Source organism: Myiozetetes cayanensis, unplaced genomic scaffold, assembly GCF_022539395.1.
Source record: "Myiozetetes cayanensis isolate MyiCay16 unplaced genomic scaffold, myiCay2020 scf3, whole genome shotgun sequence".
In the NCBI taxonomy this organism is placed as follows: domain Eukaryota; kingdom Metazoa; phylum Chordata; class Aves; order Passeriformes; family Tyrannidae; genus Myiozetetes; species Myiozetetes cayanensis.
In genome coordinates, this window is record NW_026087521.1 from 2960197 (window position 1) to 3103784 (window position 143588).

At 44.1% G+C, this 143588-nt stretch overlaps 1 long non-coding RNA gene across 2 annotated transcripts; it reads left to right on the top strand.

The window, feature by feature from the left end:
• Positions 1–4275: 4275 nt before the first annotated feature.
• Positions 4276–119223, top strand: LOC126644576 (uncharacterized). Of its 2 annotated transcripts, none has more exons than XR_007629955.1 (6): positions 4276–4454; positions 40892–41149; positions 64695–64745; positions 94608–94789; positions 116027–116113; positions 118595–119223. It is a non-coding gene; the product is annotated as an uncharacterized LOC126644576 (long non-coding RNA). The 2 variants fall into 2 exon arrangements; XR_007629954.1 differs by lacking the exon at positions 4276–4454 and adding an exon at positions 24957–25765.
• The last annotated feature ends 24365 nt before the right edge of the window (positions 119224–143588 follow it).

Here is a 143588-nt window from a genome sequence, read left to right on the forward strand (position 1 = left end):
TACACAGATCATTGCTTGGTATGGATGGGTTGGGTGGCTGGAAGGTGGCTGCCAACCTGGAGGTGTTATGCCTAAGTTCTGCCTCAATTTATGATCCCAGTCTCTCTCCCCCCTGTCTGTGTGCAACTTGCAGGAATATAACTGTCTCTGAAATAATCTGCTTCCTCCCAAATTCATCTGATATTCATTAATGGGCTCAGAAGCTTTTGGGAGAGGGGGATGGACACATACGTGCACGGAAAAGCAGCACAGCAGAACCTTTATTTCCTTAGGGAGGCAGCCTAAAGAAATATTAGCATTTATTCTCCTCTGTTGCTGAGCTTACGACCCACACAAATAACAGGGAATAGCAAGCGAGCAGCCGACTGCAGAATGGGAACAGGGAAAATGACTCAGCAGGCTTGGCACGGATCTGGAGAATATGCAGGTACATTATAACCTTGCTTGAGCATCCATCTGATCTGTGACATGACGTAGAAACAGCAGCTACTGTGGATATTTGCATCCGACGGAAACATTCCTCCTGATAAATGATTTAGCTCTGCTCTTGCAAATAGTATATATCCAGGAGCAGAGCAGGTGAGAAGCTGCTTTCATATTTGCCATGAAAGGAGAGGAAAAAAGTTCAATGAAAACCTCTCGCTGCTTTCTAAATGCCCTTTTTATTTTTTTTTTCCTGTTATCAGTCGACAAATAGCTGCTGAATTATAGTTTCATGCTTTGTTCATGTCATTTTCCCCAAGATCAGTATTTCCTGCTACATCACCTTAGAAACTCGATCAACAAACACTCTGCTCTACACATAAACAAAGCTTTATTTTACCCTATTTTTGACAGCAGCCACCGTTTTAGAAAACAGAACATTTCAGGTTCTCTGGGCTATTTGCCTCAATGTCACAATTTGGTTTTGAGGGCCTGTCAGCATTGTTTATACCCAGATCTTTAGGAATAGTGATGTTTTCGTGTGAGTGGCAAAGAAAATATACTGCTGCAAATTGCCTTCTGGAATCAGATTTTCTTCTCTTCTATCAAGAGTCTAAATGAAACTGCACTTTCTAACACACAGGAACTAAAGAGTGAAATGAATTCAAAAGAGAAGTGAAATGAGAAGATTCAGTTTCAACAAAAATGAACAAAAAAGAACCAAACACAACTTCTACAATGAAGCAGGACCATCTCCAAAGCTCAAGCTCCAATAAAATCCAGGAGTGTTATCTCCAACAGAGCAACTGAACAAGTCAGCAGGCCCTTTAAATATTTCCTAATGGAATAGCATTAGATCTTGTCCTGACCCCATACCAAGGTCTTTGTTTTATTGTGGAAACGCAAGACCAGAGCCCTATAAAGTTTTCTTACTTGGTTTCACAAGATGAGAATTTCCCAGGTAGCTGCTGTGAAAACACAAATTAATCCAACAGCAAACAGGGGATTTTATTTGGCAGTTTTAAAGAACCTGCACAAGAACCCCAGCTACTGAGCCTCCTGTGATCTGCTACCACACTGAGTCCATCGGTTAGGGATTAATTTTAAGGCAGATATTAAAGCCTATCACATGATGAAGGATTTTCCTCTATGTGGACTTCAGTGGGATGCTTTAAATCCTGTGCGTGCACGGGTATACACGTTTACGTGCATGCCGGTGTTTATTCAAACCTTTTCCATTCACAGGCAGACGCAGCCTGAGGCTTCTTCAGGCCTTTCCAGGGAACAAAACCTCGGGAGGGGAGGGAGAGAGAAGAGTCATGTTTAAACCTCACGTTTTTAAAAGTAAGTTTTTGAAGGAGACAGTCTCAGGTGGAAGGAGCCAAGATCGTAAGGATTTTATAACTAACATAAATTTTTAAGAGGAGGCAGAATCCCTGCTCTTTCTTAAGTGCAAGATCTCCTTGCAAGAATTTAAAGCAAATTAAGGGGGCAAAGCGCCCTTTTTACAGAAACGCATCATTTTTTGTTTCCTGCTGGGCTGTAACCTAAAGCATCTTGGCTTGAGAAAATGAAATAAAGCTGAGTGATGGTGCGCTGTCACTGCTGCTGCCGACACTCTGCCTCCTGCAAATCTCCCGGCATCGTGCACCGATCTCCCGGTCAGAGCCCGGGAAGCGAGCGTCGCCTCCTCCTTCCAGGCTCAATCCTGCGCCACACAAACTTACCCTCCAGCTCTGTAAAGCACGGCCGGGGTTTGCAGCGAGCGGCTCTGCCCGAGGTGCCGCTTCCCGGGGCTGGTGTGGCGAGGAAACTCTTCCCATGACACAGCAGAACAGCAACAGCAGCAGCAGCAGCAGAGTAAAACAGATCAGCTCTGGCAGTGCTCCTGGAAGACTACTTTATATCCCAGCTCCAGCCTCTTCCTCCTTTCAGGATGGTCTGAAGGAGGGAATATGGAATAAAAAGAGGCTTAGTGAGGCAGGGAAATAAGGCCCAGGGAGATGGGAAACGAGGCGTGCTGGAGATGGGCTCCATGGCAGGGGGACAGCCTGGATAAATGGCAGAAAGGAACCCAGAGGAAGAAATCCCCCCAGAATTGGATGGGAAGGAGAGAGAAACCCAAATGTTGTGTAGAGTGGAAAAAGAGAAGACTCTGAGAGGAAGAAAAGAAAGAAGGATAAACTGTTTCTCACTTTATTAACTCTTTTCAGCTAAAATCATTACTAATTTCTACAAAATTCCTGAAAGTTTTGATAAAATAATAGCAGAGGTTATCTGAAACACTGATCTGTAGATACACAGCTTATTTCACGGGCACTTGAAAACGAGAGGGGCAGAGCACAGGTACTTCAACCCCAAAGCACGAACGGGAGAGAGGAGAGAGATGATCCGCCGTCATTGCAGGATTGGGCCTGAATGGCCGGGCAGCTCCGGTCTCCTCCCGAGGATAACAGGCACCAGCATCAGACTGGCAGTTGGAAAAAAAGTCGTTTATACAACTCCAAACAGGAAAACTCGGTGGGACACTGAAGAAATTAAATCCTCAACTTGAAATTTGTTGCACCCGTGGGTCGTGCTTTGATCTGCCAAGGGGCTGCTGGGAGCTGTAGGGAAGGAGGGAATGCGGAATTGCTTTTCCCCCTTCAGGTTTTAACAACGAATCCATCCCCCCGTCTCAATTCAGCCCCTCAAGCCTTGCACTTGACCACCAATACCGACGTGATGCGACCGGTTCGGGAGCGGAATTTGGGGACCTCCCGCAGGAACCTCTCCCGGGGAAAACCCCGAGAGCCTCCTGCGCGTTGTCAGCCCGGCGCCGGCAGCGTGGAGCGGGTGGGCTTTACCTCCCTGATCCCAAATCCTGGGGGCAGAAGTAGAGCGGGGAATAAAACCCACTTCAGCACCGCAGGCGGAACAGCAGCCGGAGGAACGCGGCGCTGCCGCCGGCCGGCCCCGCACCCCCGGCGGGATGCGCGGGGTGCCGGGGGCTGCCCGAACCACGGGGAATGTCGGCACCTTCCCTTTTCCCTTCCCTAAGGGCTGGCTGCTTGCTGGGAGCGTTGCAGTGGCCGGCGCGCATCCCTAGGAGCGGCTCGCTGGAGCATCCCGGCGCACAGCCGGCTGTCGGGAGCCGGCGGTGCGACGGGTCGGGACGGTGAAATCGCTTCGCTGCCGACTGGCAGAGTTAAAGCCCGGCGGTGGCGACCACGGCATCGACTCCGCGCCGGCCGCACCGCTCACATCTGCGACTCCTCAGTCCGACACAAACAAGTTTGCGTTCCCCCCACCCCTCCAAAATTTTTTACCTTTTTTTCTCTTTTTTTTTTTTTCCCGGTTGTTTTGCCTTTTTTTTTTTTTTTTTTTTTTTTTTTTTCCCTGCTAGCACCCGAGACCCACCGCGGCCGCAGACGAGCCCCGCATCCCGCACCGTCCAGGAGCGGGGTCCATCCCACCGCATGGTGCCTGCCTGGTTATTCCACGTAGCGACCGGTGCGAAAAGAGAAAGGGGGAAAAAAAAAATAAAAGACAACCCCCAAAACAACCCTAATTAACAATAATAATAATAATAATAATAGTAATAATAGAAGCAGCAAGCCCAGGAACTTGCTTTAAGCAGAGGACGATAGGAGCGGAGAGCGCAGCCCCCCGGGGAGGGCAGGCGGGGAGCGCAGGGAGGGCAGGCGGGCACCGGCGGGACTCGCAGCCCCCCGGGGGTACCGGCGGGTCCGGCGGCGGCGGCGGCGGACGTGAAAGTCCCCTTTAAGTTTCCATAGAGAGGCCTCCGGGTGTCACATGATGGACATGATATAACGAAACAACATCGTGGGGAGGAAGGGAGGGAAGCGGTGGGGGAGCCCGGGGAGGCGGCGGGGTAGGCGGTGGTGCCCCCCGACCCGCCCGCCCCGGCTGCACCTGTCTCGGCGCGCCGGGAGCGCGGTGTCCGCCCCGCTGATGGGGCTGCGGGCGGCACCTTCCCCGGGGAGGGACGAGGAGGAGGAGGAGGAGGAGAAGGAGAGCCGGTGGCGGAGGTAAGTTACCGGCGGGACCGGGGAGGGCGCGGGGCGCGGTGTGCGGGGAGGGGATGCGGGGGGGGTGTGAGCGCGGGGTGCCCGCGGTGTCCCCGCGGGCGCCGGGCGTGTGCGCGCCCTCCCGCCCTCCATGTCCGCATTCCAGCTCATGTTGCGCAGATAAAATTCAAACTTGAGGTAAACACAAGCGGCGGGGGGACCGGAGGGGAGAGAGAAAGGGGCGGGGAGCTCGGAGGGGAGGGAGGTTCGCTCCTCCATCCCGTCTCCATCCCAGCTCCATCCCGGCTCCCGCCGCCCCCTCCCCGCCGCTCCCCCCGCTCCGCACCCGCGGAGCCCCCGCGCACCTGGGGCAGCGCCGGCACCGCGCTGCCTCCCCCGGCCAGGGAGAACCGCGGGAGAGCCGAGCGCCTCTCTCCCTGCACCCCCGGTAGGACGCGGCGGGTCGGGGGACGCGGCAGGTGCGCGGGGCGCTGTCGCGACATGGCTGGGGTAGGGGGGAGTGCGCGCGTCGCGACATGGGGGAAGCAGCCAAGTGACAGCGCGGAGGTCGGGGGTGGGGGAGGGAGGACAGGGGCTGCGCCGCCTTGTTCTTCCTCGTTGGTGCGCGGGTATCCCGAGTGGAGCGGAATAACAGCGATTGCCCCCGATCCCCGTTTTTCTCCATACGCATTTCCAAGTGCGTATGGAGAAAACAAGATGCCAGAGCAGGGCGGGCGCGAGGGGTGGGGTGGGGGGTGGAAGAAGGCGGGGAGGGCCGCACTGCCGCTCGCAGCCCGCTCCGCGACACAGGCGGTGCCGCCGCGGGGATATTTAGCGCTTCGCTCCCGGGGGTGATGACGGAGGCCGCCGAGAGCACCCACAGGTGGGTGCGTGAGGGGAGAGAGCGGGGGCGCAGCGGCGGCCGCGAGGAGCGCCGGAGCAGGTCGCGCACCCCGCGGGCTGGCGGCAGGAGTGAGGGTGAAGCGGGGCTGAGGGTGAGGCGGGGAGCGGGGACGGGGCTCGGCGCGGCGCGGGTGGGGTGGGGTGCCGGCGGTGCCGCCATGGCGGGTGTGAGGGGCGGCGCCCTCAGGGGTCCCGGCGGCCCTGCCGAGAGGCAGGAAAAGCGCGCGCGGCCCCGCCTGGCGCCTCCTCAGCACTGCACCAAGGCGGCGGGGGTGAGGGCGAGAGGAGGGGGGGGTAGAACCGGCGGCCACGCCCCCCGCGCCCCCCCGCCGGCCAATCGCCGTGGGCGGCGCGGCGGGGACACGCCCCTCCGCGCGCGCGCCGCGCCCTCCCGGCCAATGGCAGCGCGGCCGGGGGGGCCCCCCCGGCGCCCCCCTTCGCCCACCCGCCTGTTTGTTACGGCCGGGTCCACGTGCCGCCGCCGCCTCGCGCCCGGTCACGTGGACCCCCCGGATCTGGGGGGTCTGAGGGGGAACCGTGGGGGGCTGGAGCCTGCCCTGTCTGTGCGAATGTGAAAGGTACCGTGGGGGGCTGGAGCCCTTCTGTCCGTGGGGTCTGACAGGGACCGTGGGGGTCTGGTACCCTTCTGTCGGTGGGGTCTGACAGGGATCCTGAGGGTGGGCAGACCTCCCTGTCCATGGGGTCTGATGGGAAGATGAGGGTCTAGAGCCTTCCCGTCCATGTGATCTGACCAGGACTCTGTGGGTCTGGAGGCTTCACTGTCCGTTAGGTCTGCCAGGGACCACGGGGGTCTGGAACTCTCTTGACAATAGGGGTCTCATGGGGACTGTGGGGGTCTGGAGCCTTCCCTGTTCATGGGGTCTGATGGGGACCATGGGGATCTGGAGCCCTCCTATCTGTGTGGGACAGCAGAGACATTGGGGGTCTGAAGCATTCTTGTTCATGGGGTCTGATAGGGATCCTGGAGGACTGGAGCCCTCCTGTCAGTGGGGCCTGGTGGGGACTATGGGCGTCTGCAGCTTTCCCTCTTTGGGGGTGTGACCAGGAACATGGGGCTCTGAAACCATCCTGTCCTGGGGGGTGTGACCAGGAATGTGGGGGTCTGCAGCCCTCCTGTCCAGGGTGTTTGACAGAGATCCTGAGGATCTGGAGCCCTCCCTGCCCATGGGGTCTTACAGGGGACAGTGGGGGTCTGGAGCCCTCCTGTTTCAGGGGGTCTGACTGGCTTGGCCTGGGTCTGGTCTACCAACCCAGGGGGCCTGAAGCCCCCGTGCCCAGGGGAGGTGGCCAGGACCCTCTTGCCATAGCCTTTCTCAGTGTGAGCGTCCATTCTGCCCTGGCCCCATTAAACCTCCTGAAGGGCCTGTCCCTGGCTGTCGGCTCTGTCATGGCCGCGCCGTGACAGCCTGTCCGTGGCTGGCTCTGGCCTCCGGAGAGGGAGGTGTTTCTCTCCCGAGGAGAGCTGTTTATGCCCAGTGATTTTTTTTTTTTTTTTTTTTTTTTTTTTCCACCTCCCTCCGTGCTCTCCTGCACAAGCCACGGCAGCAGCTCCATGTCTGCCCAGCCTGGCAGTGCTCTGGCTCAACTCTTTATGTAGGTGAAGCAGGGAACGCTGTGAGGATCGTGTTGAGCTATCAGTCTCCTGAGCCTGGAGCTTTGAGCCTATTTATAGGTAGGTTGGGCAGCGTTCAGCGTGAAGGACTCGTGCCACGTCCGAATCCGTGGCAAAACGGGGCGTCGTAAATGGTGCTGTTTTGTTTCCTGTGGCTGTTCCTGAGAAATAGGGTTTTACAGGACGCTCTGGAGGACTGGTTGTTAGTAGGTTATGTGGAGAAAGGCGAGTCAGTTTGGAGTTAGGGAACGTGATGCCATTTTAATGCAACTTCTCGGGTGGCAGAGCAAACAGTAAGAGGATACTCGGTTCTAGATCAGCAGCTTTCAGCCTGCAGGCGGTGGGACAACTCACCCGGGGTCCGTGGGAAGCCACGGAGGAAAGGACATCTGTTTTCTGTAGGCTTGCATTCATTATACAGATCTCTGCACTGCTAAAGGTTTTGTGGCCGACCATCTGAAATAAAAAAATATGGAAGTCAGCTTTTCTAGATCACTAAGATGTTTTGGTTTAGAGTAAGTGGAGGAGGAGTGGGAAAAAACCTGTGTGGTTGTGTGTATTTCTACTGTGGTGCTTCAAAATCCAAAAATTCAATGTATTTTTAAGAATTACATAACCACTAGTAACGTGGTGACTCTCAAGTAGCCTTCAAGAGTTAAATAACAGCAGATCAACGAGGCTGGGTCAAGAAGAGGAAGAGAGGGTTTTGTAACGAATGGTGAGCACCGTGCACACATATTTAAAATTGCACTAGAAAGGAGTCTTTGGGTAGGAGGAGGATTTTAATGCCTTACAAATACAGAACATGAGAAGGAGGATGGAAAGATGAGGTTTGCAGTTTTATGCTGGTCTAGTCAGTAAATGGATCGGGAAGGGTTTTGCGATACTTCACATTCTTCAGCTTCTCTTCCACCTTGACTTTATCAATACAATTTTTTGCATCTGAAATAATGAGAATTTCCAGATGCTGAGTGCTGCGGGTGAGGAGGGAATAGGGCATTAAAATAACAAGAAGGTAGTGAAAGGAGTGAGGGGCACTGTAGTGGTGGAAGGACTGGGGTGGTAACCGGCCATCCGTGGCATGTGCTGGGAGAGCTGGTGTTGTGCTTGGTTACAGGAGTAATCAGACACGGTGTTACCTGCAGAAATATGTTTATTCAGCCCGGGTGGTGCACTTGGTCTGCGCAGGCATATCCGCATATCCTGGTATTTTTGGGTCAAAAAGAACCCTACCTTAATACAGGAAATTAACAGGGATCAGTGCTGGAGATTAGAGAGTACCCGGAGGTGCGCAGTGACACGGGCGTGCCAGCGCCTCGGAATTCCGAGTGTACGTGGAACTGCTGGTGGAATTGATGCACCAGGAAATTGCTTCCTCTGTTTTTGTTGGTGAGATGGAGTTAACGTAAAAGGAGCCCTTTGGATCCCGTATCCCATTTCTCTTTAATATAACTAAGATCATTTATCTTCTCGGGCGACGAGAGGTGGTGGTGGGGGAAAAATACCTTGTTTTGTAACTTGGTTCACCTTCTCTTCATTTGCTGTCAGCTCATGACAAGGCACAATATGTGCTGCACACTGTGTTCCTCAGAGCTGTTTTGGTGACGAGTACAATGTATATGAAAAAAAAGGGCTGTGAAAAATAGGTATTGTGCCAGTTCTCTCCACTTTTTTATATAAACAACCCCCATTTATCTCTAAAAGAGATGCTCAAAAGTTTCATTTTAGGGTCTAATGCTTTGCCAGATTTCAGTGGCAAAAGGTTGCTGTTTTACTCCTTGTAAGCATTCAGAAAGGAGCTGAAAAGAAAATATTTAAATTAGTGTTTGTATTGGTTTTGCAGTAGGAAGTAGTGAAACCTTTTATTTTCAGTTTTAATAAAAAGGGAAATTGTGAAATTACTTGAAAAACATGTTTGTTTATGCTCTAGTAGCCTGTTATATGGTTAAAATTAAGAGGATTTCTTTAATGCAGGCTAGATTTTAATTGTTGTAATCACGTGTTTATTAGATTTCTTTTCTATTTAAAAGTGAAAACACGGAGTCATGGTTTTTTGACCTCATGTATAGCATGACTTTGCTGTACTTCGTGCCACATTTGCACCGTGTTTTTCCATAAACAACTTGCTCCCAGAATTATTGGTAGCACCAGAATAGGAGCTTGAAAATACCGTCACATAAAGGGTGGGAGCACTTGCAAACAGGAACACTGAAATAAAACGAGAGGAAAAAAAAAAAATCTCTCCCCAAGCAGTTCTTTCAAGTCAGTTTGATGATAATTTTGGATCCCGGCTCGTGGTTTTTCTAAATGGCTGGAGATGGAATTAACGGGGCTGCAACTGTTTGTCACGAATTTCAGCATGAACAGTATTTTTCTTTTGGCTTTGGATTTCGTGCAAATCCAGTGAAACCCTCCCCTCGTCCCCCCCCAATCCTTTTCCAGTCCCTCAGGATGCTGCACCTCGGCCAGCAGACGTGGCGTTGTTGTCTAACAGCGAGGCTGGAAATGGGAGTTGTTTGTGCTGAGTTTTACCCTTAACCAAGGTCAGAGATTTCATCCTTCCGTAGATTCCTGATCTGGGAATTTAACGCTTGCAGAGGGTCCTGATTTAGGAGTTTTCATGAACTATTCTGAGCTCTGGAGGGAATTTGTTAAATGTCCCCGTGTCGTGCTTCTTATCAGACGGAAGTTTGGAGATCTCTGAGAGGCTGACGTCTGCGTAGCAAAAATATTAATGATGGTAGCAAAGAAATCAAGCTGAAAATGTTTTCTAAGTTTCTTACATAAAAGTGATTTATTTGTCAGGACAACAAAAAAGTGATGATTGTAATAATATGCCTGTTTTCAATAGTTTTAATGAATATGGACATGGAAGTTTTACTGTTGACAGTGGTTTGTTTTATGAACCCCGTAGTCTAAACTTGTGGGAATTTTTTGGATAAGGGGAAATGGTCCTGCTTTGTTTCACAGAGAGCTGAATTTCAGGGCACTGTTACTTGAGAATTACTTTCTCACAATTACGAACCATTAATGAGCTGATGGTGAGGGTTTTTTTAATTCTTGCTAGGCTAGAGGTTTCTTACAAAACTATAAACAAAAGAAACCGAGAAACAAATTATGTAAAAGGCATTTATAACACCATTTGTAAGCCATGATTTTACAAATACTCCTCTGAATGTGTCTTGTTTAAGGAGCAGGTCCTGTTAAGGAACGTAAATTGTGCAATTGCGTAGAAAATCAGCAGAGTCTGTAAATTCTAAAGCAGTCATCTTTTTTTTCTTTCCTATATTTCAAATTCTTGCTCTCTTGCAACCAAGCCCATGGCGTGCTTACGTGTGCAGAGTGCTGAGCAGGAGTATCATCTGAACAGAAAACCTGTGAATTCAGTGTGGTAGTAATATTTAGATGATATTACTAATTTTAAATTTTTTTTTTCCTTTTGTATTGCCTTACCAATTGTTAGAAGCAGCAGTAGGTTGCCTGAGGAGAGGGGCACGTGAGTTGAGCAGAATGGGGAGAGGGAAATCTGGTGAACATCATGCTCTGCTGTTACAGAATCTAGGTGTTTCTGCCCCAGGAATGAGCTGATTTCCCTGTGGGCCACCCCAAAATGTACCAGTTTCAGTGCAGCTCTTGTAATGCTGAGCCTGAAGTAATCCTTGTTTTTTTTTTGTTGTGATGATTAACTTGGGTTGAACACCACCCACAAAACTTCTCCTGGTGCAGGTGGAGTGAGGTTGGATCTCTCTGAAAAATATACCTCGAATCTGGGCTAATTCTTTTGTCATCAGTGTTGTCATCAAGTATATTTTTGGGTAGCTTACAGATTTTCAGGAAAAAAAAAGATGGCTTTTGTATTCATTTAATAGCACTGTATATGGAATACCCCCAAAATGTGCTATTTTAAATAATACCCGTGTTATGCTCAGGTTACTGAATTTTAACATAACTGTAGTAGCTTTTCTAGGAGCTTCTGCTAAAGTAGAGTTGTAAAATGAAGGCAGGTACTGGCCTCATGAATTCCAGTGTGCAGAGGGGAATAAGGGAGAATCCAACTGAGGTTCAATTTAAGCCTATTCAGAAAGAAAACAAGCATCTGCCTGGTTTTATCCTGATTGTTATTTACATCAGCACAATAAGGTGTTTCCCAGGGGCCGGGTGCTGGGTGGTTGGTGGTGGTGGGATCATCCGGGAGACGTGTCTGGAGCAGGACGGGTCCCTGCGTCGGATTATTGGAACTTGGGAGATTTCTTGCTACGCAGCAGCTCATGTGAGCAGCTGTGAAGTCTCCTGGGAGGGAGACGATGCCTCTAAGCCACCGTGTTTACATCCAGCAGGAGGAGGGAAAAGGACATTCCTGGCTATTATCTGGATGCGTTTTGTAAACTGAAAGCGCTGTTAATGCTTTTTAACGGGTTGTAGTTGCTGTATCATTCCCAGTTCTGCAGTGTCGTTCCCCACTCCCTCCCTTCCCCCCCCACCTTTTTTTTTATTTTAATTTTAGCATAACTTGTTAATCTGTCAGCATCTGCTGCGTGTTGCTGTATCGTCTGTAGCTCGTGGGAGATCTTTATATCCTAATTTCTGTGACTTCGTGGCAGTGCTCCAGGACCCCGGAGCAATCAGGATTACGTTTATCCCACTGATAACAGAGCAGATTCCAGATCTGGAGAGCAGTAGGTATTTGTTTACTTGGTAGAGTGCAGGTGTAGAAAACACATCCGTAGGAAAAGCCTCGGTGAAGCAGCAGCGTTAAAATCCGGCAGCATTAAAGTGCTGCGTGTGTTCCGAGGCAGATGTCGGCGACGTCTCGATTCCGTGAAATATTCCGCTCCTTTCCGGGCGATTTTTCCAGCGTTGCCCTCTGCCGGAGGAGACCCGCAGCGCCGGGGCTGCCAGGGATTGCTGTGTGGGCTCCTGGACGGAGTTCCTGCCACTTGCCACTCCAGCTTCCTTGTCAGCTGCGGTTCCAACAACCCGTCTTTTCTCCTGGAGCGGCAGCCGTGGCCCCTGGTCAAGCCAGATTGTCTGATTCCTGCTCTTCCCTTCTTTTCTGCGTCCACGGGCATCTGTTCAGGGAAGCCTGGAGTTGTTTGTGTAAACTGAAAGCCAAACAGAGGATCCAGCGTTATGGCATCAGCTGCTTCTCCAAAGATTATTGTCCTGCTAGCTCTGGGAGAGGATTGTGCACCTTGCCCGTAAAAAAGGAACTAAACCAACCTTAAAGTTTGGATTATTATCCCTGTCTGATTTTGGTAATCCAGACACCTTCAAAACAATATTGACCTAAAAGTCAGTGTTTTGAATATAAAAAAACCCACTTAAATTTAGTAGTGAACACACAATATATGGAATAGGAATGGGGTCAGAGGAACTTCAGTGAGGTTTCATTAGCACTGAATGTGTCTGTTCTGATCAGCCTGATCTATAGTACAACTTTTTGAGTGTTGTGGGATTTGTTTGTTTGGGGTTTTTTATTTAGTTTTTGTTACTGGTTTGGGTTTTTGTGGTTTTGTGTTGTTTTGGTTTTTGTTGTTGTTTTATTCGGTGTTTTGTTTTTTTCTGTTATTTGTTTGGGGTTTTTTTGGGGGTGGTGGTATTTTAGTTTTTTGTGGCTTAGGAAAAAGCCTTCTGGTTGTTTTTTTGAAGGAACTGCAGGTTTCATGTATTACTGGTGTTGAGGATAAAAGGGGTTAAGAAGGGCAGAGCTCAGTTGTAGTATTTCAGCGGGAGTTCAGTGGGAACCTCTGTTCTCCCAGCCCTCGTTAATGGAATTGCTGACATTCATGAGAAAGTCCTTGCTGAATGCTGGAGAGAAAGAAGTCAGTGATGATGACTGTGGAGAAGTAACCAGGAATTGTGAGCTGAAATGTTATTTATTGAGTAAAGCCGAATTCCTCAAAAGCAGTATTACTTCAGCACTGAATGAGTCACATCTATAAGCAGCAGTAATTTGTACTGGAGACCAAAATTGTGTAATATAGTTCAGGGAAAAATGCTGGGAGAGACGTTTGATGGGTTAACCCAGGCCTTCAGCATTGTGATGGGAGAGAAGCATCTGTTGGAGCACTCTTTCAATTACAGCAGCATGGAAAATAGATTCTCATGGTGCAGCCTGGATGGCAGGATCCAGTCCTTCGCTGCTGCAAGCAGACGTGGAGTACGATTCCTGCAAGAGCTTTCAGGCTCCTAAATTGGAACGTTCATTGCTCCATTTTTCAGCTTTTTCATGCCCTTCCCCCTTTTCAGGATGTATTGTAGTCCCTGGCAGTTTAAGGACCACTGGTTTAAAAAACAAGCCCTTCTGTCCTTTTCTGTAAACCAAACATAGTGTTTCTGTGGGTAAAGTTACTCTGAGAAGGGCTATGTAAGATTATTCTCTTAGTTGCTGGATCAGGTAAATATTATAAACACAATTTGTCCTGTCTAATGTTATCCTGGTCGTGTTCTCTGTAGGAATATATCTGGTTGTATTTATCTCTTTGGTCGATGTTCTGCTTTGAAATTACAAAGTACTCCTATTACCACGGACAGGTTTAATTCTGTTCCAGATGCTGTGGGCTGATAAAGTACTAATGCATCTTCTGGCAGTTTCTTACGGGATCAGTTACCACGAAAAAATTCTATTTACCCAAAGTGAAGTCTGCTTTGAAGCACAGGTTTGTGATGTGCGTGCAATTCCTGGTAGACAAGGACTGTAATTTATTTTTTTCTAATTCTGCGACTTTAGAAAAATCTTGCTGGCTAGATGAAAACTGGAAGTCAGCTCTGAGACTTTCAGATGCAGCCTCTTTGGTAGTTGTGTCAACGTTAATTATTGTATAGCTCTAATGTTACCATATAAACTGACACCTCTTCTGGCCTGTGACGTTTCTCCTGGGTAAACTGTGCTTGGCTTATTTAATTTTCATATTTTGATCCGTAAATCTTTGCAAAGATCTTAACCAGTGTTTTTTAACTGTGTTGTACTTTCTAGTAGCGTGGGCAGAAACGCATCAAGTCTTTGAAGGAGGTTGCAGTGATTCTTTTCCCACTCCATGACTTTTCCATTGAAATGTCCCTTCTTGGCTGTACCCGCAGTCAGTGTCCGTCCTAGGTCTCGTCTTCAGTCTTCCTTGCAGGAAACAAAAATGAGGTGACTAAATGTCCTTTTCCTGGGAGTGGCATTCGTGATTTGTCTGTTTTCTTCAGTTGTTTTTTGGCTTTTCCTGCAGCAAGGGAGGCTTGGCTTCTTTGAGATTATCCTTTGTGTTTTGGTGGTTCTGGAAACGTAAAGAAAGAGTGTACAAGGGAGTAGAAATTCCAGCAAGGAAGAGCAGGTGTAGGTAAGTTCTCTTCATCCACTCTGTCCTTGTGAGGGATGCCTCTCACAGGGTGCCCAACTCTGTTGGTGTTACAGAATTCAGTTGCAGTCAGACTCTTAAGGTCAGCTTTCCATCACTGCCACCAGGTATCCAAAGCATGAGGATGGGAAAAATCCACCCTGAGCTCTTAGTAGTGCTTAAGGCAATCCTCCTGTGGAGTACAGTGGTCTGGCTCATAAACTTAAGGATTTCTGGAGTCAGAAATGGGATCGTGGAGTCATAGAATCGTTTTAGTTGGAAATGACCTTAAAGATCAGCCAGTCTCATGCCCTGCCGTGGGCAGGGACACCTTCCACTACACCAGGTTGCTCCAAGCCCCATCCAGCCTGGCTTTGAACACTTCCAGGAGTGGGGCAGCCACAGCTCCCCTGGACAACCTTTGCCAGGGCCTCACCACCCTCACAGGGAAGAATTTTTCCAACATCTAATCTAACCCTCCCCTCTGTTGGTTTGAAACCATTCCCTCTTGTCTTGTCATTCCATCCCTTGTCCAAGGTCCCTCTCCTGTTCTCTTGGAGCCCCTTTAAGCACTGGAAGAGGCTCTGAGGTCTCCCTTGAGCCTTACCTTCTCCAGGCTGAACACCCCTGGCTCTCCCAGCCTCTCTCCAGAGCAGAGAGGGTTTCAACCCTTGGAGCATCTCCATGGCCTCCTCTGGACTCGCTCCAGCAGTTCCATGTCCTTCTGCTGTTGGAGTCCAGAGCTGGAGGCTGCTCTCACTAGAGCAGGGCAGAGGGGCAGAACTGTCCCCTTACCTGCTGCCCAAGCTGTGGGATGAGCTCAGGGCATGGTTGTTTTCTGGAATGCGATTGCACGTGGCCAGGGCATGTTGAGCTTCTGCTCTGCCAGCATCCCCAAGTCCTCCTCATGCACAGAATAATCATACCTGTTTGTTTCCTGTTGATCAGGGCCTGTGAATAAGTGACTTCCCATCCTGTGGTTTTAAGGTATGTTTCCCTGGCATCTCCACTGTGTGTGCTAGATGGATGGTGGTTCTCAGGATACGTGCTTTTAGGACTGATCTTGCAGCAGTGTTTCTTACAGAACTGACTACAGAATAAATTTCCCTCCTAGCATTTAGTTTAAAATGGATGAGGATCGTAAATATATGGTTTTTTTTCAGCTAATCGTTGCTCAGCTGACCCTTCTACTTCTACATTCTGTGCCTCTCAAGGGTTCTGTTAAATAATATTTATATTAATAATACCATCTACTGCTGAATCCCTCCTGTGGTTTATAAGAGCATATTTAAGTATTACATTATGTTAACCAGCTTCACTGGTAGCTCAGAATTCAAGCTGTTTGTATTTGAAATTCTGCTGCTAAGTTCTTCATCTCTTCTGAGTGTTGTAAATAAGATTTGGGCCTGCAGAGAAGGAGGCCTGGGCAGCAGGGGCTGGGATTCCCCAGCCCTGCGGGGAAAGGGATGAGCCCAAACTGTCTTGAGATGCATCCACAGTCAGGTTTCCTTCTGGGGAATGTGATGTGTGTGGCTCAGTGTCACCAGCACAGAGGGCACAGCAGAGGAGGCAGTGAGGGGGGTGATGTCTGTGGGCAGCAGTTCTGAAAAGTGTAGAAGGACAGAAACCCTGACTGGATAAGATTAAAAATCCGAGACTGTGAAGAACTGACAGATGACCAGCACAGGGAGACCAGAATAAAACCACAGAATGGCTTAGGCTGGAAAAGACCTTTAAGTTCAGCCATTAACCCAGCACTGCCAAGTCCACAGCTTAATATAAAAAGTTAAACAGAAATGTTTCCTCTGTACACAAAAATCACATTTGAACAGTTCATAGAGCTTTTCTGTATTTCATCTGCTTATTAATAATTCATGTTCCTGGTACGTCTTACTACGGAGTTTTGCTAACTCCAGGGGTCTATCAATTTACTTTTATAAGCTCTTTATTATATTATTATCTTACCTCATGGGTAAGGAGGTGTGTCAGGAGTTCTGGAGCTCCTACCTTTGATAACCCATTTTCCTTCACATGGAATGTCTGCTTGGATCTTCCCTAATCCTCACAGTCAACCGTGTTTCCTGTTGATTTGCTTATTGCCCATTACAAGTGCTGGTGTTTGACCTGGCTGTATAAATACAGAAGGGTTGGTGCCTCTTATTGAAAGAAACATGGAACTGATGGAGGAATTAACTGCAGAGATGTCGAGTGCCTGAAGCCGTGGTGCAGAAGTTAGTTCAGGAATAAAGCAGGAATCTTAAATTTAGATTTCATGGAAAGATATGTCATTGTGTTACCACGAGATTAATGTGTTGGCCCAGGATGATGCTGGCTTTTGAAGAGCTTATCTTCAAATGTTTAAAAATCTGTTCTTGTGTTTTACCATAAACTGATGTGGTCCAGCAGTCATCTGGCTCACATACTGGAAATATTTTGTTTTTCTTTTTACATGACTCATTACCGTGCATTTGTAACTATGGTTATTTTTCTCTTAAAGGATTTGTTCTGCCCTTTAATTATCATGTTTTGGGGCATTCAGGTTTGACTTATTACTGATGTAGAAATTCCTCCAGGGACTGCTAGCTTCCAAATAAATGTTTTAGGCTTCGTGCCCACAAAATTAGCAGTCCTCTTATTACTTCTCACTAAGTCTAAGTTAGAAAGAACTTCAGTGAGGTTATGTTGCCCTACCGCACGTGTGAACCTTACAACTTATTTTAGGTGTCAGAAGTGTTGCTTGTGATGTGTTTGGGGGAGCTTAACTGCTGGAGGTGCTCTTGCTTGCTCGGTAGCAGTGGTGTGTACTTGCACTGATGAAATAACGAGTGAAATACCGTGGCAGATGTTGTTACCAATAATTTGGACTCTTAAAAAATCACGAAGGATCCTTGCATTCCTGTTCTCACTGAGGCATTCCATTAATAGTGACCATTTCCCTCTTCCCTTGCATTATTAAGTCTGTTCTTCTGGGGTTTTTTGTAAGACTTCACAGAGAGTTAGAATGTCTGGTTTTGTTTGCTTTCTGAAGGACTCTGTTGCAGTTTCCATTTTTATTACTGCTGAAGGATTTATTTTAGCAAAACTTTTGAGTCATTTATTTCTTCAGTACTTGATAATTCTCTTTTCTTACCTTGATTTCCTGGTCTAAGATGCTTGTTGCTGAAGGTGTTTGTGATAACTCCTGCAGGATTAATGCTAACTTATAGTAAGAATATTGAACTGCAAATGGCTTCCTGGCATTCTCAGTCTTGTCACTTGTTATAGGAAACCAGATGTTGTATAATTGCTATATAATTTGTACCTTAAAATAACCAAAGTCTGACTTAAGGACAGGTTTTTTTATTTCCATCATTAGAGTTAGAAGAAAGATTCCAGCTTTCAGAGCGTTCAGGGTATTGAAAGCCTTCAAATTGCCAGCCTAACATTTAGAAGGGCCATTTCATGCCCACTTTTTTTAATGAAAATTGCAGACTTTGCCTTGTGCCTCTTTGCTCGTGTTTATTACTTTAATGCTTTTATGACCAGGAATTATATCACTTACTGCCTCTTCAGTCAGGTAAGCAAACAAAGCTGCTGGTCTGTGTTCAGTATTGAGTTTTCCATTCTCCTGACCTCCCCCTTTCCCCCAAACTGTGCCTGATCTTGGCTCAGATCTGAGCTGGATCTGCACCTTGGTTTGCCGGCAGCCAGCACTGCTGAACCGGCGTGGACACAGCGTCCCTCAGGATCTCTGTGCATCCTCCAGGACCTCTGGAGTCCGTGGTGAGTTTAGCTGCTGTGCTGGGCTTTGGTGTGCAGTTGGAACTGATAACCAAAGGAGAAAGCTAAATGGTTAAGGAAGCTATTCTTAATCATTTTGCTGTTGTTTGCTGCTGTTTGCAGCTGAGGCTGCATGAAATGACTGCCTGACTTGTCCTCCATTTCCTGCCTCACAAACCTCATGGTCCTGCCTTTCATTTTGGAACTGGTGCTCTTGTGTCATTCCCCACTGTCTCTCCATCTATGCTGCTATTCTGCTTTGCTCTATACTAGTCATGGTTTAATATGTTCTACCTATAGCCTATTCATATAGTCTAGAGAGAGTCCTTTGACTGCTTGCACTGATCTTGGCTTAGAAATCATAATTCCTGATCTAAGACCACTGCTAGTGTGGGACGCTTTTTTTTTGCCATTTTCATCTTACAATGAAGTGGACCAGGTCACTGCCTTCTGGCAAGCCCTGAACTCACAGTTGCAAGGCAGAGCTCACCATCTGTTGCCATTTTCTACCTAAAACTACCTCTCTTTCTGTGCTCGAGCCTGAATCCATCTCCCTTAAGCAGGGCACGCACAGTAATTAGGTGAGTTTTCCAGGCAGCCATAAATTGGGGTCACAGTTGCTTTATTTAGCAGGTGTGTCACTCTGATGACCTGCAGTCACTTTGTAATGAGCTGGGATTTTTCCTCCTTCGTAGTTTCCAAATTAAGGAGATGTTTACCTGCTGGGAATATTTATTATAGCCAGTGATATGACTGTGCATCTTCTGCCGTTGAAATTAAGTCTCTGAGGTTATCCAGTTCTTTTTGTACAGCCTCCTGGTTCTTCTTTCCTAATATAGTTATGTCAGAAAGCATCAACAAAAGACAGGGTTGCTGATGAAAAAAACAAACGAAAACTTATCTCCAGACCTGAGAGATTTATAAATCTAAAGCATCTCCACATATCCATCAACAAAGACCATGAACTGGTTACACATGGAGAACTTAGTGCAGTCCATGTGTTGAAAAAAGTTGGATTTTTGCATGTTCTCTTTTATCAAGATTTAAAAAATGTCCCAGGATATATTGGTGGATGTAAAAAGCGGATGGTGAGGCCCAGTTCTTCTGAAGGCATTTCAGCTCAGTCAGTGAAGTAAAGAGAGAGATCCTGCAGATTTGAGGATGGAGAAAGGAGGGAATTTGTTTCCATCGGTGGTATAAGAGCTGATAGGACAGTGGTTACATTTTTGTATTATTTGGGTAGAAATAATGAGGGCTTCAAATCCAAATGTTTGGCTAAGTACATAAAAGAAGAAACAGTATAAAGAATGGAGAAAGGAGTAAGCCTACTTTAAAAGATGAGAAGATAAATAGAACCTGAAAGCCGCCTTAAGACATATCAAACAGTGATAAATAAATATCAAGCGATTCTTCAGTCAATTCAAATCAAAAATAGAACAGGGAAGAGGAGCTGTCATTGCAGGGGCTGTCATTTAACAGCTGGTTCAGTCCTTTGGAAGGATGTGGGGAAAAGACAGGATAATTAATGAACACAATGGTTGAGAAACTGGACAAGAAGCAGTGACAAGTACTTTTGAAAATAGAAGGAAGAGGCTGGGTTGTTAGAGAATACATGAATTTTTGGTGATTGACATGGGTGTGAGGGGTCACATCATCTGCCTGATGGGGCTTGGCACAGTAGAGTTAAGATTCAAAATGAAAAATAAAAACCGGTGAAGGGTTGTGATATGACAGTGGTGTCTCACTGCTTGGGATGCCGCAGGTCTTGCGTTGGTCTGTATTTTAAGCCTTTAAAATGTGATTCCCTTTGTCTACAGTTTGCCTTTCGTGATTGGGAAGCGCTGAGTGGATAGCGAACATGTTAAAAGCAACAGCAATAAATAATTGCTCTTTCTCGTTTTGTCATTGTGTGGTGTTTACATGGGGCTCTGAGGTCACCGGCTTCCGGCACCAGCCACTTCCTGAAGACTGTGTTTTTACATGGTAAACCTAAAAATGTACTTCTTAGAAAAGCTCAGCTGATTTTTGTTTTTCCTCCTCCCGCTGCTCCTGGCTGTCCACCTGACCTGTGTTTCTACTCCAGAGCTTACATAGGCCTGAAGAAAAGTGGTCCCATGGGATGGAGGGTAACGCTGCAGAGGGCACAGGGTGTACTGGAGAAGGTACCACAGGGAAATTGAGTTCACAACACCCAAAGCAGGCAGTGAGAGGATGGAAACAGCTCAAAACACACAGTCTGACACGTACAAAGTATTGACAGTCCTGGGCTTTGGCAAAGTGTGAGTCACTCATTGACAAGTGATGCAGATACATTTAAAATAGTGAGGTAAAACCGGCACCAGCAAAACTGTTTCGTGTTCTTATTTCCCTGTTGACTTCCAAGTGTGTAAAAAGCATTAAGTTACTTGCAAAACCTGTTAAAAATAATTATTTTATTTTTTTTTAAATGCAAAGTTCTCGCACTGTCAGGGGCTTGGAAACTTGCAGGTTTTGGAATCACAGAATCAGAAAGTTGGGAAAGACCTCTGAGATCGAGTCCGACTGTTCCCTCAGCGCTGGCAAAAGAACACATTCCCAAGTGCCACATCTGCACGTTTTTTAAATCTCTCCAGGGGTGGTGACTCCACCACTGCCCAGGGCAGCCTGTTCCAGGGCTTGACAACCCTTTTGGTGAAGAAATATTCCCTAATATCCAACCTAAACCTCCCCCTGGTGCAACTCGGGGCAGTTTCCTGTTGTTCCATTGCTTGTTACCTTGGGAGATGGAATTAGCCATCAAATTTTGTGAGACATCAAGGATTTGGCAGTAAAAAGCAAGGAGAATAAATTTGTGTATGATAAAGGAAAGAGGCAGCCAAACTTTATTGCTCGTTACATAGACCATAGTTCAGGATTGTATAATATTTATTATGTAGAAGAGATTGTTTTGACCAAAATGCATTCTTAGAAATGAAATACAATCCTGATAGTTAATACAAATCAACTAAACTGGCAGGTCAGCATGTGTTGGAACCAGGAAATATGAAGAGCATGTCTGAAGGAAAAAATAGAATTGTGAGGTAGTTTTAATGGAGTTCTGTCTGTTGGTTTTATTTTTTCCCTTTTTTTTGTTTGTTTGTTTTATTTTGCTTTTTTTGTGTGTGTTTATTTTCATTTATTTTTTATTATTTATTTTTTTAAACCAAGTTGGATGAACTGAAATTATTCAGAAGTATGTAGTTTAAAAAAACAATAACAGTATAATTCTAAAATGCCTGGTAGACACTTTCGGGTAGAATATTTTGTTTTATTGTGTGGGGTTTTGTCCCCTTAATAGTATTAAATATAATTAATAAACTAATCATAATTAACTATTAATTGGCTAAAATCCTAGCTAAGGCTAATACCTAGGATAGAAGAGTAATGACTAACTAGAACATCTTTAAAGGAGTGCTTTGATTTATAAATGATCTAAGTTTTTCAGTAAATGAAGTTACAGAGATTGTGCTGTGAAAATGAGTGTTTGAAAATCATGTGTCACTTTGAAGGTCGATGAAAAATGTGAATATTTGGGATTAGTAATGCCCTCATTCATTTCAAATTAGGTTATTTGGTTTGACCACCATGAACAATGTATTGAAATTTGCCAGACTTCACAGAAATAATAACAGTGGGAAATTCTTAAATACAAATAGTTCTTAAATTTACAAGCACTTTAACAGTAATGTGGTTTTAGCCAGCCATCATGCTGTTTTATAACAGCTATATATTCCCTCTATTTCCAGAAAGACATGCTGCCTGTCAGCCTAAAGTTGGCAACATTCCTATAAATTTCCATGGTAATTTTATTGGTAATTAGCATTTGTCAATAGCTTGTCTGTCATAGCCCTTGCATGTCTCAAACCTTTTCTGCCTGTACAGCAATCAGTTTTCAGATTTCTAAAACTAAACTTCTTGGCTTTTATGACGTCTGTAGGAAGGACATGGGGTTTTAAACTCCCTTGAGGTGCCTGTGTTCACTACTGTTGATACTACTTTTGTTTTTCTTCTTACTGTCTGAGTGTTAAACTTGTGGCTCTGGAACCGCCACCCTCGCCAGTGTGTTCTTAGTTCTGGTATTTCCCTTTATCCTGGGTCTTGGGGAGGATGTAGAAGGGTGGTAAGAATTGCAGGTGTTCATTCAGACAGTATTGATGGGAAGCATTTAACCCAAAAGTTGTACTGGTTTGAGGCTCAGGTGGACTTTTCTCTCAGTCTGATAGAGCCCTGGATGATTTTTGCGTTGCTCTGTACCATGGTGGTGTCGTTCAGCTGAGATAATCTGGGAATATCTCATGGAATCAGTCTTTGCCAGTTTTCTGGTCGGTGCATGTTCACCTGACAAGTGATAAAAATCATCAGATAAAGTTCTGAAGGAGCAAGAAGACGAAATGCAATAACCTGTGATAGAAAAGGACTTGGATAAAGTGACCTTAAAGCCTTTGGCCTGCAGAGTTTCAGTCCAGCTGCTTTGTAGAAATGGACTTGAAGTTGATGAATCTTCAGCAATCATCACACTGAAAGAACCCCGTGTGTTTATTCACATTTGAAATACCTCATCTTTGAGTGAAACTGGCACATGGACTAACCTGAAAATTGTCTTGGAGTCTGCTGAGTTTTCTATGTTGCCTAAAAACCTAAACCTTGAAGTACTTTGCACTAGGCTGTTTATGGCCTTCGTGTGCTCTTCTGAAACGTGAAATTGCTTTACTGTTTTTACGTTTGGTGTGCAGTAGTTACTGCTTATCTTTACATCTTGATTATATTCCCAGCGGACGCCTGGTGTTGAGCTCGTGGAGCTTTAACTTGTGTGAGGAACAGCGAGCAGTATACGGCTTGACAGCTGGAATTTCCCAAAATTAAAAGTAAAACGGAGGAAATGAAGAGTTAAAACCAAGAACAGGAGCTCACAGCGGCGTATCAGTGCAGTTTCAGATAGTTATCACTAGGAGGACACATAGACCGTGATATTAAGGGACTAATTGTTTACCTTTTCGTATTAACTGCTTTGGTACTGGAAAACTATGTCTTGAATGGTTGCCACGTAATAATGTGTTAATTAAGATACCGTATTTTACTTGAAATTGGAAAATAGGTTTGTCTAATGAACAAAAACCCGAGTGTGGTGACATTTGGAAATCTCCCAAAGCTGGCTGTCGGTGAATCGGAAGAACACTTATTCTCGAGGGCGTTCACCAGCCAGGAATAGGTGACATTTAGGTAGAAGTGATCCCTCTTTTTATCATTTACTTTACAGTTTTGTATTGCAGGAATTCTTTACACCTTTTCCTGGAATGTTTATAGAGTGTTTCTTCCTGGGCAGGACGCTGTGTGAGGTAGATCAGTGGTTGGGATTTGATGCAGCATTTGCCATAACCATCATTTAATCTGTTTGTGATCTTTCACAGTGTTTGCAAATAGCTTTTCCTTTATTTGTCCCTAAGTGTTTTTAGATTCTGAGACACAGTGTCTGTACCAGGTTGAGTAATATGGAAATTAGTCTAATTGATTTAAATAGTTTGTAGACTGCCCATGTTGCTGAGGCAAACTGTTACCTAATAAAGATTTCAGAATCTGACTCCTCCTGTATAGAATCATTATTGATATCACACATGCAGACAAAGATGATAGCTGAAGCATATGCTTCAAATAAAATGACACCAGAAAATGAAAAATGGTTCAAATTTGAAGTTAGCGAAGGATGCACGGAAATAACACCAGATGGAGAGAAAGAGAAACTAAGACAGAAGATTATTAATAAGTGTGATGTGTTACTGTGGTATAGAATAGAATCTTACAGGCTTCCAGTGTATAAAATTCATTGTGACTTTGGTAAGAGGCGCTGTGATGTGTTGAAGTGAAAATGTATCACTGACCCCTTCCCAAGGTAATGATCCCTGAGGCTACAAAAAAAGAGCACAACCCAGTTTTAGGTGACTTTTGAAAACTTAGTAATTGTTTTGCCGTGGTATATCCAGGCAAGATTGAATGACATCCTCATGAAAAATAATACTTGTGGCATTAATGCAGTTTTACATCTCTGGCTTCATAAACTTGCTTCACTTGGAGATACTGTCCTCAATATTGGAGTTGGTTTCTATAGTTCCATTTTGTGAGACTGAACAATAAACCCCTGAATCTCTCTCTGGTAAAACCTGTCGTCTGGAATTGTTGCATAGTTGCTTTGTTAAAGTTTCCATGTTTGAACACACTTGTTCACCTTCCCCTCAGTATCTGTGCCTAACACAGTTTAATTTTTCACACGTTTTTTGGGGACTTGCAGTTTCTTTCGTCCTTGCAGCAAAACCTGCTTTTTAATTTTCCTGCAGACTGAAATTCCTGTCCATCCATTTGTATTCCCTCACTTCAGTTGACTTTGTTGTTATTTTTTTCGTGGGGATCAGTCTCTACTTTACAACAAAAGCTGGGTGTCCTGTGTGAGCCCCTTAATTGTTGAAACACGAGGACCCGGTCTGGTTCCAGACTCTCAGTCTGTGCTGACTCTGTGGACAAGACTCTGCAGATCTCAGGCTTCAGCCCCTTGGATCAATTAATTCTTCATCATTTGAGCTGAATTGCAGGTTTGTCAAGGCAACATTTTATTTTTCTGACCCTGCAGAGATTTTTCTGTATTTTGCAGAACTTTCTAGAAGTCTGGACTAGGGCTTGACTCAGCAAAGTAGTTCAAGTTCTTTTTTTACTACATAAGTTTTAATGACTGAAGCTTCTCAGTCAGGCTTTTGTGATTTTTAAAAAGACCTTTTAATCCCCTCAGCCTAAAAATATCCCAGAATATTCTAAACAGAGATTGATATATGAGCATAAACACTGTATAATGCTTCTTGTTACGTCATCAGAGGTCTGCACTGGTTTTGTGGATGATCTAATTAGAATTTTGGAAAGATTACTACCCAGAGAAAAGATGATTATCCTTTTTATTTTAATGGGGAGAATGAGGGTAAGACTGCAGCATTTCATGTTAAGAGGGGAATATTCAGAAGGTAGGTGGGTTTTTGTTTTGTTTTGTTTTTTCTGGGTTTTGCCCCCCTTTTTTTTTTTCCCCTCAAAAGCTGGGTGAAATGCTGTGTACTGAGGAGTTACACTGGACTACTAGAATAAGACAAGTTGCTCTGAGCATGAATAAACACTGAAGCATATTTGTTGTTCATACTTAGGGCATAGTTGGTACTGTCAGGGTAATAACACAGAAAGTTATTATGGTACCATGGAATATTTGCAGAGTTCTCAAAAGGCAGAATTGTGCTGGTAGTGAAGTGGGGTTTTGATTATTCAAACCCTTTAAATTAAAAATTGCTCTCTAAGTTAAATTGAATGACACAAATTAATTTGATTAGGTCTTTGTTTTACAACATAAGAGATTTTTAACCTTTGACTAAAAGCGAGTCTTCTGGAAGTCATTCAAGGCGACACGTTCGGATAATCATTCAGATTTTGAGAGTTAGGAAAACAGATCAATACTGAGCTCTTGTCCTGTGAGTAATATGAAATTAAATAATGTCTCATACACTCAACAGTGAGACTCATGGAAGGACAGCTGGGACGGACTTGGAAGCAGGAGCGGGGCAGGCGAGGATGGAGGGAGGCAGGAGGTTGCAGCAGGCGACCATCTGATGGGCAGACGCTTCAAAAGGAGCAGTGGCTTCAAAAGGAGCAGTGCAGATGGCACAGAAACTGCTGTGAGTATTAGTGTTTGTAGCGTGGCACGTTGGGATCCCGTGTGCATTTACCACTAGGAGCGTACTCAGCCGTGAAATCCTGATTTTTGGGGCATTTAGGCTCCCTTGCGACAGATCTGCCAGACTTGCATTTTGCAGCCCTGGGAGGTGCCACAGAGAGCGAGTCAGGTATGGATGGAGCAGCCGCCCTTGCTTTAGCTTCCAGGATGGATAATGTGAACTGGAGAAAGGGAATTGTTGTTGAAATGAGGCAGGGGCTGAGGAAGTTCAGGTGTGCTGAAATAGGGGTTGTTCTTGCCTCAGCTTTTCTCAGCTGGTGGCCCAGAGCTGCACTGCTTCTTCCAAGTAGTTGCAGGTTTGTGCAAGGATGAAACGTTCTAGGTTTCCCTAATCAGAAGGCCAAAAGAAAATCCCCAACAAAAGGGCAGGCTTTGCTTGTCTTCACAGCTCTAGGGATTTCCATGCTGCTGTTTCAGTGAGTAATCAGATTTTGTACTTGTTTGATTTGGTGTAGAACTGTGTTAGCACTGGTGGAAAACACTGTCTCTGCAGCAGTGTTACTGCGAAAATTAGCATCTTATATATGGTAAAAGCGAAGAGAATCAGATCATGATATTGTAGGGTGGTGTAGGATTTGATGTAGCTTCTCTCCTATTGCCAGTTTCTGCTATTAAAACCCTTAGAGTAAGAAACCAGTTCTGTGTAATTCTAACAAAATTTCTTAGGAATTGTCTTCATTTATCCTTTTTAAGGAGTCTAAGGATAAAGCAGAAATCCTGCAATTTATATTACAATCATAACTAACAATTAAAGGATTATTTCAACATTTTCCAGAAGTAAGTCTGTCTTCATGCTTCTGTACTCAGTAGTTGATAATTTTTTTTGTCTTTTATTTTTTTTTCCACCCTTTAGTTTTGTGTGTGTGTGTTTTTTTTTTTTTCCCTGAAAATGTTTTAGCTGCTAAATGGATTTTCTGTTCCAAGTACTACAAGTGCAGCACTGTTGGGGTACTGGATGAGCTTGGGGATGACAGTGAACTGTGCGTCGTGTCGTTGTCAATGTTAGAACATAACCTTTTGTTTTGACCAAAAAGTTACAACTTTTTGGAAAGCAGTTTCACCAGCAGTGTCTGTATAGTCATGTAAATAGTTCTGGGAACTGGAGCAGAGAAGTTCCATGTTCTGCCTGGTGGGAGTTTGGTAGAGACCCAGGGTGCAGGAGTGGAGACCCAGGGTACAGGAGTCCCACAGAGGGCCTTGGGTGGCAGAAGAGTGTTCTTATGCTTATTTTTTAACTGTCTTAGGGACAATAGATGCTGCAGCCCAGTGGAGTTGGCTTATTGAAGATGAAAGGTAATTGAACCAACATGGGATTAAATAAGGCTTTTCCATCTATCCATGTGACCCGTCTTAGCAGCTTTTAACCAAACAGTGGAAAAGTACAGAGTGTGTTCCTAGCCATTTGGCAGTCGGTGTCTCCAGACACCATTTCCAGGGCCTTCAGTTGTTCCTGTTCATTTGCATTAGCTGGTATCAGTTTGTTGAATTTGATAACATTATTTGATGCTACTTGATAACATATTTTTCAATTTTAAATTGAAACGGAGGGTGGCAGAAAAGAGAGGGATAAAAGAAGGGAAGACTGGAGTGTTCACCCTGTATATTGTGAAGAGAATAGGACCTTGTGTAGAAATAAATTGAATAAATACCTGTGTAGAAATGGGGGCTGGGTTCTACTCAGTGCATGAAGGTTGCTCAAGTGTTTTGTTTTCCAACAGAAGTAGAGTAAATTGATATCCAGAGACAGTTTCCCAACTCCATTTATTCTCAGTTATCTCGGAGCTGTTGGCCACGGAGGGTGAAGCTTGCACAGTTTACTTTAAGCACAGGACTGATAAGTTCCAATGGAATTTTATGTCTTCATGTTTCAAGAGATGTTTGGAAATTTCTTGGAAGAGGAAGGTGACTGACAAATGTATCTGAAACAGGAAGGGGAGGATGTTTTTCTCTTCTGTGGAATACAGTTGAATCACTAACAGGAATGACAAGCTGGGAGGTTTGGGAGGGAGTGCATTGATCAGGCTTTTGAGAGTGCTTAAGGAGTCAAACCCCTTGCTGACACCAGATCCAAGCACATGTTAAAACAGCCCAGGAGCTTTTCTGGATCTTCAAGTGTCAAATACTCAGTAATACGTGATTTTCTTATTTGTTTGCTTAAGAAAACATTGAGGTTGACTTTTTTTTTTTTTTTTTTTTTAAAAAAAGTCATGGGGTTTTTGTGTTTTGGTTTTTCTTTATTTCAAACAGGTGTTGTATAAAATCTTTGGCAAGTGATCACGAGTAGTAAAATATTTAGAAGAGTAGTGTTAGGTGTTTTAATCTTGCACATTGTGTTATGTGGGTAACAATGTTGTCTGATTATGAGGAGAAAATCTCCAAGAAGTAGAAAATCTTCAGAGCAGGTAAAAGTTTAGAGTAGACTGATGGAGAATATAATTCTCTGTTTGCAAAGATGGACCTTATGGCTTCAGAGTGCTTTAGGCTGACCTCTCCCCACACCTGTACTGTACTGTGAGAGGTCACAGGTAGTTTGGTTTTGAGCCCCTGACACCCCATTACACTCTCTGAACAGTTTTTCTGGTCACAGGTCACTGAGCTGTCAAGGATGTAAAGATTAAGTGAGGGGAACTGCTGAATATCGTGCATAAGAGAAATTGTACTTCTCTACCTGCATTTCGTAACTGCTCTCTTCTGTCAGAGGTTCTTGTCTATCTGTTGTTTCCTGGCTTGGTATAAAAGACTGGGCAGTTTCAGGAAATAAAATCACATGTCATGGTTCATTTCTCTCAGGGAATGAAGAAATATCATCTTTTCAACACAGGGAGGTTGTGGTCAGACCAAGAGGGCAGAATGTCTTTGTCCTTGGCGTCATTTCCTTGGCTGGTGACCATGGGGTCACCGTGTCTTTAATTAATATTCTGGGGTAACATGTATAACTTTTTATACCAGAAGTACATATCTTCCTTTTGCCAAGCGTTTTAACTTTTTTGGACAGGAATGAGGCGTTGAAACCACCTAGGAGAAGCCTACAGTTGCCAGCAAAATTAATCCCTCCAAGTCTCCAGGAACAGCAAGGAATGACTGACCCAAGCAGGTCGCTGTGGGCTCGTTATTGTTAGAGGAAGGCTACCTTAAGAAGTTTAGGATGTGAAGCCTCATTTTCTCTTGGAGAGATTGGATTTAGTGAAAGGAACCATACTAAAGAGTCCCCTAGTTTAACTGGATGTCCTTTACCTACCTGGACAGCAGGTGGACAAGGGAGGTAAATCCCAATATTCCGTGATTCAGCTACTGTGCTTTGTAAGAAATCTGGGTTTGTAAAGGGGTGCTGTTTTTCTGTGGAAATCTGTAGAATCCAGGGGTTTTTGTCTTCCAGAATGAAAACAATATATGCCAAAATAGGCTTTTGCATGCAGAATGGATAATTATGAATATCATGCTTTCCCTTCTTTTTTCCTCTGTGTGGTGATGTAGAATCTTTTTTGGGTTGTAAGAATTGAATCGAGCAGTTAGAGGGGAATGTACTGGATTAGAATGAAATTAGTCTGTCAGTTCTAAATACATAATAGACAGCACAGTGCTACCTTGGTCACTGTCATTAAAATCCCCAAAATAGTCTTGATGAGTTTTATTCTGTTCTTCTAATCAGACTCTGCAGTGCAGTTGACTGTAGGCTTAAAATACTCGTATGGATTGATTAAAGAGGTGCTGTGTTACAGGGCTGTGCTCTGATGTCCCCCCAAAGGACTTGGCCATCTCTGGACATGTGACCTGCTGTTGAAATCATGGGGGAAAAGTTAACAATGGAATCATATTGGTGAAATGATATTTTTTCACTGAAAGGCTGTGGATGTGCACTGAGTGCCCTGCTGAAATGATCAGGTAGGATCTTTCCCACGTGGTTCTTGCTTTACACCCAAATGTAAGTTAGAATAGAGTAGAATATTTCAGTTGGAAGGGACCTACAGTGACCCATCTAGTCCAGCTGCCTGAGCAGTTGAGGGCTGGCCAGAAGGTTAAAAAATCCCAGGTCATGGACAACTACATTGAATAGGAGTGGCCCCTGGGATTGATCCCTGAGGAGCACCGCTGGTGACAGTCACCAACCAGCTGGAGCCCCTTTGAGCTCTGCCCTTCAGCCAGTTCATCCCTGTGAACCCGCTCATCCCACAGCTGGACACCTGGTCCAGAAGGGTGCTGGGAGTACAAAAGGCTTTGCTAAAATCCAGAAAAACTCTACACCCACTTTCTCCCCTTCATCCCCTGGGCAGGTGACCTTACCATAGACAGATACCGCATTCATTAACCTGTGTCAATTAATTGTGCCTGGCTCTTCTTTAGAAGACTCTCAGTAGCACCCAGTATAACTCCTCTCCATATTTTTCCCAGGAGTTTGTGGTAAGACTAACAGGTGTGTCCTAGTTTTGGCTGGGATAATTAATTTTCCCCAGTAGCTGGTGCAGTGCTGTGTTTTGGATTCAGCGTGAGAATAACGTTGATAACACCCTGATGTTTGAGGTGTTGTGGTTACTCCAAGACAAGGACTTTTAATTTCCAGGGCTTTGCCAGCGAGGAGGTGCATGACTGGGACAGCTGAAGGGATATTCCATACCATAAGGACATCATTCCTAGTATATAAATTGGGAGATGTTGTCCAGGAGGGGTCAATGACTATTTGGGATTGGGATGGGCTGGGCAGTGGTCACTGGGTGGTGAGCAGTGATCCTGTGCATCATTTCTTTCCTCTCTTTTTGTTATCTCCCTTCTCATTACTATGAAGATTTTATTTAAATTAATTTAACTTTATTTAAATTATTAATCTGTTCCTATCTCAGCCCAAGGGTTTTAACTTTTCCTAGTTCTCTTCCTCATCCCCACAGTGCTGGGAAGAAGGGGCTGTGTGGAACTTAGTTCCTGGCTGGCATTAAAACCACGACGACAACTTACTGGTGTTGGTTCTTCTAGAATTATTTTCTGCACATGTAGATGTCTCTTGCAGATAGTTTAATTGCCGTGGATTATTTTAGGTATCATATTGGTGACATGGGTGAGCAGAAGGAAAGGGAATGGGGTTGTCATGACTACTGTGATTTTTTAAATTTTTAAAAAAAAATTTTGTACTTGTATTTAAAAATATTTCTATCTCAAAATTTTTAGGGATAAAAAATGTCCTTTGCTGATGGTAAATTACTGGTCCTGCTTCAGACTCTCCTAATTCTAACAGAGAGAGTTTTTCTGGAAATCAGAGAGGGTGAAAGGAAAGGGCATTCTCTTGGCAACTTACATAAAGGAAAACTGGGCTAGTTTAATACGTAATAGTTGAGTACAACTTACTGTGTTGCTTACACAAGGGCATGATCTGTTTCAAATCAGGTGGTTTTGCATAGAATTTCTTTAGAAATTTTTTTTAAATGCTAATTGTTGCTTGAGCTAGTAAATTCAAGCAAGCTTCCAGCTCCTATTACTATTATTACTAACAATATTTTCATTGTTTTATTTAAAACAATATAATTGTTTTTGCATTAGTAGATCTTGCAATGCTCATGCCTTAGTTGTGGTTAAAAATGAGTTTCTCTTCAGGAACTGAATCAGGCCTGTAATTATTTTATAGCAGAGGGAAGACTGAGGTAATTTAAGGTATTTTCAGTCATGGGGGGGCCACATTAACTACTTTATGACTAATGGAGTAAACATTCTCCTCTAATGTACAAGAGTGGGTGTCCTTTGTGTTGTGGGTACATTCATTCTTGACCTTTGCATTACTTGGACCATAAACACAGTCGTGCAGGGATGGATACAGGTCAGAATTCCGGTGCCATCCATGTGTTGTCAGCATTGATCAAACAGGGATCCTTCTACAGCAAAGAGCTCAGGTCTGGCTTTTTAAAAAAGAGAAGGATTTTTCTTGTTTGCTTGCTTGTTTTTTGTTTTTTTCTTTTTATGCATGTTCATTTATTTAAAAAAGAAGAAAAAACTTGCTTGTTTTATCCCTAAATGTACATATTTATGTGATTAATACCTACATAGTTCCCTACTGAATTTGATTTATGCCTCTGGCCTCCTTTATGTGCTTACTCGGCAGCGACAGCAGTGTCTCTGCTCTGATTCCCAAGCTGGTTTAAGCTTGTGTTGGTGATATAACCAGATCAGCCCAAGCTGGAAAATGGGTTAATTTGTCCTTTTTTCTCAGCCTAACAAATCAGCCCTTGCTGAATTGCCTGGTACATGAGTAGGCTGCCACTTGTCCCCCTAGTTGCTCAATCTCATTCTTAAACAGTCTGGCAGTCACTGCTGGAATTAAACAGCAGAAAAATTATTCCTCAGTCATCCTTAGATTGCTGCTGTCTCTTAATGTCTTTTTTTTTTCTTTTTTTTTCTTTCTTCTTTTTTTTTTTTTTTCTTTGGTGCACTTACTTGAGGCTGATCATTTCATGTATTATTTTTCTAAAGGAGTGAAATGTCTTTTCTTGTTCTGGGTTTTAGAAACAACACTGAAAGTTTGTTTTTGTTGTTGTTTTGTGTTTTTTGTTGTTGTTGTTGTTTGTTTGTTTTTTGGTTTTGGTTTTGTTTTTTTTTTTTGTGAAACCTAGTTAATATTATTGAATAATAAAAATAAGGAGTCTTGTATAACAGTGGATTTTTATCCATACTGTGTGTCAACTACATGCAGTTCATTCAGCTGAAGGGTTTGTGTGTGAAGTCCCACAACTGAGCCACTTTAAAGAGCAAAATCTGAACAGAGGCTGTGAATTTGTAGGAAGTGCAAAAGGACTTCAAAGCCTTGTGATGGCTGAGATGTTTTTGTGCAGTGGCTTCATTTGCAGTTGGTTTTCAAGGTGTGTAAAGCCAGGCAGCATCAGCTGTGAGAACTGATGGTGGTGTCTCTCCCAGCACGTCTTTATCCTGTATATCCGTGACTGTTCTCCCCTCAAATCCATAGTCTGCCTCTTCATGTTGGATTTGAATGTGCAGGTTGCCAGTAGTAGGGACTAATCCCACTTTCCTGAAAGGCACTGGTCACACAGAAAGCAGGAGAGGATTTAAAAAAATCCTGATTCCCTGCCCTGTGCCTTCTTGCTTTATTTCTGCTTCTCTGACAGGTGCTGCTATGTAAGTCAACGACATTGTAGTTAAATGAGCACAGTCTTTATTTTAAAATGAAAATAGGATTTTGGCAGAAGTTGGCAGCACTAGAAAAAGGCTCCTACTTGCCCTGAGTGGATTGTTCCTTTCCAGGGGGTGTGTGTATGTGACAGAGGCTGGAAAAGAAGGATAAGTGTGTGTGGGCACTGGCAAGAGGCCACACTCTTCAGGCCATGCTGTGTCGTCTCTTCCTCCTCTCGTTGCCTTGCGAAATGTATAGGCTGAGCTATATAAAATAATACATTTATTTCAAAATTGTGCTAAATGAGCTCATCTCAGTCACTCAGCAGTTAGGAAATGCTGCCAAGTGCTACACGTCTTGTAAATTTAGAGGTTTTCTTTTTTTTTTTTTTTTTTTTTTTTTTTTTTTTTTTTTTTTTTTGCAAAGGATGAAATACTACACAGCTACTGAGGCAGAGAGAAAGGCATCTTCCCTCACCCATAACATACTGAGGCACGAAGGGAGATGCTGAAAACCGAGATTTCTAGTTTTGACCCTCCTACTTTGAGCTTCCGAACGTGCAGATTTCCGACTCACGGAGTCTGTCTGCTCGTGGCAGGCAAAATTATCATTCCCTGCACTCACAGCTGAGGGTTTTGACGGGGTCGGTGACCAGCTCTAGCACAGCACGGCTCCTTCTCCTTCCTTCTCCCTCTCTGCCAGCTTGGAACCAGGAGCAAGTGAGACTTCTGCTGCTTCCCTCCTAACGAGGTATGAATTCCAGATCGAATGTTAGAGCTGCTTGTTTCTACATGAAGAAATCACATTCAACCCCTGGACTTGTTCCAGGCGGGGATATCATTAGATTTGACTCTTGGTGTTTCAAACTGTTAAAGCCTGATGATCTGACACAGCCAAGGAGGGAACTAAAATATATCTACGTTTGAAATACGCGAGGCAGAAGGAGCTGTTTGGATAATTCAGTCTGACATTTTGGGTGTTGCAGGTCATTATGTGTAACTGTTACTCCCTGTTTTGAGCTCAGTAGCTCATGTTTGAAGAATTGAGAAATTAACAGGCATTTGCTGAAAATGTTTTTCAGAAAGGCAGGCTGGCTTATTTGGGAGTTACTTAGAAATGAGGATTTCAACATCCCTCTTAGTAATTTGTTCTATTGGATAAACAGTCTGTGCTTTCTTCTTGTTTTTTTTTGTTATGTTTTGCCGCATTTCTAACTTGAATATGTCTAGTTCTCCATAGTTTCATGGGAATTTTAAGCTGGCATAAACTGGCAGAGCTGCTGAAAGAGGCAGTCAGCATCTCCCGGTTCCTGCCTGGATGCCAGCTGGCGTGGCTGGAGCACTGGCCCCTGGTCCTGTCCTGGTGTTCCTACAGCTGTGAGTGACCACACTGCAGAACCAGCAACAACAACAGCAACATCACTTTTGTCCAGGGCCAGCATCAAGATCTGGTTTGTGGCACAGCTGCATGAAGGGGGAGTGAATAGTCAGGGATGAGAAATGGGTGAAGGTGGCTTCATCATCGGCTGTTGGTTCTTGGCCTTTTCCTGCTGGGAATAATGTTGGTTCTTGGCCTTTTTCTGCTGGGAATAAAGTTGTCTCTTGTTTTCTGCAGCCAGCAGTGTGTGTCTGCAGCTGTGGGTTGGTCCTCATGGTGTTAAACATCGCAGCTTCACAACCAGGTGTTCATCAGAACAGTGGAATAAAAAAAAAAACAACCCAAGTGGTTATTCGATGTAGCAGAGGCTATTCAGAGGCAGTTATTATCTAGGTATTAATGTCTATTTTGTTGATAAGTTTTTAGTATCTTGTTGTGGTAATTGGTAGCTAATACACAAGGGAAAAGGGCGTTGGATTGTTTTACTGGAGGGCTTATATGAGGCAAATTAGTCTCAGTTGTTAACAGGTGGAAAGTGAAAATTTTCAGTGAAAAATTTATTTGAGGAATGTGTTTAGTAAACATTTAAAAAAAATATACTTGGTCTTAAAGATACAGATTGATATTTACCTAGAGACCTAGCTGTTGAACGATATTTAATGCTAAACCGGGTGAATTTCACACTAAACAATTTTTTTCTCTCCACTGGATGATTATTGCTCTTAGGAGAGTGTTTGGTAAGAAATATCTGTGCCAGCTCTCATGTTTTTAATACTTTATCATGCTTTTTAATAAGAGGACAGCATCTTGAACCTGCAAAAATCTGAGAGAGATGCAAATTATACCAACATTTTACTAGTTGTCTGTGCTTCCTCTGTAGGCTGAGGAAGGGTGAGGTTTTCTGAGATACAGGAAGAAAGAACTGGAGGGGGAAGAACAAGATCCCGAGGACAAGACAAGCTCAGCAGCACAGGATTGTACAGCCTAGTCAAGGGAGTGACTCCAAACCTACACTATCACCCCCAAACACTGTGGAGTTTGTCCCTGTGTAGCTATGAACTAGAAATTCAGAATAAACCAGTCTTCTAGAGCATCACATACTGATGTTGTTCTCTGTAGATGGGAAGAAATTTCTTCCAGATACTGCTGAAAAGTGTTGACTGATTTTTTTTTAGTGCTGTCAAAATAATTTTTTTTTAGTTTCCCAGTGACTCTTCACTGTAGTGAAAGTTGTTACATGAAATTGGCCTGTATTTTCTTGCCAAAAGATTGCAGTATTGTTTAAGCAACAGTGCAGAGTGGATGAAGCATAAAGTCACAGTTCAGCACATTGATTCCATGTCTCTTCTGGCAGCACAGTGCAAAACCTACTTGTGCTTAACATAAAAAGTATTCCCTCCTCTTTTGGGATTTGGTTTTGCATATTCTGGTTGTGTGGTTTCATCAGGAGTTCACCTGCACGGGTTCTGTTTGGTACAGATCTCATTTTAGTCTTGGGAATTGATGAACTCAGCTGTAGAGGCTTGTTTTGCAAGAGGAATCTTCTTTGTCCTTCTGTTCTTGTTCGGGAGCTCCTCACAGCCCCGTTCATCAGAGCTGTTGCCACCACTTAGATAGGGAGCAAGGAAACACCTTCCCTTGAGATCTGACCCCTGCCAGTGTAATTCAACTCGTAAATGTCTCTAAAGTGACCATCTCATTTTGGGCTGTCCCAGATTCAGCTTCTCGAAGCTGCCCAGCCGCAGTTGTCCTGAGGATGTTCTGCTGCTGCATCTTGGCCGTGCTGGGTTCGTGGTTGGACTCAGATGATTTTGGAGGGCTTTTTCCAACCTAAATTATTCTGTGATTCCCTTCTTCAGATATCTTTATTTCTACTGACTGAGCCTCCAAACTGTGTTACCTGTCTTGGTTACCTTCTCATTTCACTTCGTGCAGTTGCTGGTTGACATCTGTTCTGAACTAGTCCTGTCCCAGGCGATGTCTTACGTCCTGGTGGTTCTTCTTACATCTATTTTGTACAATATTTTTGTTGAAACTGTGGGAAAACTGCTTGGCTCCATTTTTTTTCTGGCCACCTGTGATTTTTGTAGGGGAAATTCCCATATTTCTCATTTAAAATTCTCACTTTAGGTTTTTTTTATTGAAGACAGCAAAGACTGTCTTTTCTTTTTCATTTTTGTTTCAGTATTCATTGTGCAGATGTGTATTAGCCTGGTGAAGCTGTAAAGCAGCCAAGTTGTGATGATCCTCACTGGAGGTGGAACAGTTTAAAGAAAGCTTTGCAGTCTGATGTAGTTGTTTGTAGTTCAAAATAATTTAAGAGAAAGATGTCTTTTTTTATTTACCAAACATTTGCAAGTAAACCTTAAAACCCCATCATAGTAAACAGCAAATAATTTTCTTTACAGGGTCTTTTCTTTCCTTGTGAAAAGGGTGGGATTCTTGCCAGCCATTAATGTTTTCAAAAGATTGCTGCTGTTTTCTCCTTATTATATTTCAAATAGTAAAAAAGAAGTATCCAGGTTTGACATCTCTTGCTAAAACACCCTTTAACTTCTTTTCAGCTGGAAAATAAAGGATGTAAGAAGGGAAGATCAGTAAACAGTGCTAAAATAAGAGGATTTCTTTTAGGGAAAAAAATCTCAAATGATTAATTGCTTCTGGAACCTTATTCCACTGCTTTTGGAGTCAGTGGGAGTCTTTAACTTTTATTTTCCCGAGAGAGCAGTGGGACTGACTTTGACTGCAGTCCCTCTTTGCTGTTGTGTCTGTGATCTACAATACATTTATTTTAAAAATACACAAAACATTAAATTCAGAGTAAGTTTTGTACTTGGTAAAAGCTGTCTGTGTGCCTCCTGCAGATGCCAAAAAGTACAGTTGTCAGGAAAACATCAGTTTTCCGGTTCGCTAAGGAATGTGGTTGTGGCTGTGTATCAGTTTCATGCATAGCAAGTTCTGAAGACTTTTTAAAAGAAAAAAAAAAAAATCTCAACTGGAGAACCCAAAATTTTAAAATGAATGGTCATGAAGTTTTCCAAATTATTAATTGAGCTGTGGGTGAAACCAAGAGCAGGACAAAGAACTTTGCACCGTGAAGCACCGTCGAGGCTTGAATGTACCTTGCGTAAACCAAACAGGAAATTCTGCAGGGGGAAAAAAAGGGAATTAAGAACTCTGGTCTTGTTAATTGAGGTTTTGGCAAGCTGACCTTTTGGTCCTTTTTTGAAAACCCCAGTGTGGGATGCACCGTGCGTGGTGTGTGAATTCCTTGTGTCTTTGCTGAGTACGGTGTGGGGAAGGTTGGTTCCCTGTCGTGCTGTCCTGGTTGCTGTATTTACCATCAGCTGCCAGTCTCTGGTGGGAGGGAGATGTTGCATTCCCTGAGAGCATCTGAGTGTGTTTTTGGGAAGCAGCTTTTTGGAGGACTGGATAGAGAGTGGTCAGAAAGGAGGCTTCAGCTAGGAAGGGAGATGGAGGAGGAGAAAACCAGCAGGGTTGGTGCACACTCGAACGTGGAAACAAAGACTTATTTCAGGGATGCAGAGGGATTTGCAAAACTGGGTTGTTAATGGATTGAGAACAATCCTGAAAAAAACCTAAGTGAAACCGCAGTGGACCAGGGGAGTTACTTAAAAGTATTTTATTCATCTTGCTTTTAGTTAAACTATTCACGAGTGCCATGTTTTATGTATTTTGCTAATAACACAGAGCTCTGCAGTTTACAGTGCTTTTAGTGTTTCATGATACTCATTCTGAAGGAGGGAGCAGGCAGCTCCTCCATCACTCAGCGACCCAGGGTCTCATTGCAATGGTGGTAGAGACAAATACGAGCCTTGAGGCAGCCCTGGGCTTGGGGGCTGGAAAAGAGCAAAGATCTGTGTCTCCTGAAGAGTGAGGCAGAAGATTTGATTTGTATTTTGAAGAGGCAGTGGCACAGAAACATTCCCTTAAGTCTAGAAAAGGGTTGGCCAGAAACTCAGCTGGTGGAGCTCCTTGGTGGTCCAGGTGTCTTTGTGGCACCTGAGAGGGGGTAAATGTTACACAAATTAAAAGGAGTCGGAGTCAGACAGTGGATTATTCATCTCATGGCTCTGATGAGTGACCTTTATCTATAGAGTCTCCAAGAGCCAAGTCATATCACCAGACTGGCAGAGATAGAACTGGGATTAAGAAGCTTGAACAGGAAGAACATGGCAAAGATAAGCCAGTGCACAGGTGGGGCTGCTCACAGAAGCAAGATATCTGAAGAGTATGTGTTAAGAGGAGCATGTTTAACTTAAATGCATCTTACAAAGCTTTCCAGAATAAATTTTTTAAAAAATAAAAAACTAGCAAGACATCTTTTTACGGCTTTTGAAATTATTTACTTGCTCTGAGATGATGAGGATAGGGAAAAGATGCAACAGTGTGATCACTTACAATAGGTGAAGACTCCAGAAATCAGCTTGTTGAGACGTTCTTTAGAACGGTGTGGGATCTAAATCACGTTAGAAGAAGACTTGCAACAGAACTTTGGAATTGATCTCAGGATGATGCTGCTCTGAGAACAAGGCAAATGAAAATGGGAGGCATTAGAGCCTGTTGAGAACTGGATGTCCTGGTTTTGGAAACATCTCAGTGGGTTAAAAGGATTAACTTTGGGGAATTGGTAAAGTACCGGATTTGACTGGAACAGTGATAGGTGAACACTCTGAGTTGACATCATAGATAGAGTTCTTCTCTCTATGTCCTGTGAGAAGCAAAGAAATGATACCATGAGTGCAGAGTGAGATGTGCTTGAAATGTTAAGATGCCTGAGGCAGGGATGAAAAACCTACCTTTCCTCAAAGGAAAGATCCATCTGTGATAAAAGGGTCGTTTTGAGGCTTTGGAGACTCAGTCTGTCAAAGAGGACTCGAGAGAACTGGGGGCAGAAAAGGTGTTTTTCTCCTGCATGTGGTGGTTATAGCTGTAACTGTGAAGAGGAGGAACAGAGAGATGCTCTGGATATTCCACAGTATTTTGGCATGCCACTTCTGCAGGGAAAATCCCTGAAAGATGCTGAACAAACCAAACCTGATGAGATGAAAGGGAGGCACGTTGCCTCTCCCAGAGGATGGATGGTGTGGATGGCAGGTGTACCCTGGGCTGGCAGGACAGGGGCATTCAGAAAACTCTTGTTCATCCTAAATGAACCCACAGAGGATTTCGTAGGTCTCACTCCTGGAGCTGCTGGGGTAGAAGGGAAAGAAAATGCCTGGTTTTGTCAGCTCATGTCAGAAACCTTGTTCATAAAGGGGAAAATTATGTGACTGAAGGAGATGTGCAGGGGGAAGCAAGGAAGGAAGACCTATGGAACTCATTAGGAAGAAGGCAACCTGTGTAGGAATACTTTAAATGGGCTTTGTTCTTGGTGGGATTTGATGAGGGAGGGGAGAAGGGAGAGGAGGAAAATAGTTCCATGTCCTAATTTTCAATCGGGCAAGGGATTGATGAAAGCAAAAAAGAGAGGGCAGAGTGGGCACTGGGGAGATCATTCATAAACCCTTTCATTTCTGTTACTTCACCTGAGTTTTTTTCTGTGCAGTAAATACATAATTACCGTAACTTGTTCTAGGAAAGCTCAGCTCTAGTATTAACAGTCATATTCTTGTGTCTTTTGGGTGTCTCTTTATGGAAGGGTGAAGGAAAACCCACGTCTTACTTGATTTCCTGCCAGGCACTTTGTTAATACCACTAATCCAAGTACTTCCATATGAGTGAAGTCTTGAGAAACCATTGTTAACTTGGACATATTAATCATATCAGCAAAGATAAGGAGGCCTCCGGGTGTGGGAGTGGCCATTTATGTGACTGAAAGTTTGAATGAAAATGATTTTTCTAAGGAGTATTGCTAAATTATTTCTCGGTTAAAAAGTGAAAATGGGTAAACCAAAAGAAAAAGGTTTTTGAAAAAAATTGAAATGCTGTAATCTTGACCAGAGACAGAAAATGTAATTAGGTTTTGCTTTGGTTTGGTTTTGTGGCGGATTTATTTATACATTTAAGCGCGAGTTATCAGCTTTTGAAATAATGAGAAATCACAGAGGGAAAGGAAAATTTTCTGCGCCTTCAGACCAGCGACTTGAAAGCAGAATTAGATGCTTTGCTAGGCTTGTAATTGTGTTTTAAGCAAAGAAAATTTTCCTAGTTTTAGAAGCTAAATGAAGTTGGGAGCAATTTGCTGTATGATACAGAATACAGTGATTCAGCATTCGCGGTGGGAGCTATTTATAGTCGCTCTATTTTTATTCAAAGCTAAACAATAGCACTGAATTTCAGGCAGTTGGACCAGATGCTCAGGAAGGTCTCTATTGAAGGCTGAGGAAAATATCATCTTGCTGGATCTCGAAAGCCTGAACTCGTGAGGTCCTTCAGCATTACAATTCCAGTGCTGTCCTCCAAAGGTGAAATCCAGGGCTATGCTGGGAAGCTGTGCTGGCCGTGTCTCCCTAAAACGTAGTTTGCATCCGCTGTTCGAGGGCTGTCGGCATTCTCTGTATTTTATATCTGAAGAACTGAGCAGTGTAATTAATCCTTGTTTCTTTTAACCATCTCTTGCAGGTTTCTGTGACTGTTCTGATTCCTGTCGCTGCAGCCAGCGTGGATCTGGATGCCGTGGCTACAGAGGCTTGTTACTTTTCTCATGCTGGATCCCTCAAATCCGAGAGCTACTTGGCAGTTTCCAAGGCAACCACCTGTGGAATAATTAAAAAGGATGAAGTGCTAGCCTGCCAGATACAAGGAATTCTTGCCTGGAGAGAGCATTTCACTTTTCATCTGCCTTGAAGGATCAAATGTGCTTCTGCCAGCAAAGTTAAGGTAGTACAATTAAAAAGTACTGATTTATTTTCTGGAAGTACTGAAAGTCTGAGGTGGAGCAACAAACATGACATGACTGTGTATACTGTAAGAAAATTGCCATGGTTCGTATTTTGGGTGTATTTAAACATAAAATCCAGGAAAAAGGTGGCGATGGAAAGCAGTGTGGGTGATCAGTGTTTTGTGTCAGTAAAACAGCTGCATGGGCTGTTTTGCGCTTCGTACCGTCTTCCCTCGGATGATTTTAAGCTGGTAAAAGGACTAAAACGGAGCATACATTAGTGGGAGCATAAATATAGGAAGTGCAGCCTTCATGCCAAGTACACTGAGATTTCTTTGGCATTCAGTGAAGTGATAGATATAAAAGGAATGTAGGAGTGGGCTCACTGCAAAATGACAGTCGGAATCAGGGATCGATCTTCATCCCAGAGCCTAAAGGGGTGGGCAGTGACTAAATCCATGTTTAAACTGAGCTGATAATCAGGTTTAGCTGCTTTGGTGAAACAGCAGCTAAAAACCGCTTTGAAGCCCGTATTCCCAGATCCAGAGCTGAAATTGCATAGTGGAAAAAAAAAGTGAAAGAACCCCCTTAGAATAATAAAGAATAGTAAAAAATGGCAAATTCATTTCTGAAAGTTTGAAATGCTGCTGCAGAAGTTGGTGGCAAAGCTGTTAGGCTTTAGATAACTGGAAAAGTTCTTCTCCAAGTAGAATATGTTACTGGATGTATCTGCTTATTATATCTTCCTTCTCTGCCAGTCATTCAAATGTAGTTGAATAGAAAAATATTATTCATTTCTGACAATGGAGTTAAATGGAGAAAACCACATTCCCATTCTTCCCATAGTCCAAATAACTGCTCAGTTAAGTCTGGTTACCTTGCCTGATGCTCTTGCACAGTTAATTTTGTATAGTTTATTTTAAGAAAAAAAAAAAAAAAAAAGTTCTAAATTTTGAAGTAGAAATATTTGGGATGCCATCTGGGCTTTACATAATAAATTTTCCCTGCCAAAATGTTTGTGGGATTCTGTTGGGATGTGGATGGGATTTCACATTCCATCCCTTCCACAGCACAAGGGGATCATTGTTTTTTAGATACGGTGGGTCCAAGAAGAAATAAGAATTGCGTGGTGGCAGCCCTGTGATTCGAGGGAATACAAACAGAATCTCTCCAGTAACCACTGACACCTTTTACAGCTGTTACCCAGTTTCAGAAGCGAATACTTGCAGGTACCAACTGAGTACAGCTGCAGTTTTCCACCCTAATACTTGATTTCCAGTTCATTGCTTCATTGTTCACTACATATTAAATGCCAAATTGTTTTTCTTTTTGAAGTAGTTCTTCAGGCTGTTCAGTTCCTTTCAGAGTGGAGCTGAGGAAAGATATTTTTTTTTTTGAGACAAATGCTGTTTTCACTTGAGAAGGGAGTGTGTTGGCAAAGCATCTGCAATCAAACACAGTGAGGAGGCTACAAAATTGAGACACTGTGCAAGTACAGTAAAGTAAAGGTAGTTGGTGTGTGTGAATCCAGATCTCTCCAAGAAGCATAAATAACTCTCAAAGGTGGAATTGGATAATTGGGAAAGAGCATATTGGGTGTATTTGTGTAAGCCTAATGTAATAGCTGGGTAGCAATTGGGTAAAGTATGGCAGGATTCCCAAGGGGGTGCACAGAGAAGTTTCATCTTGGATACTCCTAAAAAACATACCAAACACACAGAGGAACCTCCATTTTTCTGTTTTGCCTTGAATGCTGTGGATGAGATTCTTCTCTTGAAGCTCAGATGTCCAGGTTCTGCTGAAGCAGACGGTGAAAAGAGGGATGAATAGCTCCCTGAAGGTCCCTATTCCAGGGATGACCTATGGCACTCTATGAAGGTGCCTCTAGGAAAGAACCTCTCTCTCCTTCCATGGATAGTTCAGCCTGGACCACTGATTTAGCCTCCTTGTCTGACATTGCAGAAACTTCTGTGTAAATAAATGTATTTGTATATACAACTCACCTCTGCTTTGTCCTCCATATTTCATTCCCAGCCAGAGCTTCCCATGCTGAGTGGAGTTGCACTTGATTACTGGTACAACCCACTTGCTCATCCTCCTTTTCCCAGCTCGGTCATTGGACCCTGGCAGTTTTTCCAGGCTTCATCTACAAGCCTGTGTTTCGGTATGGAGGGTGCTGGAGAGGCCCGTGGAGTTTGTTAACATAGTTAGTAATAGAAATAAAAACATCCAGGCTGAATTTAGGCAGCTGGGCTGTGTGAAAGAAACTGCAGTGACCGGGCAGAATTGAGTTCTGATGTTCTGTGTACAGGTTGTGTTTTAGTAATCTTTATCCCTGAGAAGTTTTACAGGACTGAGGGGGAATAGAAGTCAGGAGTATAGTGATTTGTTCAATAATTTTAATCTCTTAAAGTGATTTCAGTATGTGTCAACATAGATGTTGTTTCTGTTGCCTTGGCTATTAAGAATTAGTACTGTAAGCACCCAGAAAAAGTGAAATTTTCTTTGTGCTTCTCTTTCTGTAGCAGAGGATTTTATGTTACGCTCCACGTTGAAGTAACTTGATGTCTTTTTGAATGGAAAAAAAATGAGAAAGGGTGATATGATAATTACCTTAGAGATTATTTTGATGCTGTGGTTAAAAGTTTCCCCCTATTTTTATACCATCAGAACAACTGTATCAAGAGTCAATTACAGTGTGGTAGTGTGTCACTAAAATACCCATTAATTTTGTTAAGTAGATAGGACTTTTTCCTAGAATAGGTAGGCCTTTGATCTTGTTGCTTGGAAATCCAGGTAATTTTTCAGGTTGGGATTTTTCAAAGGGAGTTTCTCTTCTTAGCAAGAGGAGCATGTAGTGAAAATGTAGGGGAAATTGAGCAATGAGCAGCAAGTCACCTTCCAGTTAGTGGAAGAGGGAACTCAAATAATGAATGGAACCTTTTGTCTAGGCTTGATTTTCCTTTCAAAAGGAGGGAATTGTTTTGCTGCACTTGGGTGGATGAATGGTTTGTGGGGATCAAAGCTGCATTGCAATGATAATGGTTTTGAAAATAGAATTATCTAAGAGATGATTTATAGACCTTATGCTTAGTCACCAGATCCCTCTCCCCCCTCCAGCTGCTACTGCTGTGCAATCTGGATATGCTTTTTCAGTTTAGTTCAGAGGATTTTCCTTGACAGATTACACAGAAAGAATAGAATAAAAAGGTCTGACAAACTTCACTGTTATTTTAGGGACCTGTTGATCCCTCTTTGAAATCAGTTGAAATAGCTAGTAAAAAAATGTTTGGGGTTTTTTTAGCAGTGGAGCTGTTGGTATTAGTCTGTTTAGAGCTCCCCCTTTGTGATGTGATACTGGATGATGTGATTTGTGTTATTTATGACTGGCAAGGAAGAGATGCTGACACTTGACAGTTCTTTGGGATATTATACCTGTGATAGAGAAGATGACTCACAGAGAGGTAGTGAAGGGTAAGAGGGGGAGAGGAGTTCTTGTACACTCATCTAGAGCACTGATTTGTCTCCAACTGTGACCACAGGTGGGTTTTTGAGGACACGAACACAATGAGAGTAGGATCCTCCTTCTGCACACTCTTCATTCTCCAGACATCTGTAGCACAGGGATTACTGAGCTGGATGTATTTTTTTTTTTTACAGTGATGACTGGACTTGTCCTTTGGAATTTGATAATGAGAAGCGTTAGGAGGTGTAAAACTCTTGTGGTTCTCCAGCCTACCTAACATGGCAGTTTGCTCAGTGAGGAACCATATTCTATTGTTTAGTTTAGAACCAGAACTCCATAAAAAATCCGCTTTGTGCACTGGAAGTAACTTAAATAATTCATACATACTCTCTCCATGACAACCATAGTTTTCTAGAGCTCAGCCTGCTCCAAGTGTTGAGTCAGTTTGGATCCTGCTGACCTCTACATGAGGTAGAACCACTTTCCCCACCCCCAGTCATCCTATTTCACACTTAATTTCATTGAGATTCCTCCTGGATTAATTGATGCATGTTTTATGTCCACTCAGTAATGTACACACAGTCCTTTTTCAGTTTTTCCCACTCATTCACTGCTTTTGCTACTGTGAACAACTTCGCTATCATCAACAGATGTTGTCATCTCGCTGTTGAGCCCTTTTCATGTCATTTATGAATTCATTGAACAGTGCTGGGAACAGATCCCAGCTCAGATCCTCGTGGAGAGAAGAGCTGAAATGGCACCAAGTCCTGCCAAAAGCAGAGAGTGGGTTTGCCCGCTGCTGCACGTGGCACAGCTGAACTCGTAGTAAAATCGCTGCGTTGTTTTGGTACACTTTAAAAATCTGGAGTAATTGTAAAACATTCCGTAGGAGTGGGTAACTTCACGTGTAAGATACGATGTCATTCTTCATCACAGGGTCGTTGAAGTCTGAAAAGACCTTTTTAAGATCACGAAGTCCAACTGTATCAACGCAGCACCACCACCACTCACATTCACCACTAAACCGTGTCCTCAAGTGCCACAGCCACGTTTTTTGAACACTTCCAGGGATTTTGACTCCACCACTTCCCTGGGGAGCCTGTTCTGGGGCTGCATTTGTAATTTCAGCTTTGAAAGATATGGAGGGGAAGGAATTCTCCTCTTTGAGTGACTGAGGATGATGTTTAATATTCAAAAGGGCCAGACCTGCTTTGTTCACAACGTTTTTCATCTTCCGAGTTTTTAGTCTCAAAAGCAGCTTGGTTGGAAGTTGCTGGTTTATCACTCTCTGCATTGACAGTGTGTAGAAAATAATGTTGAATAAGGTAAATTAAGCAACTGAATAAATCTTCACAATCATAAATACACGCGGGTTTTAGATGATCTAATGTAGGAAATTTCCTTCACAGTAGAACTGTTACTTTTTCTTGGTTTTTAACATTAACATAGCAAACTTCTAATGCATAACTGAGCCAGATCTGAAGGACCAGTAGCATAAAATAATTTTTCTCATGGTAGCTTTTAGCTGCAGCTTAAGGAGGTGTTCAAGAACAGGGAATGTAGTTCTGCTTCCCATGGCAGAGTCCTGCTGCTTCCTCTTACCCTCCTCAGTTCCTTTCCTAATTACTCCTGAAATTCTGGTTGCTGTTTTGCTGCTCCTGTTATCGACCCCTGTGAAAACTGTATTTTCACACAGCTATCTGCAGTAACTCAAGGTCTCCCCTAATAAGAAAAAACTAATTTAGAAACCATCGTTTTGTTTGTGGAGTTGGCTGATTTTTTTTTTTTCCCAAATGCAGGGCCTTTGGAATTAATCTACTTGAATTTCATCTTCTGTTTTCTGTCCCAGTCACACTGTATAATAACTAGTTGGACAAAGAAGGCTGAGGATAACTGCTTTAATGCACTTGCTGGTTTATCTTTAATAGACCTGTGGCCTCAGAGTGTGGCCTTTCAGCATAATTTACTGTTCAGTTAAATAAGAGAGGTTTAACTTCAGGTCTGTACAGGACTCTACTTTTGTGCATGTGTGGATATGGTCAGTTAAAAGCATGTCAATAATAAGACCTTCCTCTTTGCTGCACTACAAGCTGAATTTTCTTTAAGAGCTTTTGGAGGAGTTGGTAGTTTTCTGGGAATCCTAATATCCAGTCAATCGGAGCTCTTTCAGAGCCCTCATGTCTGTGACCTGCTTATTGCAGTCCATCAGTTGGTATTTTTAGTGTTTTGGTTTCCTCAGAAGTCTGGCTGGGTACACTTGCTCCTGGATGTGTCATTCCTGGTAGGCTTTGGCAGTGACAGTTCTCAGCTGCCCAGAGAGGATCCTCTTTCCTTGTCTGCTCTGTAGGCAGTGCTGGAAGTTCCCTAAACTTCATGTACTGAACAGGGAATTCATTTGGGTTTTCATGTGGCAAAGAAGGACTTCTGAATTTTTTTCCCCCTCCCAACATTTTTTCCTTTTTAATTTTTATCTTATTGTCCCATTTTCCTTCTCATAAGACTTTGTGATAAATTTCATCCTTCTACTGTATTTGATAAAATTTTCTCTTAGCACATCAGTTCTTGATATTGCTTCTTTTTTAAGCTTGAAATACTATGATTTTGCATTTAGTTTGTTGAAGTTCTTATTTTTTTCCTGGTATGGCTTCTCTTTTTGAAGGACATGCTTTCCTAATGTGTTTTTTTGTTTAATTTTTTTAATTTTTTTAAATTGCACTTACTCTGTTCTTAAGCAATATGGGGTCTTTAGCAAGCTGTCAGCCCCTAAAAACCTTCAACTTTTTGTCTGTTCTTTTTAGTTTTCTTTAAAGAAGTTTCCTTGTTTTTTAATCACAGAATGCTTGAGGTTAGAAAGGACCTGATGAAGGTCGTCTGGTCCAACCCTCCTGCTCAAGCAGGGTTTTTTTTTTAGTTGCACAACTAAAAATAGAGAAAACTACGGTTTCAAATACTGAACTTGAGTGCTTTGTAATCAGTAATGCAGCCACTTTTCAGCAGTGAAGACCCTGTACTCAGGTCAGGACTGGGGCAAGTCTTGCTTCTCGTGCGTTTTCAAAGTTGTTTGAAGAAGTGGTAATTAATGGTATCTTTAAAAGGCAGATTTTACATCACAGTGACTACACTGAGAATTTATCTGTCTCCAAAACCCCACAGTTTGGCCACCTTCATCTCAAGAGGTGAGGTTTGACACTGATAACTCTCTCATCTACCTTCGTGGTTGAATGGTTTGGGTTGGAGGGGACCTTAAAGATCATCTTATTTCAACCCCTTGTCATAGGCAGGGACACCTTCCACTAGACCATACTGCTCCAAAACCTGTCCAACCTGGCCTTGAAGACTTCCAGGGATGGGACATTGGTTGTTTATCTTCCACTTCAGGCTGGAACTGGGAAGTGTCTCTGTCCTGCTGAGCTTGGGTTTGTGTCTTTCTTACTGCGGTTTTTGTTAGAAGAAGGTTTGATCTTTGTGAACTTCCATGTATTTTGAGATAGTCAAATCAGTCAGATGAGGTAACGTGGATCCTACCAGAAAATTCCTCCATATGGATTTGTGGCTCTCATCCTTATGGAATATTCTGCACTATCCAAAATAGCACCAGACTACGGCGCAGTGGTGGATGCTCTCCCAGCCGGTGAAGCTGAATGAGCAGTTTGGTTCATCCTACTGTCACTATTCCTTTGGGGTCAGATGAGCTGCTCTCTTCATTATCTAGACACCCAAAATGCTTATAGACCCATTTACACACTTGAAATTGAGCGAATTAAATCCCGCCCTGGTATTTCAGTGATTTGAACTGGTAAATGTTTTCACATGTACAGAGTTTTAAGCGTTGTGATGCTTAAGAAAGAATGACCTGGATCACTGTGGCTTGGTTAAAAAGCAAGGAGAAGGCTTGCAGAGTCTCTTTGGGTGAAAAAGAGTTGTAGTTTTGTGGGTGACTTAAAAGGATAAGATGCAAGTGTGGTTTAAAATGAAATGTAAAGATAATGTAAAGGTAACATTGATTGCAAGAACACACTTGGTTTGACTTGTGTGGTTGGTAGTTTTAGCCTGTTTTTCCTCACTCTTAAAAGTAAATAAATGAAAAGTCTACAACCCAGAGATTGGGATCAGATATTGCATTTCTAGCAGTATATATTCCATTTCAGAGACTATTTACAAGAGCATGTGGTGACAGGACAAGGGGGAATGGCTTCAAACTGACAGAGAGTAGTTTTAGATTAGATATTAGGAAAAAAAATCTTTCCTGTGACATTGGTGAGGCCCTGGCACAGGTTGCCCAGGGAAGCTGGACATCCCTGGAATTGTTCAAGGGCTAGGGCATCCCTGGAATTGTTCAAGGCTAGGTTGGATGGGGCTTGGAGCAACCTGGTTGAGTGGATGGTGTCCTTGCCCATGGCAGGGAAGTTGAAATGAGGTGAACTTTAAGGTCCCTTCCAACTCAAACCATTCTGTGATTCTGTGAAATGAGGAAAAAAAAAAACCCCAACATATTCAGCAGAAGAACTTGGGTGAGATGAATCTGTCTTTAAAGGTCAGATTTAATTTGTGTGTTACCTCTTTCTGATGGTTCTGTGTGGTCAGTGGCAGCATCATTTGAGCTGGTTTTGAGTTTCTAAGATGAGTTTGTGTCTGGACTTACTCATACGCTGTCAAGAAAAAGGAAAACCCAGCCCCAGCCCTGAAGTGAATCTTTTAACATATTAGTTGTTAGTGGTTGTTCATCCAGATGACTGATCTGACTCGCTGGAAATTTTGTGGTGCTTTACCCTTGATGTTCTGAGATTGCAGTGCTCAGGTTTGTGTGGGTGAGTGGACAGTCCTGCGTAGCTGTGCCAGCACAGGCTCGTAAGCAGCCTCTGAGCCGAGCTTAATGAACTCTTTCTCTTCCCTTTTCTTCTGTCTGTAGCTTCCTCAGCTTTTGGCTCTGCAAAAAATGCAGACTGGTCTAAAAACGATGTAGATTACATAATGTAGGGCTGGGGTTTATTTCAGCTGGGTGGTAGCTGATCTCAGTTCACCAGGTTTGAAGTGCTTTCCTGCCCACCAAACCTTAGAGCAGGTGTTTGCTCCAGCGGTGGCATTCACTGATCCCTCGTTGTTACGTTAATTTGAGGAAAGGCAATATTTTTCTGGAGGACTGAAGGATGCTGAGAGCTCACTGTTTGTTTGTTCCCATCAAATAAGCGTGGATTGAATACAAATGTTCATGGATGGTGTCAGGAGGGAGAGGATGAGGGGTGTTTTCAGTAAATGTCTGCCAAGAATTAAGGAAAATTGACACAAAATTCTTGTGGTTTGGGAGAATACTCACTGGTGGAGTTGTCTGCTTCACAGATGAGGGCTGAGCCGGGTTCTTGGGATAACTGGTTTGAAATGAGGATTCACGCACAAATTGCAGGGAGATGTTTCAGTTTCCTCGGGATGCAGTAACTTGCATTTCAGTTGCTGAGCATTTCTCAAGGGAATAACCCCACTGTCCTTGCTCAGGCAGAAATCTCACTGAAATCAGTGGTAAAGATTTGTTGATACTGAGGCCTGAAGAAAACCTCTGACCTGGCTTAAGTGTGAGGCAGGACTGCTCAGCAGTCAGGGAGTGATCAGGTTGGTGTTTATTCAGAGGGTTTGGTTTTTTCCTTCCAGTTGTCTGTTTTCACCTTCTGTAAGGTCCTAAGGTTATTTTCAGGAGTGATGTTCCTAGTGTTGTCTATTTTAGACACCTGAAGCAGGATTTCAGGTCCTGCTGAGGTGTTGGCAGTGGTACAACACGTGTCTGGTTTACGGTAACTCCCTTTCATGTTCGTAATGCAAATACCACCTCTTGCAGATCTCCAGAGCTCTGGTTCCCCTGGAATCCAGGGCTTCACCCAGCTTGCATTGTGAAAGGTGGTATCCCATGTAATCCCAGCGGATTAAGATTAATCTCTTCCGGATACCTGATTTTTGAAGTGAGGTGAGATTTATCCAGAGCCTCTTAGTTGCTGGAATAATTCCAAACAGCAAGTAGTAAGATCTTATCTTCTTTTTATCATCATTGTTGTAAACAGAGAACTTAGGCTTCCTTCGTAGTTGTTATTTCTTGGTGTTCTGCCATAAAAAGCAGAACAGTCTAAAGATAATTGTGCAAAGGAAACTTGGTGCTCGACGTGGAGGGGTTTTTGTGTTGGTAGAAGAGGATGAGCATCCTAAAGACTTCAGTGGAAGTCACTTGGAAAAAAAGCTTGATTTGGTATATAAGCAGTTTTTTAGAATGATGCTGCTTCTTTTCCTTGAAGCTCTTCCAGCTGAAACACACACTGCCATATGCTGCTGGAATACCAGCACACGAACTGGATTAAAATATAAATGAGCAGAACTGCACTTGGAGGCTTTAATTCTGCATAGGGATCCATTTTGGATCCCTTTTCACTCTACAAAAGACCCAAAGTTAGTTTCCCCCCCATGCCTGTGCAAAAGCATTTTGGAGGCTTTGCGTCTGAAATGAGGATGAAGGGTCTGAGAGGGAGAGAAAAGAAACTTCTCCAATTTTTTTGGTCCTAATGTAGGGGCAGTAACAAGTGACTTGGTGCCAGTGTTTCTCCTATAGCAAATAGGCATAGGGCAAATTCTGTGAGCAGCTCAGGAACCTTGGATAATGCATTGGACATCCAACACTCTGGGAACTTCCAGAGCTACAGCCATAGTTTCACAGTTGCCTTTATTTCTGCTCTTTACTTACAATAACTTTTAAGGCATGAATATTTAAGTGTTACATAGGATTTGAGCTTCTTAATGTGTGTGTTTAATCTTTTCAAATCCGCTTGTGTGTTTTAGGAGAATTTGTGGACCGTATAAACATGTTCTTTAATTGAGAACAGATAGTTTAGATGCCTCATTTTTATATTTTATGTAGATATTGGCTAAGGAAAAAATGCAGAGTCTCCCAGCTACTCTTCTGAAAGTTGTTTTGAGCCAGAGTCATAATGAATAATAATGAGCAATAAATTAACAGAGCTGTTTGTCGCTGTCATTGATGGGGAAGTGCTCCTGCTGATTTTATTCCATGTGCTGATTCCATAGTGGTTGGTGCCATGATCTCAGGAGAAAACTGATGTGTTTCATTAAATCCACAGATATTCATTTTAATAAGAACAGCAATTAATCTTGAAAAGACTGGAAAACTGGATGCAAAGTAGCACCTTTTTTTGTTTGTTTGTTTGTTTTTGGGTTTTGTTTGTTTTTGTTTTGTGTGGGTATGTTTTTTGTGGTTTTTTTTTGTTTCATTTTGGTTTTTTGTTGTTGTTTTGTTGGTTTTTTTCCCTCTGGAAAGAAAAGACCTGACAGGAATTCGTGGAAGGTATTAACAACATTCCTGACCAAGTATTCAGGCACAGATAGGCCACTAGTATTTCAGTAATTGATAATTAATGAGACTTTTATTTATAACACTCTTGAGTTCTTTTTATATGCCTTCTGTTTTTTTTTTTTTTGGAAGGGGGAGGAATGTCAGACAAATTTCTGGCATTTCTGTGCTACCTTGGAGACTAGAAAATGTTTCATTATTGGCATCTGAGATTCTTATGTAACTTGGTATTTCTGGGAACAGGAATTTTAAGAAAAATGCTGAGCAGTTCAAATCTTCTCATAAAATTAACAGATTTAGAGCCACTGTGCTAAATACTTCTGTGATAATTTCCCCAGAAATTCTAGTGTTCCAAGCTCCTGGAATGCATTTATTTTGCTAGGATGGCATCCTGCAAGGATGGCATCCTCAAGGAGTTAAAAGTCCAGTGCCGTGGAGTAAAGGACACACTGGCAGTTATTACATAAAAACAGTATCTTTGATTTAGCAGAATATTGAAATGGAATAAAATGGGAGCGTGAGGAGAAGGTTGAGGAGTTGTTGCCTCGTGGCATCAGGAGCAGAGCTGGTACTAGTTAGGATATGGGATTTATGCTGTTTTACACAGGCCCCAGCACAGGATGTGATTTCTTACTACTGTCAGGAGATTTTTTAATTTGTTTTCTCCATGTTCTAACGGGACAAGCCAGGAAAGGACTTTCCCTGCTTTTCTCCTGTGAAGCAGTGTGGCTTATTTTACCTGTTCTGTTCAAAGCCCTTACTATATTCAATAAAGAGAGCTTGGTTAAATTTTTTTTTTGTCAGTATGAAGGAAAAATGATGGCCTGGTACTGTTGCCTGCTGGGAGAATTTCCTGATTCTTAAGTAGATTAGAAATTGCCATATTCTGTTACCTTCTTCAGGGCACAGAGAGTCTGACACAGGAATCCATGGATTTGGGATGACTCAGAATTAAAAATGAGTCAGTTATGCCTTACTTGGTGTAATTTTTTATTTTTTTTTTAATACAGAATTAGAAGAAAGAGTTCAGAGCTTAAATACTTTTTCTTTTTGTGTCTTCCTTGGAGTATTTCTTCTGATGTTCTTCATTTCTCGGGGCACGTTTGTGGTGCTGGTCAGTTCATTCCCTTTGTTCCCCTTTCCTCTTGGAATGCTCTGAGCAAGGTGTCAGTGATGGGTTCTGTGAGGGCTGGCACAGCCACCCTTGGAGGTATAACATGTGCTTCTAAAAGCCTTATCTTCTCCTGGATTACTGAACTGGCTGTGCTGTCCACTTTGGTTCCTCCACGTGCTATCTAAACTTTAGTCAGAAGTTCAGGTTCAGGAGTTGCAGAAGGGGTGGCAATAAAAAGTGTTTGGATGATAGAAGGGCTGGAAAGAGGGGGCTGTGTCATGAAAGCAGCAAGCATGTCTTCAGTCACTTCTGTTAATTGCTTTTTTGGCTAAACTAGTGTCCTTTTGCATAAATTCCCATCATATTCTAATAATACACAGTCTGAGCAACTATGTCTGCCCTGAATTAAGGTGTTATATTCTCTTTCTTTTCTCTATCTTCTGTGTTGCTTCCTGAAGTAATGAGATGCAAGAAAAGCAGTGAATCAGGTATTTTCCATGCTTGTATTTTTTCAGGTAAGTTTACCATGGGGAAAAGCCATCTTCAAGATGCTTCTTTCAGGGCAAAACAACACAGTTGATCTTGTGGGAGCACACAGCAGTAAGCATTACATAGCAGTAACAGTAAAATTAAATATGAGAATTAACTTCAGTGCAGTTTTAGGTTCCCATAGCTAGCATTTAATAAAGGGCAAGCAGTGTTAGGACAAGGGGGAATGGTTTTAAGCTGAAAGATCAGATTTAGATTGGATATTAGGAAGAAATTCTTTATTGTGTGGGTGGGGAGGCCCTGGCACAGGTTGCCCAGAGAAGCTGTGGCTGCCCCATCCCTGGAAGTGTCCAAGGCCAGGTTGGACAGGGCTTGGAGCAACCTTAGTGTAATGGAAGGTGTCCCTGCCCATGGCAGGAATGATCTGGATGATCTTTAAGGTCCCTTCCATCCCAAACTCTTCTCTGATTCTATGGAATTTTTAGATTCATGTGTATACCAAGTCTGTAACCTTCTCTGGCTTTCTGTAGAAGATCAGAATTTTTCCACAGAAGTGCATCTTGGAGGGCTGTTAGAAGCTCTCCGGTCCTAACCCACCAAATAAATGGTAAATATTTAGCAGTTCTGTTACTAAAAAGTGACAAGTTATTTCAAATTGGAGCTTGTTTGGCTTCCAGCTGTAATATCTTGCTGTGCCTTTCTCTCTGGGGATTGCAGGGTTGTTTGTTATGTGTCATATTCACAAAGTACCTACGAAAACAGGGTCACGGACTCATCTCCTTAATAAAGGACGTGTTTGGCCTGGCGTCACGGAGTCTGCGTCCCAGCCAGACCCACTCTCTTCTGAGCTCTTCCTCTGAACCCTTGCCAGTACTTTGGCTTCTTCTCAGTGTGGGTATCAGAACTGGACATGAAGTTCTAGCCTAGAATTCAGCTTGATTTGTTGCACGGGCACCGGAGGGTGATGTCATTCAGCCAAGCCCTTAATATGGTTTTGCCCTGCACTGGCCGTTCGTACCGGGATGATTCAGTACAATTCCTTCCGAGCCCTTCTGTGGGTAGAAAGTGTCCAAGTCACGGAGGAGTAGCCTGAATTCCTTCAAAAATTAGTGATTTCTGATTAGTTCAGGCTTAAAATCAGTTGTCTTTGACCCTCAGCTCACTATGGAGTGTTACTGTTTCCTCTGCCAATACTTCAGTTATCTACAAACTTAACTATAAAGTATTTTTGTAATTATTGTGTAGATTGTTTATAAAATTACCAGGGCCCAATCCCATGTCTGTTGTTCCTTCATGTCACCCATGCTCTGATAGGAAAGCCTGCCATCCACTTACTTTGCATAAGAAAGGTGTTACCAGCTCTGGAAAAGATGAGGGGACTTACTTGGGTATCCCAGGTGAATATTCTTACGGACAGAATGAGTCATTTTTGTGTGGACTTTCAGCATGTGGGTGAGTGAATCATCAGGTGTTGAACAGATTAATCTTTTCTTAATAGGACACTCACAAGATAATGTTTTCTCACTGAGACAACCTGTACCTGCCTAAAGACAATGTTACGGAGGCAGAAGGACAGTGACGTTGTGTGCCTTGGAGCGTGTTCATTTGGGAGATGATCCATGAAACAGCCCAGTGTTGCTTTTCATAGTCCTTGGGATGCGTGGGGACTAGTGACCTTTAAAGTATTGTGAAGAGTAGAAGAATTTGGGGGGAAAGTAATAAAAAGTTGACAGATAGTTGCATAAGAAATGAAGCAAGAGTTTGGCTTCCTGATGTGCTTGTGTTGTAAAGCAGCAGTAGGTAGGTTGTGTTGGTCTTTTTTTCCCCGGTAAGTGATAGGATGGGAAGAAATGGACTGAAGGGGAAGTTTAGTTCGGGCATTAGGGAAAATTTATTTGCCAAATGGTTGTCAAGCCCTGGCACAGGCTGCCCAGGGCAGTGACGGAATCACCATCCCTGGAGGGATTTGAAAGATGTGTAGATGTGGCGCTTGTGGACATGGGTTAGTGGTGGCCTTGGCAATGCTGGGCTCTGTGATCTTGGTGGTCTTCTCCAGTCTGAATAATTCAGTGTGAATTGTGGTGATGATCCAGCATGTCTCAAGAGCATGGGAACCAGTAAAACCATGACTGCTTGTGTCTGTCTTTTCTGATGAAGTGCTGAGCCCAGTGCCCATTTAGGTAGTAAAACCAGACTAAATTTCATAGATTTTCTCAATGTTGTTTTCTTTTTTTCAGTCCACAGCCAAGTTGCACCATCCAGAATTGTGCTTAGTGTTGGGTTTGACTGAGATTCTAAAATGACAGAGCAAAACCATCTTGCTGTTATTGACTGATTTAGGATAGGAAACGAAGTACAAAATTCGGGTATGGGTAGGTAGGGTTTGAGGGCTTCAGTGAAAACTCACCACGAGTTTACGTGAAAAACTGGTGATTCTTTCCTAGAACTTGAGTTAAGGTTTAATTTTGTACCAGTGCTGTGAGCTCAGGCAGTTTTCTTTATAGGTTTCATTATAAAGCACTTCTCAGTAGGTGTCTTTTAGAGGGTTTTGAAGGGATAAAAATTATTATAGTGTTGTCTGGACAAAAAACCCCCAATTTTCTGAGCAGCTCAACTTTTTATCTAAGTCAGCACTACAGGCTGAAAATACATATTTTGGTGACCAAAGTAAATTTGAAGGGAGATGAATTCATTCATTGCAAATGAAGGTGCAGATGCTTTTAAAATTGGACCAAATAACTGTAAGTAAAAGCATCTTCTTCGTCCTTGCAGACTTCTGAATATGGATTTCATATAGAGTGGAAGGGTTGAACACCAGAAGTGCAATAATAATAAAAAAAAAAAAAGAAAACAACAACACCACCCCCACTCTTCACACCCCCCTCTTCCCAGCTGTCGAGCTCAGTGAATTTCACACCACGGTTGCAAGGCCAGAATGATTATGAATTAGGGTTAGCACAAAATCTAGCTATTTGAAAATTTTTACAGCATTTTACTGTAATGGAGAGGCTGGAATTTCTCCGAAAAACAAATCTGAAAAAAAACGCTCAAGGGCAGGGAGGTCACGCTTTGAAAACCCAATTCATTGTGACAGAAAATGGGATTTTTAAGCTTGTCTTTCAAACAGACCAAATCGTGCCTTGTCCCCTTGCACTTTGCCATTGGAGTTCTCCTGCTCTGCGCTCCTTCATGCTAACTCTGCATCCCTGGTTGCAGTACATTAAAATTCTCTCATGCAATCAGCGGTTTTTGACTACTGGTTAATTTTTGACCTTCATTCTGAGTGTCCTTGTGCAAGGCCCCAGGCTGTCTTGACCACATTCACAGGAGGTGCAGGATATGGGGAGCTTTTTTGCACTGTGAAGAGGCTCTCTGAGGGAGTATCTTTATTTGTGGTGAAAGTAATGCACCAAGTTTTAACTGTGATTGCAGCTTCAGCATAGCTCACTCTAGTTAGCCCAAGGCTATAACATACTGCTTTTTAGGATTGTAGCATAACCATTAATGGGAATTTGTTTACAGTGGGGGTGTATGCCTGAAGGAAGAAGTCCATAAAAAATTAAAACCTCCTGCTTATGATGTGCTTGGTATGTGCTGTTATCTTTGAGCTAACTAAACTGGGTGCTACAGGTGAGAGCAGCACAGCAGTTCTCTAAATAAAAGTCACTTCAGCCTTGAAAGCTGCACTTGATAAGCTTTTGTTGGCCCCAGCAGTGTGCAGCTGGTTCCTACAAATGAGTTTTCATCTGCGTGCTCAGTGATTTACAGCTCTTGAGTGTGGAGCAGTGTCTCTGCTTTAAGGATGGCAGAAGATGCGTGGCTTTCAAATATTCTTACAGAAAGTAGAATTTAATGAAAAAGTTTACAGTAATCGGCGATAAAGATAACAATCCAGTTCCAGGTCTCAGTGCATTACCCCTCGCTCTGGCCGGTGTCACCTTTCCTTATATTGGCAACTTTCTTTTCATATAAAAAGAGGGCAGATTTAGATTAGATGTCAGGAAGAAATTCTTCCCCTGTGAGGGTGGTGAGGCCCTGGCACAGGTTACCCAGAGAAGCTGTGGCTGCCCCATCCCTGGAAGTGTCCAAGGCCAGGGTGGACAGGGTTTGGAGCAACCTGGGCTAGTGGAAGGTGTCCCTGCCCATGGCAGGGAGTTGGACTAAGATGATTTTTTTAGGTCCCTTCCAACCCAAACTATTCTATGACTCTATGATTCTCTAATATATAATAATACACTTTTTACAGACCATTTCTATTCATGGCAGTATTAAGAGGCATTGTGTCAAGGAACAAATTCTTTTATTGCTGCAAAAGGAGTATTAATAGAAATAAGCTCCATGCCAGTCTCAGCTCCCTGCTTTGCTACCCTGTTTTAAAGGAGGTGTGAGAGCTGTGAATGCATCCTTCAGGGTTTCAGGAAAGCACTGATACTTCAGTTGGCTGTGCCAGAACACCTCAGTGTATGTTAAGATTTAGTAACATCCCCTGCAGACAAGTCAAGAGTCCCCCAAGAAATGCCAAATGGAAACCAAAACCAGTGTAAAGGAAGAAAAAAAAAAAAATCATGATTACCATCACAGATCTAACAACCTACCTTAATTTCCCCCAGAAAACTGCAGTGGGGTGGGTTGGTGGCTTTTCTTCTTCCCACTCCTTTTGGCACAGCATGTTCTTCTGGGACGGTGGACAGAACTCTCTTATCCTGCTCTAATTATGCTTGGTGTGGCAGCTACTACTCCTAATAACATGCTGCACTCATGGTATAAAAATTACTAGAATTTAGCTTTTAATTTATTTGCCCTCCCATGTGGAGAGAACACTTAATGTGATTTCATACAATAAAACCCAACTATGTGAACATCCACAGAGGTGATTTTCTAAATTTAAGGTTTCCTTTGAATTTGTTCTTATCACAGATAGATTGGATTACTATGGGCTGTGTCAGCATGAGTCACTTGTAAGTGCCTGTTAATCCAATAAACCTGAGCGGTTTCTTATGGAAATACTATTTTCTGATTTCTATTTATATGATGGTCCTGACCTTGTTGAATCCACACTGACTTCACTGGAAATATCTCTTTGGAAAAACTGGTATAATTTCATATGTTAATGGAAATTGCAGCGAAGCAGTAAAATGAAAAAAATAGCCTCAAGTAATTAATAAATGCTTTAGAAGTTATTTGTTTCAACTTTATTAGGTATTTTGTAATGATACTGCCCGAAACTAAAAATAATCATCATCCTCAGAGGGGGTTGTTTTATTGTGGTGGATTTTTTCCAGTTATTAATGTTGTTTTACTCTCCATATCATGTTTTCATACTATACTGCAAGTTGTTTTCCTTCTGTTCTTGCCACTGCCCTAATCAGTGATGGTGGTTGCATCACCCTGGGCTTTAATTTCCCACCCATAAGATACTCAACTACTGAAAACTAAACAGTTAAGGAAAAAAAAATAGCTGGTTTAAAATCTTAGCTTAAGCCTTTTTCTGTTTTACTTGTGCAGCAACTGATATTTGGTGGCAGCAGAAGGCAAAAGCTTTGCCTTTGGAATATTAGCCTGAAATAAGAAGAAAAAAATCAGGATAAGAAATGTTTTTCTAGCCTGAGATCCAGTGTGGTTCTGCACCAGAGAAGGTCTAAACACTCCTAAAAGCTGGCTGGTAAACCTCATCCTTTCTCGAGCTAGAAAGTGCAGAATATAAAGATTTATGTTATACACTGGGAATTTCTGGTGCTGAGGTGGGGGTAAAAAAAAAAATGCATTTACTGGAAATAGTTTGACAGAATTCAGCGCTTGTAACACGTGCAACAGCGCTGCTACTGTAAGGCACCACAATTTTCATAATCTTAAATTTACATGCACGTACCAAGTTTCCAAATATCTTCCTCCTCTCTGTCTCCACCGTTGAATTTTTCTCATGCGTGGTATGAGGGACGGGATGCTGAAAATCCCTGGATTTTTGACGTGTTAAGACAGACTTCTGTAGATGTTGACTGCCTACTTGATGACACATGGAGTGTTTATTGAGCCTGTGCAGTAAACGCTGCTGAGGGAGCTGGATCCGTAGTGCGGGAGGTGAGGAATTATAAATCCCGATCCCTGGCGTTTTGCAGAGGCAGCTCAGGACTGTGAGGTTGAGGTTTCAGATCTTCTAGTGATAGTAGCTTATTGGTTGCTACTTCAGCTCCTAATTAATGAAGGTTTCAGCTAATTTTACCAACTAAGCAGATGTCCTGGTCTAGTGGAAGGTTCTGGTCTAGTGGAAGATGTCCCTGCCCATGGCAGGGGGTTGGAACTGGATGATCTTTAAGGTCCCTTCCAACCCAAACTATTTTATGATTCTGTGATTTCTCCAAAAGATGTTTAAAGGAGCACAGAGGCTACACAGAGACCTGAAGGTTAACAAAGTCTAGTGTGAAAGCACAAGAGAAAAGGGGGGAAAAAAGCTGTGCATCGTGCTGATATATTAAATTTAAGTCATTTGAAAAGTAGAAACAAGGACACAGTTCAAAATTAATGTAAAAGCATATTGGAATCATAGGATGGTTTGGGTTGGAAGGGACCTTGAAAATTATCTTATTCTGTTCTTATTCATGGGCAGAGACAGCCTCCACTGGACCAGGTTGCTCCAAGTCCTTCCCAACTTGCCTTGGACGCTTCCAGAGATGGGGCATCCACATCTTCTCTGAGAAACAATTAGACAGGGATTGTGTAAAAACCTAAGGTAAAAAGACATGGATAACCAGCATTAATAGGGGTCATGAAAAGACCTTGTAAATACATTGGAAGTTGGAGGGAGTCGAGGGAAAATGCAGATCTCCTCCTTAGCAGAGTGATGATAATAAATAAGAGGTACCACACCCAATAAACTGCTGGGTGTAATTGTCTAAAGGATCCAAAATCCCTTTGGACTCACTGTGGGAATAATTTTGGTAATGAACAGGTCTTATTTGAAAGCAGTGTATTGTGATTTTTCCCATCTGAGACCAGTGCAGACTCTGGCATTTTACTGGAAAGCAGGATGTTTGGGCAGGCTGACTGAGAGGGTCAGAGGCAAAATTTCTTCAGACATCGATAGTTTAAAAAGCAAGAATTTAAAGGTGTTTATGTAAGTATATTCATTACAGTGGATTGGGCAGTTTAGGTAAGGCCAAGTCACTGGATCTGACCCAAACTGGCTGTGCAGCAAAAGGAGCAGTGTATGGATAGATGCTGAGTGTAAAGTTGTGGTCTGAAACCTACTCAGAGCTCTTTTCTTTAAAGGCAGGCAGGAGTTGCTAAGACTTCTGATCACAGGGCTTTTCTGGGGGACTGTGAGACAATTAAAGTTCTGCTTAAGCTTAAGAGGAGGTGTTTTTTTTTTTTTAAATTTCTTTGTGGTCAGCAATGTGATGCACATTACCAAGAACTGGGTTTGAAAGTTCTGTTCTCTTCCAAACACAGACAGTAACCATAAAACCAGAAATAGGGATATTTTTTTTGTGGTCTGTGAAACAGAATACTCCCACAGAGGTATTCAGTGGCAAGAAAGGACTCTCACCCCAGGTATGTGAATAAGGCTGAGTTTACCCAGTAGGTTTACTGGGTTTTATGGAATCATAGAGTGATTTGAGTTGGAAAAGATTTCTAAGATCACCAAGTCCAACCATCAGCTTGACAACACCACCCTGTTCACCACCAAACAACGTCCTCAGGTGCCATATCCATGTGGTTTTTGGACACTTCCAGGAGTGGTGACTCCACCACTTCCCTGGGTAGCCCCTTCTGATGCTTGACCACTCTTTCCATGAAGAAATTTTTCCTGCTATCCGGTCTAAACCTCCCTTGACACTACTTGAGGCCATTTCCTCTTGTCCTGTTGTCACCTTGCCTTGTTCATCCTTCAGCAGGAGTATCTATCCTGTTTGCTATCCTAGGAATCAGTCTGTATGGAGTCCTTCCTGGACCTGAAAAAGGGAATCCAGCCATACCACGTGTGTTGGTTTTCATGACACATTCAGTGTCTGTGTCCTGCTACACGTGGATAAACTCTCCTGCAGGCAGGGATGGCATTAACCTGTTCAGCTCCCAAGTGCAATCAGGCGAGCAGGAAACTCAGGCTGAACAGAAAACGTTTGGGGAAGCAGTAAACATTTCACTTACGGAGTATTTGGGAGTATATATTGAGGGTAGGGCTTGGTCCTTAATTTAAGTTTTCTGGATGAGGTCAGCGGAAGGACAAAGCTCATGGTAGGTCAGGTCGAGAGAGGAAGCCCTGCAGCAAATATTTTTATGTACAGAGCTCCAGCCTGTACATGCTGGGGCTGTTTAGCACCTACGAGGGAGGGCTGAGCCTGCTCTGCAGTCTGAGATTTCTCACTCTGCTCCCAGGAAGAACACGCTGTGAGGGTACCTTTTACCAGCATTACATATTCTAAAATTAAAGGTTCAGTTAATAAGTCATTTTAACAACAACAGCAACAACAAAATTACAGTCTGTTCCTTGGGCTTTGTGCAAACCTGATGTTCCCTAAGTGCTGCATACTCAAATGGAATTATACATTTTCTTCTGGGAGCGAGAGATCCAATTTCTGTGCCATTTTACGAGATAGGCTTGGTACTGGGTGTTGATCAAACATTTGAGAGCACTGCAGGGAGGGAAGGGGGTGGAAGAAAAAAAAAAAAAAAACCAACCAAAAAGTAGTAGCAGAAGATGCTTTAGTAGTTAAGTACTTCTTTTGTAGGAGAATTGTTTCCAGGACAACAAGGTTGATGGAGTTATAAAGTGAGTGTGTGTTTCCTTTCCTCTTCTACTTGTTACTAATCAGTGAGGCAGGAAAACCTCACTCTGTACTCCAGTTATTACATCAGTTATTTTTAGTCTGTCCTGGGTTGTCTACGTGGCTCTTTTCAGCTATTTAGGAGATACCTGCTATGCAAGGAATCATATTTGCTTTGTTGTTTGTTAAGATCACACAGTATTTTAAAAAAATCAAAACCTGGACCTTGAACAGCTCTGTTTGGTATTTTTGTGTGTGTGTTTGTTTTTCAGAGAAATAAAACAGCTTTGTGCTTTAAGTTTCAAGCTGATCTCGCTGGTGGGATGTGAGTTTCTTTCACTGTTTGCACAGAATTTTTCCTATGTTGGTATGATACATATTTTTTTTTGTATATTCTAATGATATACTGTCATGCAAATGAATTTGGAATAAATTAGAGTATTAATTTTCTCCTAGAGTATATTCAGCTGTAGGACTCCATTGTGAGATCTATTTTCAACTAGAGTTTGGAATTTGGAATAAGAAGGCACTGAATTAAATGTAGTTGCCAATTTTAAAGGGGCACAGCTCACATAAAATCACACCCATCTCCAAAATATGTTGATCTATTTAAAATCTGGAGGAGTATGGTGAAATCTGTACTTGTGTGGTTTTCCTTTGTATATTTGATTGTACTCTGAGCCTAATTTTTTTCTGGATTGTTTTTATCCTGTGCAACAACATTTTGAGAAAGAAACATCTTTTTTTTTTTAAACCCACAAATACTGGCTGTGCGTTTTACAGGCAAAAAAATAATAAAAATAGTGGCCAGGTCATTAGTGAAAAACACACTTTGTAAAACTCTATTGTTGTGCTAAATTAAATAGCTTGAAGTTTAATGGTGCCCCTTATAAAGGAGTTCGATGATTTCATACCCCCTAATGATACATGTATTTATTTCATATTGAGATTTTTAGGACTCGGGATTAAGAAAACACTTCTCATGCATAGTTGTCTGATGAATTAATGAGATAATTGGCTTCCTTCTGAAGGCATCGGGGTTCTGCTGATGCTGAAGGTTGGATCCCACGTGCCAAGATGTTTGTGATCACTTTGTGAACAATTAAGTTTTATTCTTTGGAATTGTTTTTCCGTCCAGTTCTGTGATCCTTTATTGATTTGGGGGGAAAGCAGCATGACATGGCTTGAAACCTACCGTGCTCAGGTGACTGATTACTGCACCATCTCCATATCCCAGGGCTTTCTAACTTCTTGGAAAGGGGAGTGAAGTAGTTTGACAAATCCGTGTTGGCATTTACTTCTTGCTTTGTTATTCCTTCCTGGCCGCAAAGTAGAGCCAGAATTCCTTCTGACTGGTGTCCTTGTCTTTCCATCTCTCTGTCTCTCTTTTTTTTTTTTTTTTTTAATATTCCTTTTTTTTATTTTTCCTGAAAATTACCATTTTCAGTAGAACAAGAACAGCACTAACCTTGAGTGATGAGATGTCTCTGTGCTACATTTTCCAGTACGTCCCCAGTTACTTAGTTTTTCCATTATCTGGAGCATACCAGCTCTTCATGGAGGTTTGAGTACTTCTTCCAGGTCGCTGCTTGGCCTAGTAAGGGAATGAGGAATTTTTTTACTGCTTCTGCTGGAAGTTTACTAATTATGTGGTTAAATAGAGAATGTAGCATCAGAGCATTCTTTTTCAGGACAATACCCTCATAACTCTGCTTAGGAGATTTTTGTGTGTGGTTTTTTGGTTGCTTGCCTTTTTTTTTTTTTTTTTTTTGTTTCAATTCCCAGTAAGGTATGGATATACCTTCTCTGTTTCTACAGGTAATCTAAAGTACAAAGCAGGACATAATGACCAACCCCTTTAAAATTCAGCTCCCACTGAAGTGTTTTAGGGTACCTGAAACTTTGGGCAACCAGATATGACCCCAAACCAAGGGCAGGTCATCACCTTTCTGAATTAGGTGCTGAAGACCAACAAGGAACAGTCACAGATCTAACAAGACTACAAAGATATCTTTGAGCAATTAGTTATTTTCTTTTTTTTAATGTTTATTCCTTTTCTCTATGGCTACGAGGAATTTCTTTGGTCAGCTCTGCAGTAGGTTTTGGAATTTATTTCTGGTTCTTCAGTGTTATGCTCTAAGCACCAGGCAGTCTCCATGGTTCATCTTGATAGAGCAGTGTCATTTAGCAGAAATACTCTGGCAGTCAAAATCAGAGAAACAAAAAAGGAAGGATGGAAATATTTTTCCAGTGTTGACTGAAAGCAAACAGTAAACTTCAAGCATTAATTAACAATGTAATGAGAAACTTCAGTTCAAGCAAATACTTTTTTTTTTTTTAAACAGAATTTGTTTTCTTTCTTGTGTTGCAGAAAAAAGGAACGGTGGCTGAGTTGTACAAGGGAATGAGGACAATCCAAAACGTAAGTCAAAAGAAGGATGCTCATCTTCCTCTTTTGTAAGACTGTATGTCAGTTGTTCTGTAAGACATCCGTTTAATTAAAAAGGCAATTAGTTTTCCTCATTTCCCGGACTGTGAGTGCAGTTTGGAGAACTGTCTGGAGTTCCCTGGTTTGGAGCCACGTGGCTCGGGGTGAGGTTGCATGAGGTGGATCATTTTTCTCCTTTTGTCATCACTGTGCCAAGGCATAAAGGAGTTCAGGGTTGGGTTGTGTTCTTGCATAATTACTACTCTTGTAGCTGTCGTGGTCTGAGGATGTGGAGAGGAGAGGTTTGAAGGCAAGAAGGGATGGAAAGGGATTTTGGGCTCCAAAACTTTGTATCAGTTGGTGTAAGAAAACCTTGAACCTTCCTTTCAGGCTGCTGTATTTTGGAATATATTAAAAACATTTACTTGAGTATTTTAGGTGTTTATTGTTTGGCAAGGTTTTGAGGAACCTGGTCTAGTGGAAAGTGTCCCTGCCCATGAAACTATAGATGGTCTTTAAGGTCCATTCCAACCCAGACCATTCTCTAGTTCTCTGGTTTAGCACAAGAATTTTTTCCATTTTGGTCAAGAAAGCAGCATGTTCTTCCGTGGTGTTTTGCATAGCAAGCCTCATAGATCATCTCTCTGATTCATTTGTAGTAGACAATGGCAAATTTTAAAGAGAGATGCTTTTAACTGTCTTGAACAGAGCGTGTTCTGTGCGACAACAACATCTACATTGCAACTGTAATAACAAAACCCAAGATGAATCTGAATTTGGTTTCACACCAGCTAACAAGTGGACTCATTAAAAGATGGTATAAGGTTTTCTGTGTATTGTTGACTCAACCCTAAAACATCTATAGCTCTACAAAACGTGTCTCAGCTTGTTTACTAAGCCATAAGTATATTTTTAACGCATAGGTTTTGAAATTATTGGTGACTCTGGTTTTTCAAACAGCCTTTGTGGGGTGCTTTAGTTATTTCTTTATTACTTATATATGAACACCATTTTAATTTATACCTGTGACTCTTTGTCTGAAAAGTTTCAAGTAATCCTGCAGACTTGCAGGATCCTTTTAATAGATACTCAGTGTTTAAAAAAAGAAAAAAAAAAAAGTAGTAGAACATGTGTCAGGCATCTGCAATTCCTTCAGCATCATGTTTTCCACACTGGTTTAATAGCTGTTGAGTCTCCTCAAATGTCCTTGTTTCCAAGACCTGTTTTATGGTTATAAATCATCTTGGCTGTAAAATTCTTGAGATGATTCAGTAGGGCGACCGTTTCCTTAGCACATTCCTTGAGAGATCACAGATAGAAATGGAAAAGTCTTTAACCAGGTCAACTTTTTCCCTGCAATACATGTGGTCAGTGCTGGAAGGGATAACGAAGTCACCAACGTTTGTTCTGGTGAACTGCTCTTGTCCAGTTTTGTCTCCTGGTAATTTGCAGGGATTTTTCTGTTAAGAGATCCTAAATCACTTGGAGAAATGCCAGACCAGGTAAAGAATAAAAGCTGTGGCATGGTGGGGTGCAGCTTTCCACTCAAACAAAGGTCTGTCTCAAAATTCATATTAAAAATACTGATGAAATTACCAGAAACATCCTTCATATCCTTATCCATTTTCACATGGGGGTGGGGATGGTGCAGTCCTTGGGGTAGAGTGTGATCTGATGAGTTCTCAGGCATGCGAGGATGGCTCAGTTGTGATACCTGATCTGTCGGTTTCTGGAGGATGGTCAGGCATTATATAACCTATGGGGCTTTTTGACATCTGGAAAAGGCTGTTTAAATTGGGCATTGCTTACTGGGAGCAGGTAAGAAAGGAATTCAGCCAAGTGTCCATGAGGAGTTCTATGTATTAGGTCTCCAAGGCAATCCTGTTTCGTTGTTCATCTGGAATGTCACAATGCACAGAGGAGGGAGATGGGTTTTTGGCCAAAACTCTCTGCCCAGCTGGAGTTCCAGGTAAAAAAAACAGGCTAGAGAGGGATTCTGGGAGAGATGACATCCCTTCATCTTTAAGTTTGCATCTTTGTGAGTTGCTGCTGTTTTCCTTGCGTGATGTTTTCCAAGCTGAACATCGGATGTGGTTGCCCAGAGAGGTTGTGGGCTCCCCATCCCTGGAAGTGTCAAGGCCAGGTTGGATGGGGCTTGGAGCAACTTGGTCTAGTGCAAGGTGTCCCTGCCCATGGCAGGGGTTTGGAACTGGGTGGTCTTGAAGGTCCTTTCCAAGACAGACCATTCTGTGATAATCGCCCTTTAGGTTGTTTCAGTCTCAGGGAAGCAGTAAATCCTGGGATTAGTTCTTCCATGGGCATTTCCTTAAAATAATCAGGCTTTGTGTTCTGGGATTCTTGATTCTTTTTCCTACCTCAGGACAGTAAATAAAGCTTTGCAGCTAGCCCGAGATTTGTAGCAGATTAACGTATTAAATTAGATTAAATCTCTTGTATTTGTTTTGGAAAAGGGAACCTTTTATTCTTACAGGCCTCACCTGCCAAACAGAGATCTTTCCATTTAAACTGTGCATTTTAATGAGGTGCTTCCACTGCAAGGCATAAACCTTAGGTTTTTCAGTTGTATACTTTAAATAATGATCTGAAATAGCTTTTGTTGTAGTCATGATAGTAGTCTCTGCTCAAAAGGTGGGCTCCATGATTCCACCTGCCCTGCAGGATCTTGGCAAGGGTATGTTGTGCCTTGTCAGTTCATCCATCCCAGTTCATGTCTTACAGAAAAAAAAGAGATAATACCGGGCACACAGACATGTTTAGGGTTGGTGGAAATATTTCCTGTCGTAGTTCTGTTTAAATGGTTGGTTGTGTGAAGATGGAGGATGGTCTTAGGAAGGGACCAGATTATTAGAAGCTTTCTACTGGCTGAGTAAGAGTTCTGCCAACTCACGTTCCTTCCACAGAGTCGCTCTGTCAGTTGTGTTCATCCCTTGTACCTGTGAAATGAGGGCACCATGGCTGCTTCAACTCTCAGATACAATATTCATATTTTGACTCTTTAGCAGTAAAAGCCAAGAATCTGATCTCGAGAGACAGATGTGCAACTGCTTGCACATCTGTGAGCAAATAGGTGTCTTGGAGCATATTGCCCTTCACTGTGAATGCCAAGGAGAGTTTGAAGAGAAAAGGGCAGGCAGCAAGGGTGAAGAAAGCCATTTTCCTCTTCAGGCATCCCTTTTCTTCTGAGAAGGTCCACAGGCGTGGCTGGCATAAAAGGAGACAAACCCCAGAGAGGTCAGTGCTGTTGGAGGTGTGGGGAGTAGCCATTCCCACAGGCAGTGGGTATTCAGAAGGAAACTCTGCATTTGACAGTGCTGTCTTCTGGATGACTTAGAAACATAAAAACACAACTTGGTTTTAAAAGAGGGCTTTTAATTTATGTCAGATGTGAAAGTACCTGTAAGTTTGATGTGTACTTTGCAGAAAGAGAGGAGCGTGCTAAGATTAGTTCTTAGATTTCCATTTTGTGAGTTGCCTCTGTGGCTTGACACAGAAACCACTGGCACCACCATTAATTTTGGTGTGTCCCCCCTGTGCCACAGGAGTAGGAGCTGAGTGCTGGAGTGATCTGTGTTACTCGGTGCACTTCATGGGGCTAAAAAATGGTTTGTCAGTATTTTGGATAATTGTTTCATTTCTGCGTGCAGTGAAGTGTATCTAGAGCTGAACAGATAATACATAAAATACATTGTGCGTTATGTTAATTCAGGAAATGGAAACATCATAAATATATATATTTAGCAGCATCTTAGCACTTTTAATTTTCATATGGTTTCCAAGCAGTTTTCCCCATTTTCTTGCCTCTGAAATACTAAATCCTTTTATACTGTATGTGTCCAGAGGAGGAGATAATGGGTGAGGTACCACGTCAAGAAAAAAAAATATATCTGTGGAGCTCAGAATTAACACTTAAATCCATGTGGAAAACCTTGTTGGAGTGCAAAATAGGATTTAAATTTTTTAAAACGAAAGGATGGTAGGACACAGGGATGGAGCCTGCAGATCCTGTGTTCTGTTTGTGCTTCTCATCTGTTGCATAAGCTTGAACAAGCTGCTTTGCATTTTCCTGCTTCATTTCCCCTGACAGAGATCTGTGTGTTCTGCTTGCTGTTGGGAAAGCACTTCAAAATCTTCAATTAGTATTATTGTGGACTTCTCTAAGCTTACTTCAAATCCATTTCCTCCTCACTCTTGCCTTCCTAAAGACAAGAACAAATAGAATTTTTTTTTTTTTTTTCAAATGGCATTGATTGACTGATATTCTGCAGCTGCTTAAGGTAGGATTTAACTGATGCTTTCTGTTGTCTGAGCAGCTCCAAATCGAGAGTCCTGTTGGGTACATCATGTCTCTAGTTCTGTCAGGGACATGCTCTGCCAGGAGGTACTTCCTTCTTCCTTTTAATCAGCAGCCTGGAGTTTGCAAACCTGCTGGAGTAACAGACCTTTGTAGGCGGCTTTACATTCCCATTGGATGATCTTACACATGAATCAGCCGGAGCTTGGAGTGTCGTGGATGGGTGGCTGACCCAGGTGATGCTGGAAACACGGTTTGTATCACCAGAGATCACACTGTCAGCCTGCTGATGCACCCTGCGGGGTCCTCAGGTGTGTGGCACAGCATTCCTGAACACCTCATCATCTCCTGGCACCTCCTGGAGGTGCAGGGCCGATGGACCAAACCGGGGCACAGCAAGTGTGAACCTCAGTGCAGGGAGCTCTTGTCTGAGGTGCTGCTGCTCCTGCAAATGAAAGAAGTGAATTCAAGCAGGAATGTGCACTGTGTAGGGTGCAGTGGTTAACCAGGAAAATACACCAATCCTGCCCAGCCAAGTGCTCCAGGAGTAGTTCAGTTTATGGAGTTAAATCACCGCACTGAGAAGAAACCACTCTCCAGTGAAACATCCGTGCCCAGAAGCAGCTGCCACGCTGCTGGGCAGCTTTGCATTCTCCATTAATGTTAACCAGTGTCCTGGCAAGGATCCCACGCAGGGAGCTGAGGAAGTGGATGGTATAAAAGCAGAACTCTTTGGGCTTTTTGTTCTGCCTCGATCCGTCAGCCCTTCCCGCGACTGTGCTGTGACAGAGCATCTGCATTCCACGTCTGGGGGCACGGGGAGAGTGGACTCCTGAAGGACGTTTGCTGATCACTGTGCTTTGGTTCAGGGGTGTTAAAAAGCCCCACAGGCTGTACACAAGCGAACTGTAATTTATTTTAATTAAATGCAATAGCTGCACACACACACACACACACACACACACACACACACTGCAGAAGGGATAAGACAGGGATTCCCCACCTCTGATTTATCGTCTTACTGCTTGGATTTCTTCACTATTGTCTTCCCACTCACAGATTTATGTGGAGATGTCTCATCCCCTCCCTCCTGTGCTGGCATCTGTCTTTTGAAATACAGCAAATTTTCTGAAATTTTTCAGTTGTTGAGAGGCCTTTCCTGCTGTGTGATAGTGGAGGCATCCCTGCCCTTCCTGACACACACACACCCTTATGCAACGTTTATTTTAAATAGAGAGCTACAGGAAGCAAAATCCTGATCCCTTGGGAGCCTTCTCATAGCTGATTTTCATTTTTTGAGTTAGGGAGCTGGGAGTACCCACCCTGGGGCTGGCAGGCAGCCTGGCAGGAAGCTGGACAGACTGGCCTGCTGGCCAATCTTGTTGCCTTTTATAGAGCTTTTTTGGTGAAATCAGCACATTTCCATGCAATCAGTGCTTTGCAGTGTAAAATTGTTCTGTGTTTGGAAGGTTTTTTTGAGCGACTCTGGCTTTAGATTGCAGCTTGTGACTTTGGGAAATGGTTGACTAATTTTAATAATTACTAGAGATGATTTTGTGAGAAGAGATGTTGGGTTTCTGTGGAAGAAAATCCTCTTGGAAGGATGTTCTTCATCCATTGTGAGGGATTGCCTGATGCATGTCACTGTTCAGGGAGTTGGCTGGCAAGGGGCCTTAATGTTCCCCATCTACAAGTCTTACATAACAGGAACTGTTTCTGATAAAATTGCTGCCCAGTATTCTCCCTTTTCTTAGAATGGCTTACTTGGGGGAAGTCTTAATCATGTAGGACCTGGATCTCCCAACTCTTTTGTCAGGGCAAAGTAATAGCAGTCAGTGGGGAAATACAGGCTGGGAGAAGGGATGGAAACCTTCAGGTCTGGAGGACAGTGCGTGGCTGCACTCCATCTACACAGCCTGGAGCTCAGTCAGGACTCCTCCTCCCTCGGGCCATGGAAGTGCTGGGAGGAAGCTGAACCTGCATTCCCAAGGTACTGCACTGCTGCTGAACGGGGTTGGCGTTTCCTGGACTTCTTGAGCATCTGATGTAAAACCCCTCAAATCCACGGGCACAGCAGAACCCTCCGTCTGGCACTTCAGACAGATCAGGCTGATCTTGAATGTGTTTTCTCTCTTACTTCCCTTTCAGTAAATGAATCTGCCTCCTTGGAGGGTTCTTTGCATTAGGAAGCATTTTGAGGCTGTGAGTTTACAGTGAATCGCCAGTCAGCAGTTCCGTGGAAATAATTTCGAGTAAAATCGGACTTTGTTTGCTGAAGTAGCTGCTGCTTTCAGAGGGAACCTGAATGTGACCTGGATTGTCCAAAGCAGCTCATGTTGTAGGGGCCTCTGAGTATGTCCTCAGAACAGATCTGAAGTTTACACAAACGTTACAAATCGTGTGTGTAATTTTACATGGGCCGCTCTTAAATGGAATGCATCCACTAGGGAAAGATATATTTGAAAATGCAAAAGACTTTTTATTTATATGTTTGGGGGTTTTTTTTGTTGGCTGTTGGAGCTCCAGTATTTGCACAGTCGCTGTGTGAAAGCTGAGTGCATAAATCCCATTGGAGGGGAACCCACGCGATAACCAAGAGCACCAGTAAAAAAATAAATAGGGAAACTCTCCCATTGTGTAATTAGTCTGAGTAGGTTTGTGTACCTGGAGTGTAACTTCACAGGATCCCATCCAGATACACAATAGACAAGTAGTTCCTAAGAATAAAACGTGTATAATAGGAAAGTTTGGCCTTTGTATGCAGAGGCTAAACTGGCTAAACAAACATCAAATATTGACCTGCAAACTGGTTTTTTCCATGCCCAAGAAGCATGAGTCAGACTTCGCTGAATGAGTCAAATCTGTCCTCAGATTCATTTGAAGACACTCTGGTGGATGTACAGCTTGGACCAGTGTTATGCATAGAAATGGCTTGTGAAGCTCATTTGGTTTGCAGTATCCCTGTGAGAGGGAAGGGCACAGGGGGGACAGAGGTGATGGGAAAGCAGCTGAGGTGTGCCTCTGTGCCCTGAAAGGGCAGGGAATCCTCCTGCAGCCTGGAGAGGGGCGGGGGGCACAGATTCCCTATGGGAGTCATCCAGGGCCTGAGAGATGGTTAATGTGAGTGTGCTGCTCCTTGGAGAGGCTGCTCAGCTGTGGTCCTGAGCCTGACAGCCCCCCGACATGAGGGTGAAGGTTGTCCCTGGGCTTTTAAACAAACAAAGGCCTACTCGCCCTTGGGATGCATGTTGGGCTTCCAGACACAAAGCCTCTGATGCCTTCCTGGAAATAAATCCCTTTCCCTTTGCTCTGCATTCCTCCTTTATCTTCACCTGGCCAGCATTCCTGTGCATAAAGCTGTCCTCCCAGGTCAAGTGTCTGGAGCTGCCACCCTTCACCAGGATGTGACTCCCGCATGGTTTGCTGGCTGTGTCATGCGGGAACACTCCCTTTCCTCAGGAGGAATTACATGAGCATTAAAACTTCGAGGCACAGGCACCTTCCAAGTCTCAGTTTCTTCTTCTCTGTTCCCATGTGTAACCCTCACTCTGAGAAATCTCTCTTTGGATTGTGACTTTTGGACCAGGAAATGAATTTGGTGGCTCCATTCTCAAGCATCAGCCTTTGACTGGCTGCAGTCAACATCCTGATATTATGCTCAGAAGAGTGACTAATCCCTCCTGTCTTCAGTGAACGAGTAGACAGGCATGTGTTTATGCTCCCTATTCCTGTGTGTAATCAACCTAGAAAGAATTTTTTAGATTTGCCTTTTTTTTCCGCAGTTTTTTGGTGGGGACCCAGAGGAAATGAGTGATGGAATTCAAATGCAGCAGTTGAAAGATTTTTGCCATTATTTATTTGTGGTGCAAAGATGGGCTGGCAGCATCAGATACGTGATATCCACAATCCCTTGTAGGTCTCTTGACTGATTTTAATTCTTCCCATAATTCAAACCAGCCCTGAGTTGTCTTCACTCTCAGTGAAGAACGTCATGTTTTTAGGAAATTATTGGGTTTAGATCATTCAGATCTTTATTGTCTTTTCTAAATTATTTTGTTTTATGAGATGATGATTGTAGAAGAGTGGAATTCAGGAGTCCAGCAAGCAATAGCAATCTCGTCACTTTTTTTTCTTTTTTTTTCTCTATTTGAATTCTTGCAAAGTTTTGTGAAACATACAGTGTTTGAAAGGTGTTTGTACTCTTCTTACTCCTTTTCTGTCTAGTTCCTTGCTTGAATTCCTTCTCTGTGAGTATGTGACTCCATTACCTTCCTTCATCTCCAGTCTGCCAGTAATCTCTGAGTTAATTAGCAGGAAGCTGAGAGCAACAGGTTTGAGATTTTTTTTTTTCATGCTAAGGTTTCTTTTTGGGAAACTCTGCGTTCCAGCTGAGGAAAGTAGCTTTTGCCTAAGGGAATTCAGAAGTCTGCTTTGCTGCCGTGCTGACCTGCAAAGCTGTTTCTCTCTCTTGATGCTCATGTAAATTTTTATTCCTAAGGAATTTAACAAGATTCACCATCGGCAGTTGCCTCTCTCTGACAGCTGCTCCAGAACATAGTTTAAAGTAAGCCTGTAATTTTTGGCACCTGTAGCTGAGTAAGTTAAACCCAATCCTGATCCACACCAGTAATCTAGTCGCTGTTGTATGGACGCAGTGTCTCCCAGAAGGTGTTTTGTGTACGTGAATGCTGTATCCTATTCGAATGCTGCAGATGGTTAAGGGTGCTGGAGTGACTCCAGGGAAGACAGGTTTATAATTCAGCACTTTTGTTCAGGATTTCTCAAACAGAACCACTTCCTGGACAGTATGATAAACAGTTACTTTAAAAAAAAAAAAAAAAAAAGAAAGAAATATTTTTATCTTGGTTTAAATCTTTCTTGGGGTTGCTGCCACACATGCTGGAAACAGATCTGACTGTTTTGAAGTACAGGAAAATACCTGAGGATCTGGAGTTTAAAGACTATCCAAAAACACTTTGTGGAGTGCCAGTTGTATTTTTAACCACATACATTATTGCTCAGCTCTATACATGAAGCGTGGCCCGTGTTCTCTTCTAACTGTTCAGATAGCCCAGAGAAATTTGATAATTGACTTTTTAGTGTTTTAGTATTTTTTTTATCAGATACCAGTGTCTTCATTGAATCTGTGTGCCTTTTTTAAACATACCAATAAATTGCATTCTGCTGAAACACTGGACAGTATCACAAACCCCGTGTATACAACTCACCCAGTTGATTCATATTTTGTTGCTATGGTGTCTGAAATAGAGATGAGGTTTCTGACTCTGAAGAAAGTGAATTGCCCCTGTGGTTCTGTTGTCTGCAAACACGATGTGTGTGTTTTACCAAGCGCTTGTCAAAAGGGAGTAGAGTCCTTCAGTATTTAAAAGAGGGCATCGCATTAAAAGTGAGCTCATACCACAAGGTCTTTTTTTTCCTCTCTCCTCTCTTCCATTTTTAGGTCAGATGATTCAGGTTTTCCTCACTGCTTTTAACCTTTTGCCATCTGATTGAGCAGCTCAGGAGACAGCAGAGCTGTGAGGCCATCACTGAAAAAAAAAAATGCCTCTGCTGGGAGAGCTCTATTTCACTGTCTTACAATGTTTGCGTTTGGTTTCTTATCCCTTTGTTACTCCCCATTTTTCCTTAGCAGTCAGGTGGCATCCTCGTAAACATTCCTTTTTAGTTTCTCTTTCACCTCTAACACTCTTCTTCTAGTATAAAAGTCCTTATGTGAGAGAGGGGAAAAAAAAAGATCTGTAATTATGTAATCTACCAGCTTTTCATGGAAATGTAATTGCTGGCAACAGAGCAAAAAACAAACACTTACTGTTTGTCATTGTCATTTGAACAAAAATTTCCATACCTTGCTGGATGTTACTTCATAAAATCATAGAATCCTCATGTTTTGTTCCCCAAATAATAAAGTGAGTGACTGTTCTAACTTCCTTTACAAAACACAAGAGAGAGTTTTTGATGCACTTGTAGACTATTTTGCCTTTTAATACCTTGAAATAGATTTTAAAACATTCATAGGAGTGTGTAAGTGTACAGGAGTGTGTAGCTCAGTAGGGAGTAGCTGGGTTGTTTGGAGGCAGAGTGGCAGAGGTGGCAGAAGCATAATTAAAAATACCCTACAAATAGTTCATTTGTTTCTTATCCAGTACAGAAATTCTTTATTGATCAGACCTGAAACCATAGCTGTGTTTGAAAAGCAGAGGCTAAATTTTGATTTTTTAAAATGGCTTTTTGTTTTTACGGAGACTTAAATATTTTATTCTGCTTTGAACAGCATAAATCTATCAGAGGCGATAGAGTTAGAGCAGACCCACATTGCTGTAAGTGAAAGCTGAATTTGGTCCTTCTCGTTCTGTGCTTTTTAGTCATGTGATAATCTTTCCATAAATCAAGTACTTGAAGGGTTTTCTTACTTCCTGCTTTTACCAATCAGATGGTGTAAAATGCAGATGAACCCAGCTTCTGGTTTATTAAGCATAAGCAGAACAGCCCCTCTAAATCCCCTTCAGTCACACCAGCCCTGTTTTTCCCCCCATTTGAAAACAAGAGAGCGAGGATGACAAAACTTTGACTAATAAAGTGGAGTTTTCTCGGTCTCCTCCCTTTCTTATTCTGACCTGTACTTCGCTTTCGTTATAAAGTGAACGTAGAAATTACCCTGTGGGAGTGGTGAAACTGCAGCAGAGAAACAAAAACTATTTGGATTCATCTGAAAGCTGTTCATTCGCTTGCTCCTCTTTTTATTAACGACTCGAAGCGTGCAGCTTGTCTGGTTCTGACTGCGTGTCTGTCAGCAAGAGCAGAGGTAATTCTGTGTGTGTCTCTTTCCTTTTATCAGGGCTTTTAATTTTACCAGGAAAATTATTTCTATTTTTATGATAACCTGTTATTTTAATTATTTTACTTACGTGCATACGGCTGCCTGATGGGCATGTTCTGTCGATCTCAGCGAGCTCCTTTTCCAGTAACTTTCATTTTTTTGAGTAGAGGAATTGGGTTTTTAGATTCAGATCCACGTTATACAGGTGAAATTCCCGACTCTCTCCACTGGAGGTTGCAAAGCAGCTTCTAGCAGACAGTCAGCAGCCAAAATTTAATCTATAATGTTGCAGGGTTTTGTTTGTTTTTTTTTTCTAGTCATCCACGTATACCAGGATGAACATCTCTGTGTGCTCTTGGTGTTGCCAGCACTTTTCATGTCGGGGAAAGTACGTTACTGTAAACTGATGGGCAAGTTCTTGTTGCTGTTTGCTCTGGCAGGGTAAGATATTTTTAGTAAGTCGTTTCAGGAGAGTAAGAACTTCCTGATACTTTTTCTTGTTAGTTCGCTGCAAACCGAAAACGCGGGATTGGCAGCGTTTTAATTCCGAGAGGATCGTCCTCGCAAGGCACGGGAAGTGTTTTCCTGGTCCCTGGCTGGGAGTGCAGGTTGTTGGAGTTACGAGACCGGTGGTGTGTGAACGACCAAAGAAAAGTTTGGTTTGGCTGGTGGCTGAAGCAGCCCTGGCAAAAAAAACTCCTCCGAAATCCCGCCGAGTGATTTTCGTGCTCCTCAGTGCCTTTGCAAGGTTTTTGTATGGGGGGAAGGAAGGACAAACGGAAATACTTTAGATTTTGCTAATATTACCGTAGGTAGCCACTTCTGGAACACTTCCAGAAATCTTAGTGGGTGTATTTCTGTTTTCTTTAAGTGAAACATTTCCCAGAGCGTTAATCCTAGAAAGTTTTGGGTTTTCCTGCTTGCGTAGCACCAACAAACGTGCTCTGAGTGTGTCTGTAAAGGGAAGCAGTGGCTGTAAGGAAAAGGGGAAGGTGACAAAGTTTAAAGAGGCACCAAGAAAGAGGGACCCTCTGTTAATGTTCTCTGGTTTTAAAAAACTTTGCTATGTACTTAATAATATATGTGAGTGTGGCTTCTGATGTTTACATTAATTTAATGGCTGAAATACAGGCCGGTTTGGCTCTGAAAATGCAGATTTTCTGAAGTGCTCGGTGAAATCTCTGTTTGTCAGTCCTGAGGACTTTGAAGAAAGGCAGTCAGCTGTTTTCAGCTGGGAAAATGTACATCGGAACCCTTAAGTTAAAAGGTTAAAATTAGAGTTTTCTACCTGTGATTTGGCCATGTGTTTGCATTCTTCCAGGTAGCAGTTTCCTATCTGGAAAATTAGGATTAATAATGCCTATCAGTAAATGATGGTGCTTAGGGACATGGTTTAGTGGTGGACCTGGCAGTGCTGGGTTAATGGTTGACTCGATGGTCTTAGAGGCTTTTCCAACCTTAATGATTCTACTTCTCCTTCCTTACGGGAAGGAAACAGAATTAATTCATTCCTATTGTGGTCTCAACGTAACCTGTAAGAGTCGAGAATTGCTACAGCCAGGAATTCTTCCAAGTGACTGTAAAGATTTGACAAACAAGACATGATAAGTTACAATTAATGGTTAAACTCTGTTCCTGTAACTTGTCGTGCCAGTACTCCAGTTGCTTCTGTCGAGTTGCAAGCTGATTAAAACCTAGAATTTGGTTTGTTGAAGAGCAGGAAGAGTTTACATGCAGGACAGTCATTGTCATTAGCTAAATAAGATTTTACTTAAATTAAAATTGTGCAGTAATTCATGTCAAGGTGTGTGGAACTAGATGATCTTTGAGGTCCCTTCCAACCTGACACCTTCAGTGACCAACCCAAGATAACAAAATTCTCACAAGTGCATTTGCTGTCGTGGCACTTGTGATCAATGATTAATTGCATGTATTTTTTTTTTTATATAATAGTGAGTATTTCTCCAGACTTGAGAAATGACTCAGCTACTTGAAATTTGCATTTCAGCCTCTTTGCTCAAAAGTTTTAAGTGCATTAACACAGATTTATTGGATGTATGAAGCTGTCAGAGCAGAAATGCAGTGTGCAGTAGGTAACCAAGGTGATAATGTCTCCTCTTGCTCTTATTTCAGTTGGGGTTTAAAGTGGTAAATCAGTAAATTATTTTTAAAATACTTGTACTTTTGCCATTGATTTCCAAGTGGTAAAGGGAGGAAAGGTTGTCCTGATGTTACGCTGAAAATGTGGACATGAGAAGAGCAGAGTTTTCCACTCCAGTCTTCTTCCCTGGCTTGCTGGGTCATGCCTGCAACAGACTTCGTGTGCCTGTTGTCAGTAAAACGAAGGGTAATATTTCAGAAATAATCAGAAATTCTTCAGTGATTCTAAACCCCAGTGAAAACCAGAGGTGGAAGCATCTGTAGAATTTTGTGCCAGTGTTTTAGACCGGCTTATAGAACCAAAATGTTGCAGTAATGAGTTTGCAACTGCATGCAGCTAAAGAACCTGCCTCTTTCTTGTCCGTCCTTTCAACCTTCTCTTTAACCACAGCACACATCAAAGTATCACCAAAAAAACTGAGCGTAGAGAAGTTGTATTTGAGGAGTACTATCCATAGATGACTTCATGTTTGTTCCAGCCTTCCTTATTTTCAGGTTCTGAAACGCTTTCGTAACTTTTTCCATTCCCATCCCTGCCTTGAATCGAAGCCATTTTGAAAAACAAATTATTTTGAATTATGTAATGAAAACTTCCAAAATTTACCTCCAGCTTTAGCAACACTTTACTGCTGCAGCTCTTTTTTTCCTAATCTGCAGAAGAGAGCAAATGAAAATAAATAGAAGCTGGCATGTTTCTTCTTGTGCAGTTTTATTGGTGTGCATGTTTGTTCATTTGTCTGTTCACTTGTAGAATTCCATGGTCTTACGAAGTGGTTTGCGGTTTGGTCTGAATTGGTGAGACTTTTCCTATTTTTCACATTTCAGCCATTTCTGACATTTTAATGCAATAGAGACAATATAGCAGGGGAGCCACAGTTGCTTTTGGAAATAGCCATGAGATACATTGGTGCCCTGTGTCAGTGCTTGGAGGAGATTTTCAAGAGTTTCTTGATGGATTTCTGAGCATGTTTCAGTGAAACATTTCAGAGGCAAATTCAGTTGTATTTGTATGTCCAGTTGTCCAGAGCTTGTTAACAAGTGGATGGCAAACATATCCCAAAATGTGGCTTCTAATACACAACTCTGAGGAGGGTGGCTACAGCTCTTGCTGATTTTTATGTATAATATCTGGGTAGCTGCTTTCAAGGGTTTATCCCTTACCTGCAGTTATGCTTCGTGTTTTCACGCTTTGTATTAAAATAGAGGAAAATTTGGCTGTATCCTGAGCATGGGAATGAGCAGCAGCATGTTGAACATGGTTTGATCAGACTTCTGTGGCTACTGGAACATGGATTTGAGTGTGGTGGCACAGCTATAGCTGTATTTTCTTTTAAAGCAGCACTGCTGCACGCTGGAACAACAATTCCACTTAAGCAAGAGGTCACATTGATCTACACTGGGGTTCACTGGTCCTGAGATTTTGACTGAGGTCAGTAATGAACTGAAACAGCCTTTGCTATTAATGGTGCCAGTGGAGGAGCTGGGAATGGCCTCCTGGAGTTTTCAGGGAAACTCATTGTTCACATAAACCCTGAGAAGGAATTACCCTTCCTTCTTGGCCTGCTAGGTATGCAGTGAACCATACAGTTTGCTTTTGCTACATACCATCTGCATTTTATTTTTGTTTTGTTTACTGACTTCCCACCCTTCAGGGTATCACCGTATTTTATATTTCACCTTTGTTCACAGCCTGGGATTTGCTGCTCGTGTTGTGCAAGTTACTGTTGTTTGGAACAGAGCTAGTCATGGATAAAAATGAAAATTGGTGGAAATTTCACCTGCATTGTGTCTTCAGGAGAATGGACACGGAGTGCTTTGATTGTTTTGGGGCTGCTGTTGGTAACCTGGGCTACGTGTGGTTACGTACTTTGTACTTGTTCCTTCTCTCCTGAGGATGGAAGTGGCTTGTTTCTTCTCGATCAGAAGATCTAAAGCTGATACGCTGCAAGAATAACCCCAACACCCAGGATGCCAGTGGTGTGCTGCTGTCTGAGCTGGAGTGCTCTGGTGTGCACAGTCAGGTCAGTGACAGCTGTCAGACCTCGGGGTGGTGGCTTTGCTGTGACCAAACACCAGAACAGCCCTGTTGACTCTGGACTGAGCAACCCTGGTGTTGGAGGCTCTGAGCAGAGACATAAAACTGCTGTGCACAGACCCTCGAGGCTCGAGTGCTGTGTTAGAGGAACATGGCTGGATCTGTGCCTCTCTGCAACGCCATGGCCAAGCCAATAAAACCACCCCAGGATGCCAGGGGAGCAGGCTTTGCAAAGAGTAGTATTGTTATTGATGGTTTTTCATTAACCAGGTTACTCCAGCTTCCTGTTATCAGACATATTTGAGAGTTGACTGTGCTGTATTGTATCAAAGTTTCTTTCTCCTGCTTCATGGTCCAGAAGTTTGGCTTTTCTTTTGAGATAGCAATAAGCCATGTATTCAGTATCCCTGGTGATCCAAACATGGCCACATTGTTTTGAGACACAAACCTTTAGTGTCATTGTGGTCACTTTATGAGCTTCTTCAAAGCTGGGTGAGATTCAACAATTGGTTATTGTTCAGTGAGCAAAATTTCTTTTTTTTCTGTAGAGAATTTGCTTCCAACAACAGTGTAGTGGTAGGCCTGGATGACCACATTTAGTAAAACAATCTCGTACCAAGAGGCCTTGCTGTTAAGTAAATCAAAACATGTTATTTCACCTGGTGGCTTTTGGAAAATTAAGTAAAAGTTTTATAATCGGATCCTCTGCAAATGCTAAATAGCATGTCACAATAAAATCATTAAAAGTCTCCTCATGCAAATCGTTTACATGCTGCTAATCCTTTTATTTTATGGTGAAAAAAAAGCATTCAGTGGGGTTTTAGTACGGGAAATTTGTGTAATCCTGTAGTTACCAGTGCATTTGACTTCCGTGGTTTGGCTGACAAACCTACTGACAGACTTTAAATCTGAAGATCCTACCTGAACCCGGCTCTGGAAGTTTGTTGTGTAGAATACTTCTTAAAATCTCCTGTCCCAGCTGTGGAATAATCTGGGTTACACTGACTCTGCCGAGGAAACGGGTTCCACAAAATGCATTTTCCTGTCAATCTTCCTGGAGTGGAATTCTGTCCTTCCCTGCAGAGTGCAGTCCCCAAAATTAGGCTAATGATCCTTTCGTCTTCATTTGCACACAAGTCCTGAATCCTCAGTTCTTGAAACCTTGAGTGTTGAAAGCTGGGAGAGACCTTCTGTACCCTTAACCTTTACTTGCCATGGAGAACAGCCAGCACATGCCAAAGCACTGGTGGAGAGTTTGGGATGTGATGGCCAACGTGCTCGCTGTACTGGGAGTGAAATCCCTGGGCTCAGCTGGGGAAATTTAACCCCAGAGTTCTGAATCTGTGTTGCCTTTCGTGGAGGAAGGTGTGAAAGAGGCCTGGTTCTCGAAGGATTAAGTTCTCAAGGTTTTAGAAGCTGTAAAGCAGATTCATTCACGTGTGCAGTGCTGTAACCTCTAACGTGTTACGTGTGCGGGTTGGAGGGGTCTCAAGTAGAGGTTGAGTTGAGGCTGGGTGAAAAAAACAGAGTTAGGGGCTGACCCAAAGTCTGCACTTGAACTCTGGGTAGTACAATGACCTAGTGGCTGGGAGGAAGTGCGTAGTCAAATTTTTCCCTCCAACACTCAAATTGGATAGTAAGTAAGAACATGCTGTCCTTTTTTGGGTGACCTTTCTTGAGCAGTACTCATGTGGTGCTCTACATCCTTACTTTTTCCTAAGAGGAAGTCACGGGGAAATAACCAAGGTATCACTGACTGTGCCAGAGTGAATTTACTTATAGACACGTGAACATGAGCGGTGTTATGCAATGGAACAAGTGGGGCGTAGGGAATTTCTGGATCCCAAGATGAAAATAATTTCAGAGAAGTATAGACAAGTTTGAAACATTACCGGTAGAAGTGAAAGTTGGTAGGTCCTTTTCTTGCTGCCACCCAGTTCCCTACCTTCTGGCAGCAGAGAAGGGTTTTGTTTTGTTCTGGTTTTTTGTTGGTTTTTTTCCCTCCATGAGACCCAAAAAACATGAACAAGCCTGCATGGATTTTTATAACATGATACTCAGATCATGGGATCACAGGATAATTTAAGTTGGAAGGGACTTTGCGAAATCTCCAGTCCAACCTCCTCCTCAGAGTCGGATCAGCTTTCTCTTGTTGTTTACCTGGTAGCATTGCTGGAAATGAGATTTGAGAAGTTGTTGTGACTATTTAGTTGTTGTTGTGAAAGAGTATCTGGCAGAATAAAGGCCACTGGTCAGTGCTGTGGATAGAAAACAAATAATTTCCAGAAGGAGGTGTGTAGTTTTGGGAGATGGAGGCAAAGAAGATAAGGGGAAGATCAGACACAGCAATAATGAGCTTCTTTTACCTTATCATGCTGCATTTATTTTCATCCCCAAATATGTCTTTAACTAACCTGACCCCTCACTACATCTTTATGATTAATCCAGGCTTGGACCCTGCTCCAGTGCAGGATTTGTGCAGTGGGGTGGCTGCAAACAGAGCTAGAGTTGGTGCAGAATTGGGAGAGTGTGAATGGCAGGAGGACACGTGAGTTCCTCAGTTTCAGCAGAGACATGTTTTTGTACTGGGCTCAGCTGGACTGCACTGGAATTGCTGGAAGCATGAAAGGTCTCCTGATAGATCCTTGTCTAGCAAAGCATTTCAGTAATCAACATGAAATTAAGGTGTTGTGCACTGGGGCCTTAAATTTTAGTAACACTTATTTTTGAAATTCCTCCGCGACCTGAAAGAACAGTAAAATAATTATGCAAGTTTAATATGTCTTTTAAAAAAATGGGTTTCCTGACTTCATGTTTGGTGGACATAGTCATTCACACAGTGGACTGACTTCCAAGAGTCTTGAGTGTTCCCGGTGAAAACTGGGGGACCATTATTGCCGAATTTAAATGATACTTGAAGTGAAAATAATGTGGCACAAATGTTGGACCTGGAAACAAGTGGAAGGCTGAATTTTTTTGTGTAACTAATGGAACGAAGGAGGACAGGAGGGAATAATTCCTGTGTACCAGGCTGAGACCAGTGGGTTGGTATACTTACTGAAAGAATTATATGACAAATCTTAGAAATATCCAGCAAATTCAGAAGGAGAGGAGTTGAGATAAGCCCCATTGAAAAGCAGGAAGTTGGCACCTCTTAAAATTAGTCCTTGTTGTGAGCTGCAGGTCTCGGCACTACTTGGCACCGTGGCTTGTCCAGGGAGTATCTTGACACGAGCTGGGCTTGACCAGGAAATGATTTCTCTGGAGCTCAGTGCTGAGGGGAAGCAGCTTCGCTTCTCTTTGAAGTCACGTCTGGAGAAGGGGTATCACAAACGACTCTGCCTAAGCAAGTTGATAAAAATGTGTCAGGGTGACAGTAAATGTTTTCAGGTTTGCCCTGAGCAGCAGCCTCTGCCTTTGAAGTTCCTGTAGTTCCATTATACGATGTTTGCATGGCTGGGAGAAGCATCTCAAACACATTTACAAGGCAACTTCTATGTTACTGAAAACACAGGAGGTGAGATTTGAAATTTTATGTAAAAATGAGGACTCTGCTCTCATAACTGGATTTACAAGATAAAATTCTCATTTATCCCATTTGGTTTAGTCCATATTTTCCTGTGTAACCTCAGTAATTTCCCCGTTTTAATAAAATATCTATCCCTCCCAGTTCAGGCTCAACCTTCAGAGGAATTTTGCTTGTTGTTCTGTTATCCCATCACTGGAGGGGAAAGCAGGAGAATATATAAAACTCTGATTTATGGCTGAATTGTGGGGGCAATGTAAGGGTTTAATCTTAGTAATTATAGTGGTAGCGAGTAAAAATGGGCTGTGAATAAAGGCTTCATTAAGAAAATATTCTCAACTGGTTTAAGTTTGACCTCTGATGTGTGGAAAAACTGATAGAGGGATGAACACTGCAGAAGAGATTTCTGGTGTCTGAGTATTTCATAGTGAGCAAAAATACACAGACAAGGACTAGGAAAAAAAGAAAAAAAACTGCCCTTTTTTTTTTTTAATTAATTTTTTTATTTTTTTCCTTGTCATTGCATCTCTTTGCCAGATCTCTGTTTCAGGGAAATGCGTCCCATCGTGCTGTTTCATCTGCAGGACAGTGGGGGTTACATTTACTTGAGGTTTCAGCGTTCTGTCCTTCAGATCTTCCAGGGGCAGGTGATCACAACAGCTGATCCCCCCGTTATTTGGCACACAGGTACTGCAGGAGCGGGATGGATCAAGGGAATGTTGTTGAAACAGTGTGGAAGCAGGTACCTGTTTCTAAGCGTGCACCTGTAAGAGGTAGACAAGAAAACAATGATGGGTAATGGCAGTGCAGTGCTGTTAACAAGGTGTTCTGCAACTAAAAGGCAAATATATCCCTTCAGACCTCCCCTTCTGCCCTGGGAAACAGCTGTTGCCTTTACACAGAGGGGTGTTGGAGCACAGGCAGTTTATAGGAATCATCTGCAACCTCAGAGTAAAAGTTCAAGTGATTTAGCAGCACTGAGTGGATCAGGTGGGAAACTGGGATTCTGGCGATGCAGAGCCTGCTTTTATCTTGGACAGTCATGCTGTTATTTGAGCACATCAGTTACTTACTCTGAGCATTAGCCTCCTGTTTTCTGCAAACTAAATCTAAAGGTTTCAGTTTGTGACTAAGGAAAAACACCACAGGGCTGTAGGGATGGGAAAGGTGGATTTGGCTCTGTGTTGCTCATCAACATAAGAGTGGCATGAAAGATCATTCTCAGATACGGCAGGTACTGAGGAGTCCACCAAATCCATGCAGCTCTCTGAGGTGGGAATAAAACACAAATCCCTCAAATAGCTTTGATTCTAAATAAAAGATCTGCTAGAGGTTTCACAGAATTAAATGAAGACTTCACTCTCTCCACCTTTTATTTGGGGGGAGATTGGGTGCAGCCAAAGCTGTCATGCGCGGGAATGCTAAGTGAGAATTGCAGGTAGGTAGGTGGATAAACAGGGACAGAAGCTGTAATTACTGCCTGCTGTTTGGAAAGCACCCTGGTGCTCTCCAGGCCTCCCAGTGCAGCAGTGAGATGCCAGCCCGCTGCAGAGGAGCCACAGCTGGGTGCCAGCGATTCATATCCATTTTGCGGAGTGGCTTTGAGATCTGCAGATGATAGAGCTGCTAAGTGTTGTTATGAGTGATTCAGAGCTTCTGGCTCCTATTTCCGTACATGGATCATCAGACTGTCTTTCTCTGCCATTTTAAAATAATTGTCTGAATGACCTGAATATCTTCGAAGTAGCTTGAATGTGTGTTCAGGCGCTGGCTTTGGAAGTGAAGTCTTTCATCTGTTACACTTAATGTTAATTTTGCTTCTTTAATGGGATTCTCTTTACCCAAATCTACATGATTCAGCTTGCAGTCTGTTGGAGGTTGGTGTTTCTCTTCCAGTGGTAATTTTGCCTGAGCATCTCCCAGTGTGTGTTGGGAAACACGTAGGTAGCTGTTTGTGAGCCATCCCCTTCCACGGGCACAGGAACAATGACGGGTTTGTTCGGTTGTCTCTCGAACAATACTTGGGAAAAGCTCTGTCCCGGCCTGGCAGTCAGTTCTGTTGTTGCCCTTTGCTCTTGGTGACATCACTGGTGGCAGCTAAATAAAGTTTATTAATTGTTAGATGCTCTTTGACCGAGGATGTTGACTTTCCCTGGCAGCCAATCATACGCCGCTGGTTTTCCAGAAGAGGCTGCTAATCTACCATAATATAGTAATTTAGTTACGAGGATTGGAGAGAGTGGAGTGGGTCTGTTTTTGTAGATGGGAGATAAATAAAAGAGAACTGAAAAGCTGGAGAGGGACTTTTGACAAGGGCATGTAGTGAGTGATAGGACAAGGGGGCATGGCTTTGAACTGGCAGAGGACAAGGTTAGATTAGATATGAGGAAGAAATTCCTTACTGCGAGGGTGGTGAGGCCCTAGCAGAGGTTGCTCAGAGAAGCTGTGGTTGCCCCATCCATCCCTGGAAGTGTTCAAGGACAGGCTGGACAGGGCTCTGAGCAGCGTGGTCTAGTGAAAGGTGTCCCTGCCCACGGCAGGGGATTGGAACTGGATGACCTTTAATTTCCCTTCCAACCCAAACCACTCTGTGATTCTCTGAATTCCTGTTACGTTTTCAAGATCGGACTCTGCCCCAGCAGCAGAGAGCTCTGAAATCACAACCCCTCTGCTGTGCTCCAGGTTACTGTGGTGCCTCAGAGGCCAGTCCTAGCATGGGAAGCTGTACTCCAGGATCATCCCTTCCTGCCTGCAGAGGTCCAGCTCAGACAGATGCCAGCTGGGCACGGCCAGGCCTGTGCCACCGCCCCGGGACACGCGCCCGAGCGCCGAGAGCTCACGTTACTTCCGCAGAAGTGATCCCTTTGGTTTCTTCAGAAGGCTGTTTATATACATGTGGTTGTCTGCTGAGCAGGGGATCAGAGAGGGCAGTGAGGTTAAGGGAAACGCTGGTGCTGATTCTTCCTGCGCTTGAGAGCAAGGCTGAGCGTGGCCGCGGAGTTTCCAGATAAGATGCATCGAATGCAAGCCATGCTGCAGAACCCAGAGCAACGTCACCACTTTCAGGTCTACTCATTAATAGCCACATCCTTGTGATTGTCCTTGGGAACCATCCTCTTTGCAGTCAGCTTTGCCGTGCAAGGAGGGCTCAGCCCTGGATGCTGTGCTAGAGAAACCACCTCGTCTTCCCCCCAAGATCCCTTCCATGACCATGTCCTCTCTTTCTGAATGCAGTAAATGAGGCAGTAAACGTGTTATGTGTGGCATTGAGGTGGAGACTTACTGGGGAAAATAGGTAAGAAATACAACCCAGAGCTAGTAGTGCACTTTGAACACCTTGCCCTTAACCGTAAGATTATTCCTTCTTCCTCACAAACATCCTTTTATTAACATAAAGGACATGGCATGATGAAATCCACTGTCTGCTCTTTAGGTTACTGTGTTTGCTTTCAAATGATTTGAAGAGTGAAAATGGATCAACTGCTTTCACTTTGCCCACTGGCAAATTCTTTGTCCAGCTCTGTGCACTGGGCCAGTGCTGCAAAATTTAGTTTGCAAATTTGAGGAAGAAAATTCCTGAACAAAAACTGTAAGGGGCAGCACTCTTACCTGTAGTTTTCCACTTAAATTAAATACGTAAAGTTCACACCAGAAATCATTATCTGAAAGCTTCTAGTTCTTTTACAGTAGTTTAAAGCAGCATTTGAGAACTGATTTTACTGTGGCTCATCTGACAGAGCTGTGAAGTTCCTGGCTTCCCTTATGCAAGGGAAAATATCCCAAGTAACTGCCTGGAGTAAGTCAGATGAATCATGTCATGGAAGTGACAGTGTCTTTTCACTGACTATAAAGGGGTTCCCTGTGACTAACTCAGACATCAGCATCTGTGCTGCAGGTATTTAAATAGAAGTGAGGTTAATCCCACTCATGAAGTATTCTCCTTCCTTCCAGTTGGGATACAGTGTGTTGGGTGTTTCATTGCCTTAGGAGGAAAATGTGAATCAGAATTCCAAGGATTCCAAGGATTTTTTTAATTTATAGGTAATCCGACATTTTTTTTCCCCACGAGGTTTTGCACTGGAGGTTGTAATTACACTGGTTAATTAACTTGTGGTTCTCGCTTCAAAGCAGTCAATACACATGGTTAGGTGTCTGTTGGGAAGAGGTTCACCATCATTCATGATCAGGGGATGGAGGGGATTTCCACACTGTCCTGTGTGGAAAGGCTGACAGAATGAGGGTTGTTCAGCCTGGAGAAGAGAAGGCTCTGAGGAGATCATCAAGTCCCTTCCAGTACCTGAAGGTGCTACAGGAAAGCTGGAGAGGGATCCTTGATTAGGGCAGGTAGTGACAGGACAAAGAGGAATGGCTTTAAATTTGGCAGAGGGAAGGGTTAGATGAGGTATTGGGGAGAAATTCTTTACTGGGAGGGTGGTGAGGTACTGGAACAGCTTTCCTGGAGGACTTGTGGCTGCCCCATCCCTGAAAGTGTTCGAGGCCAGATTGGATGGGGCTCTGAGCAACTTGGTCTAGTGGAAGGTGTCCCTGCCCATGGCAGGGGATTGGAACTGGGTGGTCTTTAAGGTTTTTTTCCAACCCAAACCATCCTATGATCTGGTGAAAACCTCTCTTTTGGGACAACCTACATCTGTTCCTTTTGGTATCTCTGGAACCTGAGCTCCAACTGCAGTAATTGCCATAATTCCACCAAACTCCTGCCACCTATTCATTGACATGTCCTTGGAGGAGTAGGAGCTGCATCCAAATTGCAGGCCCAAGGGGACTTCACATGAGATTGTTGTATCATTATGTTTGAAATTGCATTCTCTTGAGTTGTTTGTCCATTGAAATTAGGGGCCTTGCTAGAATATTTCAACAGGATGCTACATCCACGGGGTGGTGTCTGCAAACTCTTCGTTGACAGAGTCTGCAGACATCAGCACAGAAATGTACCTGGTGTGTTTAGAGGAATATTTGGCCAGCAGGTTCATACTGTTTAAACATGAGCATGTAAATGCACAAATAGTGCCAGACTGATGGATCAGGAAAGAGCAAAATTCCCAAAGAGCAGTGTAGGATGGATAGTGCCACTGCAAGGTTTTCCTGTGCTCCCTCAGGAGTGTATTTTGTTCTTTCAGTGATGTTGATGGTGATGAAGGCAGTTCATGTCTCTGCTGGTTGATTTGGAGCATCTTTACAGGGCCAAATCCTATCTATAAGGGAAGGAAAACAATTTATTTTTTTCTTGCTGCAGTGCTGGGGCTGAGCTGTTCTTTCTTGGAAGAAGGAAGACGGTACTTCTTCTTCCATCTGGACAAGAAGCACTCTTTGCCACTGCCCTTGGGGGTCTATCAACAACATCTCTTTCCTTCTCTGGTTCCAGTTGACAGTTATTTTTGCATGGACACGAGTGCCAGTTCCAAAGACTGAGTCAGATGTTGAAGTGCTCATAGTAAATCGTTAATCCTCGTCTATTGAAGTTGCACAGGGAGGGAATGCGGGGTGTGATGCCATGACAAGTACCAGCTCTGAGTGCCCACAGTCGTTACACTGGTGCTGAACCGACTTGTTCTTTTTTTGAGGGAATGTTAGCTGGTTAGTTGGAATGTTACTACATGCTTGTGCTAATGCACTTTCAAAGTGGGTTGAGTTAAATTAAGGAACTGGCAGCAGGAACAAGCCAGAAGCCTTAAGGAACTGGTGCTGCCAGGCTCTGGCATCCCTGCCAAGGCCAGTGCACCAGGGCACAGCTAGGTACACTCCAAAACGTGTCCTGCACAGGAGGTGACTTGCCCACGAGGCTGACTCAGTGTCATGGGCTGTTGTGTGTTTGCTTATCTGCCGTGGAGGTCTGTGGGACGTGAAGTGCCTGACACTTCTTGGAGGGGTTGCATCTTGCAGCGGCAAAATGCGGTGCTGAGGGTTGGGTGCATCTTCCCCTGTGGTTTGGTGGTGCCCTGAATGTTTCCCTCCCATCGGTTCATGCCAGTGGTGCTTTGGAAAGGCTGTGGATGGGTTTTGGTCTGTTGAGCTCTCAGGGACGTGCAGAGAGCGGAGCGTTGCTCGGCTCAGGGTGGAACTTGGTGTTGTGCCTCCAGAGGGTCAACTCTCACCCTCTTTTCCTGTTTTCCTCATGTCTCAACCACCTCTGGCACACTCATTCCAGATAACTCTCCCAAAACACGAAGTGATACACCACGGCCACACCAGGATGAGAGCTGGAAGTGCTGGAGCTCAGTTCTCCCCGGCAGTCCTGCTCTCAGCTCCCTGGCTGACATTGCCTTCCCGTGCAGGCACGTTTTTCCCTGCCATTGTCCGCCTATCTCAGTTCTTTGACTCCTGAGATATCATTTTACCTGTACTTTTCCATCCCAGGTGAGGACAAACGTGGTGTGATGCAGAGCTAGGAACGAGATGCCAAGAGTTTCAAACGTGCCACCTAGTGGTATGAGCTCGGAGCACTCAAAGTAGAGGAAATCCCCCCCAAAATCCACCCTCCTCCAAATACTCGTTATTTCTGAAGTGCTCCTGTGTTTTTGGGCAGAAAATGAGTGTTTATGGCCTCTGCTACCCCGTTGGGTTTTCTCAGCTTTGGGGAACTGAGCTGTTCAAGGATTTCTTAATCAGAAGGAGGGGAACAGGGAGTTTTTTAGTCTGTTATTTAAAGTATATGCTGAGAGGTCTGTAGCTTCATACCAAGAAAACAGAGTTCACGCTGTTACTGCCTCCCGTTGCAGGAGCTGAATCAACTTTGCAAACAAAGTAAATCTTAATTTAAAACACCCTTTATTTGGGGAGGAGGGGAGAGGGAGGTAACAACAATAATGTGCTTGTCTGTAGCCGTGCAACAATTCATCAGCAGCGCCCTGTCATGAGATGCCCTGTGTTTGTGGATCCGTACTGGGGCATATTCCACCCCAGCAAATAATCTGAAGTACTTCCAGCTTCCTCCCAGCTAAAGAACAGAGCACTGCAATTGCAAAAGGCTCCAAAAAAAACCTTTCTAAAAACCTACATTCATCACCAAGATAAGAATAGGCCTAACAATGAGGAGTGTTAAAAGGCATGAGGTTTGTACCACAATTTGGCATGTTGCATGCAGTGAATTACAGCCTGAATTAAATCTGTCTTGGGTGTTTGTCTTTGCTGTTATCTTCAGCTCGGGCTCTGGCACGGAATTAAAGTTGCTCAGGTTGATGTTTATGTGTGCTTGCTGTTCCTGGGATTTTTACCTAGAGGTCATTGTGTCCTTTTCCTCTCATTACCAAGAAACTTGTTTGCTGTTTGCATTGGGTTATGTGATCCATCTGTTGTAGCTACCAGAGTAAGTCAGGAGAGCAGTTCCGTCCTGCCTCGCGTGCCCCTCACGTCATCCTTTCCATGCCTGGGTCAGAATTCAACCATTCCTCTTTGCTTCTACAGCTCCAGAATTCATTTGTGAATGCAGCTTGTGTGCAGGCCCATGAGATGAAATAAAAGAGATTGCCAACTCCAGGATGACAAACTTAAAATAATATGGCATGTAGGTGCCTGTAGAATGAACAAGAAGAGTTAAACATCTAAGAATTGCCAGTGAGCAAAGTAGGAAGAAAAGAAGTGTGGCAGTATTAAATGCTGTCCTAACTTGGAGTCTGCTTACACAGCTTGGATAAGGCATAGAAAGAGGATTAAGAAAAGAAATTGAAACCCAGACTTCCAAATGCCCAGAGAGGACCTTTTCTTGTCGGGTAAGGGTGAAGCTGCTCTTGCATATTGTCTCATTCTGAATCTTTTATGTGTTTCGTGAGCAGCGGCGTGTTTCAGAAGTGGGGGTGAGAGGGCACCACTCAGCTTCTCGTAAATGTGTAGTATCAAAATTACAGCCCAGTGCCAGGCTGTGGAGATAGGAGGAAAAAGCAGAATATCTTAAGTCTCCTACCTCCAAGGTAAGAGACTTCACAAAGGGATGATGCAGAAGGATGAGTAGCATCTCTTTCCCAAAGAAGACTGTGGCGTAGTGCTTTGTGCTGGATTGTGGAGCCCTCTGGAAGGCTGGGCAGAAGTATCTACAAGGTTGATCCTATAATAATTTAATCTTAAGCAAGAGGAGGTTTAGTTTGCATCTGGTGTAGTCCTTGAGGTGCCTCTGTGTGGTAGCACAAAATGGGACATGGCCAAGAGGAAAAAGCCTTGGAGTTATTGATGAAGAGCTGTGCAAAGTGCAGGTACTAATCTAGTGGAGACTGATTTATTTATTTGGATGTAGACCCCTAAATAACCCTGAAGTGAGTGGTTTTGTCTCACTGGCTGTGTCTGTTCTGGCTGTACCACTTAGGGAGCCACACTGTCCTTCCAGCCCATGTCAGGCATGGATGTGTTCAGGCCAGGCAGGTTCCCTGCACCAACACAGCATGAAGACCACCATAAGATGTTACTTATAATATTCCATTTTTGTTTAGTGGGGGGTTTTTGTAGGTTGGTTGGGGTTTTTTTTTGTGGTGGTTTTCATTTTGAAGCTCCTGATGCTGCAGTTACCAATTTATTGGTTTTATTCTGAGTACAAGAGCTTGAGTTTTAGGAACTGGTCACATACCCAGCTTTTGGTCCTAAGGGCTAAATTTGAGTTTGGTGTGACTTGACACTCTGGTGGTCCTGGAAAGTGCAGATCTTGCTGGAGCAGTGCCAGAAGCCTGCATGGGGACATGGGAACCAAACCTGGGATGGCCTTACCTGTGCTGTAGGATCCTCACTCATTCTGGAGCGATCCATCCCTGCAAAAATGCTGGGCTGTGCTCCTTCCTAACAGTGACCACGGGAATAATGAGAAAGCTGTGTTATTTATTCGACAGAGTGGACGTACCTGGCAGGAAATATTTGTTTGTATTAGTGGGAAGCAGCATTTGACTTTATGACGGCAATGCAGCTCTTTTATTAGTAAAACTTAATGTGTAACAGGATAATTCCGTTGCACCTACTACTATACTGGCATGATTTTGTACAAAATAAGTTTCTTGTTTCCTTGAAGGCCTTACATAAGCCCTAAAACTGGGAATGGATCCAGCGTGTTCGATCACAATAAAGGAGCTGCTTCAGAGCAGGCTCTTCTTTGGAAATAGCCGTAAACAGGTTTATATATAGGCACTGCTATTATACACAAAACTTGCTGAAGAAACGTTTCCCAAGATCTCGTGGTTTTACTGTATGCCATGGGGACTCTGCTCAGGCTAATCCGTGAGCAGACCTGCTGTAGGAATTCAAGGCAAGGTTTAAAACCCAAGAACGTCTCTCAAATCCCTGTGTGTGCTGAAAGGGCCGGGTGTTGAGTGGCTGTTTGCTGTAAAAAAAAAAAAAAAAAGGCATTTGATAAAAAGGCTCGGAAACTTGGGCTGGCATCCTACGTATGCAAATGCGGGTGCTGTCCACGTTATATTTGGATTTCAGGGTTTTTTCAGATCCATTTCAAGGCGATGGGTAGCAGCCTTATGTGGTTTGATCGCTCGCTTTCATCACCCATGCCCGATTATTATACATGAGATCCATCAGCCCCCTCGCAGCAACAGTTCCTGCAGCTGAGCATCAGCGCTGTTGGGAACAATAAAGGGCTGGCATTTGGGAGTTTCTTTCCCTTCTTAACTGGGCAGGACCCAAAATTACTCCCTTGCAGAGCTCACCAATCAGGTTTGTGACTTGAACAGGTACATTTCTGTCTCAGAAGCCTGAGGATGTGGGATCTGGGGAGATTTGTTGCCAGTTTGCATTCAGCATCGTTGGTTGTGTGCTCTGGTGGAGTTTCGGATAGGTGCAGGACAGAACATGGGAAGACTCCTGCCTTTGTGTGATTGATTTTTAAGGATAATTTGCCATTTTGTTCCTTGCCTCCTTCCTAATGAGCTGAATTGTTAAAATATGTTAATGTAAGGAGACACACGAGAAAGGGTGAAGCAATCTACTGACACGTTGGATAATTAGATCATCTCCTGCGCAGGAAAAAAAGTCAAGTACGAAACAGGAACAAGAAGCACCTCCCTCCCCCCTTGGAGGCACCAGGTCTGGCTCTTTCTGCATGCAGAAGCAGGTTAGACAATTAGATCTTTAGTATTAATTAATTTTTGTGAAATTCCTGAAGATGCAGAGCGTCGTATATAGTAACTGTCTTGTATTTGTTGTTTATTTTTTGGGAGAAGTTGGGAGCCTTGTTTTCGCAGGGCTGAATTCGTGAGCTGCGTAATCGGTGATGAAACAAAAAAATGTCTGTTGCTGGACTGAGTTTGTGAATGCTGTAGTGGTTAATCAGGTCTTCCCAGGAAAACAGTTGTGAGTTTTTGTCCTGAATAGGCATTCGTTCAAGGGAATTCTGTAAAGAGGCACAGGACATTGTGGGCTGCTTTTCTGCTGGTAGTTGGTGCTTTGGCAAAGCAGTGCTTTGTTTTTCTTATAAGATTTATTTATTTGAAATAATAATTGGCTAATAATCACTAAGATCTCAGCCCGGTGTGAAGAGATGCCTGCAGGGTGGCTGTGACAGTACTCCGCCTTTACTCACAGGAGTAAGCCCTCTTTGTGGGTTAAGTTTACTTGTTTGATAAACATAACACTTCGCTTTTGTTCTCTTAATCACTTCCTTCGAAGAGTTAACTTCCTAAGCAGCCACAGATTAGTTCTCTCAGTTGTTTTAATTATTTTTCTTGTCACGCACAGTGAAGGTCTCGTGTTTGTGAAATGTCTTCTTTTATTTTTGTCCCCCCTTCCATGGCAGCCTCGGTGACGCTGGCACTGAGAACCCAGCTGAAACACGCTCCCTCTGCGCTCCTGGCATTTATTTTTACCCTTATTTTAAACCAAATCTCACTTTTTTTGAATGGGAGTGCTGCAGAACATAACACTTTTCCTCTCAGGGTGACCCAAGTGCTCCAGAATGTTGTATTCCCGTAAGGGGTACGCGAGAGGCTGTAGCGGAGGCTTCCACGTGCTTGCTGCTGAGTAATTTCCTTTTGTATTGCTGACAGGTGACTCAAAGCAGGAGGGAGCAGATGGCAGCGTCGTTAGCTGGTGGCCACAGCCTTCCCAGATGAGTTTTGGAATTTCCATCAAAGTCGGGATTAGGCTCAGGATATGCCGGTGGCACAGAGCACGCCGGGGGAGCGTGGAAGAAGAGGAAATCATTCATAGCGACTCATCTCGTGGTTGGGTGAGTCAGGGGTCTGCTGTTGGTGGTCAGAAAGGCACGTGGCTGACGACACCGTCTTTGTGTGCTCTGCAGGATGCAAACTGTCTCCAAAAATTAATTCTCCCTGCTTGATTTGTCCAGTAAGTTATTTCCAGAAAGGAGTTACTGTATTTTCTGGAATGACTGTTGTGAAATTCCTTCTCTCTCTCTCCTTTTTTTTTTTTTTTTTTAAATACAGTGGGCAAGTGTTCAGCTGGTGATTTATCAACAAAGTATTTTACAGGATCATAGTTAAAAGTTCATCTTAAAAAAAAAAAAAAAAAAATCATACCCTGTGCAATAGGGAAAGTAAAAGCATCTCAGTTTCCAAGTGATGAAGGAATAACCGAAAGAGCTAGTTCTTGGAATAGTAGCTCCATTGGCACTCGTTGGTGATTTCCTGTGCATTTGCTGCAAGAGTCGCTCTGTGATGTGAGTAGGTGGTACTAAAGGGTTATTACGAAACCAGTTTCCAACCAGACGTTTTGAGTCATGGATGGGGAACAGGGATAGCAGCTTCGGAGCTCTCTCTTTGTTCAAGCAGTGCTCCTGAAATGCACACGCAGGGATGATCTGTGCTTGCACGGGAACGAGGCAGACCAGGGATGGGTCTGGGATCACGTGAAGCGCGCTCCTTCGTGCCTCTCCATCCCGGGGTTGGGAAGTGGGAGACGTGGGCTGCGAGCCGGAAGCAGCGTGCAAGGTGCACACGGAGCAGTTTCCCCGACTGTCTCTCTTTCAATTGTAAGTATTTTCTCATGGCTTTTCCCAGACGTGGGAGACAAAATGGAGTTGCGTCAGGACGGATGCCTGTGCCAGAATGAGGTGGTGGTTTGGAGTGCCTTGGTTCTGTTCTGGAAGCAGATGGGCTGCCACTGGCAGGAGACAGTTGGCTTCTCCATCAGGAAAAAAAAAAAAAAAGGAGAAAAAAAAAAAAGAAAAGGGGTGTTTAAGGGAATTGGTCTGGCTCCTAAACCGAAGGAATTGTTGACCCACTGACTCAGTTCTGAAGCATTAGGGAAGCAGTCTTCCTGTGGTTTCTTTTGTTGGTGGCAGATTCAGAGCCCGGCTGTGAGCGTTCGGGTGTGAGGAGCAGAGGAGAGACAGTTCTGGTACCTGCTGCTGTGGGATTTATTTGGTGCCAGGGAGGAGCTGAGGTGCTGATGGCTGAGCAACACCTGAACTTTATTTCTGAGGCTTCTCCCAGTAATGCATTGGTAAGTTTATGTGCTTATTTTCAGTGCTTAGATGGTATCTTGCTAAATGTGATTGAGGGAAAGCTCTTCAGCAGCTCTTGGAAGAGGTGTGTTCGTTTTGTTCACTGGAGCAGCTTTTACAGAAAGCAGTGGCTGCCCAGCCACAGTTGAGGAGTCTCTAAATAAGGGGGAAACTTTCTGCATCAAGGTGACAGAAACAATTTGAAACTGCTGTTTCCTCCCGCCTTTAACCTACAGACAGACCTCTGCTGACATTGATACTGAGCAAAGGGGATGGGCCAGTGCATCACCCTGGACTCAAGGCTGAGCTGTAATTTCCCTGTTACACTGAACCAACAAGGCTTCAGTCTTCTTGAATTTCACATGAAAATCAGATGTTCATCCCTGGAATTTAATCTAATGATACTTTTCCTAAGATATGCCTAGAATAGAAACGATGCTATTTTTAAGTTACTCTGCAAATGCCAAGAAAAAAAGATATCAATTAGTGGTTTCTCAAAGAAACCCCTAAGTCATTAACATACTATTGGCTGGAAGGAATCATGTTGGCTGACAGAGCTGGGTCTGGAAGTCTTGGTCCCTGAATCTGCTGTCTATTCTGTCACTGGAGTTGGGAGGAATTTTTTGGAGGGGGAGCTTCTTGGGCAAGTCATTATTTATTTTTAGTTGTCAATGGAATGAAGGGAGTGATATTTTGAGCTTCCCTTCAGTGCTTTACCAGCACTGTTACTGTGTTTTCCCTTCAGAGAAGAGGCTGATAGGGGATATTGTAGCTCATGGATTTCCAGAACATTGTTTGGAATGCACAGATTATTAGAAAATGGGGAAAGCGGAATAGTGATTATTGAATTTATTGTGCTCTGTGCATGGGTTCTCCAAACACCAGCGGTAGGAATTGCTGGTGCTGTGTCCTAACCATCCTCCATGAAGGGAAGACTCCACTGCTGCTGTTGCTCCCTGGGTGGGTGACACCAGGGTGTCTTCCCTTCCCAAACCCAGTTGGGGTGGTAGCTGTAGCGAGGCACCCATGGATATTTTTTTCCCTGTTTTCCAAAACAGGAGCAGAGGAGGCCGTTCACCACACACCCCTGTGGAATGGCAAATAAACCCAATGGTTTAATTAAAAAAAAAAAAAAAAAGAGAGAAAAAGGAAGGTGTAGCATTGTACTGGGTTTCCTTTCCTTTCCTTAAGTGCTTCCTTTGGATCTTGGGAGAAGAGCTCAAGAGCCAGGGAGCAGTTGTACCAAAAGGCGTGGGAGGCCGGGTCAGGGAAGAGTCACTTGGTTGTTATGTGGGTGTGAAAAGCCTCTGAAAAGGAAAGGGTGGAGGGAAATATTTTACTTGAATTAAACAAATAGAGGAGAACGTTATATGAATTACATATTCAGAGATAGATTTTTGCCAAGTATTTTTGTGAATTAACTGCATATCTCCTGAAAATCATTTATTTAACCGTAACCTTATCAGAGTGTTCTCAGGAGGGAATTTTTTTTTTCTTTAAGCTAAAAAAAAAAAATTTAAAAAAAATCATTGTTTTCTTATCACTTCAGATGAAAAGAAAGGAAGTTGCAAATTTTTATTGCCTCTAAATTGTTAACTGTTAAACCTGTATTGAAGCAGTGGATCAGATTTCCTCAGGCTCACAGGGGAGCAGTTTCATTTGCTGAGAAATCCCAAGCAGGCCCTGTTGGAGGAGAAGGAGCCTTAGATCTTGACCTCCTTGTTGTGTATCCACCTGTGGGACAGGGAAACTGCTGCTCTTGAAAATCACCTGTTTTGGGGAACAGGCTGTTGCCATTGATGCAGTGCACAGGAGTGGTTGTACCCAAAATGATTGAAAAAATCATAGTTTGAAACCTGATTTTGTTTTTTTGCTTAGAATCGTAGAATATGGACAAGTATGCAGTATCTCCATTTATTTGTTTTTAAAATAGCACCTACTAATATTGAACTAGACTAAATTATATGTTGTGAAGGTGACATTTTTCCATGCCTTTTGTTATTATCTTGAGCCAAAAAAAAAAGGCAGCACGTGGAGGCAGTTTTAACATAATTTTGTTGCAGAAGCAGAGTATTGTTTATTACATTAGTTAGTGAAAGTCTTGATTTTTTTTTTCAAATGAAGCAAACAAACAAAAATCAACAACAGTAACAAGAAGTCTTTATTTTATATAGCAGCTTTTGAAACACAAGCCACAAATTTCATGTAAGGAAAAACTTAACACAGTCCAAAATTGGATGCACAGGTTTGTTGTGTGATGTCTCGTACTAAACCAACACGGCACTTGACGTTTTGGGTCTGAGCAGTGTTTTGATAGCGTTGATTTGTACTGATATCTGAGGGATTCCCTTGTGGGAGTTCACAGGCAGTTGTTTGTTTTGTAAATCTTTTCAGGTTTATTTTTTTATGGCCCGTAGCTATCCGAGTGCAGAGCTTGCAGCTGAAGTTTGCGTGGGAAATGGCGAGCTCAAAATTGGACCTGGAAGGAGAGGAGCGAGGAGCGCTTCCTCTTCCATCGCTCCACTGGAGTGGTAATCAGAGAATCCCAGAGTGGTTTGGGTTGGAAGGGACCTTAAAGCCCATCCAGTTCCAACGCCTTGCCATGGACAGGGACATCTTCCACTAGACCAGGTTGCTCAGAGCTCCATCCAACCTTGAACTCTTGCAGGGATGGGGCATCTGGAACGGGATGAATGTCTGCAGCCAAACTGGGACACCTCTAGGCAGTGCTGCCCATCCCATGCTGGGACTTCAAGGATTCCCTGATGCAGTAAATGGACATTAGCAGGCAGTTTTCACTTCTAACCAAGTTTGGGCACCTGGGTTGTATCTTTAAGAACCCAGGCGGCTGCAGAAATTCCCTGCATGACCTGTTGTTACAGGCTCGGGTGAGAGTGTATGTGCAGTTCTATTGCCAAAATACGAGGTTGGCAGAAGTGAGTCATAACTGGGAAGATCTCAGCTTTGCTCTTTGATTTGCTTTTATCCACCAAATATGAAAATACTTCCAAGAATACGGGTAGGAATATGCTGCTCTCCTGTTAGGGCAGAGCTCTCACTGGCTCTTAGGTGTGTTTGCATAACTCATAGGATGTATTTTTGACGATTTAGTATAAAAGGAGCTATGTATACATTTGATCTCATCTTCAGTGCAGTAGGCATGAGCAGTTCCTGGAGAAGAGACCAGAATATAGGGCTCTACCCCCTTCTCCTGGGAGTCTCTTTCCCATGGAGTCATACTTGCCCTCCAGGGCTTTCTCATTATGGCTCTGTGAGTTTTGAATTCCTCTGTGAGCTGGCCCAGCTCCAGGGGGAGGGCAGAAAGCAGCCTCAGCCCATGCTCTGCTTCAGGTCTCCTGGTTCAAGGACTTTGTAGGAGGTGGGATCTGCAGGAGGAAAAAGTGCCCAGCCCTGGGAAAAATGCCCAACTTCCCAGGTGAGCTCTTACCCATGGGGTTACCGTTTAGAGGTGACAGTATTGTCTTTTGTGGACATGGTTTTAGGTTGCAGTGGTTGCTGGATGTCGTTTTGCCGTTGATATTTTAGTGTGAGCAGAGTGTACCTGCTCTGCAGGTTTCACATGTGGTTTCAGGGTCATCTTCTTCCTTGGTCACCGCTGATGACCACGTGGCCTTGGGGTGAGTCAGCTCAGTTTTGCTGATCTGGTTTGCAAAAGAGAATTTTTCTTTTCTGTTTCTTTTCTTTTGAGAAGTGAGAACTGCTCCATCTCATGGTTTGGCTGCTAGTGCTGATGGGGAGGTAGCAGGAACTCATGGCCAGAAGCAAAGGAGGAGGTGAGACTGTCACTTGCAGTGACACCTGCATGAAGTTCAGTTCAGCCTGTTCAGGAAACCTCACCTCCCCTGTCTCTTCATCACAGTGGAGCTCTAGGAAGAGCTAATTTAACCTTGCTCTCCAAAACAAGCAGTCTGTTGATTTTTAAGTCTTTCCTGTTTTCCTTTGGTATCTGGATTTTAGTTCATGAGTAGTCCATGCACTCCTTTTTATTTCTGTTTTCTGTCCAGAGTCAAAGTACTAAAGAATAGGGTCAATGATACTGTGTGGGAGCAAAGAGGAGTTCATCTCTTACTAAAGTTTCCAGTCATTGATCATAGAATCCCAGAATGGTTTGAGTTGGAAGGGACCTCAAAGATCATCTCGTTCCAGTCCCCTGACATGGGCAGGGACACCTTCAACTAGACCAGGTTGCTCAGAGCTCCATCCACCCTGGCCTTGAACACTTCCAGGGATGGGGCAGCCACAGTTTCTCTGGGCAACCTGTGCCAGGACCTCACCACCCTCACAATCAAAAGTTTCTTCCTGATGTTCTGTCTAAACCTTAAATCTTACTGGTGTAAGTAAATGCTAGAGAAATAAACTTTATAGAGCCTGATAGGCTCATGGCATTACCAAACTGTCACTTTTCCAGACAGCACCACAAACTGTTCTTCTGCTCATACTTTCCCCCAAATTTGCCTTTGTTTATAATCCCATAAGTCACACATAATCAGACTCAGGGCAGAATTTTAATTGCCCAGGGGAAACAGAAGGGCAAAAACACAGCCAAACCCCTTTCCCTACAGTAGGTTTCAGGGCAGTGATGCTTTGGGCAGTCAGCTTCCAGCAGGCACAGGACAGTTCAGCATGTTGGAGAGGATTATCTTCCTGCATGCCTCTGCTTTTTACTTCCCTGCTTTGGAGTTTTTTCCTCTTCTTTTGCATTTTTCTCTCAATCTTTATGTTCCAACTTCTTATTGTTACAGTCCATTTTTTCTCAGTCAGCGTGCTTTAAACATCAGAGGTGTGCTCGTGCCGTGTGTCCCTCTGCGCTTTCTTCCCTCTGCGTGTGTGCTTACCTAACAACTTGAAAATAGCAAAACAAGCACGTGATCTGAGGAACAATCTGGTATTTTACCCTAAGGGGAGATTTTCTCAGCACACAAATCAAGAGTAAATAGTTAAAAGTGCCGTATAATATAGATCCAACCACCCCAGCGCTCGCTCGCACGTATGAGCGAGGTTATTTGCATGCATAAATTGACAGAGTTGAACTCTGCGTTATCAAATCCACTGTCAAAAGTTCACCCCGGGCACTTTGCAGGAAAGATGATGATTGTCTCTTTAATTACTTAAATTCTGTTTTGCCTGTTTTAGGAGAGCTCCCCACAACCCTGTCATTATTACTGCACGGCTGCCAGTCACATCAGGCTCTCTGCTGGCACCACTGGCTGCAACACCCAGCTACAAGGGCCTGCTTTTAATGGAACAGTTTGATTACCACACACTAATCAGATGATTGAGTTGCTGCAGAAGTTGGCCAGGCCTCTGTTAAGAGCTCCTACGGAATTACAGAATCAGAGATGTTAGAGATGGAAAGTGCATTAGATCATCCAGACCATCCTCTTGCCAGTACATGTTTTCTGCTGCGTAGTTTTGGGTGGTTTTATTCTCCCTGCAGTTTATGGCTAGAGATACTCTAAGAACTTGGCCTTCCACTTCGATCTTCTGGAATCTTTTCCACAAAGTTTGATGGCGAGATTTTTCTTTGCCTAATATTTGCCCTAGATTTTTCCATTTCTTTATTTCACTGCGTTATTTCAAGTCCACATTCTCATATCTCACTAATTCTCTACGTGGTGTTAACAACCCGTAAATATGAGTGGAATGGTATTATGTGCTCTTGAATATTAAATGTATCACTTATCTTAAGTGCTTCATGTTCAGTTTTTCAGGATTTGGGAAAATTCTACTGATTGAAGATAGGTTTTAAACTGAACTGCTAATAGTATAATCTCTCAGACGCATATTTTATTGTAGTATAAGAGTTGTCTGTTCTGGTGTCATTTGAGAAATTGTTGAAAATTACCTGAAAAGGCCAATTTGAATTGGAAATGAAAATGTTTTTATATGGAGGAGATATAATTTAAATGATTTTCAGCTCTGTTGCGGCATTTAAACTGGGGGGAAGTGATGCTTGCAGGCAAGTCTGCAGAGGGCATTGCAGGGACACTGAAAAAAATCAGTGTTCTATTAGTGGCAGAAATAGTGGAAGTTGCAGTGAGTGTAGTTACTGGAGTCTTCCCCACCCCCCATCCCAGCCTTCCATTCACATTCTCCACTCCGTAACTATTGTTTCTTTTTATAGTTTTATTTGTTTCTGTGGGATTTGGGGTTTGCTTGTTTGTTGTTTCTTCCTCAGGGCTCGGTCTTCACTACCAGAAGCTTCTGGTGCCCAAGCAGGGCTGTCTCGAAAGTCTTGGCCCGTAAAAGCCAGATCAGTATCCCCTCCAAACAAACACTCAGGGGCTATAAAAAGGACAAAGGAGCTTTTTTTTTTTTTTTTTTTTTTTTTTTGCTGTCACCCCATGAGAGAGAGCTTGGGTGGTTGGTGTGAGCTGGTGCATTGCCACGCTGAGCCAGTCCCTTCAGAGCTGCCCTCTGGTCACAATCCAGCACCTTTACCCCAGCTCTCCACTGGTTCTGGAAGGATTACCTCTGTTCTTCCTTTCAGAGTATCCCAGAGGATGATGGGCTTGGGTTGGAAGCCTCCAAACCCAGGATTTTGGCAGGGTGGGTATGTGTTGGGTGCCTGCTGGAGACACAGCGCGCCTGGATCTGGGAGAGGCAGGACCAGCACCTGCTCTGCCCAATCCTTCTCCCAACCATCCACCCTCCCTGTGTTGGGAGAAAGCATTTGGCTCATCCAGGAGGGATGGCAGGAGAGAGTTAGCAGAGATTTGGCGTGGAGAACGTGTCCTCATGGACATGGGGAACATGGAGCAGTAAGCTGTCCTTCCCTTCAGACTCTGGGAAGCTGGATGCCAGGGTAGGGATGTTGATAAGAGAGGCGAGGATGGGCGGATCACGGGAGGCAAAGTTACTCTTGGTGAGTGGATTTTGAGGGTGTTTGAAGCTCAGGTTGTGTAACCAAACGGGGAGATGAATGAGAAACATGTAAATAAATGGGTGGGTTACGGAGTGAGTAAGGGAAAGTGTGAGTGGGCGGGTAATTAGACTGGCAAGTGAGAGAGGAGGTAGGAGGGGGTGAGTACATGGGTAGGTACGTAGTGAAAAGTTGGAGTAGCGCTACGGGCCGTCTCTCTGAGGATACCTGAAGGACTGGGAACAGCCACTCTCCTCGAGACATGCGGAGGGAGGAACAGGCAGTGCTGCCACAGGGACTGTGGGGTGTGCGGGTGGGCACACAGACCCTCCACTCTTGCTTTGGAGCTGGTTCGGATGGCACGTGGTTTTTTCTGCCTGAACTTCACTGTGTCTGGGCATGCAGCAAACAGTAATCCTCCCCTTGGTCAGCTGGCTGCATGTGCAAGGCCATGATTATTATTTGCAGGTTTTTTTGGCTCAAAGTCACGGAGAAGGCAGGTGAAGCATGGCATAGACTTTTAGTCTGTCTGGATCATTGCAGTTTGTAGTGGGCATTCCCAGGAGCTGAAATGACCCAAGAGCTGCAGGAGGAAAGAGTTACCTGACAAACAGAAGGAACGAAGATGAGGGATGTGCTGGAATTACAAACCTGCAATGCATCAGCATAAAGACGTGTCCCAAACTTGAAGTTCCTTTCATTTTAGTGAATGAGATGGGAAGGTAAATTAACTTTAAATCATTATGAGGCCCTGACTGACGAGGCTTTTATTAGGAACTTTTACTATAACTGCTGTAAGGCTGGACATAGTTCACCATGACTAATCCAGACCTGTTTGTAATTACTAGGGCAGAGTTACAGCGCCTGCTGTGACCTCTCTGTAACCAGGTAGAGTCAGGCTGATGTTCAAGGTAAGGGCTCTGCTCTCCTGTTAAGTTATATTAAGTTGTGCACAGTACATTTTCAATATTTATTGTAATAGAGCGGGTCCTTTTGAAGCCCAGAGAGAGATGAATGGCTGCAGGAAATGATAGGCCTTACCTTAGCTGCCAGAAAGATGTTTATTTACTAAGGAATAACTTGACATGAAGTGTTGTGCTGGGAAGTCCTCCTAGAGACCAATCCCTGCATTTTTTCATCGCCACCCTCACAATAAAGTATTTCTTCCTAATACCTGAAATACACTTACCTTGAGTGTAAAGCTATTCCTCTTTGTCCTGTCATTCCATGCCTTTGTCCAAAGTCCTTCTCCAACTCTCTTGGAGCCCCTTTAGGCTCTAAGGTCTACCCAGAGCCTTCTGTTCCCCAGGCTGAACACCCCCAGCTCTCTTGGCCTTTCCCCATACAAGAGGTGCTCCAGCCCTTGGAGCATCTTCGCGAAATCTTCCTCATCTTGGACGTGGTCACCTGTTGCAAACTAAATTTCCCATAAAGCTTGGAACTGCAGCCAAGCCAGCTCGTGCAGTAGTCAGTGTTTACTCATTTTTTTTTTTTTTTTTAATCTGAGACAAATCCAGAAACAATTTGCTGTACTTAGGCAGGTGTTTCATACCATTAAAACAGAGCAAACCTCTTGCTGGTGTTCAGATGCCATAGTAACTGTGCACAACAAAATCCAGAGGAACGTGTGGGTATGTTTTAATACAAACCTGTTGGGTTGTAGATCTCTGTCAGAGAGCCCCAGATTTGCATTCCTTACATAAGCAGAGATCCTGGTAGTGTTTACACGTGCTTTGGGAGCTGCAGGAATTGTGACTGCTGTGTCAAAAAACTCTGCTCTCAGTTGCCATCTGTGGGTTTGCAGGGACGGGGGTGAAATCTTTACAGTTGCATTCCTAACTAGAAGTTTGTTTACTCTTACTCTTGATACCAAAACTTATCACAACGATGATGAGAGCAACATGAGACCTCCATGGAAGCGTAGACAGATTCTGAGAGTACACAGGAATGAAAACCTTGAAGTTTCCATCTGGTTAATTAATAGCTTGTTTTTGTTGGTGACACAGTCGTGCAGCATTTGCAGTGAGTTTGCTCCGTCTTTGGCCATTTTTTTTTCCATATGGGTGTGTACTTCCTTTTCATTAGGTTGTTTTTCTTTCCTTTTTTCCCTGCTCCCCCTGCCCCCCCCGCCACTCCTTTCATGTTAAGAATAAGAAATTAGCTTCTTGCCAAGCAGAAAAAACCCACAAAATTTATTAAACATTTCAATTCTGATCCTTCTAATCCTTTATTACCTGTAGGGGCAGGTGCAGGAAGCTACTACAGGAGTGGAGGTTGCTAACTTTTTCAAGGGTTGGGATTGCACAAGAGAGCAGTTTATTTTAGATGCTGTGGATAAAGTTTTGAACAACATGATTAAAGATGTGTTGATGAGAAATGCATCCCTTTGGCTTGGCTTGTTTCACTTTACCCCGGAGAGCTCTGAACCCTTCGACTTCTGTTTTAAAACACAACATTGATACAGGCTGGCTGAAGGCACAGAATCATAGAATGGTCTGGTTTGGAAGGGACCCAAATATCTTCCAGTCCCAACCCCCTGCCAGGGGCAGGGACACCTTCCACTAGTCCAGGTTGCTCTGAGCCCCGTCCACCCTGGCCTTGGACACTTCCAGGGATGGGGCAGCCACAGCTTCTCTGGGACAACCTGTGCCAGGGCCTCCCCACCCTTACAGTAAAGAATTTCTTCCTAATATCTCATCTTAATTCTACCCTCATTCAGCTTAAGGCCATTCCCCCTTGTCCTGTCACTCCAGCCCCCTTGTCCAAAGTCCTTCTCCAGCTCTCTTGGAGTCCCTTTAGGTAATGGAAGGCTGTTAAAAGGTCTGCCTGAAGTCTGTACATATTATCTTGTTTCCTGCTGTTACAAAATAGATTTTATTTCTGGAGATACCATCTTCTAATTCTTTCAATACCCAGAGGTTGTCTGTTTGTTGCTCAAGAGAAAGTGAAGGGAACCACTCCCTTGATCTCAGTAAACCAGAAAGCAGCAGCTCATGGCTGTATTGGCTTTGTAATGCTGAGATAGTGACTGTAGGAAAACAACCAGACAGCTTCAAGAAATAAGATTTTTTTTTTTATGTTTGGGTTTCTTTTTTGTTTTTTTAAACATGATGAAACCATTTAAAATGTTGCGAGGGGGTAGGGCAAGGAAGGTGGTAAAAAATACATCACCCATCCCTTGTGATTCTGTGGTTTTGTGTGAATATTTTTTTATTTATTCCCTATGGTCAGCTGTGCATTTCAGTTGTGATCGTTGCCCTAAGACCGGGGCTGCTTCCAAGATGTCTCATTTGCCTAATACTAAAAATATGTGTGTGTAATAACATTTTTCTAATGGTTCCAGTCTGGAAGATACGTCACACACCTTGGTATTAAAACTCACAGCACCCTTTTTACATATTAATGTCCTTTGTGGTGGAGGCTATGCATGGACTTCCTGATTTGCACTTCTGGTCTGAAAAATAGTTCAAAGTTATTTACCACCAGAAGTAAGTTTTCACCGTTTGTCTGTCTTGCTCAGTCTGGTAGAAACAATATATTTGTGACAGGCAACTTGTCTGCTTAAAAAAGTTATGGTTCATTTACTAGAAAAAAATGCTGAGCAACTGACACATAGTGAGGTGTCTGAAGACCTTCTTCCTCCTGTCCTTCTGGAGATGTCTGGAAGCTTTAAGGTTTTTGGTCTAAAATAAATGTGCAGAACAAATCATAGTGATATCATAGGTGTGAATTCCTGTCAGAAAGTGTGTTTTAGCAAGGCTACATTCTTTCTTGAATTCAAGTAACAAAATGGTGTTTGAAGAAAAGAGACAGTGAAATGTTGGGTTTACAGTATACAGGAGCTGCTTGTGATTAATAAATCTCCTTTTTAAGTGTATAACCATCCTTTAAAAAACATGATCTTCAACGTGCCAGGCAGCAGACAGTACCTGTGTGCTCAATTCCAGCTTGTGGTGACATCTTCTGGATGCTGAGCATTGGGAAAATTTCACCTATTATTTGAGTAGTTGATTAAAAGTTGAGTTTTTCCCTGGCATGATCCACGGTCAGTGGTGTAGCAGTAGGACAAACCAGTCCAAATCTGCTGTCTCCCAGGCTTGTTTTCTAAAATCTTTGCTTTTCAAATTGCTTTCAAAACATAACGCTGCGAATTTGAACACTCTTCGCAAATTCGACCTGTATTTATATCAGCGTGTTTGGAAGAGGCCCATCAGATGATTTCCATAGTGTTTTCAGTGTGTCTCCAGTTTATTATTCTGAGAAAATTTGATGCATCTGCAGCGTACACGATCAGCCTTTCTGATATGCAGATGCAGAGCCTCGCCTATCTCGTGGAATCAGTGTAGCAACCGCTCTTACAAACGCCGTGACAATGTACAACCTCCTATCTGAGAACCAGATCAGACTGAAATTGGGACTCGGTCCAAAAAAGCAAAATGACTGCAATCAATCTACTTACTGTGTCAGCACTCAGCTTCGTTTCTGTTCTGTGCACTGCAGGGAAAGGAAGTGGGAATGCGCGGCAGCATCCAGAACGGATTCCTGAGTCACGGAGGATGGCAGAGATGGGCGCTGGTGATAGGAGGTGCTTGGAGGTTCCCCATTTTTGCAGACACTCTGTGGCACGAGAGATGTTGCAGGAAGTCACTACATGACACTGCGGATGCCACGTGACTTCCCTGTTTACGCTCAGCCCTTGTCTGTGAAGCGGCGGTGACAGGGTGATGGGCTTGTGCCACATCATCCTTCCTTGGCCCACGGTCCTTGGCCTCTAGAGTCACAGCCCTTGGTGCCAGTGGGGATTTGTGGACTCAGGCCATTGGTAAACCATACTTTAACTGCTGATGTGCTCAAACTGAGGCAACCTCTTGCCTAAGACCCTGCATTTCCTTCCCTTCCGTCGGCCCCGCCGCTGTTCCGGGCTGTGGGCTGGCACCGCTCCTCGTCCGGCGGGCAGGTGGGCTTCCTGCTGCCAAACCACCTGCTGCACGGCTCACCCTCCTCCATTCCTGCGTGCTTTCCACTTAACCCCCTCATTTCTCACTCCCTGCTGTCCTAAAATACGCTCCATATTGGGGAAGTCACTCACCCGAGCTTCCCGGGAGAGCGGGACCCGTGTGCCTGATGCTGCTCAGATGGCTCAGGAGCCTGGTGTGCGCTGCACAGCAGCAGGGTCACTGCGGGGTTATAACACTAAACCTTTCAGAAGTAATCACACTTAGGAGTGATTTAAGCACTCGAGTTTCTGGGTGAAAGCCAGTTGCCAAGGTTTAATCTGCACCCTAAAGCTCTGCTGGTAAATCTGATCTGGCAGGCCTGGGGAGAGACACTGATAGCAAAGTACCTTCCCTGATAAAGAACAGTGAGACCTTCAGTGTCCACAGCATAATTAAAAACATTTTAAAGAGTTTATAAAATTATTATTGCAGCAGAATGCATGGATGGGGTTTGTCTCTTGATATTTTTTTTTTTTTTTATTAATAGTAAACTGGTATACAAAGGAACTTAATGTGTTTGTGCAGCTCAAACTCTGTGCAGTTTATTTACCCATTAAGCTGCTTTTTCTTTGTAAATCAGAATTTTTTGTTATGTTTTGCCATAGCTAACTAGTAAGTACTGAGTTGTTCTTCTAGGGAAGTGGGGGATAATAGGTATTTTGAGCCAAAATGCTACGCCACCTAAGAAAATAGGGTTTCTGTTCTTAATTGCCAGTTTCTTTCTGTCTTTTATCGTGTCTTGCTTTTTAAAAAAAAAAAAAATCAACAAGCCCATTGTGATGCTTTTGATTGGGCTTCAACAGAGATAATAAAAGTGTAGTGTCCCTTTGTGAAAGGAGTTTTTAATTATTGTTAATTGTACTTGCCAGCTTCATTTCTGAAGGGAAGCGGAGGTGACCTCATCCTGAAAGTTGTCAGTCTCATGCTGGTGTCATTCACCGCCTGGAAAAGAGGTTGGGGTTTTGTTTCTTGTTGCTTCTTTTAATGAGGAGTTATCCGCAGGCCTGATGGGCCCTGTGGCTTTGGGAATGCTGTCCAAGCTCTGCCTCAGTAGCAGGCTTGTCTGTGAAATGTTGAACTGCAGGGCTGAGTTGTGTCTCAGGAGCAGGGGATCAGCAGAGTCTCAGACCTGGGATGCGCCCATTCCAGTAACATCTCTAACAGCACCGGTACCAAAGACTTTGGGGAGAGGTGATGGACTCTTTTGCAGAGGACAGCTGAAGATTCAGGGGTTTATTCTTTCTCTTTCATAATAATTTATCCAATAAGCTTGGGTGTTTAGGTTATCTATCCAAAGACTTAATTTCTTAACCCTTTGTCAGTCTTGGGTTCAGCTTGTTCTTGTGAGGTCCCTCCTTCACTCGTGCTTTTCATTTAACCAGATGCCAAGAGAGATTTCCTCACCCTTTGGACTGCAGACCATGCAGGATAGTGGGGGCTGCTGTATGTCTGTGCACGTGCCAGTGCATCAGGACGAGTCAGTTTCTAATTATGGCCATAATGTAAATGCCAAAATATTTACAATCATTTCAGTTCATTGAGCTTCTCTGCACGTCAGGAGAAGGATGGAGTACGTTTTTGTCTCTCTTCACTATTTTGTATTTCTTAAGCTGTTAGCTCGTTTCATCTTAAATGAACCCTCTCTAAAATACCCTGAACTTTTCAATTGCATTTCAGTTCACCCAGTGCCATCTGCCACGGTGTCTGCAATGTATTTCAGTCCTGACGAAATCCCCTTTTCTCATCGGTACCTCCGCACACTGTCGTAAGGATGATCTGACAAGCAAAGCTGGCAAGTTGTTCCCACCTTTGTTGCCAATTATAAAGCAGTGTAAAGAGGCAAATTCTGACAGCCTGTGTCCTTAGGGGTGTTTGAATACCTAACTCATAGTGAAATCATTAGCAGTGAGGTTCTTGAACATCCCTGAGGCTCTGGCCTGGGGTCTCTGCTCACCTTTTGCTCAAACAGTTTCTCCCTGACTTGAATCAGCTCTTCTGTCTGTCTCAGATGGGTATTTAAAGCTGCAGATTTTTCCTCAGCAGCAGATTTTTCCTCAGCAGCAAAACCACTGACTTGGAGATAGACTGAGCACAGGGTACCAGCAGTTCCATCTAAAAGGGAATAGGCATCCATCTGGTTGGTTTTCTAGTCATGGAGAAATCTGCAAGGTCATTGGGCTTGGTACATGTGATGGGTCTCCTCACCACTGCCAGATGTGTTGGGAACTGTGGTCTGGAGCTCCCAGTTTATCTCATTCCTTTGCTTTCTGCTGCTCATTAAAAGATGGAATTAAAATCTCAGTGGTGTGAGATGTTCAGGCTGTCTGAAATGGTTTTCATTCTGTGGCTCCCACATTTTGTTCAGGCAGAAGGAGTGGAAGTTTTCTTGAAGTAATCCACATTTTTCAGTAAAAACACTGAACTCGGGTCACCTTTGACTTTACTGAGTCCTTCCTTTGCTATCTGTACCATGAAAATTACAAGTGCATCTTAAAGGATCGTTCTGAAAACCGTGGTAGTTGTGTTACCACTTCTGTAACTCTTACCAAATTATATATCAAATACAAACATTCTCAAACATGTTCACCTGCCAGGGTTGAGTTTGGTGTCTTGTTCTTGTATCTTGTTCTTCATCCTGAACAGAAACACAGGAGACTGAGGTCTTGTCTCTCATTCTCACAAACCACTGTAGAAATTGTGGCTATTCCTTGAATCCCTGTTCCATATATTGTATAGTTGTGACTCCCAGGTTTCAAAATGGGATAAAGAACCTGTTACCAGCAGCAGCAAACGTGACACAGCTCCTTCTCTCATGCCAGATGAGCTTTTGATGTCAGATTTTGGAGGTATATGTTTCATGTGGGCACAGCTGGGTCTTTTATATAAAAAATAAAACGACTTGAAACTACTCTGGGGCACAAATAAATGACTTGCAAGAATAGCAGAGTACTGAGCAACAGGCAGAGGACGTGTTGTTTCCTTTAAGACTTCTGACTAGAAATGACGTCACTTAGATAGTTTGGATGTTTGTGAGCACTACAGGGCTTGGAAAGGGAAAGCAAATCGGAAAAACACTGGGAAGCTGAACAATTTGTTTTGTTTTATGACTCCCTGGTAGTTTAATGAGGGAGCTATTACTCATGCGCTGTCACTGCACATCTAGAAAATTCCTCTGGGTTTAAAAACTGGCAGGAAAAAGTAGTTTCCTAAAAAACACTGAATTAATGAGATAAAGCCCATTGCTCAGGAGTCCCAAACAGGAAGGGTCAGAGGCGGAGCTGTGCAGGGCTCGCGGTGTGTTGGAAATCTCCACAGGGGATTTCAGAGAGCAGATAGTGCTGGCAGGGATTCAGAGAAGTGATGCAGCAGATATGCTCAGCATCTCTCTTTTAGGATGCAGTAGCATGGATTTGGGGAGAAAAAATACAAGTTTAATTGGGGCACTGTCGCAAATCCTCCCCTTCCGTTCCTTTACATCTGAAAATATCTGGGACTGGGGTGTTCAAAGAAAGGGCTTTGTACCCATGGGCAGTGATACAAGGCAATTTATTAGTAATATTTACATGTGAAGTGAGGGAGATATATTTAAGAGGAGAAAAATAAGTATTTGTTGTGTGGGCTTAATTATACAGCTATAAATGAATCTTCACAGTGTCGTAATCTGTGTTCCTGTGGTCTGACTTCTTGCTTTGAGTCTGTACTGTTTTATAGGTCTGTACAGTATTTTACAGATCTGTACAGTGCAGTTTTTGCATGTTGACTTCAATTATTTTAGCTCGTTTAGCCTATCCTGTCACATCCATACCGGATCCACATTATCCTCACCTTAACTGGAAATCTCATATAACTTTCATGGCCCTCAAAGCAGGGTGAGGGCTCTTTCAGACTGATGATGTAGAGAGCACAGTAAGCAGAGGGCTGCTCCAGTCTGGAAATGCAAGTGAATATTCCTTACCAACCCCCTGACACAATTACTCCCTCGTAGCATAAGTTACTGTAATTTCTTTTGCCAAAAAAACGCTGATAAAGCAGAGGCTGTTAGGAGGGAAATCCGTAAGGAGTCTGGGAAGTGTGATGTAAGGATTAGTAATAGAATTAGCAAGCTGCTGTAACAGTTCTGCTACAGTTTCTCCTAAATTACAGTACCTCAAACATAATCATAGTCATTCCTTTCCTTACTGCAGTGCTGTGCTGTAGTCCCAATCCCTTCTACCTTCTTTCTGTATTGCTATCCTTGTAAGTCCTTTAAAAACTCTTCTAATTACTCATTTTATTCAAGGATATTACCAATTTTCCGTGGAAATACAGAAGTAGCCCTGGAAAGGTTGTGTATTTTAAGCTTCAGATCAAAATGATGCTTAGCTCAGTCCCCCTGTACATGAAACATACACCCTCTTTAGAAATACCCAGTACTGAGGTGGTTTTTAATTTTTTCTGGAGCACAGAGATACCCAGTTTCTGTCTCCATGCTGGATTTTTGCCCTTGGGTGTGGAGCCCAACTGCTTGAGCCAAAATTAGGAAATACTTCCTACATGTGCTGTGAGAAAGTGTTGGATGACAGGGCAGAGCTCAGTTTCCACCAGAATGGGACAGAATGAGACTGAAAAGGCTGGGGAGATGCTTGTGGTATTATGAAGATGGCAGGGGTGGGGATGTCATGGAATTTGGGAATCAGAATAATCTGCAGAGAGGAGACACTCCAGAGGGAACTTGCTTGGCACTTATTAGACCGAGATTTGGGCATCAGTTGCTCTGAGGGGGTGTGTGTGGCAGGGGACACAGGGAAGCTCAGGAGCTGCACAGCCGATGCAGGGAGATGTTCAGCCTCACGTCTTGGACCTGTGCTGCTCCAGTTCTCCAGGGCTGTGTGAAGCTGAAGGCTGAGAAGGCACAGAAAGGGGCTCTCCTGCTTTCCATGTGGGTGGGTGCTTCCGTGTCCAGTGAAGGAGCACCAGCTCTCCTGTGCAGCCTTGTTCTCTGGTGTTGGCATGGACTGTCATGGATTTTAGGCTCTTTCAGGGGACTCTGTGGTGTTCAGGCTGCTTTTTGCCTAAATGGATTGCAGCAGAGTCTCAGTGAGAAGCAGGTTCCCTTGCTTCAGGTTGGGACACCTTCGACTGTGAACAGCAGGAAATACCAGGCTCTGTGTGTCATGTGTTGATGTCCCAGCAGCTGCTGAGTAGGGAGTTTTATCAGTCTGGACTCCAGGCACCTGAATGCCACCAAAATTTATTCAGAACCAAGGCAGGCCATGTGGATGATGCCTGCAGCCTCCCAGTCTCATGGCAAAGGGATGTTCCTCAGGCATCCATCTGCGGACAGATGTGTCTCACTGCCTTCTTCAGCAGCAGGACTGGCCTTCCCAAAGCTCCTGTCCTGTGTGGTGGCTGCACCTACACAAGAAAAATTTCATGGCTTGTTACTGATGGAAGCCTACCTTATTTTTTGTGGTAATGAGGGTTTAAGTGTGGTCCATTCACATTATCGTGGTTCAGCTGATTTCCCGCCCTGGGCTGAGGGAGCTTCTCCGCTGTTTCCTCTCTGTGCTGAAAGGAGGCTGCTGAAGGAGTTGGTGTGTCTGACAGGCAGATCCAGCCTAACTAAAGGTGCTGCTCCCACCTTTGCACTGGTGCATGTGCTGCCTGACAACACCATCACACACCTGTTTAAACTCCTCTCCCAGCTCCTGCTTTTCAGCTGGACTTTGGAATGCCAGGTGTATGTGGACCCCGTGTTCAAGCAGCTGTCAGGTTTTGTGCTTGAAGACTTCTGTCTTTTCTTAGACTTCACTCTGTCAAGGCCTGTGCAGCTGGCGTTACATAGCACATACTTTATTATCCCAGTCATCACTTCGACTGTATAATCCTTTTAACCTTCACAGTGGCTACAGAAGGAATTACGGGGATAATCTTGAGTGAATTTCCTTGGCCACTATTAAAACCACAAGGAAATCCAAAGTAGTTCTGTGAAAAAAGAATTTCTTGACGAAACTATTTGCGAGGGACTGAAGCGGGGGGGAGTACGAGTTGAGAACCCAGTCCAGCTGCAGGGAAATGGCTGTGGGGGCACCACCACGGGCTGGCAGCTGCCACATTCCTGCACCCATCATCCCAAACCTGTTCTAAGCACAAAACAGTTAATGCAGAACAGTCATCCCTGCTGGGCATGGAGGGGACCTTGCTGCCAGATGGTATTTATGTTGTGCATTATCTCCGTAGGTTTTGCATCTGTCTTGGCTGCAGTTTTGTTTTCTGCCTTCAAATTCCCTTTTTCTTATCGTGTCTAATAAATTAAATTGAATTTGCAAAACAGTACAAAGTGACATTAGGATGTGCCTGTTAACAGAGGATAATTAATTAATTACGTGCCATGAACTAACTGAACTCATTTAGTCATTGATGAATTAACTTAATATGTCTGTTACAAACAGGAGAACTTGAATGCTGGCAGAATAAAGAATGAAATCTCTCATTGACTAAATAACTGGTGTTTCTTTGGGTTTAGTTAGCGTTCCTTGGTCTAGTAATGGCCAGATTTTTGGAAGTAGGAAGTTCCACCAATCATTTGCAGGCTTGTGTTCCCCTCTGTGATTCTGTCCTACACTGACATGTGCACCTTGAATTCATTTGAAACTTTGTCTGGTTGCTTTTTCATAACCAGATCTTATAATTAGTTCTTCATCCTTCCACTTTTTCACTGGTTGAACTTTCAGTAGCATCAATCCTATTTCCAGCTCGAGATTCCATCCTGACTGGATGTCTGTAATTCTGGGGGCAAGAGAGTTGTGGTCTTTCTTAATCATATTTCTGATGTGCACAATGACATTCTCTCTGTGCATGTTCTGTATCTTACCTCTTCCCAGATTTCTTTGCAAACATGGATTTGATTACTCTCTCTCTCTCTCCCCCTGCACTCAAGTTCCAGACCTGCACCTCTGTGCATCATTTTGTTTTCCTTCCAAGGTGTTTGTGTGGCTTGCACACATGTGGTGTGTCAACAGAATGGAGCTTTGACCCATGCCAGCCCTCTGTAAATGCCACAAAAATACCTTTTTATTTAAGCCTCTGTTTCAAAACTATGTCTGTCTATGCAGTCCAGAGTAGAAAGGCCATTGGGAGTGTTAATCTGCCTTTATATCAGGTTTTATTGTCTCATTATTCCTATTAGTTTTTCTTCTTTTATGTCTGTTCTCAGTTTCTTGCCTCAGGCAGTAAACTGGAGACCAAACTCATTCTGTTTTATGTGAAGCTTCTAGATTGGTGTGTCTTGGTCCATGACAGGGTCTGTGCCCTGCTACAGTATTTGCCTTTCTTGGAAATCACTTGGAAGGTATATAGCTACAGTAGCTTCAAAATCTGCACAAACTGAGTTGCTCAGGTCTCAAGGCAAATCAGAACGTCAGCCATGCTTTAAATCCTCCAGTTATGAGATGCTGACCTTGTTTGTGGCTTCAACAGGTGGAGCTGGTTGTAGGGGGGAGACTAATAAGACCACAAATACTGGATATATGTGCATTATGTTTTCCTGATGGATAGGGACACACTTTCCTAGTGCAACTACAGCTGTTTAATAGCTGTTGTAGATCAGAGCAACGACTATTCCATAAATCAGAATTATTTTCAGAATCCAACAGCCCTTTTTCCCCATCTCTTGCTTGGCTGTGTTCAACATGTGGAGCCTTGTGTTGTCCTCTGATTAGCTCTGTAATTTCAATGGCGTGTGCCAGCATCAGTGTTTATTGTTGAAGCACACAGTCTGCTTTTCTCCTGATGATGTGACTGTCCTGTAACAGAAGTCACGTGCACAAACTGAGTAGTAACAGGGGTTCAGGAGGAAGGATCAGTAAATACTCTTAAGCTGTGCATGGTTGTGCAGATGTAATTGATTCCAGCCCTGCCAGATGCTCACCAGTTGATCCCAGATGATCCTTGCTCAGCATGCAGTGAAGATCCCTGTCATCTCCCAGCTCTTCCAGTCTCTAGCACAGCTTACAGGCCATTGCTCAGTCCCTAAAATCTTTATCTTTACCATAACCATGTGACTTCCTTGTATTTTTAGGGGGAGCTAAAGTGGAAAAGCGCGCACACACGCATTTACATAAACCGTTTTAAAAATTCCAGGTGCTGATCCCACGGAGGTGTCCTGCACATGCCAAGGGACGAACACGTTGAGGGAAAAGCTGTTCGTAAATCTGTGCGAACTGAAAGGTAAATAATTTCTGTTTCCAGTACATTGATGGAGTAAGATCTCTGCGTCGGTTATTTTTCCTGCTGTGAAATATGTAGTGTAAATGTATCTGGCATACATTTGTCACTGTGCAGCAGCAGAATGTAGGAAGTGGATATCTTTAAAAAAAAAAAAAATTGATTTATGCTTCATAGAATCACAGAGTGGTTTGGGTTGGAAGGGACCTTAAAGATATCTCGTTCCAACCCTTTGTCCTGGGCAGGGACACCTTCCACTAGACCAGATTGCTCAGAGCCCTGTCCATTCCTTCTTGTGCTCCTTTAGCATAACAAGGAAAGGTTCAGAGGTGGCTTGTTTCACTCTGAAAATATTTCTGGCTTGGATTTCAGGTTTTTTTGCAGTGTCATCCATGATGGGAGGTGTAAAGAATATTTGTCTTTGGATAAAAGATCCGCTGCAGTGTGTTGGTGAGGCGTAGGAATTCAGCTGGGTTAAAACTTAAAGTGGTCTGATTGAATTTCCTATCTTTCTTAATTGTTATCTTTTTTTTTCCTGCGTGATAATTTTAATTTCCCTTACTCTTCAGTAATCGTGGAGTCTTCCAAAGTAGTCTGAGTTTGTATTATATCAGACGAAAATTACAGGGTGATAAATGTTTTCACGGTGTTTATTGTTATTTTTAAAAGATATGTAAGAGCAGTTCTCTCCAGGTCCTTTGACAGACAGACTGCCACGGTAATTTGTGGAGCAGCATAAATTAATCCTGTGCTGGAGATAAGCAGAGAGGCGACAACATTAATGGGTGCCTGGTTTTTAAGAGCTCACTTTGTAGGGACAGAAGTGGCTGTGATACAACACATGGCACGAGGATACAGGCAGTAGGTGTGTAGCTCTGGAGTGCTCCGTGATGGACATTTCTGCTCAGGGATGGGATTAGCACTTCTATTGAAACTTATATAACAGCTACGGTGCCAGGGTGGTTGCTAAAAATGATGCTCATCGCTGTTAGATCCCAAAAGCTTTAAGTCAGAAGAATTATTTCCAGCTGAAGAAATATTTTGGGTTTTTTTCATTCCTAATGGTCACTGTTTTTCTCCCAGATCCCAATAAGATGCTTTTAAATATGTAAGGCAGCAGTAGAAATGAAAAAAAAAGTGGTTTTTTATAATGTAAAGACATGGACAAGCAACAGTGAGGTTTTTTGTGGGTGGCTACATCATTATCATATCTTCATTAACATACCTCATCAATCAGCAGGGAATTACATTGTTCCTTATGGCTGTCCTGTCCAATTGCTAAAATATAACATCAGCTGCTTGTATTCAGCAAATCCTGATCCCTTTGGGAAAAAAAACACAAAAAACAACAAACCACTGTTTTCCTACTTCTGTTGCCCCAAAGGTTGGTGTTTGACAGAAGAGCTGCTATGGTGATGGGCACAGGGTGGGAATGTGGACAGAAATAGAGCGAGGCTGAAGCCAGGCTGTTCCTGCTTCCTTATGGTTTCAGTAGCCCTCTCTGAAATGGATGGTGACTGGTTCCAAGGAGGTATTTGTTGTTATGTATTTGAGGCAGGGCATTTCCACCTCAAGATCTCACAATTAGCACAAAATAATGCTCAGGGAAAAAAAAAAAAAAAGGAGAGTGGGGTTCTCAAATTGGTGATGTTTGTACAGGATGCATGTAATAATTCCCTGCAGAGCAGCTTGTGCCCGTTGTGCTGGGATTTGGTTGCACAGAAATCTCCCTCCTCCCATCCAAACTGAAGTCAGTTTTTGGTTGATGCATAATTCATATCCTGAAGCCTTTGTCACAAAAACATCTTACTGCTTTCTTTCCCCAGCTCGATAAGCCTGCTTTTGTATTTTTAGGATTTCCTCCGCTGCTAATCCCCAAAATCAGCCTGAAGAGGTTTCAAAACAGAGTTCAGAGTAAATCAGAGGCAACTTCTACGTCAAGGATATTGCTACATGCAGCAGGTGATTCTCTGGCACCTGCTGTATATGGATTCTGCCTCCACAGAGAATTATTTCCCCGTGGCATGAGGGCTCAGAATGCCACGGAGTCAGTGCACAGGTGGACTGCACCTCACAGGAGTCTGCCAGGAGGTTTGGATATATCTTACAAGGAGTGTCTGCACATATACTTTGTTATGAAACAGAGGCAGCAATTCCTCTTGATGAATTTTAAAGCTCTTAATCAGAAATTACTCCTTCCAAGGGGAACACGATACCTGTATTTAGTGCTGGGGTTAGTGGTACACCGTGTGATTGCCTGTTCTGACCGTAAATGCACTCACATTATTAAACTTGGATTGTGAGGAGCCATAACGTGTCTAAGAGCCTGTGTAAGAACCTGGAGGAAGAGAAGAATGATTCTGAAGTTGTATTTCAGTTTATCTCTTTGCAGAACAACGCAGAGGGAACTAATATGGCTTCTTGTGTTTTGTGTTTGTTTTTTTGTTTTGCTTTGTTTTTGGGTTTTTTTTTTTTTATTTCCAGATTCTGAGGACAGACCTGTCAGTAGTGAATTGTCCCAGAAGCACATGGAGAAAGTTGTACGTGGTGGAGGCTGTTCTTTCTGAGGTACAGCACATCTGTGTCCTTCCTTGGTATCAGCTGTTATAAATACCTTGTAACCATCAGACCTTTCCTGTTCGAAGCTTTGAGAAGCTTTGAAATTAAAAAGATAAAAGAAGGTATTGTGTGTGCATAATGGATAAATTGGATGTTTCACTAGTGGGAAATAACTGTCTTTATTTGAGGGCTGTTCCAGAGGGATGTTCCCAAGATCTCTTACTTCATAGCTCTTCTCAGTGCAGCTAAACAAAGCACAGGAAGGAACGGGAAGTACTGTCATCAGTGTAGGAAATCTTTTCAGGTTTTTCATGTCATTAATTTCCTCCCAAATCACCCAAGTGCTTTTTGTCCTTACCTGTTCATATCAAGCCACTGCAGACCTTCTGATCACATTAAATTCCAGCTGTGGAGGCTTTGATTGTTTCTTGCACGTTGCCCATTTAACATCAGATAACAAAATTGTTCGGTAAGAAAAAATTCAAATGGAAAAATTCAGGCCTGTGGGGAAAGTTGGACCTTGTGCAAAAACCCAAGTAAAACCTGAGTAAGAACCTCAGAGTTCAGTGTATTGATTTTCTTGTGAAAGTTCAAGAGCTGTGTTTCATTGCAGGCTGAAACTCATCTCAACTCCTCATGACCAGCTGAGCAAGAGAGATGGGATTTGATGCTATCCAAGGTGTAATTCCACAGTTCATGCCTTTTGCTAGTGCCAGCTTAATAAGTTTCTGCCCACTCCCAGCCATTCATTTCCAGCCCAGCAGCAATGCAGCGCCATCCCTTCCCTGACCGTGCGGAAAACCAGATGGCTGAAAATAACTCAGACAGGAAAAGAAACCCTTTATTTTATTCTTTTTTTCCCCTTGAATTAGAATCATTTGAATGAACTTCGTGGCCCACGGGCAGTCGTGTGGGTACAACTGGAAGGTGACATGAACTGCTGCAGCATCAGAGGCAGCAGCGAGCACTGGAGGGTGTCCCAGTGCTAAGTGATCTTGCTGTCAACAAAAATCTGCTCTGGGACCATATCCTGGATGAAGGGGTTTCACTAGCCACAGGATTATTTATTGAACCACTGCTTTTCATTTATTTTATTAAGGAAGATTAACATCTTCTTGTTCGGGCAGGTTTATTTTTTTTTCACTTGGGGAGATAAACCATCTCTGTGAGAAGTCAGTCAGCTTTGTGGACAGCCATGAATGTCAATAAAGTCTTGGCAAACACAGTAGGTATTTATTCAGCCTTGCAAATTAAAAACATTTTTCCTGCTTGTTTAGTGAAGGGAACAAAAAAAGACAAATTACATAGCGGATGAGCTCTCTTGATAGTTGGAATTCATTAAGCTGGTGGTGAAAACGCTGGGGGATTGATGGTGCAGAAAAAGAAAAGATGAAGCAGCTTTTCCCCAATAGCTGTGGTTTAAGTTCAAGTTGAAAATGGCCAAAAAAAAAAAAAAAATCCCTTAAAGACATCTGTAACTGACTTCACAGTCTCAATTTCTATCTGGGTAGACAGTTCTTTTCTCACTGCAGTTAGTATTAATTGGTTTTTCAGCTGACAGATAATTTCTCAGTGGTTCCTTCCTCTCCATCATGCCATGGGGTGTCTGCAGCAGCTCATAAACGAGATCCATGGCGAGGCGTTAAGTAAGAAGTTCTCACAGTCCCTTCCCCTGCTACAGACAGAGCCTTTCTGCAGACTTGTCACTCTGTCATCTTTCCCTGGCTCCACGTTCTATTTAAAAAAAAAAAAAAAAAAAGAATTTAAAAAGTTACAGTAAGTTGAGCAGTTTGTCAGATGTAATGTTCTCACAGGCCATTGTCTGCAAATTACAGCCTGACTCGCTCTTTCAGATGGATCGTAAAGCTGTCCTAAGTCAAGCTCTCAGAAAATCCATTTTACACGGCTCCTGTTGTGGCAGGGCATGGAAAGGAAGCAGTAGGACTTATTTTTTTAATGAATTTCCTGTGCAGGATCATTAGGTCCACATGGAAGTCTTTCCAAGTCGCACCCAGTGCATGTTCTCTCTGATTATCCCTGATTAACCTGATAAAGTGCCCACAATTGTCATTTGCAGTCACAGATGGGATCACAGTTCTCATATTATTCCAAGTGCAGGAATTCTGCAGGAATTTATCAGTGGAAGGGAGAGGGTTCTCTGATAGGTGTTTGAATGCAGCTAAACCACATGTAAATCATTGCAATTACTCAATGGCAAAACAAAACCATTGTAAACTTTATTCTTGCAGTGCTTTAATTGCAGACAAAGCTTTACTCTTGCAAGTGATCCCATCAATGTCAAATAAAAATGTGAATTATGAAGTATTTAAGATTAGGGCTTAAGTCACTGGCGTGTCATTCTCATAATTTTCTCTGGAGGATTACAGAATACTTAATTTGTAACTACAGAAACAAAAACATAATCAGATGCTCTTCCATCTACAATTTTTAGCAATTTACAGTGAATTCTGGGTTTGCTCTTCCTATTTTCCGAGCTCCTGCTTGTAAATGTAAAAATTAACTAACTCCTCTGTTCCTCTTCTTCTTCCCAGTTCAATGAGAAAGTTGCCCTCAGCTCTTCTGATCATTAAATCTAGGAAGGACGGAGCAGTTCAAGATCCGAAAATGTTCTAAAACTTCCAGGACCTAATTAGGAGGCGGCATCTTGGAGCAGCACAATAGCTCTCTCTGTGCAGTTCATTTGTTTTTCCAATTTAGAAATGACAGTTTACAGCCCTAATGCGGGCGTGTTTCTCATTAGCCGTGTTCTAGAAACACACGCAGAGTTATTGCAAGTTCTGAAAGATGCTTTCTTCAAGAGTGCAAATGATATTAAATGGCAGAACTTGCTCTCTGGATAGTCAGATGGAGGATGCCGTGGTCTGCACCCATCCTTAGGGCATGTGGTAAAGGCAGAGCCACGCAGCCGGACCTCGGCTTCAAATCCATGTGTGTCATGAATGCAGCTGTGTGGAAGAGATGCTACAGCACGGGTTAGCCTTGTCCTGGGAAGATAATGGCTGGGAAGTGTCATTGCTTTCCTTGTTTTACAGATGGATCTCAGGTTTCTTGGACCTTCTCATGAGGATTTTCTTGGAGAGGACTGTGTTAGCTGTGCTGCTGACAGATGCCCTTGTGAGAACTTGTCCACGCTAACTTGATTTCTCTCCTTCAGCCATCTAGAGTTTTGGTTCTTGGTCTAAGCTGGTTGGTTTTGTTGTTCTCGTGGTAAAGGAAGAGAGGGCTGCACCTTGGGGGTGGTGAAGCTTTAGGAAATGATGTGATTAGTCTTCTAAGTGGTTTTCTGTGCCCTGAAGAGAAAGAGTTTGAACGAATTTTTTTGCCTGTCCTCAGGACTCCACAGATGGGTACATCTTGGGTGATGGTGTAGGGTCTGGAACTTAAGTTCTCTGAGGAGTAGCTGAGGGAGCTGGGGGGACTCAACCTGGAGAAGAGGAGGCTCAGAGATGACCTTCTCGCTCTCTACAACTCCCTGACAGGAGGGGGGAGCCAGGTGGGGGTCAGTCTCCTCTCCCAGGGAATTAGGGACAGGGACAAGGGGAAGTGGCCTCAAGTTGCACCAGGGGACTCTCAGGTTGGATATTAGGAAAAGTTTCTCCACTGAAAGAACGGTTAAGCACTGGAACAGGCTGTCCAGGGCAGTGGTGGAGTCATCATCCCTGGAAGTTCTCAAAAAACTGGTGGACCTGGCACTTCATGGCATGGTTTAGTGGGCATGGAGGGTATTAAGTCAGAGGTTGGACTTGATAATCTTAGAGGTCTTCTCCAACCTAAATTGTTCTGTGGTTCTAATCAACTAAAATAAGCTTTCACAGGGCTTCCAGAGGCTGGTACAGAGCACAGAGTGTAATAAACTGCAGGGGGGGGAGGGAATTAAGATGCTTCACTCCTCTTGAAAATACTGCAGCAAGGCAAAGTCTGGGGCTTTTGAGTTGCTGGAGGAAACAGTTTGGTTCTGCCCACACTTCATAGCAGCTTTATTGTATTGCTAAAGCACCAGTGTTTTGTGTGCCTGCATGGAAGATTCCCAGGCAGCTGTGTGTGCTCGGGGCAGAGCCTGGGGACACACACGGGCACGAGCACAGCTCGGTCCTGCTGCTTCCTGCCTGCTCTGCTCCACACAGGCACTTTTCTGGACAGAAAAGCTGCACAATAAATCCAGTGCTGATGTGGCCTGGCATAGTGACAGCTCTTCCAGTAACTGCCCGCTCTCGGAGGCCCAGCCTCCTCCGTTGGGTTGTTTCCCTTAAAAACAGTGCTGTTCTACACCCGGATGCAGCACACGGTCTCTTTGTGCCTCCCTCTGCCACCAAGACACTCTCGTGGTGCCTTCTGCTGCTTGGGGGTAATTAGTTCCTGGCTGAGAGGCTGTGATGTACCTATCAAGTGCTTCCCAGAAGGTGTCGCTGAGAGCGGGGCTGTGCAGACACTTGGACTTGCTCGACGTCGCCCTGCAGATGCGGTTCTTCAGAGCTCAGGTTTGTTCTGCCAGCTGAGTTGAGGAGCTGCGGACAGGTTGTAGGAAAAAAAAAAAAAAAATCTGCTTGAAAGGGAGTAAATTGTCTAGAACACACTTCAGTAGCAGATTTCCAGGAAAAAGCCCTGTGTTAGACTTCTAAGAAGCAGTGCTGGCTCCAGGTGGAAAGTGCCAGGTCTGAACAGTCCGTAATCAATGCAAGTCATTAGCGTTATGTTTGGGCACACACACTTTTCTCCCTGATTTGCAAATCCCACCTCATCCAGGGCTGGCAGGCAGGTGGGCAGGTTTTCAGGCTCTCTGCATGACCTTTGAATATTCAGCATTTAGGCCTTAACGTGTAGCTTCTGTCACACGCTGGTGTTTTGGCTACTGCTGTTAAAATGAAGACACAGTAACATCCTGCAGGAGAACTGTCACACGTGCTTTGCTGTCACAAGAGGGAGTTTGCAGCAGCACTGCCCTTGCTGGTGTGTCTGCTGTGGGCAGAGCTCAGCAGACAGAATGTGTTAATAGAAGGCAGCAACACAAGTAGGATGAAGGTCCTTCATTCCTTGTTAAAGCCTTGTACATGTTGTTCAAGCTTGGCTAACAGAATTCTTCGGAGTGACAGCGCTGCAAGCAATTCTCTTGCTGTTGGTAGCAGTATAATAGAAAACAGAAGTGAACATTTGGTGACTCAAACCAAAATCAAGGGTAAGAATAAGAAAAAAGCATCAACTGTTTAATAGGAAAAATAAAAACCCGACATGGCTAGGTATTCTTCTGTGGCATTTCCAATTTATTGTTACAGGAATATCCTCCCAGCTAGACACAAGCTCCCTCAGGAAGCTGGTTTCATATGGTGGTTTAGATTTAACTATTCATTGTCTAGCACCATTTGAAATCAGTGTTCTTGGAGGAAGAATGCCTGCCTTCATGAGGGAAACGGATCCTCAGAAGCCTCAGAGGAGAAGAGGAGAAGGTCATCGTCCTCCTTGTGTGGTTCTGCTGTTGTAATTAGCTCCACCACCAAATGAGGTCCCTTGGGACCGTGGGGGTCTGTGGCCCAAGTGACCCTTGGGAGAGCTGTGCAGTGTGTGATTTCAAAGGCAGGAATTCTGCTGTCAGCATGTTTATAGTACTTGTACGTGGTGAACGGCAGCTTCGGAACCAGAGAGGGCTCATGAGACGCAGATCACACAAAAAAGTGTTAACACACAATTCCAACTCAGTATTGAGCATGTTGATTTTAGTGCACCAGCTAATAAAGTGGCACAGCTAGTTCATACAACATGGTGAGGAATTAGGAAGGGAACTATATGTGCTCACTTTTTTTTCAACTCAGAACATGTTTCAGCCTTCCACAGGCGCATCTTTTTTGGTTCTTTATCAACCTTGTAAACAGCTTGTTACATGTGTCATACAAGGCACACAATAGAATTTAAAGCAGGTAATTCTGCACTGAAGCATTGGGAGTTCTGGATGCCGTTTGCATCCCAGCTGCATTGCCTTGCTTTTTGTTGTGGCATGTTTGACAGGTGAGAATACATTATTTATTTTGTTACTTATTTTTTACAGTGTTCAGGTCACAGTTTGATGGCTGAATGTGCTCGTTGTAGCTGATGGCAGTGGCCAGCACCAGCAGCTGTGAGAATTGGAACACATTGTGGTTGGTCACGTTGTCCAAGGTTACTGAAATCTGGATAAATTTTTAAGTGTTTCAGGATTATATTTTTATAAGTATTTCACTGTATTAAAAGCTGTGTGCAGCTAATGGTTGATTTTGAAAGTTTTCACTGTCTGTACCTTTGTTTTCTCATCAACACTTTTAATAATGCTTTTAATATTTGTCAGTGAATAATGCCACAGAGGTAATTAATTAACATTTTTCAAGTGTTTGGGGATTCTCCAGTGTCAAATACTATCCAGCACTTAACTCTTCATCCTTGCAGATCTCCGTAACCCCTTTAGAGGATGACTGATTTCTTTTGGTGTTCAGAGTCAATAATATTTTCTAGCACCATTTGAAATCGGTTATAGTGATTGGGGAATTGCTCCTCGTGAATTTTTGTGCAAGAGGCTCCAGAGGGAATCTTCAGTGGTATAATCTAGTGCTGAAAACAGGGAAGTGTGTTATGTTGGTGAATGGAGTTGCTGAATGCAGAAATACTACAAGTTTAAATTCTTGTGGCGTGGTTTTATGTAACTAAGAGAATTTTCCTCAGGGAAAATGCAGTCTTTAATAGATGGAATATGTAAAATTTGTTAACATGAGGTCTTGGTTTAGGTCCTCTGTGTATAGGTGGTACTTGGAATGGTTTCGAAAGCCATGAGGTGCTGAGAGGGAAGACAAAAGGAGATGGTTTTCCCAGTGAGAAAAACCAGTGTGGACTTGAGATAAAAGAAGAAAAGCCCCACCCTGTTGGTTTAATGATCCTGTCTGTGAAGTATGAGGAAATCATAAGGAGCAGCAGGAAGCCTTCCAATCTCCAATTCCCATACTCTGGACATGCTGAAAGCAAGATCTCGTGGAAGAGCTCGTTGCCAGCCTGGGAGTTCTTGCATTCACCTCTCATACACTCTGAACAGTGCAAGCCATAAAAAGCCTGAGTCATCTTTCCAGGGGTGTTTCAGAAGTTCTCTCTGAAAATTCAGCTCTTCAGTGAAACAGAAGTGGCTGGAGGCAGAGCTGAAGGTGGGTCGTGTCCCCAGTTCCAGCAGGATCTCATTATCCATGAAGATAATGTCTGAGAATAATTTTTCAACCAGCTTCTCATACTGCATCCAGCTCTTTGGGAGTTAATTATACAAACCAACCTACAGCAAGACATTCCTGTAGCAGGGGATATTTTCCTGGATGTCCTGGTGAATTCAGCAATGTACTGCTTTTCCTATTATTCCATATGGGGAAACTAAAAAGAATGTTTTTGTGAACAGCTGAGGCATCTTGAATATTCAGAGGCGTTTTTAAGGTTGTGGCTGATTGATGGCAGCAAATTTACATTTCTCTTGTACCCTCTGTCTTTGGTATGTGAAAATATATTGAAAGCAGGAGAGGGACTTTGGATAAGGGCATGGAGGGAGAGGTCAAAGGAGAATGGGTTCAAACTGATAGAAGAGTCAGATGGGATATTAGGAAGAAGTTCTTCCCTGTGAGGGTGGTGAGGCCCTGACACAGAGAAGCTGTGGCTGCCCCATCCCTGGAAGTGTCCGAGGCCAGGCTGGACAAGGTTTGGAGCAACCTGGTTTGGTGGAAGGTGTCCCTGCTCGTGGGACAGGGCAGGAATGAAATGATCTTTAAGGTCATTTCCTACCCAAACTATTCTATGGTTGTGTGATTTGCTGCCATTGCTTTATTTCTAAGATAATCACAAACTAAAAAAGAGTCTTCATGTGAAGAGTATGGGACCTTTTCTTAGTCTCTCGCTTCTGTCCATTTATGAAATCCACCCTCATGATATGTCTTGTTTAAATTCTGAGAAGTGGATTTAGTACACAAGACTGTAGGTTAGCCCTTCAGTTGATACAAAAATTATTAAAATATGGAAAAAGAAGACTGGCTGGCAGCATGGGGCTTTTGCAGTATGATGCAGAGGGGTGACACTTGCCCACGTGGATATTTTAAGGGTTTTGACAGATGTTCTTGTGGAGGTTAAAAGCTGTACAGAATCAAGTGTTGCATTCTGGAAGAGTGACTTAAAAGCAATCATCGTGTTTTAAGTACATCCCTTGCCTAAGTAGCTCCCATACAGACTGTTGCTTAAATGATTCCTCATGTGAAGTCCTTGAAGGAGCAGATGGATCTGTTTGGAGTTTTGCTGCTTGTACTGTGTGTGTAGGATCGAAACGTCTGGACTCGGGGAAACTTGTTAGCACAAGATTTAATCTTAAGGTAAGAACCAGTTGCAAAGTGATCATACAAAAAACAGGTGAAGATTGATGATGTTTTAGTTATTTATGTTGAAAGGTAAGAGGGTTTTAACCTGCAGTAGTTTTCTTCGGTTTGCACCATTTAGTGAGGAAAAACAGAGCTGCCAGGTGCTTGGGTCTCGTAAAAGTGTTTTCTGACATGAGTACTATTGCTGGTGTACCTATGTGTTCTCAGGATTGTGTCCTGTTCCATGTTGGATCTTCCCTACAGCAGGGAAAGAAAGGATGAAAGAAGGAAGAAAAATACATGATGAGAATGCGAAGCATTTCAGTGTAAAATGGATCTACAAATGAGAAAGAAGCATATGGGGTTTTTTTCTGTTTCTCTTTTTGATGCTGTTTGCTCTCAACTCTTGGCCTTTTAAAAAAGTCAACTTACTAGAAGACAGTTTTCCCTGTCACACAGGATGTAGATGCAAAATGGTGCTTACAAAGCCTGCACGAGTCTGCAAACACCACTGCAGTACTACAGTGTATAACATAAACTTTTGTTTGCAAGTCTGCTCCATCCTACTGTTGGATATCCTGCAGCAGTTGCAAGACGTAACTTGTGGGGGGTTTCCTTGATGGCCAGCAAAGTTTGTCCAATTGCTGGTGTTCTGGAATGATGTTAAAATGAAATAAATGCTTGGACTGAGCCAGAAACAGCACTGCAAGCCAGCTGTCCTTCCCCCAGACAAACTTCTGGACTAATACAAAAGGTGCTGGTTGGTGGGATGAGAGGGAGGGAAACATGAAGCCTCTTGAGAATTTTTCAATGCAAAAATATTTCAGAAGTGTCTTAAGAGTGTACACTTTTTCTATTAAGGAGTCATGGAACCAATTCATTTTACTACATAGAACCTAAATTTCAGTTGTTGCATTAATTTATCTGAAGCTTTGGTGATCTTGCATCCCAATCTCAAAATGTCTGTGGAATCTGTTGTATGTTGGGAATCTAGGGGGCAAATACCCTGTATCATGTTGAGAAGGAGCTTGAGATGATGGTGGAGAATTGCTTTGTTTCCACAACAAATCAATTGAGGGTCATGAACGATAATTTTCATCATAATATATGTAATTTTCAGCATTGATTAAACATGCAGGCATAAGATGCTTATGAAAGAGTGGAACAGTAAACAAGACAACATGGTGATATTCTGCAAGATGCTTCCTGATTTCTTCAAGGCAATTTGAGAATTGGTAACCAAAAATAACCTGCTTGTGTGGGATCTGCCGTGTCCTTAGCGCACATTTCCAGTGCCATAATGGACAGCAGAGGTATGAGGAGAATAAATTTGGGGATTGTGGGTTTTACTGGGGGCTGGTCGAGTCCTGCTGGGACCTTCTCTAAGTATGAAACAGCAGAGGCTTGTGTTGGCAGAGCTTTGCTGTGCAGTAAAACGGGCTGTTAGAGCTCGCAGCAGTTTAAAGGTGCCAGGAGAGAGCAAATTCTTCCTTGTTTGGGTAACCCTAACAAAAACTGTGTTAGAATTTGTGAGCCACCTTCTCTGGTAAATCAGATCCAGTGAGGACAATGAAGCAAACTGCAGAGAAGGGAGCCTGAATTAAGCTGCCTACGGTGAGAAGTTCTCACTTCACACATGTCACTCAGGACAGATCTTTCCACAGAGAGCTCTCCTAGTTTGTGACAACAGTCCATCACACGGGTGGATTCTCTTCTCCAGCTGTGCCTGTCAGATCCTGCAGGTGCATCTCCCCTTGAAGCATCCAGAGCTTTTGGGTTCCAGGCTTAAAAGGTGGAGCAGCTACGAGCTCCCACCTCTGCTGTTGAGCAGGCAAGAGGATTTTCTGGGTGTTTGTACTGGCCAGTGTAGTAGTTACTGGCCTCGAGTCACAAGTTATTCCCATTCAGCTCCTTGAAATAAGAGGCCACAATATTTTTTCCTTATGTCATTCTCACTGTTTGCTTGCTTTCCAACAATTTTGCAATAACATATACGGAGAGATGTGTGGCTGCCTGCTCTGCTGCCTGAAGTGCTGGGAATTTTAAGTGACCTTACATTCATTCTACCTGTGCTGCCTTCTCGGCATCATGTCCATCTCTTCCTGAGGATTCCTCTCTGGAGATCCTGCTGTGGCAGCAGATGAGTTGTCTTCAGTCCCTGGGAGTCCGTTTTCTCCTTGTCAAAGAAGTTTTTTAATGTCAACTTGCCATAAAAAGATGAGGTGAGCCTTGGGATCACAAGGACCCTGAGTTCAGTATTTTGGTGCCAGCAGTGCTCATGGAATCATAGAATGGTTTGGGTTGGAAGGGACCTTAAAGACCATCTGGTTCTAACCCCTCTGCCATGAAGAGGGACATCTTCCACCAGGCCAGGTTGCTCCTAACCCTGTCCAATCTGGCTTTGAAGATGGAGCATCCACAGCTTCTCTGGGCCACCTGTGCCGGAGCATCACCACCCTCACAGCCGAGAACTGTTCACATTCTGCTGCAGAGGAGAGTTTTTCTCGGGCTCTACTTTCCAAAGCAATTAACATGTCAAGCCCTGCACGTCTCTGGCTGGATTCCAGTTCGTAAAGCCCGACCCTGACACTCATTTGGAGCAGCACAGCTTGGGATGGAGTGATTAGGATGTCCAAGAACTGTGTGGGGGAGCCAGCTATGGTACAGTTTTCCAAGCAGTGCATGGCAGTGCAGAGCATGGACATCAGCAGGGAAAATGTAAGGCATTTCTTGCATTTCTCCAAATACTACTTTTTGCACTACTATAAAGTTACTGCATGTGGTGGTGTTAACGTAAAACCTGATGGGATTGATTTATGATTGATGGTTTTACCTGGCAAATACTCAAATGCCACTGTGCAGGATAGAATCCCAAAACAGATTGGCAGCTGTAAAAGCCATAAGCACAGGTGAGTTAGCTGCTCTGTTAACAGCCTCCAGAGGACCACAGAGTGATTTTCTCCATTAGATTTTGCCACTATTTAATCTTCAGTTTTGCCTGTCCTTACTGTGGAACACACTGAAAGGAGAATGGATTGATAGTCCCCCAAGTAGTTCTTCATGGCTAGAAATGCCTTGCAGCGATGGCATTGCCAGCTGAAAGGTGCCAAAATCCTTTGTAGATCAGAACCTGCTCAAAAATCACATCTGGGAGAGCTCAAGCTCCTCACAAAATTCATGGAAATTACCACGGACTTCCAGGCTTTCAAGTTGTCGTGTAAAGACTCTCCGCTACGTTTCCAGTGTGAGAACTGAAATCACAACTCAAGCGTTTGAATAAAAAGAGAAAAGACCTTCAGCACAAGTGAATTTTCAGATTTCACTATGCGGGTAAAAATTCCAGTTGGAGAACTTTGGAGTGAAACAATGGTGTAAAAAGGAAAAGAAAAAAAAAAGCAAAACACTTTTTAGTTGAGATTAGCCAGGAAATTTTAAGACACTCATGAATAATTTACAAACCAGCCTTCCCACGGATGAGCAGCAGGACCAGAGCGTGGCTACGTTTGTCAGCGTATTGAGATGTTTTCTGGCAATGGGGGAATTTTTATGGTGTTCTTGCTCATAATGGAGTTCTTGCTTAGCTTTTAATGTCCCAAATGTAAACAGATCTGAGGAAGCAGATCGTTAAAAACGTTTAGAAAGGGTGAGTGAAAAAGCGAAGTACTTGTGCACTGTGTTCCAAGCAAAGCCTATAAATCACCGGCGTCAGAATTAGGCTGCCAGCCCAGAAATGGCATCAGGAGGAATAGTCAAAAGATTGATTTTTTTTTTTTTTTTGAAACAGTGGCAAAAGAGCGGAGGGAAGAACCCAAGAGGTTTGAGAACCTGTCCTGCACTCTGTTTTCAGTTCTGCTGCTCTGCTTTAACAAACTCAAAATTTGAATCCAATCTGCTTTTGGGTGTTTGGCTCCACAGTCTCCGAAGCCCTGGGACCAGTGGACTTCACTGCCTGGTGCTCCTGCATTAGCAAGGGCTGGGAATGCTTAAATCCACACAGAGGTTTTATGCGTAGGAGTAACTTTAAAAAAAAAAAAAAAAAAAGAGAAAAGAAAAAAAAGGCAGTTTTCACTTGGTTTTGAATCTGCAAGCTGTTTTCTAAACTAAGTTTGGGTTTCCAATGTTTGAGCCTTCAAGAGTCGCTTCAATAACCCATCGCTGTCTCCTGGGAGCAAAGACAGGGATCATTTGGGGTCTGTAGGGAAGGTGGAAGTGCCAACCCCTGGAAAGTGCTGGCGCTCGTGCCCCCAGCGAGGTGCTCCTTGGCTCCCCTCTCCCTTCCCGAGCCAGCCCACCAGATGTGAGATGCTGCCTTTGGCCCGGGAAGCAGCGGGAGCTGCGTGGTTTTGCTTCGTCGGGAGAGGCCGTGGGTGGAGAGGAGCTGGCAGGGATCCCGGGAGCCGTTGGGAAGAGGCTGCTCGCGGGGGAGAGTGAACTCACCACCCACTTCGGATGAAATCATGGAGTAAAGGCTGGTGAGGAGAAGGAGATCTAAAAAAAAGGGGGACGGGAGAGGAAGGATGCTCGGCCGGGAAGGAGGGCAGTTCCTGTGCTGGTGGGTTCAAGGATCTGGTTCTCACAGGGGTCACTTGTAACAGATACAGAGCTGGTGTAAGGGGAGGAATTTGTCACAGGAAGGTTCGCTCCAGCAGCGTAGAAAAGTAGAACTTTGATACGTGACCCGTTCGATGGAAATTTATTAATGTGTGTCTGGATGGAGGAGTGATTGCTCCCAGGCAAGCTGCTGCTTTCCCAGTCTAACCTCTAACCAAGCTGGGACCAAGGAAGATGTGTTCCTGGAGCAAGGAGAAATAGGAGCTTTTCTTGGCAGCTGACTGATTTTAAAAAGCGTTTGCAAGGGCTGCTGGCAAAGAGTTTACAATGCCACTTTCCTTACCCAACAAGTGGGTCACCTTCTTGTTCTCAGCTGGATGGGCACATTGTCTCGTCCTTACTTGCAAACCAACAAGAAAAAACTCCAGTGTGACTTCCTGTTGCGCTCTGAGACTGAACATCACCCAGCGTGAACTCTTTGGATTTTTTCCCCTCATATTTATCTGATTTTGTGATAAATTGCACCACTGATGAGAGTAGCTGTTTAAATCCAGCGAGAAGATCTTCAGTGTCCATGTTTTCCACCTGGATTTCTTTCCAAGCTGCCTCACTGCAGCTCATCCCACATCATTTCTGGAGAGCTCAGGCAGGAGAGGAGCCAGCTGAAGGAGAGGACGTGTTCCCCGGAGTGCATCAGCATGAGGTTTGGTCCAGTGCACCCTCCGAAGGCAGCTTAAATCTTCTGATGGGTTGTGTTGGATCCTTTTTGCCCTTGGAAACACAGTTCAGGGCAAAACCATCATGGCCTGACTTTGAGGAATGGGATTCTCAGCCCTTCCCTGTCTGCTCCAGCAAGCGGAAAGTGATGTGTAAAAACTCGTTCACCCCCATCAACTCCAGTGGGTGCAAACTTGTAATCGTTTCAGGGAAGATACAGCCAAAAAAAAAGAGAGAAAAAAACATTTCCCTAGCTCATTTTCATTTCCCAGAAAACCAGATGGATGAATCATTACAACAGCAGCTATGACAAGGGACCAGACAACAGACTGAGCCCGAAGCCCAGCCCAGTCGAGGCAAGATGAAAAACTGTCCAAGGATTTACCAACCCTCCCTCCCACATGTGTTTAAAGGAGCAAGACTCCAGAATTAGGGCATGTGGATTTTAACTTTCCTCTTGTGTCCAGCATAGCAGCAAGAGCAGCTATGGCAGAGACCACAGTAACAAATCCAGTGGTGCATCAACAGTGGGCTCCAGTGCGGTAACGTGATGTTGTGGTTGCTACAGAATCTAAAAAGTAGAATCATGGAGTGGGTTGGGTTGGAGGGGACCTTAAAGATCCTCTAGTTCTAATCCACCTGCCATGGGCAGGGACAGCTTCCACTAGACCAGGTTGCTCCAAGGCCTGTCCACCCTGGCCTGGAACACTTCCAGGGATGGGGCAGCCAAGCTTCTCTGGGTAACCTGTGCCAGGGCCTCACCACCCTCACAGGGAAGAATTTTCCCTGATATATAATCTGACCCTGCCTTCTGCCAGTTGGAAGCCATTCCCCCTTGTCCCGTCGCTCCAGGCCCTTGTCCAAAGTCCCTCTCCAGCTCTCCTGGAGCCCCTTTAGGCACTTGGAAGGGGCTCTGAGGTCTTCCCAGAGCTTTCTCTTCTCCAGGCTGAACAACCGTAACTCTTTATCAGCCTGTCTCTATGGCAGAAGTTCTCCAGCCTTAAGAGCCTCTCCAAGGCCTCTTCTGGACTTGCTCCAACAAATCCACATTCTTGTCATGTTGGGGACCCCAGAGCTGGACACAGCACTGCAGGTGGGGCCTCACCAGGGCAGAGCAGAGTGGCAGAATCACCTCCCTTGACCTGCTGGTAATTTTTCTTCTGATTCAGCCCAGGACGTGGTTTCTGGGCTGCCAGCACGCATTGCTGGGTCAGTTTAGCTTCTAATCTACCAACACCCCCAGCACTTCTCCCCAGGGCTCCTCTCCATCCATTTTCCACCCATCCTCTACTTGGAGTTTCCCAAGCACAACATGAGGCTCCTTAGACCAGAGTGAGCAGCCTCCCTGCTTCGTCTGTGGATACGTGCCAGGCTCTGCTGGGAGAGTTATTTGCGAGATACGTAGACGCGCTCTTAATATAGTAGAGCGTAAAACTATGCGTAAAACCCATCAAAATAACAGCAGAAGTGACAAGGTTGAGAAAGCATTTAAAAGTTAGGAGACGCCTGCCTTCAGGCTGCCCACGGAGCCCCTGTGGGTGCATGTGCTGTGCACCATCCTTGATTACACTTCTTGATTTTTCCAGAGGACGCTGCCCCGCTCCCTCCACACGATGGTGGTACTCACTTGCTGAAGAGCCATATAGGGTTGGTTTTTTTTTTTTCTTTCCTTCATCCTCATCTCTGCAGCATCCAAGTGCTTTGGCTGAAGCAGTTGCTGTGATGATATCTTTTCTTTTTTTTTTTTTTTTTTTTTCCCCTCGGTGAGGCTGTATTGTGATTTCTGCTTTCCAAACAAAGAACCGGAGCACAGAGACACGAAGGTCAAAGAATCTATTAATTTTGGGTGCCCGATTTGAAGTAGCCAGTGCGAGATATTCAGAACTCTCTGTTCAAAGCGCAGATTCCTCTCATGCCTTTCTTTGTTTTCCTCCAACCCCCTGCTTCGTTCCTTGCCCTCTTCCAACTTCTGCCTCTTGGGCACTCTAATTATGATTTTTAAATTCAAATCCTGCTCTTAGCTTTCGAGTGTTTTGATCGCTGGCTGAAAAGCTATAGCTGAGCTCCACTCTGCAATAAATGTTCCCTTTCTCTGCAAGGTAAACAAGGTCACTGCAGGTAAAAAGCCACAGGTCTGGGAGGAAATAACAGGGCATCATTCGAGCCGAGGTAGCTCGTGAGCAATGTGGAGATCTCTTCACCTCTCCTGCTCTCCGTGACTTCCATGGAACCCATCGCAGGGCAAGGACGGCACAAAGAAGCTGCATCTCCGAGAGAAAAACCTGGGGTTTAGCTCAGGTGCTCAGGGCTTGGGTCCATCACTGCTTTAGCAGAGGCAGCTATGGAAGGATTGTTTTTAGGGAAGCAGCAGAGCCACGGGACGGGTGGGAGGGCAGAGGGAAGCCAGCGGTGCCGAGCGTGCTGTTTGTTGTGTTGGGAATAGATTGTGCTTGTGGGACTTGGTGAAATGCCAGGAAAACCCTGAGGGTGAGGCTGCAGCGCTCCTCGTGAGATGTTCCAGCCCCTGGAGCCCTTGGGAGCAGCAGTGCTGAACAGTGTGTGCTCTGAGCCGCCCCAGGCACAGCCGCATCCATCCGCACAAGGACATGTGTCCTGGGCTCCCTCCAAGCAGGAGCTCCCGGCAGATCCACCTTTTATTTCTGCCTGCACAGTGCTCTGGCCAGGCAGGTTTTGAGTGCCCGTGTCCTGTGTCCCATGTCTGAAAACACCCTCCGGCCTCAGCACCTGGCGCTTGGCTTTGGCAGAAGGAAGCAGCGGGACAGTGGTGGGAGGATTTTTGAGGCCGTGTTATCCTGTGGCTGGTGAAGATGGGAAGGATCTGTCCCAAGTGTAGGACAGGAGCTGAGGACGTGAGCACAGCACCAGTGAGCTGAGACCTCAGAAGGCCTCTGAGGTGTGGGATTGAGTAGGAGGGAGCTGGGAAGGACTTGAGGGTAGGAGGAATGGTGATTAACCACGGAGCAATGCCTGGGTGGCTCCAAAGGGGACCTAGCACTCATCTGTCCAGGCATTTCCTGCTGCCACAGGAGATTCCAGTGCTTCCTTCACCTCTGGAGCTCTGCATCACTGTTGCTGTTGGAAACACCATTATTTCATAATCAGGAGAGCTCAGGGCTGCAGAGGCAGTACAAAAGCAGCTTGAGGACACTCGGAAGCAGGAAAACCAGTTATTTTTAACCAAACTTGCATAGAAATGTTGGGTCTGAGGAACATCTCAGGTCTGGCCTTCCATTCCAGGGACTGCAGCCAGGCTGTCAGCCAAGGACTACCCAAGCCCTAAATCCCCTAAGTGTGGGGGGCACAGCTTGGGAGTCACTGTCCCAAGGCAGTGCTGTCTCACAATGAGAGACTTTCCTACACCCACCATGAGCCTCCCAAGCCCCAGTTTGCCCCTGGTGCCTTTTGTTACAGCCCTGCACGACAGAGAGGAGTTTTGTTGTGTCTCTACAACCACCTTTCATGTGTTTGTAGCCAGCTCTTAGCTCACCAGCAGCTCCTTGGGGCTCTGCAGGGCTTTTCCCCCGTTGTTTGCACAATTTGCTGATAGTGAAAGCACAGAAACCCACCCTCAAACCCCGCTCTGCTCCCCACGAAACCAGGGCAGCAGCCAGAGCATCCGTGGGCACACCTGTGGGGGATGAGTCAACCACCACCACCATCTCCCACGGGACAGCCCTGTCTCCCGTGCTGGTGGCTTTCTGTGCATGGGGAGGGGTCCAGACAGCAGCTTCCAACTCCCTCCAGACCAGACACCTCCAGACTGCAGAACTGGGGAGAAGATGAAGCCCTGCAGGGGTAAACTAGCCCAGGTTCCCTGCTGGACCCAACCCCATCCAGGAGAGAAAGTCCAGAGCATCATCCCCTGCCCTCTCGGCTGGGTCCGAAGGGCGTGGCACCAGGGCTGGACCGGGAAAAGGAGATGGGCACACCACTCATGTTCTCCTTGCTAGAAACCATCCTACATCCTAGTTCATGAGGATGAAGCTGTAAATCAGCAGGAACAGCTTCAGAGTCCTCACCCCTGACACCGGGGGAAAGAGCTGTCTGGGAGGAGAGATAACGGAGTGCGTTGGTGGTCCTTCCTCATCCTCTTCCTCTGTGCTTCATGCTAGTGATGTAATTAGTGCTTGGGAAATTATTTTTTTTTCCCACTTTTAATTTCACAATGAATATGAGCAAGACGAGCCCAGATGCAAATGGGAACCGAGGCCCTTCTGCAGAGACCCCGGGGGAGGCTCCGGCTGTCCCACACTGAGTCACCTCCAGCCCCCAGGAACCCCGTGCAGGGCCCGGGAGGGGACGGAGGGGTGACAAGGCAGAGCTGCCTACTGAACAAAAAAAAAAAAAAAAAGTCCCCAGTTTCTCGGTTTGGTAAGGAGAGGAAAATAAAAGTTAATGCTGCGACCTAGTGGAGAAAAATCAGCTGTGCAGGTACGCGGGCAGAGCGAATCCAGGCGCTGGGGAAAGCAGGTGGTTGTGGAATTTGTGCCTGGTGGAGGCTGGACCGCAGCAAGCCGTGGTGGTGCAGCTTATTTTTACAGGATTCCGAACCTGAGAGCAGGTTCTGTAACAAATCCAGCTTTCTAGAAGGTGCTCGGCTTAGCCCTAAATGATCTGGGGTTGGAACTAGATGGTCTTTAAGGTCCCTTCCAACCCGAATCATTCTCTGATTCTACATTTCTGTATTCTCTTGGAAAGGCTGAAAACATCCCCGTGGGCCACGTTAAACCTGGCACAGCACCAGTGTGACTGTGGATAAAGGTCTGCTGCCAGCAGTGTGCACTTGGGACTAGACCTGTGCTCCCAGCTATTGCATTCCAGCCCCAGAAGGAACTGGAATTGGAGCAGAGCCTGTTTGCTGGGCAAAAATAAGGGGGGAAAAAGTCATTGGCAAGGGTGAGATGAACTTCCTGGTGCCTGCAGGTGTTTAAACCTGAGCTTGGCACGATCTGGGACTAGATCCAAGGCTGAAGCACCTGGACCCAGGAAGTGGAAAGTCCCTAAAACACAGGTTTTGGGTCATTAATGACCCAAATGGGAATTATGACCACCTGAGGTAAGGGCTACTGTGAGTGGCAGCCAGGGCAGGGAGAGCACGTGAGCACGGGAATGCTGTGCTCGTGCTCAGGGTCCATGCTGCAAAAAGGGGTCTAGGAAACGGGAAGGATTTCGAAGGAGAGCCCCAAGAGTGAGGAAAAGTTGGAAAATAAATTTCAGAGGGGTAAAGCTGAGCTCAGTGTGGTCAATCTCTGCCCACCACCAACACCCTCCATGTCCAAGGGACCCCAGCCCTTGGTTCCTTTGGTGGGTGGCCTGGAGAGCACACAGTGACTAAACCGCCCTGCTGAGCACCCTGCAGGAGTTTGTACATCCAGGAGGGTTTGACACACGGGAAGGATCAGGAGAAGCTCCCTAGCCCTGCCTGGGACACAGCCTTCTGCTTGGTCAGCATCTCCCCCATGCCAAGGGCTCTGCAGAACTGAGGCGCCTCTGGGATTAAATAACAGCTGAGCTGGGGATTTACAGACCCACATTTTGGCTTTGGGTGCTGCAGTTGACACCAGTCTGCCTAAATCCCCCCTCCACATCCCCATGGACTCACAGACAGCAGGTCTTTTGGATCTAGTGGTCAAAGCCACCCAGGACACCTTGTGCACGTGGCATCAACTCAGTTAAATCACAGCTACTGACTTCTATTCCTTCTGAACGCAAGGAGGAGACAAGGGATAGGCTTGATCCCGCTGTCTTGTGTGCTCAGCCTGGATCAGGGAATGGGTGGCAGCCCTTAAACCTGGTACCCATAGACATGGGCTCATCCCACATGTCCTGCCTCCAAATTTGTTCTGTGCTAAACCTCCCCCTCACTGCTGCTGCCCCTCCAGCTCGGGGTTGTCATCAGTGGGCCACACTTGGATCATTTAAAATAGCCAAGCACTGCATGGAGAAGGAAGCAGGGAAAGAGGATGGAGGAGCACAGACCGGAGTAGCTGCAGGAGGAAAATGAGGAGGAGGAGGAGAGAAGTGGCTCTGGGGGAGCAGAGAGGAACGCACCAGCTCGAGGCAGCTGCGAGGAGCCCGACAGCTGGAAGCCGAAAATAACCCTCAACGGTGAATCAATTTGCTCCGGGGAACGGGTGAATCGGGGGAAGCAGGAACAAGCGGGGAGAGGATGGGGCAGGAAAATCCACAGAGCAATGAATCATCTCCCCTGAAAAGCCCCTTTTCCCGAAACAAGGCGGTGATGAGGCAGAAAACCGAGCAGAGACAGAAACAATCAATTATGAGGCGAAGGGAAGCTGTCCCCTGATGAATGAATATGCAGGAGTGGCCGACAAGAGGCAGGGGGTCAGTTGGTAGGTGGATAAATCACCAGGGAGCAAGTCATGGCTGTGAGAGGCACCTAGATCCATGAATGTGTCCACCAAAGGTGCTGCAGGGCTACTGTGGGGACATGGAGCATCTGGAGATGCTCCCTCTGGGTCTGGGTGCCGGTCCCCACGTGCTGGGAGGACAAGGAGTTTCAGGCAAGGGAAGGGGGGCTGCAAATGTTGAGCTGGGCGGAGGAAGTGATGTTGGGCACTGCCATGTGATGTGTGGTGAGTCCCCTGGACCAGGATACAAAACCCCTTTAGCTCTAAAACGTATTTTAGGGGCATGGAATGAGGCGTGTGTGGAGCATCACAGACAACAGACACTGGGATCATGATTTGGATCAGGGGAAAACTTTGGAGGATGGATAAAATATAAGAGAAAGTACAGTCAAAGGTCTTTGAGGAGCAGTCTAGTTGTTAGGGATGTGAATATATAATAGATAGTGATGAGGAGAGCCTAGAAAAATTGTAGAGGGAATCAGGTTTCTTGAGGAAAGTGCTCCCTGCACAGAAGGTTTGGGATTAATAAAATCTTTAGAGAGACATTGAAGAGATTTCATCTTGCAGAAAACAGATTTGTTATTAGAACATGGCTACTTTCGGCCGCTGTAGGAGAGACCCTGTGAAGAGGAGCCAAAAGAGCAATGAAGCATGATTTGAAAGTGAATTTTTGTTTTATCAAAAAAAGAAGGAATTTGAGGATGCTTTCTCCCAGCTGAGTGCTCCAGCTACTAGACTGGAGTCCAGTTCTGTCTCTCCTTCACCCTCACCCAGGTCCATGATGCTGCTTTAGGAAAAGGATGATGGGCATAAATGGTTGCAGGACTTTGGAGGTGGACTCATGTGTGTGTGGGAAGGGGTCACAACTCCCACCAGCTGCCCCCACCCCATCCAGCTCCTCTCCAAACCAGCATTTCCCAGTTCACCCTCCCAAGGGACATGAGCATCCCAGCACTGTGCCGAGGAAGAGACTGCCCAGGAACAGACAGAGAAATTAGGATTATCCACATGGACACAGAATCTTTCACGTCAAACTCTACACAATTCAGTGGGGCTGGAGATGCCCCCACTCCCCATCCATGGGGCTTGCAGTGAGGGCTCCGAGCCCAAGGGCCACGCCTGCACAGGCCAAAGGGAAGAGCAGCCATCCCTGCGGATGCAGGAGCTGTGCCGCAGCCTTCCCTCCTGTTGAAGTGAGGCCGCGTTGTCACTAGAGGGAAGCAGAACCATGTGCACGGGGCTGGTCCGGCACTGCTGGCATCGCCAGAGCTGCTCTGGGCACGCAGAGGCACTCGTCCAGAGCAGCTCTGAGCCGGAGAAAGGGGACACCTTCCTCAACCTGGGCTGGGCAGAGCTCCAGCGAAGGGTGGGGGTGAAAGCCACAGGGAAAGGGAGCAGCTGAAGTGATGCTGGGCCACATCAGCCGGTTATTTCTCTCCAGGGGCACATCTGGGTCCCGTGTCCCTTCTCTGCAGTGCCTCTCACTGCTGGGGAGCTGACAGTGGGGGCTGCAGTGGGGTTCAAGGGCGCCCCATGGAGCAGGATCGTGGCCAGCGAGGCTGGCTGGGGGCTTTGAGCACTGTTGTCCCTGCCGAGGAGATGGCACTGCTCCTGGGGACAGTGGGGACAGCTCGTCCCTCTGCCACCACCCTGCCTGGAGCACGACTGCCCTGAGATGGGTTTACTGGCGGGCCTGCGGGGTGGGGGCGAGGGCAGGGGAGGCACGAGGTGGCAGGAAGGAGACAGGTCCCAAACTGCCCTGGGAGGGATGAGCTGCCCGTGGTGTCTGTGCCGGTCTGTGCACGCCGGGGAACGTGCAGGACACGCTCATGGAAACCACGCCACCCACGGAGGAGGCTGCTCTCCAAAACCAGCTGCTCCGGGGACCTGGAGGTTTTCTTCCTTATGAAGATGAGCAGCCAAAATAGTCATTTCCCCCTTCATCCCCGGAGATGTGGAGGATTCCCCTTCTCTCCTTGTGCTCTGGGCTTGGCTCCACTTACACCCCGAGCTCTCCCGTGGGTCCACAGCCCACCTTCAGCCCACCCACATCTCTGGGGGAAGCTTCCCCCAAGCATTTGTCAGCTGCAGACCAGGATAATTTCCCGGCATATTTGGAAGTAAATGCATCCCGTAAATTTTTTCCATTCTGTACTAAGAGGTTTTTGACACAAAGTCAACCTATCCACCAGCAGCTGGCAGGAGTTTAGTTCAGTAACAATTCTTGCTGCCAGAGCCCTGCCCATGTCAGTACAGGCCTCAGTCATTGTGGTTCTCCCTCTGCAGGTCATGGAGCTGGGAAATGCCAGGACTTGCTGCTTTAGCCAGCCCAAGGCTGTATCTCTCTGTATCTCTGCTGTTTTTCTCAATGCCATCTCTCCTGCAGAGAAATTTCAGGGCATTTTGGCAGCTCAGCCATGCCAGTTGTGGAAAACTGCACTGATCCCTTCTCAGGAGACAGGGCAGAAGGATACATGTGGTGCCTCTGGGTTTCTGGGGGAAGGTGGGGTGTCAGGAGAAGGCACAAGCTGACCATACCAGCTTAGGTGATCAGAAATGGTGTTTCTCAGGTAGTGGAAGGAGCCTTCCCGTGGTCCCAGCACATCACACAGCAGCCTTTGCCCAGGGCTGTGTAAGCCATGCAGATGCAGCTGTGGGTGAAACTTAACGGGCATCTCCATGGGCAGTCAGATCATTGCCATGCACCATTCCCACTGTGCCAGGCTAAATACTTGATGGAAATCTTATAACAACAGAAACCTTCATTCTGCCGTGCTGGGAAATCGTAGAATCACAGAATGGTTTGGGCTGGGAGGGATCCTAAAGTTCCAACCAGTTCCAGTTGGTTCCATCTAGTGCCAAGCCCCCTGCCATGGGCCAGGACACCTTCCACTGGACCAGGTTGCCCATAAATAGTTGCAGTTTGGGTTTTTATACCTCCAGATGTTTCTCTTGCTGGTTAGTGTCAGAGGTTGTGTCTCCTCAGCTCGTTATTAGGTGCAAGGAACAAAGTGGAGCTGTTCAGTGCTGGATTTTTGTTATTCTTGGGCTGAAAGTGGTGATGCCACAGGTGGAGAGAGCTAGAAAACAGCCCGGGCTGTTTTAGCCCAAGGTGGTAAATTTGCATCAGAGAAACCCAAGCTGGTCCTTTCTGGTGGCACTTTCAAATGTGTGGCCAAAGCAGAGACAGTTGGGAGAGCAGTTAAGCATGGAGGGGAAGGAATATCAGCAGGAAAGAGAGGGTGGTAGGACATTTATAGTACCTCAAACATCATTACAATGAGGAAACATCTGCTATGAAGAGCTCTTTTGGAAGAAGGAGATAAAATATTAGCTGGTGTTGGATCTTGAGCTCAACAGCTAAAAGTTACTGCCAGCAGGAGTAATTTGGACGAGGAAGGAGAGACATGAAGGCAAGATGACTTGCCCAGGAGGACAGAGAGAAGCCAAAAAAAATGACTGCTGAATAAATAGTGTTGTATTTTGTTTCTGAGAAGTGGAGATCCCTGGAACTCCTGGGGGGGATTATTGTCCACTGGAGCAGCAGGAGGCCAGATGACATGCACAGAAAAGGATGTGATATTACGATGACCCAGTGGCAACTGTGAAGAACAAGAAGTACTAATGAATGCCTTGTTTTTAAAAGGAGCTTTCTTTTCTCTCCATCACTGAGAACTTCCTGCAGCAAAAACAAGTGCAGCTGCTTTTCTCTTTTCTTTTTTTTCTTTTCTCTTTTCTTTTCTTTTCTTTTCTTTTCTTTTCTTTTCTTTTCTTTTCTTTTCTTTTCTTTTCTTTTTTCTTTTCTTTTCTTTTCTTTTCTTTTCTTTTCTTTTCTTTTCTTTTCTTTTCTTTTCTTTTCTTTTCTTTTCTTTTCTTTTCTTTCCTTTCCTTTCCTTTCCTTTTCCTTTTCCTTTTCCTTTTCCTTTTCCTTTTCCTTTTCCTTTTCCTTTTCCTTTTCCTTTTCCTTTTCCTTTTCCTTTTCCTTTTCTTTTCTTTTTTTTCCTCCTTTCAGATTTGCTCTTTGAGAACGAGCTGCTAAAAAGCTGATTCTGCTGGCACCCTATGTACTGACAAACTCCTGTGGCAAGGGCTGCTTCAGCCAAACCAAACCCCTGAAGTCCAAATCAGGGCTTAGAAAGGCCAAACTGATGCTTATGGTTCCTGAGGAATCTCAAATCCCTCACTGTGGAAATCAATGCCGTGTAATGCCATGACTATGGATACCGTCAGCACCACAGCTGGCTTCATGTCTCCCTGTGGATGGAGCTCTCAGTAATGGTTAAATCAGCCTCTAATTGGTCCTAAAATCCAGGAAGACCCTGCTTATACACTGACCACGTCACTGGCCACCTCCAGAGACCACTGTCTGGTCCAGAGGGTGCAGTGCTGAACACCTGCAGCCTGCCTGGAACAAAACTCAGGGGCAGCATCCATCCAGCCCTTCTTCTCTGCCGGGTCCTCATAAAGGAAGCAAAGGGCATTTCTGGCCAGAGAGGTGTTTGGAGGGGAGATGCCTCTTTAGGGTTCTCCAGTGGGCCTGTTCGGGGAGTTGTTGCAGGTGTTGCATGGGTTTGCCCATCACCGACACTGCTGCAGGAGGAAGCTGCTTCCAGGGAAAGATGGAAAACAACACTCAGCATGCCAGGTGTGCTGCAGGGCTAATACTTGCCTGCCAGTTCACCTTCCATCTCCAGGAACTACAGCTTTTTATCTGCTCCCCCTGGATCTCCCCACAGCGCCCGCAGGGCTTCATCCATCCCCCACCCCGATAAAACTGAGCACTGCTGCTTTCCCCCTGTGGTGGTATCCCCTCAGAGGGGACAGAATTGCATGGAGGTTGCTCCCAAGAGGGATTAGGGAGTTGAAACAGCCTGGCAAAGCCCCCTCCTGACCTCACCCTCC